This window comes from Cololabis saira, chromosome 7 (assembly GCF_033807715.1).
Source record: "Cololabis saira isolate AMF1-May2022 chromosome 7, fColSai1.1, whole genome shotgun sequence".
Taxonomy (NCBI): Eukaryota; Metazoa; Chordata; class Actinopteri; order Beloniformes; family Belonidae; genus Cololabis; species Cololabis saira.
The window spans coordinates 18,477,110-18,621,288 of NC_084593.1; the positions used below are offsets into that span (position 1 = coordinate 18,477,110).

General features: G+C 40.9%; 1 protein-coding gene across 1 annotated transcript; it reads left to right on the forward strand.

Annotated features, from left to right (window-relative positions):
- Positions 1–88,707: 88,707 nt before the first annotated feature.
- hs3st1 (heparan sulfate (glucosamine) 3-O-sulfotransferase 1) lies at positions 88,708–91,113 on the forward strand. The gene is made up of 2 exons (XM_061726189.1): positions 88,708–88,899; positions 89,475–91,113. Exon 2 carries the CDS (start codon positions 89,609–89,611, stop codon positions 90,524–90,526), a length of 918 nt encoding a protein of 305 aa, XP_061582173.1. The 5' UTR covers positions 88,708–88,899; positions 89,475–89,608; the 3' UTR covers positions 90,527–91,113.
- Positions 91,114–144,179: the final 53,066 nt, after the last annotated feature.

Consider the following 144,179-nt stretch of genomic DNA (forward strand, 5'->3'; position numbering starts at 1 on the left):
TCACCAGGAGCACGCTATTCATCAGTGACACAGGCACAGGCCTTGTAAGCATGAACATTTAGAAAAGTATTACTCATAAGTGCTTATTATTTAAAAAATAATAACAAACCTAATAACAAACACATGTTCTTAAGCCTGAGACGTACACAAACTTGAATATTAATAACTGTACATCTTATCAGCCATCTATCATGGCAGCCCACTGTCCACCTCTGAGCTATCATAGACGCGTATAATTCAAAAATATGATGGGAAGTGAATATAAATCTGCTGACTCACCTCTGTGTCCATTTAGTAACATTATATTCCTCTGCACTGAGGAACGACAGTGGGGAAAATGTGGTAATCGACTTCCTCCTGAACTTATGCTACGTCCATTAAAACAAACATAAACATATTATTTACTGCCGCTGGTACTGCCTAAATCCTCCTTGTGAGACACTCCATCTCCTCCAATCAATTCATGCAGACAATACACTAAACAACTTTGCAAAGGTGCAGACTATAAGTGGCAGAATTAAACATTTCACAAAGACTGCAGGGTCACAGTTTACATTACATGAGGTTTAACTGTTTTGCCGGTCAATCGAAAGTCATCAAAATCTAGTTTCCAGCTTTTTCTGGCCTCATTAATACGATTTAGTAGTTCTATAACACTACTTAATCATTATGCATGACTGCATTACATAAGAGCTTTACCTCTGTCTGAATAATCATTTTAAATGATCATCCACCGCCTTCATCCTCTGTTGACTATTTTCTCTGCAGCGGTAGCGGCAATTGCAAAAATTTGTCAAAGACTACAGATGTTTTTGTCTATTTTATTCAAAATCTAGATCTTCTTCTTAAGAGAACCAAAGTCCTACCAAAGAAAGCAAGAATTAAAGTTGTTTTTTTTTCCGTTGGTCCTTGGTATTTCTGGCATCATAAAACCCAAATATGTTGGTATTAGAGTAAACAAAGGCGTTCCTTCTTGCATAGATTTTTCTTCTTTTTTACAAAAAAAAAGACCTGGGCCATCATCAAAAGATTAGTGTTATTAATCTGCAAATTGATGGTGTTATGGGGAAATTAAAATTATGAATACAACCATCATTTTGTCTTTTGTATAACTTACAAGGCATACACTACACTTTTTTTTCCCTCACAGCTTGGGTTTAACCTTAAAAATGAGCAACCGCATTAATACAGAAAGCAGAGGCAAATGTTTTGCATAGTATTTCTGAAAATGTTTTGAGGCAGTCAGATAATGTCGCTCGTAAAAATAAATGAGGCAGTGTAACAGCCATATTAAGATGATCTCAATGTGAGATCCAGCCTTCAGCCAGGAGAGTCTATTATATCTGCTTAAATGGTTTTGATAGATTCTCACTCGCTCTTGTTCATTTCAGAAATTCCAGCTGGTGCATTTTCACACATGCAAAAACACCAGTGAACTCACACAGGACCATTAACGCACACGTATACCTCAAAATCTTTTTAGCTTCGTGCAGAAAGGTGCAGCATGTTATTTAAACAGCAGGAGTGAATCTGAACTTTGTTTGTAAGTAAGAATGTAGAAAATGTAGACACTACGATTACTAAAAATGCACATTTTGGTGCTGACACAGAACCCAGAGATATTCTATGGAGCACATTTTCACACATATTCCTTTCTTTGCCAGTTAAACTATCTTTCAAAGTAAACTTCCCAATAATCCAGGTGTCCTCAGAGTTTCAGGAAACACGATCATATTTTTTCTGCACGGGCTGAGACTCAAGGTTCCCATGATGAAATACTGAAGATAATTGTTTCAGTGGTGATGTATCTGCTCTCATTACGTGCTTTATCCTTGACAACTGATCTATGATCTTCTCTGATGGGACTGTCTTTAGAAACATCAAATAAATCATACTCAACAACTCTCCAAGATGCAAATGTGGAGTCCTCTGAGGCGTACAACCTCAGGCCCATGTTGCAGTGCAAAGCTGCAGCCCCTTTACAGTGTATCCAAACATGAACCCCAAACCTTTGATCAAACTTTTAACAGTACCACCACTTAAGGTTACTATTATTGCTTAATCTCGTCTAATCCATTCCACACAACTACACGTTTTCTTCAAAAATGCAGATGTATCATATATTCATGAATATTCTGTCATCCGACAAGGAGAGGATTCCTCACAGCTCTGTTCATGTCCTGCAGTCAAAGTTAATTACCACCCGAAGGGCAGCACATCTGAGCTGTATACAGAGCCAGCATTTGTTCTCCTCCTTCATCTCTGTCCAAACATCAGCCTCATACCCTTCTTTTTCAGCGTGACATGGCCACACAGAGAAGACCACACTTATCTCTTTGACAGTTTTTACACATTAACTGCAGACAATTTCCACTAAATTACATCTTGACATTACTCACAGCTGATATTTGACACATGACACTAAATTAGAAGTGTATATATATATATATATATATATATATATATATATATATATATATATATATATATATATATATATATATATATATATATATATATAATATAAGGGTATTCTCAGTGTATAATTTCCCTTCTGTGTTTTATGTCACACTGGTTTATTTCAAACTTTTTTGTTGGAGGATCTGCTGGCGCCCAGTACTTTTAAATAAATTAAATCCTCTACCTGAACCTCTTGCAGTCGAAAGCCAAGATTAAGGAAATTATCTGGTGATTATCCACCAGACTCTTTAAGTGGTTATTTTCAAAGGTAAGTCTCTGAATGGAGGGAACCTGAATTTCATTTTCCATCTTATCTGATAAAGTCCATTAATTAAGGTTGAAACATTTTTTTAAAAAGGGACTTTAAGAAATAACCAACTTGGTTTGAATAACTATGTCAGATAAAGGAAGAAAAAAGGCAAAGAAAATCTGTTTTATAGATACATTATCAATCTACCGGTACTATGTTTTGCAAACCAAATGTTCCCTGCACCAACAGATGTGAAACACCCTAGAGGCGAAGCTTCATCTTTCTGACTTGCAGCACCTGCTCTATACTTAAGACAGATTATTCATCTGGAAAGAGGGTTTATCATCTGCCAACAAACACTTTGCACTTGTTTGTGCCATCATGACAGTGAAAATGACCAAAGACTGGGTTGAAGTATCCCGGAGATAACTGAATCTCTTCCCACAAGCCCGTGCAAAAGTTCATGCAGTTTCTCATTTATTCAAGCTGCCATCTGGTAAATTGTTATTTCCTAGCTGCTGCTTGGCCACTGTACAGATCATGACCTTCATGTCAGAATCCCAGTTGAATTCTGCATGCACCTGTAACCCAAACATATAGTGCGATTCCTTTGTGTTGCTGGTTATGAATAGATGGTACGCATTCACCTCATTACATAATCTATTTAAAAGTCCAGAGAGCAGATGCTCAGGCAGGCTGATTACATGATGGCTGATGTCCTCAGCCATTGTTCCGCTCTCCAATGAGAAGACACTGGTGCCACTGGGGGTTGCAGCAAAGCAAGGTTTTGCATAATTTTGTGTGGGACAATTTTAGCAGCTTGTTCCATCACTAGGGAGTAATGGAACAAGCTGTGCAGACCCATCTGTCTGTTGAATTTGATTCTTCAGACATGGCAATGCCTACCTAAATGTATTTTTCAGGAAAAAGTTTTAAATTTTTGGGGTAACTGCCTGGAATGAATGGAAGTAAATTTGTCTCAGTAAATCCAAATCAATACACCGAATGCAAAAGCCAGCATTATAATTATAAACTAAAACACAAGCGCTCTAGGGAGATAAACAGTATCAACAACCACATGGCGAACAGCAGCAAAAAACGTAAACCTGTTCGGTAAGTCATGCCAGGAATTCCTAATCTACATGTGCAGCCAGTGAAGCAATGCCAATTCTGCTTATGCACCGACGCTCCCTTTTAAACGGGTTCTTGCAGGAACCCACCTGAAGTAACCCAGATGCTGAGAACGCTTCCTTCAGGAGAGCTTTTTTCAGCTCTCTATGACATCATAGAAGGTGGAATTTCCTTATATGGTCATATTCCCAAGGCAATGCTTGTCCACAAGCTTCAGCCTGTTTTTTTTCGCTTTTGATTGTTTGTTTTGTTTCAGACACTTTATGAAGGCAAACTTGGTCAACTATCCTCCCATAACAGAGCAAATGTATTTGTCTTTACACAGCAGGTTATCATCCATTCAGGCTAATCTAACTTACTAACCATATTGTCCTCATTTACAGAAATCTAGTTTCAATATTTGGTAGCTCTCGGAAAGTTTTGCATCTAACATAAATCCAAAAGACAACAACCCCAAGGAGACGCTTTTCCTGAAAACAAGTTGGAAGCTTTCCTGGGGGTTTGACAATGGGCATAGTCAAGAGATTAGAAACTCAGTTGTTCCAGTCAGAGACAGATGTTTTATAACAGGTCCTTCCATTATCAGCACTACCTTTTCCTATAGACCACATCAAATTCATCCTCATTTGTTTGAGCTAGAATCAAAATATGAAATGGGATAGCACAATGACCTGCAACCACAAACATGACATCTTTGATTGGCAGCTACTATGCTCGTTATCATTTAAATGACATAGTATTGCAACAGTCAGCTTTTTCAAACTAGTTCTAGTTTAAATTTTATATTTATTTTTCCATGCATGGACAAAAAAAACAACCCTTTTTAACACGCAGTCCTTGGAGAGAAGTGCTAGTCCTTTTGTTGCTATATCATTAACTTATGGAAAAGCGATAATACATGCATCTGCATGGGGTCGTCTTATATTTGGTTTAATACAGTTTTTTGCATACAAATTATAGAACTTTACTTTCTATACTACTAGTATTTGGGTATAATTCATGATAATAACTGCAGATAAGTCAGACAACATGGACATGCATAGCATGACCACTTTAAGAACATGTCAGGTCCCTTTAAATTCCCAGCATCCATATTTGCCAGCTTTGACGTTACTGATTATACTTCAAGGTGCCAATACTTAACAGATAAAAATCACTATTCAAAACTATTAAAATTTGTGAGTTTGGGTAAAGAAAAAGCAAATCTTTTCACTCATTTTTAAGTCAGGGTAAGACTGTGATTATGCACTGTGAGCGTCGTTCCACAGAGGACATCATTAATACAGCTACACATCATGAACTTCAGATCTTAAAAGCTTTGCTACAAAAAGTGCTGTGTGAGTCACATCACAGGCATGTTACCATTTAGCTTAAGGGATTATAAAGCTGTTCTTTCTGCATCTCTTCAGGAATAGAAGTTTCTCATGAAGGAAAAATCCCATTATTGTTGCCATTATGTGACACCAAAGCAGATGCTTCTTTGAGGAAATGATTGCCTTTTAGAAATATGTTTTTTTTTTTTTAATGGATTGACTTTCATCACTTCACAGAAACTCTTCAGAACATGATAGGAACAAGGCGGAGTGGCAAACTCAATTAATCACGCTCTGGCTTGTTCAGCACAGGCTCAAGATGGTGGCTTTGTACCTGAATGCTCATTATAGCGCTTCTTGATGTATGAAATAGAAATGGCTCCCTAAATGTTTAGGCCTTTGTTTATGACTCATCTCTGTTTAGCCATTAATCATGTTAATTGACTCTTCTCTACTAAGTTGTGCTGATTTTTCTTTTTTAAAAAAGCATTTTCACATCATACCTGAGCTGCTTTAATAACAACCTGAGATAGTTTAACCTCACAGAGACATGTTTTTAAGGCAGAATAAGCTGAAGAAAACACAGACAGCAAAACAATTAGTACATGTGTTAGAAGCTAGACATGCTGTTTAATGAACGATAAGTTAAATGGGGCACACAAAGAAGCAACCTTTATCATACCTTGATAAGAATGCTTTTAGAGAATGCCTGTGTCTATATAGTTTTTTTTCTTTAGCTTTGAAAAACAAAAAAATCAAACTTTAGGGATCCACTGATGACTCAGCAGGTGGCTGAATCTGTCCTCAGTTTTGCCCGTCAGTGATGACCGTGGTAGCAAGTTGTGAGCTGTTTGAGACGACTCAAATCAAAATACTTATTTATTTATCCATCACTGACAGTACAGTACAGCCAGGACTGAGCTATTCGGCTTAGCACTCAGTCTACAGCTCAAGAATATGGCACTTTCCCGTGAGTGGCAAATGCTCCTCAGGCCGTGGCATCACATTTATGTCAAACGTTGAGAGCACAATAAAGCATGCTTACCAACAACTTATATTATTCTTGTAGACTAATTCATCATTTCTGGTGACAAAATTATGCTTCACCAAGACTAAAAACTAAAAACATCCTGCAAACCTGGTTTGCATGCTAAACACCTCCACACATTTCTCCCCTAAACACCGGTGTGAAAGACATTCCAGCCCTCTCAAGAATGTCAAGTGTTCCTACAATCAAATTACTCTAACTTTTGACAGTTTGGGAGTGGAGACGGATCAATTGGTTGACCAGTTCATGATTTTTTTTTTGAATGGTGCCACCCTTTTGGCGTTGCTGTAAAGTTCTAACCTGTCTGTTACAGTCAAGGTTGACATTCGTGTTGGTGTGATCATTTATGATGATCAATCATGAGCTGGTGAGTGCCCTCGCTCGTCTCCACCTCCAAGCTGTCAAAAGGCAGATTGATTCAAGCAAGAGGAAATCAACTTGGGGGGCAGAATTACATTTCAGGTTGGCAAGGAAGAGCTTCTTTTGAGCATGAAGAGCTCGCAAGCACACCAACAGGACCTCTTTTGAGGTTGTCAACAAAATATTGGTTTGTTTTTGATTTTCTGAAATCTTGGACTGCTTAATTTTGCAACTAGTGAATTTGCACACAAGGATAATACACTTGAGCTGGCTGAAAAACAATGACAATGAGGATACATTTGTCTGTTTGGGTTTTGACCCATGTCCTCAATCCCTGTGAAATTTGTCAAAACAATAACATAATATCCATAAAATCCCAACGTCAGTGAAGGAAGTCCTCAATAGATGTCAGAAATACACCCGTAGCTGCAATGTGATGGTGGAAACAGAGCATATAAGATAACACGTCTGTTGTAGCTTCAAAACTTGATGAAATTTGACCATTTAATGTATGCTATCCTCTAAGTTTTTTTTCTTTTTTAAGCAACTAAAAAGGACAAACTTTTATATGCCATCATTTAAAAATAAATTATAGAGCAGAAATATACTAAGAATACAGTCAGTTAATATGGTGCACTAGAAGCTGGTCAGAGTCGTCCTCCTTACTGGATGCTAATTAAATTATGAAACAACACTTCTAGTCATTTAGTATATTTACATTTTCAGGTGTGGAAAAAAATCGATACTGAGAGGCTTGTAATCGGGTGCATAAAAAAAGGAAAACTGTGATTCCTTTTCATTTGAAGTTTAGTTGAAAATACAAATGTGCAATACTACTTTTAGATTCCCAAAGAGGGAAATTATACAGTTTTGTTGTCTGAGAATAGATCTGTATAGATCAGTGGACAACCACAAAAAAGGATGACTCATGCAAAACCCTCCAAATATAAAAATCCATCATTAAGATCTTAAAAATGAGTGTTTTACGAATGTCTATTATTATGGTGTTAAAATTTAAACTTGGAGGAAAAGTACAAATTGTTTTGTTCAAGGGATCCCAGCTTAATGTTTCCTGTATGCAATTTCAATGATCAGTTCCTAGCTAACTCATGAAGACTTAGTCCATCTGTGTTTCTGCACTGTTGACTTAATGTGAGCTGTAGTCTTGTTCCTGCTGCATAGAGAGAGCTGCAGCTGGGGTTTGAAACGCAGGTGTGACAGGTTCACGGCTGAGTGTCTGCATCAGCTGCTGCTGGACAGCAGTTCAGACGTATTGGTCATCTGATGGAAAAACAAACAGAAAATGACTTTCCCTTCACCATCAACAGATATTTACATTTTAAGTCAGATCAGTAGTATTTCCTCAGCTAAACTTGAAGCAGTGTATTTGATGCTTAACCTTTTTTTTTTTTTTTAAGTTTGCAGGAAGCCTTGAAACAAACAGATCTAAACTGTAATGATGGATGTGATTTCTGTCTATCCAATCTTTTGTAGTGTTTGAGTTTTTTTTAAGTACAGAATGACTCATACATGACAAGTGCATCTTGATGTGAAGACGATCTGGCCTTTGTAAACCTCAAGTGATAAACCACAGTTACTCCTCGTGCAAAACCCCGGAGATCCTTGTCAGATTGGATTTGTGTAAAACCATCAGGCTGTAACATGAGAAGAGAAGCATCTTTTATGTGCATCAAGCCCAAAACAGGACTCTGATCCACCATGTTAAAGCTATGGTGCTACTGCACGTCTTAAATAATTAAAAGCACTAAGTGTGTCAGGAGCCATCGGGGAGCCGGCCCTCGTGTTTGACCCGTCTGACTGGGTCAGAAAGAAGACAATGCTAGAACGTGTTTAGAGCTTTGGAGAAATCTCTGTCAGACATGCCCTCGTTGCTGTGACATAAAATAAAGCAAATTCATTCGACAATGAAAGAATCTGCTAGCCATAGGCAACACACTTTCCACTCATTTAAATGGAAAAATGTTTATTCCTCATATATATTCTTCACCGTTCTGAAAAGGTTAAATAAATAAAGAGATATACGAAGAGATATAAATGTGGGGAATCAAGGTTTATGAGTCCCACTTGTAAATTCATATTTTTCGTAAGGGGAACAACGCTTTACAATTCACATTTTCAGCATCTTCAATAAAAGCTGGAGTATCTAAAATGTCAACAGAAGAGTTTCCATTTTATCAAGGGTAACTGTCCTCTGGAGAATTACAAAAGGGTCCTACGGTTTTGATTGTGTATTTTATTTCTAGGCGTGCTTGGTAAGGCGTGTTAATGCTTCAAGTGTGTTTATGATCTAATTTCTGGCTGAATGCAACAGTAGCGTCAGGGTTCAAGAGTTGTGGACCCAAATGCAGGAGACCAAGAAAGGAGGCAAGAGCATTAAATTGGTAGGAAACGCAAGGAGCTGCTGTAAGACAGGAACATGAAAAAGACACACAATGACAGACAGATGAGTGCAGAGGCACAGAGGGATGGTGGAGGAGCAGGGAGAAGGGTAAAAACTGGGTAATATAAAAACTCACACACTGACAGACACTCAAAAGCTAACGAGACCAAGGTCACAACAATCAGGAAGGAGAGGAAACAAGAAACCAGTGAAACAAGAAATCACCCAAACAGAAAAAAACAATTTTCAAGGTAAAAAAAGACATTGAGTTGATTAAGCTCAACTCAGAGTAAAAGCTTCACTAGAATAATCAGGACTGAAAGTAGGAACATCTTGATGATACAATAAACAAGTCTAGAATAATAACAACCCCACAGATGGTATAAGAAATAAGAGCACAGAGACACCAAAACCCCAAAGAAACACTTTTGCACCAATGTAGGGGCAGCGCTCATTAATTAAGGCAGCAGTTAATCTTTTTCTATTAAGTTCAACACATTATTTCTTTGTTCATAGATTTGTTCATACATTTTCTGGGGGAAAAAAAGAAATAATTACTTCTATGTGTGCCAATATTAAGGAACAACATCAAGCACAAGATGGGCAATAAAAAACATCTCTTCAGGGACTTTGGTAACTTGGATTCCTGTAGCAGATGGTATTCCCCCCACGGAGATGCAGATATCAACATCTTGCAGTCAGCACGATCACACGAAGAGTCAGGAGACACTCAGGCAGAACAAATATGTGGCAAGCTCTCCAACACTTAAAAACTACTGACCCGTCATGTTTCATAACACATAAGTCACATTGTATTTAAATGACGGTGACACAAAATACACATGTTAAATTAATTCCCTTTTTCCGATTTTAATAGCATTTTCTTTTACTTTTATTATAGACTGTATACATCCAAGATTAGAAGTGAGTATAGATGCTGGCTTTGAAGTTTCATATAATCTTCCTTTTCTTTTGTTAAAGGAGCCTTCTGTAAGAAATGTCCAAAACTGGTACTGCAGTCACTTTCAAAATATTGTTGAGCGGCGTGTACCCTCCCCCTCCTCCCCCCACCAGAGGTTGCCAGGTAGGCTGCAGAATGCAGCAGGAACGTAGGCTGCCATGGCTGCGATAATTAGAGCCGAGCTGGCAACCTGGATGCCGAAACAATACTGACTTGGTGATTGGGAGATAGGTGGAGGGTGGAGCTTCAGGCCAAAACTAAAAATGACAACATCAACATCAGTTGAGGGCTGCAACTCCTCTTTTTAAACGGGAATATCCTGGCTTGAGTGCTGTTGTCAGTGACATAAGTATTTGAAATTAACATGATTTTTAAATGTCTGTTGACATATCGGGGTCATTTTATGATTCGTTTTATTATTGCTCTTACATACAGCTCCTTTAATATACATACGTCCCTGAATTTTTTAGGCTACATTAAAAAAAATAAATAAATAGTTGTCCATCTCCCAACACACCCATTCCTTCCCAAGCGTTTTTCAGGTGGTATTTTGTCCCAATATTTCTGTAAACACTCAGACATGTGAACTAACTCAATGTTGGGCTCAAGTACATGATTCAGTGAACAATAAAAGCACAACTCCAACTTATAATTCACAAAACGCAAGAAATTCTGATCCTCAAAGGTTTGGATGTGATGGATTACTCAAACAAAAACAGAACAAAAGCAAAACAAAAAAAAGACAACTAACAACTTTTTCTTTCCTCAGTAGGAAAGAAAAACACACGGGACAGCGGGTCAAGCAGGATCTCTGAGGTGAGAATGACAGATTGGTGAGGTGTGGCGAGCAGAGCGGTGGTTAGCTGCAGCTCCACTGATTGATGATGGAGACCATGTGCGTCTGCCACTCTACCGCAGGTCGCAGGTGCAGAGGCTGTTTTTGAAACTTTACATGCCGAATTGCGCCATGTACTGTACAGTGCAGACTGCGTAGGCTATTTTGCTGTGTCACATGACTGCTGTGACCGACTTCTGCTATCTTGGCATTAGGATTTTACATGGTAGGAAAGGTGGACTGATCGGTTGCATGCTGGGAATTTCTCTGGAGGTAACACAACATCTAGGTGTTTTTTGCAATAACGAAGAATTGCTCACGTACTAAAATCTCACAAAAATCAGTATGCACTCGTAGTACTCGTAGGAACCAGACACAATGGAAGGGATGATAGCGTTGCCTTATGATAGTACGGGGGCATTGTTGCAGTTTTTTGTTTAGAAATTGTTAACACATTTCTTTTTTGGAGAGGCATTTTGTTTCACATTGTTCTTTTACATCAGTATGCATAGATGTTTCTCCAGAGAGTGGGTGTGTTTCTATTGTGCTTTGCAACTGAGTTCCAGTCAGTGTGATGGGGCATATTTTACTGCCAGTTAAATATTGGATTTAATTAAATACCAGCAACCTATTGACTGAAACAAAAAATATAAAAGAAGCTTGCCTTTATAAAAGGTAATCACCCTAAACACACATCTATTTCTACAATTTACTCCCTTGTGTGGATTGTTATGTCATATTCCTTACTACCCCTAACCAAAACATCAATGGAAATCTAAGAACAGACTTCAGAAAAGAAGTAAAAACTTGACACTCATGAAAAAATTTGACTAAAATAGTAATGTTTGACTAAGTATAAAATAATGTATCATTAACATGGGTTAACAAAGTGTAATAATGTGTAATATTTACCAAAAGTAGTTGTTAGTAAGTTCTGACACAGCAAAGTGCCCAAACCTTTTGCTTTATTCCCCATATTGTTTGTTCCTTTTCTTAAAGGTTTTTGTGGTAAAAGAGAATTGAAATATTGTGTAACTGGTTAATATGGCAGGAACCTGTGTTTTGGATTCTGCAGTCTAAATATCTGTCAAACTGATGTTTTCTCCAACAAAACTCCTGCAACACTCTAACGCAGCACACTTTTCTGAGGATATCCAGCATAGCGTATTTTACTCTCATTTTACACATTTTATGATTTCATGTCACTGTGGACTGTAATTGTTATTTATGCTGGACTCACTTTTAGGGACTATGAACATGACCAACGAACAATGAAGCTTCTAGTTTGTTGTCGACCTAACTGAGGAACCACTAAGCTGTCCGTGGGCGTTTTTTTTGGCGACATTTAGTGATTCAAAATGGCATTTTATGACATCTCAGTTTGATGCGGCTGCAGGTTGATTGTTTGATAGGCCTGATGATGATGCTTCGCCACAGATTACGCCCGTCTTCTCTTTGTCTGTGTTCAGCATTTATCACTATCATGAGGAAACTTTGGACTGCCCCAGTTAATATGCCTCTGGATTAAAAGGGACCTATTATGAAAAACACGTTTTTTCTTGTTTTAACATATATAAAGTGGTCTCCCCTCAGCCTGCCAGCACAGGGGAGACAAAATACCATGGAATTCTGCAGGGTCTGCTCCCCCTCCTGACTGAGTCTTCTGTGTCACGTGACCTTTTTTTGAGCCATTCTGAATCTGCGCCTATGGTGACGTCACCATAGGCGCTCATTTCCATAGGTTCAGCCTCCGCTGCTGAAACCACGCCCACAACCAGCTCTCTACGCCGGCTGGAGCGGAGCTTCCTTCAGCCAGTCGGACGCGGCGCCGCGGCGGAGCGGATCCGGGTTAAATCATCCAGGTTCCCGGGTGGTTTGGGGGTCCGTCCCAGGCTGGACCAGCTTCACCCTCCGAGACTTTCAGCCAAATCTGTCGGTTTGATCCCCGGTAACGGGCGATGCGCAGAGGATGCGCTCCGGAGCGATCTGTGCGCCCGCCGTGGGGTTGCGGCGCCCGTCGCGCAGCATCCGCCGGGCAGATCCGGCTGAAATTCCACTGGTCGGTCCCCGGGAGTCCCTGCTACCAGTCCAGGCGGGTTCCTGCGGTCCCGGCCGGTCGGAACCGCTCAGATTTCCCGGTTAAAGCCGCGGTGATGCGCGATGCGCCCCGGAGCCATGCTGGACGCCCGGCGTGGCTCCGGGGCCAGCGTTCAGCATCCGCCGGGCAGATCCGGCTTAAATAGTGCATAAATGTTATTTATATACAACTCATATTTTATTTTTTTAACAATAAAGTTGCCATTTGTGAAAATTCAGTGTTGATTTATTTACAGGCTCGGGCTGCTCTGGCGGAGCAGGTTTATTCTCCTCCCCTGCTACACGTCATTCAGGGAGCCAATCAGCACAGAGCCTCATTATCATACCCCCCCCTTCCCTTAGAATGGAGCACAGAAAAAGAGGTTAGAAGCGGTAAAACTAGTGACAGGGCCCACAGGCTGGATTTCTGATTTATGTAGAAAAAACAAGCTTTAGATTGTTTTTAAGACATTCAAGGCCTGTTTAAAATATACATTAAATGCCATAATAGGTCTCCTTTAAGCACTTTCTGTCAGAGCGCCTAGAAGAGGGTCAGGGTTGGCCCCCACACCTCCGCACCTCACACACTCAGCACTGGTTCCCCTCAAGGCTGCGTGCTGAGCCCTACGCTTTTCACACACCAGCAACACCTTCATTAAGTAAGCGGACGAGACCACAGTGGTACGTTGCATCACTGGAGGTGATGAGTCCGCTTATGGCGCTTTTCCACTAGTACCTACTTAGCCCCACTCGCCTCGGGACGGCTCGTCACGCCTCGTACCGCCTCTACCCGCTTTGTCCTCGTTTGTTTTTCCACAGCCAGGTGAGAAGTGGGCGGGTTGGGGTGAAGCTGCTGTGACGTACTCGATTGCGCAACCCCTTTGTTTGTGTCGGCGCAGATGAGAAATCAGCTGGAGCCGCAAGCGGCTGAGAGTAAGACAGAGTGCCTGTGGATCTGATCGTTCCTTATCACCTGTCTACATCCCTTTTTTAATTCTCTCGTCAGCCACCAGGTTTATGAACATCTGCACCTCAGAGTTGGATCACCAAACAGACGTTTGCGCTGTATAATAAAATCACCGCGAGTCGCGAGTTGCTCTCGCGCTGACTCCAGCTTCCTGATTCAAACGTCTGACGGCCCCGCCCCCCGGGCTCTTACTGCCTCAGGAGACCCAACACCATCTTGAAGGACTCTACCATCCTGGACACTTCCTGTTTGACCCACTGCCGTGGGGCAGATAGTGCAGGGCCATCAAACCAGAAGAAATAGACTGAGAAATAGCTTATTTTCAACTGCTGTCAGAACCATAAATGTCTCTTCACGGCAATAAGTTTTCTTTATTTATATTGTTGAAATGGCAACAAGTGTAATACACTCTTTTCTCTTTTTCTTTTAAATAGAGTCATATTGGCTTTTTTTATACATACATTTTAGAGTTATGTTTTTATATGTCAGCACTGAAAGGCCTTACCTCTGTTGTACTCGTTGCAATGACAATAAAGAAATCTGAATCTGATTTCTGAGAGGGCACATCTGAACATAATTTGCTTGAGTTTAAGCTAAACCCAAGATTGGAACAAGCTTTGTTTTTTTTGTTTTTATTGCAGCTTCAACGAATGTACAGTTATTGTGATTCAACCGTTTTCATTTCTTTGACCTTTAGTTCGGGTTAATACATTGATAAAATAAGACATGAGGATGGAAATTCTACCTCATCGTTTACTGTCTGCAGCAGAAGGCAGCATGACCTTGTGTCAGCTACATTCGATCTATAATTCTTGATGTTTTGTGCATAAATCAGAACGGGTGATGTGTTGCTTCAAACGGTAGACGAGCACTGTGAGAATGATTGGTGTAAGTCAATGGCATGTCAATTGGCTCCAATCAATCGAAACTTCAAGGATGCTGTTTAGTTACTTAAAATGAAGTGGGAACTATTTAGCATCAAGTTACAATTTTTCTTAATAAGAGGTTTGATATAAATTTGAATGAACTTCAAGCTGCCATCCCACAGCAGGAAGTTGTCATATAGACCCCCAAATATTCCACAACTTATTTGAAATCTCTTTTTACTTTTTATCTGCTGCCAAATCCTTATTTGGCACTGACTTCACTGCTAATTGTCTTTCCAGATTTAAAACCAATTCTCCAGGCTTGTAATCCCCGCATAAAATGCATTTACAATAATCCTTTTATCCAGGAAAAAAAAATAAAATAAAAAAATAAATATATTGACTGGCATACCATTTTTATGGAAAAGTTTACACATAGCAGAAATCACAAACTGGGCTTGTTTGCTCTAGTCTATCAAGAGTAAAAAACCACAGAAAAGGTCATGTGACACGCAGGTGGGTTAGAGGAATTTCTGGTACAAAATTCTTTGTTCTCTTATGACTTTGTGTTTTTAGTTAAATAATCACACCAGATTTTGCTTGAGGCCAGCCGGCAAATAACACAAGACACACAAGTCATCCTGAATATCTGATGCTGAATTTAATCACATTTTAAAAAAAAAGCAATATAAAGTGCAAAAACCATTTGTCTCTGCCACGGCCAAATTTGATGTGTTGAAATAATAAATATGAAAATTCAGGAATGTATTTTGAAGTACATGAAGAACATGTACATGTACAAACTGTTCAAGGAAAAGATAACCCCCCTCTTCCTTTGTGACCCTGAACAGGATTAAAGTGGATATGGAAAAAGTCCAAGAATAATACAATCAGTGCCTCTATAGAGGGAAGGACATGTATTGACTGATAAGACCCAATCAGGAAGAGAGCACGCGTCCCAGAATCATTGTTTTGATAAGTGTTCAGTTTTCACTGTCAACAACTTAAGTCTAAAACTAGATTTCCATTTTGTAATACGTTGAAATAAATGCTCACCTTGGCTTGCAGCTCACTCTAATAAACCCACGGCAGCAAGGACACCACAGATGGGTTCAACTCCAGCCAGAGTCCTGTTTTACTTCCCTTTCATTCACTAAAGGCTGAAAAATCCACATCTTTAAAGAGAAAATAAGTGTGTAATTGCGAGGACCTTGCAGAGGAATTCTGACAGAGTGGGTAAAAGTGAGGCATGCCACACAGGTCCAAAGTCCCAGCATCCCACGTGTACTTCTGTTCATATCCAACCAGATTCACACTCACGCCAGAAGCAACAAAATGTTATTGTCCCCTACGGTCTCTTATACTTAGAATACTGGGTATCTTTGCCAATACACGTTGTCTGAACTTGTGACCTGTGTTATTTTGTCATAGAAAAGGAAAACTTTGGATGAATCTCAACCATGCATAACAACAGAAAATGTACTGACCGAAATGTGACTAATGACAGTGAATAAAGACAAACGGTATCCTTTAATCCTGCTATAAATGCTATAAATATCACTTACAGTCCGGAGACACAGAGGAAAGTCTTAGCAGAAATTCTTGGCTCATTAAAAAGGATAACTCTAAACAAAAGAAAAAACAAACTTGGTGATATGGAAGCAATGACTCATATATTTTCTTTTGTCCTTGACTTCATTATAAAGCTCTAAATTGTATTAATTTGTCTCGTCAGCTTCATTTCATTTGCTGATATGAATCCGTTACCGCTTTTTTTAGGCCTGCAAAGGCATTGAAGAATAAAACATTGAGGAAGTAATGTTTTTACCAATTTGTAATGTTTCCATTCATGTGATACATGAATGAATAGTAAAAACAAATAATTTGGAATGTAATTTAATTTAATTGGATTGCATTGAACTTGTGTGATTTCTTTGTAAAGTGGTTTGAGAAGACTGAACGAGGAGGACCATGACAGATTATAAGTGTGTGTGTGTGTGTGTGTGCGTGTGTGTGTGTGTGTGTGTGTGTGTGTGTGTGTGTGTGTGTGTGTGTGTGTGTGTGTGTACTCATATATGTCAATCAATCAATCAATCAAATTTTATTTATATAGCACCTATCATCCAGGTACATGAAATACAAAGTGCTTTGACATTTTGACTGAAAAATATGCGTAATAAACAAAAAAATTATAACTGGGAGACCAAAAAAATAAAAACTGGGAGACCAATGCACACTGACATACAATATAGTTAATTAAAATGAAAAAAATAAATAAATAAAAATGATAAAAGTTCAAGGATTAAGGCTAAAAAATAATCAGTCCACAACAATAAAATATAATAATAAAAACATTACAAGAAATAGATAAATAAATAAAACAGATACCTTTAAAAAATGTTAAACAGAATAATATGTGTCAATATGAATACAATGAATCATTTTTGTGTACTTTTTCATTTATTTATTCATTTATTTATTTTCATTGTGGGGTAGACCAGATGTCTCAGACATTGAAGCATAAAATATGATACATCTGACAATATAGGATTAAAGATTGAGCCGGTCATTTTGTCAAGACAAATTGTGAGGGGTTAAAATATTTTTTTTGGTTAAAAAAAGAATGAAAAGTCTTCTGTGATGGATTCTAAAAACATCTGTTGAATGTTTAAGCTTGAACACTATAGAGACTAATTTCTTTTATTTAGGCTGAGGGAAATGATTTGTCACCCTTTCTATCAAACAACTGCTTGTTTCCATGGTAACATAATGGCTGCACAGGCATTGCAAACAAGCTCTACGGCCAAAAAACTGATGTGGGTTTATAAAGAAAGAGCTAAAAAACAAACAAACAAAAAATTATGCTGGAAGAAATAAAACTAGAGCTAATGGTGGTGTGGTATTAACTACAACTGAGGGACTGAGAAAGGACTGAAGACCAACACCACGGTGACTGAATTAGCTCTGTTGGACTGATAGTTGTCTTTTATAGAAAACAAAGGGAAAACCTCGTCCATCCCTGGCTTGGAGTTAGCCGACCTGCTTATGTTGTATGCTACCATAGGCTAGAGTATATCACATCTGTATATGTAGAGCACAGTCATGTGTTGTGAAGGTTGTAGATGGAGGTGATGAGGAAGAGCCTCACCATTGTTGGCCTGGCCAGTCGTACCCACCTGCTCGTGAAAAATTTCTCTCATGAAATGCATCAGACAAACATCTTGTTCAGAGCCGTTTTCACCGGTACAGAACATGCCGAACTAATTGCAATGGGGTGGGGGTGGGCTTTATGTAATGTAATATGACTCACATGGAAGTGTCAGAACAACCAAGGTGGTTGAAGAGCTGCTAATTACACACTTATTGCAAAACCAACAACAGTCATTCAAGCGTGTTCTTGCTCCACTACACACCATTTTGGTAGTCTTTTGTTGACACTAACCTGGTTGATTGGAGCTTCGGGAGCTGCGTGCTGGCCTGCGGTCCCCACCCCTGGTCATCCCGTTGCTGCTTCCACCTGCCTGCTGTGCTGTTGCCGTCCCTGACCCACCAGTCTGGCCCTCGGCAGGAGGGTCCCCCCTGATGAGCCTGGTCCTGCTCAAGGTTTCTTCCCTCCTAAAGGGGAGTTTTTCCTTGCCACTGTTTGGCTTAAGGTTTTTCTCCCACCAGGGGAGTTTTTACCTGCCATTGTTTATGTAATAACTGCTCGGGGGTCGTGTTCTGGGTATGGGTCTCTGTAAAGCGTCTAGAGACAACTCTGTTGTATTAGACGCTATATAAATAAAATTGAATTGAATTGAATTGAATTGATGCTCATCTTTATCTTTTCACATGCTTTGTTTCTCTGATGGGTTACATGCCTTTCCAGTGCCATCCAAAGATGGTTTCTTCTGCATCCCCTGGTACCACTGGTACTGCCTGGAAATCACAGTGAAATCCAGAGGAACTGGACTAATTCTTTGTATCAAAGAAGAAAGGATTAGGAGGAGTGACCAAAATAGTGTTTGTAGTTGTATACTTTTAAAAAATATCTTGTTCTTTTAAACTTTCCATGCATCACCTATTCCACTCTTAACATTTATTATCAGGTCAAAATGACTGAACATGACATTTATCAGATCAATAGTTACTGTGTGAAACTCATTATAGAAGTCAGTGCCAATCCAAGAATATTTGCGCTGTTGATCTTTTGTCCTTCTTCACATTTTCCACTCTTTCCCAACTCTTTTTTGATTTGGGTTTCTATGACATCGATGCATTGATCATCCACTTGAATCGTTCTCCCGCCTTCTCAGCACAAAGTCAATGTATGTTGGTTTTCTGATTTATAAAGCCTTATCGATAAGTAATGGAAATCTTCCAAATGTAAATGATTTTCAGAAGTATCTATTTTGTTGTTTTATAATTCATATAAAAAGAACTCTGATAAAAATTTTCCACGGTAATGCAATAATACAAAAGATTACAGTATCATTTCAACTGAAAAATAAATAAACACAATGAAAGCAATAGCTGCTTTTTCTGTATCAAGGCTGAATGTTTCACAAGGTCATGCAACATGAAATTATTCTATCAGTATAACGTTGTACAAAGTACAAGATTAGCCTGTACTGAATGTATAACACAAGGAAATGCATGTCCTGCTAGACGTGTGATCAGGTACATTTTATAACCAAATGTATGTTTGGCCTTGTACACTGCAAGACAACATTTTATCAATGTCAATATTTTCAGGGTCAACTTGTTTTTCAATTAAACTGAACAAGAGCTGCATTTAATCCACAGTGTCTATAACATGTCAAATAATGTGCTCTTTATTACTCCTTCACAAAGTGTCCGTGAGAGACATAATATGAAGCTGTCAGAAGCTGTTAAGTGGGTCCGTCTAGAAGTCAGACTGAAACTGATGATGATGCTCATCTAAAGTTCATCTGAGAGAAAATGTGAAAAATATCCCACAGACAGAGACTTAAAAGTTGACAGCATCTTTTATTGCCAGACGTGGGAGGATTACATGATCCCAGAAAGTTCAGATCAAAGCTCTGGAAGATAGCGATCAAGCGAAAACTAGTCGGAGGCTTGTATCAGCCTACAGTCCACGCTGAGTGTTCATCTTCCCTATAGCTAATCAGTGCAGCGAGTGTGTTCAGGAGCAGTGAAGAAAGCAACTGGAACAGACAAGATTAGAGTCAGGGGAGGGGGGCAAGAGAGATCCAGACTGAAATACAAACCTTATCATCAATCTGTCATTTCCACAAACATATCCTCTGAGAAACCCCCAACCCGGGTGATAATAGGGAGTCTGACATCAGTTGTCCACATGCACCAGTCTTTGAAGGATTTGAAAGCCTGCAGGGAGACTTGCAGAAGTTGTTCATCTTCTTAACTTCCTGGGGTCAGCTTTTTTTATTCCCCACTGTTCATTGGAAATTAAAAACAAATAATTAAATAAATGTCGGCAAAATTATGTAAACCGCACAGATAGATATTTCTCAGGTTGCAAAGATAGACGGGATCTTGGCTCAAACCAAGTACCTAAAGAAAACGTGTGTCCAAGTAACAGTAAAAAAACATGATTTAGATTAACTGGTTGAAGTTAAATTATTCTAACTGTCAAAACATTTCACGAAGGGAGGCTGAAAAGCTGACAGCATCTATAACTGCCAGATGTGGCTCCCAATCCCAGGAAGCTCAGCTCAAAGCGCTGGAAGAGACAAACTCGGTAAAAGTCAGTCTGAGGTTTGTATGCCACTTAAACCTAAACAGATGTTTTGAGGTATTTTTTGAAACAGCATTCAGTTTAAAAAAAAAAAAAAAGCAATTCATGTTTAAAACGAAAAAAAAAAGAGAAACCATCTCGACTATAATCAACCACTTGAAAAGAAAATTCAAAAGAAATCTGCCTTCCCACATGGAACCAGGGAACTTGGACTGAGCAAACACAGTAGCAAAAGGCTGTTGCATTTTTAATTGGCAACAGCTGGGCTTTATCCACTCACTACTGCAAACATGCGCACTGCCAATACTCCCTGAAGATTACAAATTACAGGAGCAAATTTGTTGCAAATAATTATTTTTGTATTTAAATAAAACAACACTGATTTAGCTCCAACACAGTGTTCATGTGCATAGATCTGTTGAGCTACTGCCATAGCGCGACCGGGCCGATCAAAGCTAAGGGAAGCCGTTCTATGTCATTTATTACCCAGAACAATTTTTGTCACAATCAGTTTTGTCACAATCAGCTTCGCTTTTTGCAAGCTGTCCGTCTGGTGAGTACACTGTAAAAAAAAAACAAAAAAACAAACTGGTCTTCTTACACAGCTCTGGCAGTTGGAGCCGGCTCCTCAAACCATGATGAACATTGCTCCAGCGAGCTCGTGAATCAGTATGCGTTACTTATTAGTTTTTCCTCTTTTTCATCCTTACTTGTATTTGCTTCTTGCAGTATTTCAGGAGCAAAGCCAGTTTGGGCCAGTTAAGGTCCAGCGGAATGTTTACATGCAGTATTCACTGCATTATTAGACTGTGTTAGTCCAACTGCAAGTAATTTGGTTTGTTTCGATTTCAGATTTTAAAACTATGACTTTAATTGCACTAAATGAGAGACATTTAGAAACAGAACGTGAAAGCGGAGGATCGTAAAGTAAAATCACTTTTTGTCTATTTGTACTGCTGATAAAAGTCACGTTGAAAGGCAATCAGTTCCACCACACAGCGAAACAACCCTGACAGCAACAAACGTGACTATGAAGAAACAGACACGGTATAATGCAATTGTTACAGCTGCATAAAACAATATTAGTTTAATCACATAGGTGCAAAGCTTTACAGAAAAGTGAGAATTTGCAGCCCATTTGCAACTTTCCAGAGACTTTGTGTATCTTATCACCCATCAATGTTCTTCAAAATACTGAAAAAAGAAAGTGTGATGTCGATTCCTGGTAGCAGGAAGGTTAAGCTGCATTTACCGATACTTCAAGCAGATTTACTGTAAATATAGACTAAATATAGACAAAAAAAAAATTTAGCAAAAACTTTTGATAAATCTAAACTGTTCAAAATTGCACATTCTTGGATTAAAAGCTTGCAGTTGGACATAAAATAGAGATACTGCAAGAAAATAAGTCCCATAAGAAGTCCTTGAACAGCTTTCAGTTTTACATTTTCATTAACTTTGTAAAAGCAATATATAACATTCCACATTTTGTCAAAAACTACAAATTCAGTCCAAGAGCTGTCTGAAACCTTCTATCAGGCCAAATTCCCCAAAATGGAAATGTGCTGCATCTCTCCCGGGGTACAGTGGCAGTATGATCTATTTTTTCCTCAGATGTGCACAGATTTTGGCACAGGTACTCAATTTTCTCCTGTGCCCTCAGGGTTGGATTAGTGCATAACAGGATCTCAGTTCTCAAATTGCTGTTTCATACAGACAAGTTACATCACCCTCTCAGAGAGAAAGCGTTTCGACAAAGTACCCTTGTTTACGTTGCACTTTGAAGACTGCAAAAGAAAAAAGGTTGTGCTCATTTAAGATGCAATGACAAGAAAAAAAGATTTTCTTGCCACCATATCAGTTATCAGCCTGGGGCCAAATTCAGAGGAATTTCCTCTCTGATCAAACAACCACTCTGCCTTGGCATGGATTTGGTGTTTTAAATATGAGGCATCAGAACTGACTTATCACTTGATGCTAAAATCTTTTATAGGTCCACGTGGTGTGTGGATGATGACCCAGATAGCAAAATATGTTAATTCAATGTTGAATTATGATCAAAAAGGTTGATTTTTGGTTAAGGTCGACGATTGATGGTGGATCAACCATCAAACAATCATCCAATTCTAATGCCAACATCTAATCAATGTTGAATCAAGATTCAAGGCATTTTACAGTAATTGTCATTATGTTTCAGGAACATAACAAAATTGCAGTATTAGAATCATTGAGAGTTATTGCACTGATCAACGTATTCTGTTTGTCGCGGACATGTCTTCAACATTGATTCAATGTTTCTGCCTGACCATATTTCAACATTGATTCACTCATATTTTGCTATCAGGGAAATTTACTTTGACATTGCACATCAGTAATTGACGGCTCTGCAAAACATTCTCATCATGCCACACATGCATAATGTACTGTGTACAGATGATTAGGATTTCTTATGGTTGATATTTGTGACTTTTCTGTGCAAAAAGGTAAAAAAAGAAACTCTTTAAGCTCAGGCTGGTTTTTCATGACAAAACTGAGGCTCCACTGTTTCTTCATCATCATCATCATCATCATCATCATCATCATCATCATCATCATCATCATCATCATCATCATCATTTATTTAACTCACGACCATGATGTTGTATGGAGCACAAGTATACAAACAATACATTTATAGCTAATGTTATAGCTCCTTCTGAGGGAACCGTAGCCAAACAACTCTGCATTTGCAGCCTTTTCAGGGGAAAAGTTCCTGTACAATCTGCAATCAGCCATCCAAGTTTAAAGGGACTGCTTTGATTTGTCACCTCTTGCCACATATCAAAGCCTTCCAACCCACATGTGTATTATGTTGTCTGGCTGTATACATTAAAAAAAATGCATGTTCCTTCCTGATTTTCAAACAAAGGAAATCTGCCCAAGCTGGTGAAAAGGGGGTTTCAAATGTCCTTAAGGTCATAGTATATGTCAAGCTGGTCTCTGGGTTTTTCCAGAACATAATACAGCACTGTTACTGTAATTGGTGTGGTATGTTTTGTTGGTTTGCTTCTTGTTCAAGGCAAGATTATGAAAAATGACCCCTCTGAAATGTGTTGGAGAGGTGGAGCACGGGCAGAGCTTGTATAAAATCTGAATAATTTTTCTCAAAAAAGGCAAAACTGCATTACCTGCTTTGACAGAGCATGTATTATCCAGATTTTATGAAACTTTCTCCCTTTTGGACATAAAAATCCCACAGTATTAAAAGTTTTAACATGCTAATTTAATCCTAAACGTGTCAATGTGTTTGTTTGTTGTTGTTTTTTTCTATTCCCATGATAATACTGAGAATATTTCATGTACCATTGGACTAATCAAAGCCATTTTCGTTTTTCTGCTCATATTGTGGAACATTATCCCGCTTTCTCGCCTCAGCTACAGGATTTCCTGCTTCCAATGGACCTGGTTAACCCTCTCGACCTCCATCCCTGCACATCCTTTTGCTGAGATATGAGTGACTGTTGGCTGATGGCATTTATACTCCACACCACTGGTCTGTTTTTTCACCTTTTTCTTCTATCAATGCCGAGCAAATTATAGGGCAGTTTGAACTCTAAGCTATCCTGACATTTTGCAACAGCTGAAACACTGTGAGATAAATAACCTAACAATGCAGTGGCTGCAGTTTTCTAAATAGGAAATTAATTGTGTTTTTATTAGGGCCCGAGCACCGAGAGTGCGAAGGCCCTATTGTATCATAGGGGGAATTGTTCTCGTTCTCGTTTTTCTTCCGACGAAATGAGGGCCTTTTTGTCCCCCTAAACGTGCCCCAAAAGTCACCAAATTTTGCACCCAAGCCAGACCTGGCGAAAAATATGATATTTAATGGTTTGCATTAATGGGCGTGGCCTAATGGCTCAACAGCGCCCCCTAGAAAACTTTGTGCCTCAAGCCCCACGATACGGTTTGATGTACATGCACGAAAATCGGTACACACCTGTATCATGTCACAACTTAAAGAAAAGTCTCTTGGCGCCATGGCCGAAACCGAACAGGAAGTCGGCCATTTTGAATTAATCGTGTAATTTTGCCGCAATTTATGCCATTTCTTCGGCCGTTAATGCGGCCTGAACCGTAACGTGCACCAAGGTGTGTTATACATCAAAATGTGCGTCTCCATCCTGCGACGATGGACATTACTTTTCTCAGTCAAATGGTTACCTGGTGACGATAGACGTCAAAAAGCGCCCCCCCCCCCCCCCTTCATCTGATTGGTCCATATGTGATAGTTCCTATTTTCTGCCATAACTTTTGAATGGTTTGACATAAAGACTCGTGGGTGGTGTCATCGGACATGGTTTTGAGTCCATGAACATAATTGGTGCAAATTAGCCCCGCCCCTTCTTCTGATTGGTCGATATCTGAAAGTTCCTACTTTCTGCCATAACTTTTGAATGGTTTGATATAGAGAGTCGTGGCTGGTGTCATCCGCTAAATGTCCAGGCCTGAAGAATCTACATGCAATTCATACAAGCGCTTCCACTGCAGCCTGAACGTGCACAAGGGTGCGAGGGCCCGTTCATCGATGCTTGCAGCTTTAATTTGTTTTTGTTATTTCAAATGAGCCCAAAGGTAAAGTAACTAATAATCCACTTTTCCCATCCCCACCAAACCCCTGTGAAACACGTGACCAACATTAAAAAACAAAAAAAGTTAAATGATAAAAAAATATAAAACTGTTCCCGTGCTCTCCAATCTCTTTTTTGTTCCACATCAGATTTTACTTAATAAATAATAAATGACGTGAGTGGGATGGCCCAGGTTTCTAGTGATCAAAGTGGCCGTATAATAGTCATTTTGAGCCATTTTGAGCCACTATTTCTTAACCAAGAAGACCAGGAATCACAAAGAGACGCTTGACAACTAGAAGATCCGGTTTAAATGTTTCATGGTTGGTCAGATTTCTTGCAGACTTGCCTACGGGCAGAGTTAATAGTGTATGAATGCATACAACTTCTGCTGGCAGTCGGACACACACGTTCTCAACTTCTCAGTTTATTATCAAGGTTATGTTTTCAACATTTCTTGTTGACTTCAACGCCCCAACTCCTCTCTATAAATACTATGCTCATTAACCTACGCTTGTGTAACAGATTATTTCATCTTTCAGGCACTCATCATCTATACATGTATGTATGTTGTTTTATTGTTATAAACGCCCACGTTAATACATGTAGGAAGTGCAGTAATTAGTTGACTGAGTCAGAAAAAACCTGCAGCCAAGAAATAGAAAAGTTAATGATACTCTCGCCAAATTGCTTTTGACTCCACAGATGCCAACAATCGAGGCTGTCCTTGCGACATGATAAATTAAATTGTTTGTTCTGTGTGTGTGTGTGTGTGTGTGTGTGTGTGTGTGTGTGTGTGTGTGTGTGTAATGCACTGAGGCAAACAGATTTTTTTTTCCTTAAGACTTGGCAACTATGGTCACTGTACCCACAGTATCTGTGCTAAAACACCGGTAGTGCCAGCTGCCAGCAGAACATAGTTTAATAAGCACTTGCAGTTCATGCTCACGATCTTGTAGCATTCAGACAGCGATGACTTTCTATTTCAGTTTTTCCATAAATCCAGGACCTTGTTCATAAAACAGTCCACTGCTGTGTGTCTCAAAAAAAGAGAAAGTTTATGAAAAAGAGCCGTGCGTCTTACAGAGGGAGGAAAAATGCGTTCTTTTCAAAAGTACGACAGTTTCTTTAACTTTTGGTGTCAGTTCTTCTCATAATTGTTTTGACATTTAGTCTATGGAGCAATAGGAACTAAATTCACTGGCAAGGACACGTTTGGCATCTAAGGTAACAACTGATCAATAAGATTTGTTGATGAATAGCATAGTGCATCTGTGATAGAGCTGCTCCATGTTAAGGTTTTCTGTCGACAGCTTTCATCTCTTTCACAAACACTTGCATCACAAATTCAGTCATGTTATAGAAGCTGTGATAATTATGAACAAATTAGATGTAAAAGATTCACACTTCTAGTATCACAGATGGAAGATGGTAAAAGGGTGTGTCCAAGTGCTGCTATTCAAAACACAATAATGGGTTTCTATTTAATACTACAGCAAGATGAAATGCTGTTTCGATACACTTTGCATGATGAGCACCGCCCAGTAATATATCCGAAAAATTTGTTTATAATAGCCAACATTTGAACTGGATCGAGACATTTCGTCAAAGTTGTTCTTTGACAAGAACGGATATTGATTAAAATTCTGGTATGACGTGTGTTTTTTGATCCACCTCAAATGTTGTTTACCATACTGTATATTGGTGTTTCATTTTCTCACACCCCCCCATATTCAGCTCACTCCTACCCGTGAATCACAGCACAGACAACTTCGTTTTTTGACGTCTTGTGTTGCCACTAACAAAAACTGAGCGCAGGCCCTGAAAGCTGTGTCTGTTTAGGAGAATAATTTCCTGCTATGTGCTGGCATTGTGATGAATAGACATTTATGATCCGATCTAACAGCTATACAACGTTTACACAAAAGCAGTGCCGCTTTGTCTACTTTTTTGCCCTTTAAAGGGAAATGAGAGACTTCCACAACCTCACCAGTGGACTCATATCGGCTTTTAAAGGATGTGGAGAAAGATCTTTGTTGTTTTTTCACAGCACTAACAGAATATTGGCTGACTTTCCAGCTTTGGGTCTAAGTAAACTAACACAATTAGCTGAAAAACGTGCCGCCACAGGCTTTAAAGCTACTCTGAAGAGAAGCAATTAAGGTACACCTTGAAACCCCTCTCTCCCACCCCGGTATACATAATACTGACTTCTTAGTCAGTGGTTTATAGTCTGTCACCATGGTAATATGAAACACAATATTGCAAAAGAGGTGTTTCCATTAGTCAAGATTCATCTGTGGCGAAAAGCCTTATAAACTGAATCCACTTTAGACATACTCAACTGTGCTGTACCTTGACCCTGCATCAAAGGACAGCGCCAGATTTAATGTAATCAGGCAAATGGATCTGCAACAAAACAGAGAGCCATCAGTCGCGCAGTCTACAAATTTCTAAAGCTCAGACGGAGTGCTCTAGTTCAAGTCCTCTTTTCATTTAGAGGATTTGTGGATGGATGTGTTTTGAGCAGAATGCACAACTACTTTAAAGTAACATTTCAAAGTCACAGCTGATTTCGTGGCTGAATCCTAAACGTACCCTATGAGAAGTTCAAGGTTATGTTTACTTATGGGAAGGGAGAATGTAAAAAAACTGTGTGTTCACAATGTGCCACGGGCAGAAAAAGGAGAGGAGACAAAGCTATGCACAGGATAGGTGTCGACTTTCTTAACATCCTCCAGTGGACTGTAGCCAGTGGCAGAAAAATAACACCCTCAAGGAAAGTTAAATGATCTTGTGCCAAATAGCCCCGATGCTACACAACACCAAAGCAGCTGAGCTGGGAAGCAACACAGCAGAACAATGTTAAATGGCTGATTTAGAGACAAGAAATGTATCCAGACAAAGGATACATTAATATAAAACTAAACATGGTTTATCAAAATTAAAGATAAAATATAAATGGTGTGAATGGGTATAGAAGACACACAATGTAAAGCGCTTTGCACAACCTGGGAACAGTTGATAAGGTGGTATCTAAGTGCAAGTGCATAATCCAAGATCATTTTTGGAAACAAATTGTGTATGTGTATGATCATAAATAGATTCAGGATTGGCATTCTGCGTCACTTGAAGGTGGCAAATGTCAACCTCCAGAGATTCATGCAGCACTGACATCGCTAAGCAGATGAAGCAATCGCTCCTACTTCTCCAGGACTGTAGATGCATTTATTTGTCTTAAAAGGTCCTTCCTACGAATCAGTCATAAATTAACAATTTCTTGCTTCAATTTTCTCCTTTGTTGTCACATTCAGCTCTCCCTTTGCTCATTTATTCTCAAAGTAACTCAGGGACTGCAGCTCACAGTGTGGGCTGACTCTCCCCTGCAGTACAACTGCAAGTTAACAGCTTTCTCAAGTTAGGGGGGAAGTTAAATGCAAGTTCGGTGAGGCTGAAGTCTGGAAGAAAGACACAGAGACTACTCAACCACTTGAACAATTTTAAACGTTGAAAGACCAGTTGTATAAGTCCCAGGTAATTTAGTTCTACATTCTTAAAAGTGCAGTTTTTAAAAAACTTTGCTCAGTGTAAATAGATCGGATTGAGGAAATAACCTTCCAGGAGTCTCTAAGTCCTGGAAAATCCTCAACAAAAGAAATGCAGCTATAAAATGTCACGTCATATTAAGCATCTGGCAACAAAGTGTCATGTATATAGAGACGATCTGGTTTTGAGGTTGTGGGTCAGGTTAAAGACCACATGAAGCCAGGATCCAGGCAGCACTTTAAGTAAAATGAGGTAATTCACGCTTATCAAAGCAGCTAAAAGAATAACATCCCAGTCTGACTACAGTTTTCAGTTTGAGAGAGATTCTGTTATTAATTCTACATAAATAGAATTGAATAATTATCCCTAAAGGGAATTTATGTTGTTTCGGTATGAATATTTGATGACACGTAAACAGCACATCATCAAATTGTTCATGTACTGAAATGTTACCCAGTTATTAATTGCACTCTTGCTTCTCTGTGTTATGTTTAATGCTGCCACTTCTGTTTGAACAATACACATTATTGATACAGAATTTGATGTCACCAAGTCAGATCATCAGTTGTGTGTTAAATCATTCCCAGATTTAACTCAATCATTAAAAACAAAGATTAAAAAGAAAAAGGAGCTGTCGAAGATTCCTCTTTTTTCTCCAAAAGCAGACCCTGTTTCCAGATATTTTCTGAAATTACTGATTGAAAACCTTTTCATGTACAGGAAGTAGCTGAAGAGGATGATCAGAAAAAACTTACTGCTAATCAGTTCCATCTCATCAATACTGCAACATGCAAACGTACAGCATCTGAGGCAGCTTTAATCCAGTCTTTAGAAGGAGCGTTCCTTTTAAACAGAAGATGTTGCATTCTGGCATTTTCCTAAAGATCAAATACAGACCTTTGAATTATGATGAATTATCGCACCAAGACATCTCTGGCTAAAACCAGGAGAATCTCGGGATTCTTTGAAATGCCTGACAAAAAAAATTGGCCTTTTTTTTAGTTTGTGTGATCTTTCTTGAAATCATTAGTGTGGGTAGAGTGGTGCAGAGAGGAAATATTCTCTTTGCTGTACTGTAAATCCGGTCTCTTATTTTCCTCGCTTCTCTTTGTCCGTCATCATTGATAAGAGGCTGCCATGGAAAACATTTTTCTGTTTGTTACAAGCACCAATTTCTGCAGGTGTTGTTTGTTCAACCTATTTATGATGAATAGTTCACACTGTAGGTGATAAAAAGATGTGAGCTCTGTTTTGCTGAAAATGTGCGAAAATTTAAAAAAAGTTTCCTAATTAAGGCTAATCAGAGTAAAAACTTTAAGATTTAATAATCAGAACATTCAAATAACACCGTCAGGCATCGATTTAAAAACCTATACTTACTGTTACAGCAAAGTTATAAAACCCACACAACAATGTCATATGATGAGTAATGTTATATCAAATAAATACAATATCTGACCTTTTTGTCTGTACAATTGCTGTACAATTATTTCCATTTAAAAACCAGTAAGAAGTTAAAGGATGTGCATTCATACATTTAGATTTGGTTTTAAATGTAATAAAGATTCACTAACATTAGACGTTAGGGCTAGGACCTGGATCAAAGGGAAGTGCACTGGCCGGTGAAGCCCTCAGTGCCATATTCTGTTTTATTGGTCAGCGTAATCCCCTCAGGATCAACCTTGGACTTGGGAGTTGTATTTGTTATTAGAGCAGATTAATGATCCCGAAGCTTATTCTGATGTTGTGCTGATTGCTGAGCAATTAGTTTTGAATGTAAGCCGGTTATGCTCCAGGTCTAATCACAGTTGCCAGCCTTTAAAGGTACTGTATAGTCCCTGATTTTGGAGAGCTAGCAAGATTTGAAAATGGCACCTCCTCTAAGCCCCGCCCCCTCCTCCCCCTCCCGTCAGCGTTCCGCCCAAAGCCACGGCCCCACAAACTTTTTTCCAGGGCATTTTGGACAGCACATTTTCAACAAAACTAACCCATGTCTCATTCACCTGTAAGCGAGGCCGGTTTTAGGGGGGGGCAGGGTTGGGCTGTGCCCACCCAAACGTGCATCCTGCCCACCCAATCAAAGTTATGGGGATCCTTTATTTTTTTATAATTTAATTTTTTTATAAATATAAAAAAATATCAAAGAATATCTGTACCGTTTCTGATTGGGTGGGCACTGCGCATCATTTTTAGACACAACAATGAACGCATCCTGCAAAAGTTGTGTTTCGGCGGAGGGACCCGATGTCCCAGAAAAATGAGCACAACAGAGAAGTGTTCAGAACAGCAGACAGAGCACACACTGAAGGCTGATTTACCTGTATGGTTCCGCGTTACACCACCGCAGAATGGTGCGCGTCGCTGCGTACCCTACGCCGTAGGCTAGGCCGTACCCTACGGCGTAGCCGTGGCAACAGAGCCTGCAGGGCACCGCAGCACCGCAGCCACCGCCACCGGGGTCTCCCAGTAGCGGACAACCTGCGCGGCACAAACGCACTTTGGCTTTCTTTTTTTAGCCTTTTTAGCAGGGCGAGCCGTTACATTCGACGTGACCGCCCGACCGCGGTGAAGCCGGAAGCCGGAAGCGGCGGGGGCCCTTCGGTCTTTGCCAGCCGGGGGGGAGGGGGGTGGTTACACGTGGGAAGCGGACACGGGGGCTGGAGGCTGGCTGGACGGAGGGCGTTGGCGGGACTTAAAATGAAGGCATCTGATTGGTTCTTTCCCCCCTGCCAATCCTCTGGTCGCAAATAACAGATTGGTCAGAGTTTTTACAGGATTAAAGCTGTCAGAGAGGTCGAATTTTTTTCTTTCCTTTTTCTGAACACATTATTCACTGGCTACTCTCAGGATGGAAGGACCATTTCACCCAGTATAACAATAAATGTTTTTGAATACGATTACAGACTATACCTTTAAAGTCTGACAAGGTTAAAGCTAACACAGCCTGGTGCAGTTTTAGGACCCTAAATGGTCAAATGTTGAGCTCATTTTGGGTGGTCAGGTCTTCAGATGCTCGGCCATGGTGGTCCAGGCTGTATAAAAGGACAAACTTCCTGTGATGTCACCAAAAGGTGTCAATTTAAGGCCTTTTTTGGGAGTAGCCTATATGGCGAGCACTATAGGATAAGCTACTGTAACTCCACCTAACCCCAGTTAATCCGCCAAATGAGCAAACCAAGCAAGGCTGGAGGCCACCGGGAACATGGCAACCACAGCTCACTCACTGCAAGTTGGCTCTTTTATCTTGGGTTAGCTTGTGCTAACCTAGGATGCTAATTAGTCTTGCACTGTTTTCATGGTGATCTGATCTGTCAGTCAAACATAATTTCTGATGTTGCCACCGTAATGAGATTTTAACATGTTGTGTCAGGCTGAAAACGAGGAATGCCCTCAGTGAGCTCCAGCTCCTCCAGCAGAGCCAGCCTTCAGGATGGCCTGCACCTTTACAGATTGATTAACTTTGGCCAGATCTCTGCCGGGAGCCAGCTGTGACCAATCCACAGGGACTGCAAGGCTGCGGCTATAACTGATATCAGACCTACAGTAGTAGTAGATAAAAATGTACTAAAAAAACACATTGTAAAATAATGGAATCAGCTCAATCTTGTGACCTTTTTTATGACTTTAACAGATTCATTTTATCTTTGAGAACTGAAAAAAAGAAAAAAATGTTATTTGATTCAATAGCAATTATGCAACTCTAGATGGACCACTTGTCAGTTGCAGAGCTTTTACAAGAAGTAACAAAAATGAGACATAAAAAAGGCTGTGTCAAGAGCTGTGTCCTTCCTCTGTCAGTGGTCGTATGTCATTTGTTGATATTTTCATTACAGATTTATACATCAGTGACTAGGTACACACTTGAGGCTTAAGAGAAGTTACATAAAAACTTGGATTCCCAAATGTGAGTAATCAGGTCAGCTGAGAGCAGCATCAAAGCATATCGAATCTATATGCTAGAGCACTGAAAACGCAGAGGAGCCAGCAAAATATAATCTGATAAAAACACACCCGGTGAGTCGTTTCTTTCCTGTGTGACAGCAAAGCCTCGAGAGTTAACGCCAGCTCAGTAGAATTACAAGTTTCTGCTTAATGTTACTTTCTGACTTTTTTCCGTGTATAGATTTATAAAGATACTGACTATGTGACAAAGTAGTTGTGGCAGTAGTTTGTCTTCTAACAAAGAGATAGAAACTTGCATGAGCAAACAGATGGTAGCGTCCCAGGCGATGAGCTGCAGAAGTACTGCAGCTTGTCTGCAACCTGTTTAGCGGTGTCTCTACAGGGAGACAAATGAGCATGTGTCATGTAATATTCCTCCTGTGGAGAGTGAAACATTTATTGTGTTTCCTAACAGAATTTATCCATTTAAAAAGAGCCATATTATGCCTGTTTTTTTAAATTATGTTCAAATAAATTTTCTGAGGTATTCATGGCATATCTTTGACGAAGTTAATTGAAATAAAACAGGGATACTGTGCCAGAAGCTCCTTTTGCAGCCATATCTTGTTGTTTAAATTCAGTTTTTTGGCGCTAGTTTGGAGGTTTGGAGGTATCTACGCTCCTGTTGTGTTGCTCCCCACAGATAATGCCTACAATGAGATATTAAAAGTGACATACAACAATACAACAGCTCCCCTCCGTCCTGATCCTTAGAGTTGGAACCGACATGTTGATGATGAGACGGTGGTTCGATAATCTTTAAAGGAGCATGAGGCAGGATTTATGAAAAAAAATCGTATATGTTTTACGTTTTCTAGTAATAATGTCAGATGAAACGTTCCAAACCAAAAAGAATGAGCCCTCTAGCATATCTCTCCGTTGCCTTGAACAGGCTGTGTGCTGCAAAATGTGCTGCGATTCCGGGCCCGAATTTCCCGCGCTGGGCTGCGGATGTGACGTCACATGACGCTGCATGCACGTTCTCCCCGTTCTCCCGTGCTGGCTTCGCTGTTGGCTGCAGTACCCCCGACGGCCGTCGTGGTGAAGGGTGGCGCTAGAGAGTCTCATTTCTTAAAAGGAGCCTCATGCTCCTTTAAGGAGCAAACTTTGTACTTGTGTGTTGGCAAGGTTGACAGAGATGGGCAGAGTTTCAAGCAGAAATTAAAGCTGCAAGCAGCGATGAACGGGCCCTCGCACTCACGGCCACCGCCCCCCATAAGCATATCAGAAAAGACACCACCCACGACTTCCTATGTCAAACCATTCAAAAGTTATAGCAGAAAAAAGGGACAACTAATCAGAAGAAGGGGCGGGGCTAATTCAGGCCAATGAAGGTCAAGGACTCCATACAGAATCTGATGACACCACCCACGACTCTCTATGTCAAACCATTCCAAAGTTATAGCAGAAAATCGGGACAACCAATCAGAAGAAGGGGCGGGGCTAATTAAGGCCAACGAAGCTTAAGAACTCATTACAGAGTCCCATGACACCACCCAAGACTTCCTATTGCAAACCATTCAAAAGTTATCTGAAAAAAGGGACAACCAATCAGAAGAAGGGGCGGGGCTAATTCAGGCCAATGAAGGTCAAGGACTCCATAAAGAATCTGATGACCCCACCCACGACTCCCTATGTCAAACCATTCCAAAGTTATAGCAGAAAATCGGTACAACCAATCAGAAGAAGGGGCGGGGCTAATTAAGGCCAACTAAGCTTAAGGACTCATTACAAAGTCCCATCACACCACCCACGACTTCCTATGTCAAACAATTAAAATGTTATAGCAGAAAAAAGGGACAACCAATGACAAGAAGGGGCGGGGCTAATTAAGGCCAACGAAGCTTAAGAACTCAGTACAAATTCCCATGACACCACCCACGACTTCCTATGTCAAACCATTAAAAAGTTATAGCAGAAAAAAGGGACAACCAATCAGAAGAAGGGGCGGGGCTAATTCTGGCCAATGAAGGTCAAGGACTCCATAAAGAATCTGATGACACCACCCACGACTCTCTATGTCAAACCATTCCAAAGTTATAGCAGAAAATCGGGACAACCAATCAGAAGAAGGGGCGGGGCTAATTAAGGCCAACGAAGCTTAAGGACTCATTACAGAGTCCCATGACACCACCCACAACTTCCTATGTCAAACCATTCAAAAGTTATGGCAGATAAAAGTATTCTAGGGGGCGCTGTTGAGCCGTTAGGCCACGCCCATTAATGCAAACCATGAAATATCAAATTTATCGCCAAGTCTGGCTTGCGTGCAAAATTTGGTGACTTTTGGAGAACTATCAAATATGGACCAATCACATGAAGGGGGGGCGCGCCTTTTGGCGTCTAGTGTCGCCACGGTAACACTTTTGAAAGAGAAAAGTAATGCGTGGTGTCGCAGGATGGAGACACACATTTTGATGTATAACACACTTGGGTGCACGTTACGGTTCGGGCTAAATTAACTGCCGAAGGAATGGCATAAATTTCGCCAAAATGACACAATTTATTCAAAATGGCCGACATCCTGTTTGGTTTCGGCCATGGCTCCAAGAGACTTTTCTTTAAGTTGTGCCATGATACAGGTGTGTAGCGATTTTCGTGCATGTACGTCAAACCGTATTGTGGGGCTTGAGGCACAAAGTTTTCAAGGGGGCGCTGTTGAGCCATTTTACCACACCCATTAATGCAAACCATGAAATATCAAATTTATCGCCAGGCCTGGCTTGCATGCCAAATTTGGTGCCTTTTGGGGAACTATCAAATATGGACCAATCAGATGAAGGGGGGGCGCGCCTTTTGGCGTCTAGCGTCGCCACAGTAACACTTTTGAAAGAGAAAAGTAATGCGTGTAGTCGCAGGATGGAGACGCACATTTTGATGTATAACACACCTGGGTTCACGATACGGTTAGGGCCGTATTAATTCTCAAAGGAATGGCTCATATTGCTCCAAAATTACGCGATTAATTCAGAATGTTCAAAATGGCCGACTTCCTGTTCGGTTTCGGCCATGGCGCCAAGAGACTTTTCTTTAAGTTGGGACATGATACAGGTGTGTACCGATTTTCGTTCATGTACGTCACACCGTATTGTGGGGCTTGAGGCGCAAAGTTTTTTCGGTCTGAACCAACCAGATGAAGGGTGGGCGCGCTTTCTGGCGTCTAGTGTCGTCACGGTAACGCTTTTGAAAGAGAAAAGTAATGCGTGTTGTCGCAGGATGGAGACGCACATTTTGATGTATAACACACCTGGGTGCACGTTACGGTTCGGGCCGTATTAACTGCCGAAGGAATGGCATAAATTGCGCCAAAGTGACACGATTAATTCAAAATGGCTGACTTCCTGTTGGGTTTCGGCCATGTCGCAAAGAGACTTTTCTTTAAGTTGTGTACTGATACAGGTGTGTGGCGATTTTCGTGCATGTACGTCAAACCGTATTGTGGGGCTTGAGGCACAAAGTTTTCCGGGGGGCGCTGTTGAGACATTTTGCCACGCCCATTAATGTAAACCATTAAATATAAAATTTTTCGCCAGGCCTGCCTTGCGTGCAAAATTTGGTGACTTTTTGGGCACGTTTAGGGGGGCAAAAAGGCCCTCCTTTTGTCAGAAGAAAAAGAAAAAGAAAAAGAAAAAGAAAAAAAAAAATTCCTACAGATACAATAGGGCCTTCGCACTGAAGGTGCTCGGGCCCTAATAACAATCAACTAACCAATAAAACAATCAACATAGCAGACAGGCATGCTAAAGTATTTTAACAGACAAAAGGCAGGTGGTAGATGGGGCAAAAATGCCATTTCTTCAAGATAACTTTAATAATTACTGCTTATATGAGAAGTAATAATAGCCAGGATATCAGGCTTAAAAAGGTATCAATGAAGATCATCTGTGGAGATAAAGGTGGGGAGGCTGAGCCTCTTTATCTCGTCTGGTATCTTTTAAATCTGAACAACTCAGCTCAGTGAATGACTTATTGTCAGACCAAGTAATGTATATCAGATTGTTTGTCACCTAAGGCATTCTTTATATATGCTCTGAATCACAAAAAATGATTTATTTTTTCATTAAATAGCTATTAAAGAGGAATACTAAGATATTCTCAAGACCCCTGAGATATATAATCTGTCCAGCACATTTCCGGTCCTTCTGCTGATTGGACATGCCCAAAACACCTTCCAAAGGAGGTATCCTAACGGGATGCCTGAACTGCTTCAGCTGGTTCTTCTTGATGTGGGGAAACTGGGGCTCGACCAGGAGTTTCTCCTAAAAGAGAAAACTACTCATCTCTTCTAAGGGAGAATCAGGCACCCAGGAGAGGAAACTCATTTCACCCGGTTTGCGCTGCAATCTAGTTCTTTCAGTACCTACCCACAATTTGTGATTATAGCTGAGGGTAGAAACATAGATCAACCGGTAAATAGAAAGTCCTGGATTTTAGCTAATCAAATTGAGGGTACCGTATTTCTGGCCAGGTGAACCTGGCCAGTATACCGTGTGACTGAAATGACTCAAATCAATACACGTACAGAAAAGAAAAGACCAGTAAACTTGCTAAAACTATTCATCAACGTCCACCGCATTCTCTACATAACAAAATGCAAAAATCATAGTTGTTGCAAAAGCATACTGTGACTATTTGAGGCAGTCCTTTAGAAAAACAACACACTTGTGAGATTTGTGAGAAGAAAGAACGTCTGAACTGTTAATTACGAGGAGCTTTAACTGCAGAACGGCATGAAAGGCTGAACTTTTTTGTGTGTTTATGCTGTCAGCTGAGATGTGTTGGCTTTTATCTACAATACTGACGTTCTTTATTTCTGGCTGTTCTTCATTTTATGACATGACATGCTTTTAATAGCTTTCCATACTAAATTCATACAAATAATTGCTTCAAGGACAACTCACTTCTAACTACGAGTGCCTTCATAGAGCATGTTTATTTCCCTGTGTTTTAAAGCTTTTTTTCTTCCTTTTTTCCTTTGGAAGATTTGAATAGCAGTAATCAACTTGTCTTTGTCACACTTGTCAGCCAGAACCACTGTTTATAGTCAATGATTGCTTGGCTGACATGTCACGTGTGCTGAGTGAGTTCCAATAAGCTGTTAAACGGGTCTCCTGCAGTTTGATTGTGGGATTCTCAGTTCTGTTTGGTCTAACTATGTGATTACAGACCAACAGCTATTTATTTAATCAGATTCCTTTTTCTTTTTTTCTGTCAAACATACGTGTTAAAGTTGAAACATCAGTGGATGTTTGATTTGTTAGTTACATTAAATAGACATCTTGAGCTGGAATGATCCAAACTGTGTACCGGTACTGTAAATGAAGATTCCCAAGGAAGACAAAGCAGGAGCAGAGAGCAGCTTAATGTCACATTTGAGACTTTTTGTATTTGGACATTTAACTTTTAATGATAAAAGTGTTTTGCCCCAAATCTCATTAAAGATTAAGAAGATTAATTCACTTGTGTAAAACGTATACCGGTATGTAGTTTCTGTGTCTGTTGTGAGTGCTGAGAAACGTCGAAACACAGACCAGACTGAAGAAAATTTTGTCAACAATTTTAATGAGAACAAAGAGCAAAGATGAAAAAGTGTGCTAATGAAACAAGTGTTTTTTTTTTTCAAAAGTAAGCAGTTTGAAAGGCTTAGTTTTCTTTCATCTCTGTGATTGTTGAAGGAATACTTACAATTAGGTGTAGAGTTATTTGGATGATAAAAGCGTTTTTTTTTGTTTTTTGTTCATACAATATTTCCTTTACACATCCTCTTAATGGACTTAAAATGAATCATTAAAGGTCTGATCCTTGTGTAGATTTTCAAATTTAATATAAGAGATTTCATAAAAATGTGTCATTTAATTTCAGGGATTACAGCCATTTTAAGCAAAATACTGGATATCTGTAATTATGAGCTCATAATTGTTTTGATAATATACTTGAAATAAGTTATTTGGTTAAATGTGATCCAATCTCTCATTATTTCAAGACGAACATGAAGCAAATAGAAGGATTGATGTTGATTCAGGTTATGAGTTGGCATTCGGCAGCTGTTTGACTGGAGCTACCACCAAGAAAGGGGTAATCATAATGCTGGAAAAAAAAAAAATTAAGACATCTATAACAGCAATCGGAAAAACTTTAGGTGTGGCAAAATTCACAGTTTGGTACATTATTAAAAATAAACAAAAAACCTTAAACACTTGTAAGCTCAAAAAACATTACAGAAGGCCTGGAAGACCACACATGGATGATTGCAGAAACATCTCCTCGGTGTAGAAAAACCTCTTCAAAACATCAATTAAGTAAAGAAAACTTTGGAGAAGGCAGGTTTGATTGTCAAAATCTGCAGTCAAAATGCACCTTGGTGAATTTAAGTACAAGGGATTTGCAACAAGGCACAATCCACTAGTAACACTCCAGAACAGGAAAGCCCGATTAGACTTTGCAAGTAAACCTAAAAAAAAAAAAAACCCTCCCATGTTGTGAAATCACATTCTTTGGGCAGATGAAACCAAGACAAACTGTCAGCAGAATGATGTCAAGAGAAAAGTGTGGAGAGGGACAAGAACAGCTCCTGATTCAAAGCATACCTGCGTGGTGAAGGCAGTGTTATGGTATGGATATACAGCAGGTTCACTGGCTGGGTGTTCATTCTGAAGTGTACAAAGCTACAGTATACTCTGCTCACATTCAGCAAAATGCTACAAAATGGACTGGTGCTTCACAGTGCTGATAGATATTAACCCTGAATGCTCAAACCTTTTGAAGACGCAGCAATGGAATATTCTCCACTAGCCAAGACAGTGTCAAGGTCTCAACCGACCAGGTCGTACTTTTCAGTTAATGACGACAAAACTGAGGCCAGGAAGGTCCACAAACAGCAGCAGCTCAAGGCAGCTGCTGTGAAAGCCTCGTAAAGCATCTGCAGGAAGGACACTGGGGGAATCTATAGTTGTCTATGGGTTCCACGCTTCTGACATTCACTGCAATGAAATCATTTTGATGACAATATTTTAAATTATAGGTATATTTACAATTATTCATTTTTATCCAGATCTTTTTCAATCCATTGTGCTTAAAATGCCAAATCTGTATGTTTGTGAAATCTCTTAAATTAAAACTCAAAGTCTACACTTTGACCACATCTTGACACATTTACAGTGTATGGAGATAAAATTATAAAAAAAACTCTTTTGTTTAATATCTTCTGAACCTGAATGTGTCTTGGCTGATGAGTCAACATGAAAAATGCTTTCCTCACTTTGCTGTGAACACAAATAACCTTTAACAAAGCATAAATAGGTGCTCTTTTAACAGACTAAATGATCAAAAGCAGAACAATATTTAGTTGTATCTTTTCACATCTATTTCAAAGTGCAATCATACTGCAATTATTTTAAATTAACAGTATATACTCATAATAAAGAGGATCTATGTTTCAAATGATTTATGTCTCCATTTTACAGCATCCACTTGCAAAGCTTTGTGGCATGTTGTTGTTTATTGCAGGTGTAGTCTGGGGTCAGGTTTATCCCAGAGACCCCTTTGTAGAAATGTCATATTCCCTGAAACAGCCAGCAATTATTCTTGCACTATAAATGCCAACAGGTCCTTAATCAGAAACAAGCAGGGCAGCTTGTAAACACTGCAGCATCCCTTCCTGCACATAAAAGAAGCTGTTTTATATCAACTTGCACAGTAATATTTATCTACATATACTGCCCTGAAGTAAATATAAGCTCTGACACAGGCATGCACCGGCTAATGAAGACATGGGGGCACCAGGGTATTAGTCATACGGGTTCTGTTGGTCTCTATGCAGCACGGCCCTCCCGCTGTGGAGAAAATGACTCCCTCCTGTTTGTATAGCCACATAACCAACACTATCTGAAATAACTGCCATATCAAATGATCCATCATTCTTTTATCTTCTAAGTGGGGAGATGGCTACTTATGGAGAGGACACTTAGTTGGCTGTTAACGCGCTGCACTTCAGAAGACTGTTTGCTAGATGTGTTGCAATTTTAGACGTCTTTGAAGAGCAACAGATAATACTCTGAGTACGTATAATTTTTTCTATTTTGATATCGTTCCCCTAAGTGCATCAAAATACAGTATGTTATGTTATAAAATCAAAATAAAATACACTTTTTTTCCTTAATGACCATTTATCTAAATTGTGGTTTCATACTTCAGATTTTGATTTATTCTGGTGAGGTATACATGAATTGCCAACTGTTTATTAGATAGTATTTTGATGCCTGACTTTGAAGTATATTACCTTTATTATTGTAACTTGTAAAAAGACATTATTTGGCCCAGAATTAGATGTGAGTGAAGCTCTGCAGCTGTTCTGCGTTTGCATTTCGCATATACACATCGGCATGTTGAAACCTGTTGCCGCCACCTGGGGGCAGTCTCAGAAATAGGGTCTTTCAGATAAGTGTTCTGCATGCTCCCTTTGAACCAAGCGCCAAACATCTTGCTTCCACATTGACGCTCATGCGCAACCAAGATCCGTTGCAGTTCCTCGACTGACCGATAGGGGCTGGATGCAAAAGCATCAATCTCCATTAACTCTCAAGTTAAAATGTCCAACTTTACAGCACAAATAAACATATTTATAGCCTGGTTCAAAAAACCTTTTTGGTCTCAATCGTGTGATTTCACATCCATGACAACTCTGAGGGGGCAAATGTTTTTGTACCACACCAGGAGAATTTCTATCAAGTAATATATTTCCTTCTAATATCATTTATTGGCAGTCCATTCAGCCAATTGCTAACCGTTATCACTTCCTCATCTGTAATCGTCATGCTACCGGCATTCGCGAAGCAACCAACCATTTGTATTAACCCAGCGTCAGCTAAACGCAACAGTCGCAACATTGATATTAACGGTACATCGAAACATCTCACGGCACCTCTGCAGATATCTTTTTTTATATATATTTATATTATATCACCCAGTGCTCCTACCTAAGTCTGTCCTGGGCATTGTCATCCTTTACCAACCCAGGGAGGGCCCCGCACTGAGCTCAGGTCTCCTCCTTAACCTGAGGAGTGAGCAGGCCGCTTCTCTTCACCAGACAGGGTGGGGTTTCTCTGGCCGGACGTAGTGCGTGGAAGGATCACGTTATTCCGGCCAGATCCTCCCCACCCCATCTGCCGCCCCGGTTGGCCAGAGGGGGCATGTATAGCCCAGATTGTTTTTGTGAGGATAGCTCACATTAGCTACCAAGGGAACACGGGGAGAACATGCAAACTCCACACAGAAAGGCCTTTTCGCCAACCCCACCCAGGGTGTGGGTGCTGAAGTCATGGGGGAACATAACACGCACTCAGCGTCCCCGGCGGGAATTGAACCCAGGACCTTCTTGCTGTGAGAGCCTCTGCAGATATCAGCAGGGTTCAGCTGAAGGAACTGAGAACAATGCTAACTTTGATTGAAGGTGAGCGTGTTCCTGTCGGCTTGCTGGCATAGCTGCGTACGAAGAAAAATGGGCTTCAAATCCCTTCGAAACCAATGGGTCACATGAACGAATGCTTCGTCCATTGTTAATACAGTCAACGGGCAACACATGCACGCATGAGGCCAGAGAGGTCCACAAACAAGCTGCAGCTCAAGGTAGCTGCTGCTACATTGCACACACGTGCATGTGTTCCCTGTGCGCCAAAAAACACAATGAAGGGGTATCTCTGGCTCTGCCAATGGCCTGCCCCTGAACTGTACAAGTTTGAGATGTACTGTGGCATAAAGCTGTGGTATGGAAAGAAATATCCAACTACTTGGGCTTAAAATGTGTTTTAAAGAAAACACACTGCTAACTACACTTCCTGGAAAGCTTTTGTGTTGCAACTTGCACACTACATTTTAAGGCGGTTCACTGTTCTCTCGTGCTCTACCCCTACCATCACAGTTGAAGGACTTAGACAGTCTGAAGTGGGTAGCGTTTCTTTGTACCAACGCTGTTGTTGGTTTCCTATCTTCGCCTTGTCTGGGTTTTTCAAAAGTGTTGAAAACTCTTAAGACTGCAGCTACTGTCTGAACTTTTCAGTCCTGCTGCTTTGTTAGTCATTGTTTTTTTTAATCCTTTGTCTCCTTTGTGATGGAATCTGATGCGATCAATCCTCTTCTAGCCCCACCTTACTTTTAACCGATCAATATTTAACTGTCGTGTATCCTCAGCTCAAAGGATATTGTTGTGTCTTTGTTTTTTGAGAAAAGCATACAACCCTGCACTGAATTAATATCCAAAATACTTTTCAAAATGAGGGATTAGAACGATAAACAATAAATAATTGTTCTTCCATACATGGCACATTGTTAGAAATGTCTGCAGCCAATTTTTCTCAGCCATCCTTTTGAAGTGGTGTTTTAGAAAAGATGGATGGAAATGTCAACATTTGGAAAAGCTTTATAAGCTTAATGAGATTTTTTTTTTTATGAGAAAGACAGTTGATCTGAAAAATATATTTTTCCTCACATGATTGATGACATCAACCGTGAGCTAACAGAAAATAAACATGTTCAGTACTCTCACAAAAAAGACCAATTATTACATCCTTAATTAAAAAAAAAAACAACCTCAGGATGTTTTCTCCATTTTCTCTCATTTACACCCAAGTCAAGTTATTTTGTGTCGTTTTCCTGAAAGAGTTGTTTCTTGCTACTAGCTACCATCGTTTCCACCCATATCCACAGTATTTGCTTTATACCAGGTAATGAAAACAAGACTGATGCACACTTCGCTCTTAGAAACATTTCAAAAGGCATGATTGAAATAGTTGGATAGAAACTAAACTGATAGCAGAGAGTCTGTTTGACAAGAGCACCGAAAATAATCATTGATTTTAGTTAGGGGAGTGATTAGACAACAGTTTAGTTATAATGAAAAGTATATGAATCATAACATCATTTTTACATTTATTTATTTAATGTGTAGGGCGTGGATGATAAAAGATGCAATCCTTGTAATGTTCTTTCTTTAACTTTTCCCTTTAAGGGTCACTACAGTGGATCACCTGTTTCCATCTTTGTCCGTCTTCTGCATCTTCTTCCGTCACACTAACCGAATATCCTCATTCATCGCAATCACAAATCTCCTCTAAGGTATTTCCTTTTCTCTGCTGCCTGCCAGCCCAATTTCCAGCATCCTTCTACCTATGAATTAACTATCCCTCCACTTTATGTGTCCAAAACCATCTTGATCTAGCCTCTCTTACCTTATTTCCAAGACATCTGACCCTGGGTGTTCCCTCTAATGTGCTCATTCTTAATCCAAACCATCCTCATCCCTCCCAAGGAAAATCTTGACATCTTCATCTCTGCCTCCTCCAGCTCAGCTATCAGTCAGCGCCGCCGTCTCCGAGCCAGTGGGAAGGGCTGCTCTTGCACTGGTTCAGTGTTTAAGGAATATTATTATCAATTTGGTCAGAAAGAAGACAATAAAACCAAAATATCCACAATGTACTAAAACATGGCTAAAAAGCAACAAACACACACTGTGAGAAAAACACTTTAAAACAAGCATAACATATTACAGAAAGACAAAAAAAGAGCATATGAGCAGCTCGGAAAATGAGAGCGTAGAGTTGATCAACTTTTCATATTTTCCTAGTGTACAGTACAGATTTATGTCTAATAGCACAACTAAAACCTACATCTACAAGAATATATGAGTTGAATATTTAGGAGCTTAATGTTTTCTGGTCAGTCCTGGATTGAACCTTCATTACTTTTCCACTCCCAAATCCACAGTTTTTCTTTTGTTTTTGTTTCTTACAAAACCATCCAAAAGTTTGGTTTGGTTTGGTTACCATCCAAAAGTTATGAGATCTACTTCAATAAAGCCTATATTGGTCTCTCTGCTTGTAATGCATAGACACTCTAAATCAAGCTATTGGCAACAATCTAGTTAGGATTAAACTGGAGTTTCAGAGAAATCCAAGTATACATGAAGAAGACAATCGATTATTGAGTGAGGTGCGTTCGACTCCGCGATGCTAGGTGGCGCCACACACACTTTTGCGTTGGTGTTCTTCCGGTTAGTTCTTTGTTGTTCGTCTTCTTCTTCTCCTACTGTGTTGATATTCTGGCTTTCGCGGTGTTGTCACTTCCAGAAGGGGGAGTCCCGGAGCAGTCGCTAGCTCGGCTAAGCGTGGGTTGTGTATACATGCCGGAATAACTCGAATTAGGACGCATTATCTGGCACTAACAGCTCGATCTCAAGAGCTTCGGGTCGGTTCGACTACAGCCCGGCTAAGGTGTATACATGGCTTTAAAATATTCAATATCGGTCAGATTAAGGCAACAATTCAACTTTCTGTTAGAGCATGTAAATGTACTGGCTGAATCAATAAGTAAACTTTTGAGGAAACATGTTTTGGGCTACGTTAGATTTAACTTTTTAAAAACACTTAGCGAAAACCTTTGAACAAATCTCAATATTTTTTTTCTTTGCAGGATAATTCTTTGTTGCTGTTGATTTAAAGGTTTGGCAGGGGACGTTGGAAAAACCAGCAAAAATAGGAGATTTTGAAAACAGAAAATTAAAAAAACCAGACCAGCCTCTGAAGCTGCACCTCCAAAGCAAACAGACTTCCAAGAAGTTCATCGCATAAAATGGAGGTTTTATTTTCCTAGATGACTCAAAATTATGTGACTAAAATAATAAGTGGTTTAATATTTTTTGTTTTAATGGGTATTTAATCACTACAGACTAATCATTACTATTGATGTATAAAGGGAATTTCAGGTAATAGGCTATAGTACAAAAAAACTCATTATGTAAAGGTATGATGGTAATTTAAGGTTGACTACTAGACCAGTCTGTTCAGAGAGTTGCAGGATCAACGTGGAGGATGTGAATAAGCGAGAGAGAGGACACAAAGACACACCGTTTCCCGTTCAAATGAATACTGTGGGGGTTCGTTATGTTTTAAACGGTGCGGTGGACCTTAATGACAGGCAAAATGTATTCTTAGATGCATGGAAGAAATTACTGAGGCAACAATGAGGAGCTAATTTGTCATTTCTTGCCCATTGCTCAGTGCGCAGCTCAAAGCAATGCCACATGCCAACTTTTCCTAGCTGCCAAGTGATTTTGCCTCTTGTCATCATGACCATTTGTTGTGAAATTGCAAACAGATTTCACAGGTGCAGCACATGTTGGAGTCTGTCATTTTGCCAAGAAATTATAAAAAAAAAAAAATAAATAATAATAATTATTTGTACACAATATACAGTCGAATCATTATTTTGGTCATTTGTGACACCAATATATCCTATCTTATCCGTTTATACAGACACTCTTGAAATACCGTACAAACCAAATTGCACATTTAAAAAGAAAAAAAGAATAAATGACTGAATGTCACAACGATGGTGAGCAGTTGGCATGATTGAGATAGGAATGATGATGATGATGATGATAATAATAGTGAAGGTGATGAAGACAGTAATTACTGACTGTACAGTTGAATGAGAAGAAAAGCAACAGTTGAAACTGAGGAGTGAGCTGTCAGAAAAATTGAGACAAGTTGGTTTGATGCCCATGGACGAGCTCGCAGCAGGAGGATCAGAGCTGAAGGCTCCTGTGCTGTCGCCTCTCACAGAAAAGAAAAATGGGAGCACGAATAAAGGAACAATTACTGAGATGAGAAAGCATGAATTGAGGAAGAAATCACAAAGACTAAGAGTTTGAAGAAGAGATAAAAAATGGTGACAAAAACCACAGACCAGCTGAGAAATGGAGCCACTCAGCCGTTCTCCACTGTGAAAACCACTGCTCGGCCAAAATCCTTTCTTTTCATCCTGCTCCACATTTATCATCCGTCTTTGAAATGATGCTCGCCAGGCGTCCAAACCCTCAGCACCACCACCGCCACCGCCAGCACCCTCCTTTGAGACAACTTTGCACAAATCCCTGGATGCTGGGGGGCAAAGGCTTGCAAGCCCACACTCTGTCTGAGCTGTGATTATTTAGTTGGGGCCCGGCCATATCAAATACCAGCCACCTAAAGATTCCCCAGAGGGGGAAAAATAGCTGAGAAAGAGGGGGGACAGAAAGATGTGCGACACCACCCACCTGTGCCAGGGAAAGATAAGAACAAACCAAGATGGTGCCCCAGAAGATGCTGCGTTCTGTTAATGGACACCCCTCAAAGACACTATCATTACACTTCGCAGAGCCTCAACCCCAAACAGAGGTGTCCTTTATTCGTCCCTCTGACCAATCCTGCCTCAGCAGCCGGCTTTAATGTCCCAGACAGGGCAAGCGGCGGCCTCAGCATACAGAAGACGTATAAGAAGAAGAAGAGTGAGAGACAGGCTGCAGGCAGGTTTATATTGTATCCATGATAAAATATATAAATAACTGCTGCTCACTGATGATCTTACATGATTATATTTGTTTTCTCCTGTTGCGCATATTGATTTCTGAAATCAATTAGTTTGAACCCCCCACTCTGCCATGGTTTCACCGATCAATGACTAAATACATAAAAACACTTGAAAGCACAATTAAAAAAAAACTTTTTCTTTGCTTTTATAGCCTATTACAAACCATCTGAAATAGTTGCAACTTTAGATTTATAGTAGAAATTATATAAGAAGAATTAAAGAGAGAAATTATAAATAAATAAAAAAACCTCCGCTTGGTGAGCCTTCACCAGTTTATCAGTCTGGATCTGGAAGTCCCACAGGATCTTTGCTCTTCACCACTCTTTAAGCTATCTCTCCTTTTGACTTTGGGACTTCCAACAAATACTCAGTACAGATGTTTCTGGACACTATTCCAGCCACTCGGTCGTGTCGTCCATGCATTCTTTACCTGCCAGCGTCTTACATCCCGCTACTCTGGGCTGGATTGTCTCTGGGGCATCAGCCAAGGTCTTGTCTGGTATGGTAGAGCCTGGCCTCCATCGCTCTTGTACTCCAGACCTGTTCTCGTGCTGCTCTGATTAATACCGCCCTGCTGTCCTTCAGACCAGCCTTTCCCTGCCGCTGGTAGGAATGCTCACTGTCAGCCTTTTCTGTTGGTCACACATGCCGAATGTGTGGCCTCTCTTTCCACGATGGAACCTCACAGCAGGACTTATTGATTATGTTTGAAAAAAAAAGCATTGTTAACTAAAAGATAATCACAAATAAATTCACAATATTGTAAGAAAAAAAGGCATGGCCTACTTATATAATCTACCACAACCACACAATTTTCGATTCTCTGGTCTTCATAAACACACCGAGCTTCAAAAATCAATAAAGATAAGAGTTCTTGCACTAAAGTCATATATTTGTTATAGTCCAGGACAGTAACAATCACAATTGTCTCTTTATTGAATGCAGTGTTGATGATGATGATCATCATCATCATCATCATCATCATCATCATCATCATCATCATCATCATCATCATCATCGGTGCTACACATGTCAAATGCTTCAATAACTGAGCTATAATGAGGACCAGATTCTACACCACAGATGTCAATAGACGTGTTTCGTCCAAACCAAGTGAGCAGATATTGCAGACAGCTGAGATTTTCAGTCACTTGACTTCACAAATAGGTTACACCTTGTTGAAGCAAATGACAATATTGTAATAATGAGGCCCAGCCATCAGTCACTGGAGGGAAAAGGTCTGAACACGGTAACATGTTTGAAATTTTTCACACTTGTCAGTGTGTCAAGTTTCCTGATAGGAAAAAAACAACAACCAACTGCTGCAATAAAGTGTGGTCTGTGAGTCACCTTTCGGCAAGCAGAAACTTCTGAGCAATATTTCAAACTATATATTCGTCAAACCACACCACTGACTTCTGCGTCAGAGAAGTGTCCACAAAACACTTGAAAAAAAAAACAAAACAAAAACTTTTTTTCCCTCCCTCTCTATTTCTGAACACTAACGGCTTAGAAAGAAAAGATTGCATTTCTGACTGAAATAAAAGAAGTGGATAAACTGTGATTCAGCCAAGGATCACAGGCAGTTTTCTCATTCCTGCTTGTCATTCTTGCTGTCCGAGGCAGTTCACTCTGCAATAACAGCCTGTGTTTAACCTCACCAGGCGATCGAACACTTCTCATTCAACACACTGAAAGCGGCCTCCTGTTGCAGAGGGAGATCAATATCAGGAGAATTACATCTAATCAAACACTGATTACTTTCTCAACATTGATTATAACTGGCTTCTGTGTCACTTGCCTTTGTAAGGCATGTTTGGTTTCCATAGATTTAAAAGATCACCAACCAGAAGCTGACCTTTATTTTCTGCAGGATCAATCACTTTCACTGAGACAAATCATGTGCCGATTTACAATCCACGGCGACTATTTTTGTTAAATTAACCAGATGAGTGCAGGGCTTTTCTCAGCATTCCGTCAAACATTGTAAATCTGTGTGTGTGTGTGTGTGTGTAATAAAACATGAGCAGAAAATAAGCCTGACAACGAGCGAAACAGGAATTGATGTGGCGTGAGAGAAGAAGAGAGGTGTAAGCTGATTGTAGAAGGATGTCTTCAGAGCAGGAATAAAAAGAAAAAAAGAACCAATTTACTTACAAACTGAGCTTAAAAATCATGGAATGTGAAAGCAGATTGAAACTACTTTACCTCTATATTTAAAATAAATAGATAAACTGAGCCATGGTAGCTCCTAGTCAGCTAAATTAAAAAGGGAACAGTAATAAACTATTTAAACAATAGCAGTGAAAGAACAACTTTTAATGTTTTCAAATTAGCAATCAGTGTTTGTGACTGTTGTCAGATGCACTGCGTAATGGCTTTTTCAAATATAAAAACAGTGTATACATGTTTAATAATCAACATCGTTGAGTGTTTTCCGTATCACCGCGCTGCAGTTTACGTATCCAAAGAAAAGCAGTGGCTTCAAATCCTGTTCTGGCAGCATCGATAAATACTTGTCAGCATCTGGAAACACATGTCGGCATAGCAAAGAGTGTTCACATGTGGCAACTATTGTTCATGACAAGCTTCATAAATGTCGACTGGCAACGATTAAGACTTTGGCTTTGAGGGGAAATGAGGTAAACAACTGTGGTGATCCACTGCAGAGTGATCTAAAGCCAGTGATCTCACAACATTGGAGGAAAAGTCATGATTAAATCACATGACTCTGTAGTATATCTGGGAATATAGAAAAGCATTTAATAAAACATTACAAAATGAACCCCTATGTGCCTGTTACAACATAGGACCCATGTGTGGTCTACAGTACATGGAAACATAAATAATACTTAAAACATCTACGTGTTCACTTATCCCTATATTAGTGGGTTAAAAATTGCATTTTTACGACTCCTGAGGGGAGGTTTCTTCCCATGGAGCTTCACCACTCCGACTATTATCATTATGATGCTTTTTTTTTTAGCTGTAGGCGCCTCCTATCCAGAAAATATGAACTTGTAACTTTGGTCAGTGGTGCATTCATCAAATTTGGAGAGGCATGTTCTCTATACGATTGCAGGAAATGTTAGGAGATGAAACAGATAAACGAAAATAAAAACAGAACAAAAATACAACATGACATAATTTGGCAAGATTCAACAGCAAGCTGAACAGGTCAACTGTAATTTGTATCTAATCAAAATAACAGCCTGTTACCAGGACTGCACAGATATATTGTTTTTCCTTTCTTGTTTAATTTATTGGCTGTTGACAAGAGGAGGCTAGAGTCACGTCAACACATTCCTCTGGCGTGCAGTAATCACAGTTTCTGAAGTTCAAATTCAAGGAAAAAGAAAAAATCTGACATGATACAAATTAAAATTACAAGACTCGGAGCTTGTCAGTGAGATGCCACGGTTCCTCATCAGTTAAAAGTTTCACCAACACACCCTCCTTACGTCATACACACATTCATCATGCAACCGTATATCATACTGTCCTAAACAAAGAACAATTACACAGATCATCATTCCCAGGAGCCTGGGTGGTAACTGACAGTGAAAAATCTACTTTAGAAAAATAAAAGAAGTCAAGACAACAGCTTACAAATAGTGTTGTCCCTATCTGAAGTCTCATCCAACGGTTTCTGTCTCGTCTCCACCTCAGACAGCCACTCTGGTGCTGGTGTCATGACTGAGTTCAATCAGTGACTGAGAATAAATGGGTTGTGTCTGCAAGCACGCCGTTTCACTGGGCACTCAACAGGATTTGGCTTCTACAAAGTGAGTATGAGACAGATCAGTCTATACTTGTAAAAAGAAAGTTAGGTCCTTCACCATGTTATTCTACCAATCTATTGTGCCAAGTTTGTTCGAGTCTGCTGGTGTAGTAGAATGAGAGACGGTGACACTAACAAACTGAACAAATCGATCAGGAAGCCTGGTGCCGTGCTCTGGATATTTTCAGCTTTGCTGTAACCAGAAAGCTGTCTGACTATACCACAAAACCATATACTCCTCATCTGGACTTTTATTTTTCATATTATGTGACATCTGTTACAGTTTTCATATGTCTTGTACTATCTGTATATACTGTATGTGTAACATGTCTGATCCATAAAAGTTGGGAAGTTGCATGAAACATAAGCAGAATGCAATCACAAATTAGTAAAGTACCCTTTTTAGATAAATAATAGTATAAAGGCAATATACAAAATACTCCATCCATTCATTTTCTATTAAAAAAAAGTCATGGGGGGCACATGTCAACTCATATATAAAATACTGAAACTTAAAAATATTATTCTCCATGGATTTTATTTGGAATATCGTTGGAACACAGAGGGTGGAACGTCATATGATCATAAGATGGACATAATATGATCATATTCATTGTCTTGATATATCAGTTGACTCAACACATTTGGGTACTTTCAACATTCAGGGAATCTGCAGAAATCTCAGGGCAGAAAGCAGGTATTTTTATTGCTTCATTTTCAAATGGGACTTAAATGTCTAACCAAGAAGCAAAGAGGAAGACCTGAGCTTACCAGAACTCAAAAACGGGTCTTTAGGTCTGTCGGCTCAACATCCCCCTGCTTACGGAGTAAAATGACCATCAGCCTTGTTAACACTGGGCAGTTTAATTCAGGATTCCTCCTGGTTTGGAGTTGCATTTATCTGCTTAGCATGTACAACTTATGAATGAGTAGCAGCAGCTTTAATAGCAAGCAAAATGTGCCTTTCAACTTCTTTCTCAGGGAAGTCCCTCCTTAATCCAGCAAGGCAATGTTAACTGCATTCTGCACACTTTCCACATATTACATCTCATCATAATAAATGCAAAAGATTTTATTCCAGAGTGATTAAATTAAATTTAATACAGATATAGAGAAAGATAGATATATGAAGTTATAGCAAAAATGCAGAGCACTCCATCATTTGTCCCATTTCAGATGTGACGATGTGTTGTTTTTGTGTTATGTGACACGTTACAGCAGTTTCAGAGTGTGTGGAACAAGGGCCTACATCCGGCTCGCTGAACTGATGCCATCGAGAAAGTACCACAGCCAGTACTCGAGTTGAGGGGGGATGAGGGGGGATGGCATCCCCCCTGAAATAAAAACGGTCAAAATCATCCCCCCTGTAAAACTGCCATCCCCCCTTTCCATCCCTTATGTCATTTCATCAATTAATGTGGTTTTACTGCTATTTCAACATTTAGAGTCATCGCCAGAAAAATAACACCAGAAAAATTTGACAATTTTCACCTGTTTCAGGTAAATTTTCACTTGAAATAAGTAGGAAAATCTGCCAGTGGAAGAAGATTTATCTTCTCATTACAAAAAAATCTTGTTCCACTGGCAGATTTTTCTACTTATTTTAAGTGAAAATCTACTTGAAACAGGTGAAAATTGTTGTTTTTTTCCAGTGATGAGTCTTGTTTTAAGTGTAATGAGATTTTTTTTACTAAAATGAGACATTTTAACTAGAAATAAGTGAAATATTCTTGTTAAGATTTTGAGTTTTTGCAGTGATCCATTTTACTTATCCTGTGAAGGACAGAGGCATATTGATAAGTTCAGAAAACTGTTTTTTATTGTTGTGTTTTGATGTATTTGATGTAAGCCCAGTGGATATTTAAAGCTTACAGAAGGCTGCATTTAACTGCTGCTATGTCATTCCTGCAGTATTTCTGCAGGTGTTTTGGTCGGTGCTATTATTTGTAATATATTATATCATTTGTAATCAGCACAAATTATCTGTCCCCATATGATAAAATCCACCATCCCCCCTGATTTTTTTTTACAACTCGAGTACTGACCACAGCCTGCAATTCATCAAAACACCACTAGGACTCCAAAAATAGACTAAACTAAACTGAACTAAACTAAACTAAGGACTCCAAAAGCTCGTCAATTCACACCGGGCCATATGTTCTTGAAACTGTGGAAGTTCAATTTGGCAGAAACATGTAACAATAAAATGGATAGACAGAGTCAAATGGAATAAATCTAATGTAACATTATCTACTGTAGCACCGTAGGTTAGCTGAGCTAAACTAAAACGCCTAGCTTGTGGTAAATAAAGTATGGTGGGTGTTGCAGCTAAATGTTAGCAATGTTTGCTCCAGACATTTGATTGGGGTTTGTTGAAGGTAACTTCCTTCCAAAAGGGCATTCATTAAAGTTAAAGATGATTTGTAGATTACCTTATAAACATAGTATTAGCAACTTGTCAACAGATATCTGTAAAGGCATCTGTACTGGTATATTTTCACAAAAATGCTTCAGATCACAACACATTAAATCCTAATTCGCTTACAATTATCCAGAAATCATATAACAACCAGTAATTATGTAGACACAGTGAGTACTTGTTTTGCATTCCCCCAGTAATCCAGTTTCCGAAATGCCTTGTGTTTTGCACACACGGACCAGTTAACACGTCTCACATGCGTCTGCATACCTGAGCAATGAGAAAAGGATATGACACCTTGATTTATTGGTCATCTGTTTGATTGATAAATATTTTGGTCCCACTGCCAAGATTAAGTAAATTTGGCAGATCAGACTATTTTAATCCTTCAACTCCTGCAATGTTTCAATAAAAAACACCAAATCATGTCCCATGGCAAAATGTGTGCACTTGTGTTTGCATTCTTTCAGTGAAAGTATTTATACCATGTCGTAACATGCTTTTCAACACGAGCTATGGATTAATTTGAAAAGACATGTGGCGAGGCAACGTAAATATGTTATGAAATAACTCTGAAAAATGAAATAATATCAACACTGCCAGAAAAATGTCTACGACGTGTAAAACTTTCCACTGAGCTTTTAAATGTAGGTATTGTTTCTTACGTCATGGACACAGACCTTTCACATCAACCTTTTCGTCAATTTTCCTACAAATATTTTCTTTTTAACATACCGGTAATCTTGGCAATAAATCTGTGGTACAGAGCTCTGTATGTTTTAGGAGTAGGAGAACTTCTCTGGACTGAGCAGAAAAATGTAAGGAAGCAACTGTTTCCTGCCATTCTTGACCATCAGCTGGGTGGAAGGGCAAAGGCACGGCTGCCTGATAAGAGTCTGTGTTTGTCAGAATGAGGCCCTCGTTCTTTGACAATTCCTCTTTATCTTGGGCGGGATTAAGTACAAGAATCAGGACGTTTTTTTGTTTGAACAGTCAAATTGAAATCATAATGACTTTTTAAACGAGCAAAAGCATGTTTTACATGCTTTTTTTAACAACTTTCTAGATAAACGTTCTCATTGTGAACCTGTGCAGTGAGGTAAAATGATGTGCAGCTGCACCTCAAATCAGAGCACAACCAATGTCAGAAGGGATTTACCCCCCTTATGTGGTTATTCAATGTTTTCATACTCGATAAATTATGTCAGACGTGTTGTGTTGGCAGATCTCCAGGTCAAAGCTGCTGTATGAGTGATACAGCCTTTCAGTTGTGCCCTGCTTTCCACTTACCATCAGTTGTATGTCTAAATGGGCACTCTAGTGCTTTTCAGTAACATTTTGCAACAACAAGCTGACTATGCCAGACCTGGGGACTCATGTACAAAGAGTGCGTGGATTTCAACGTGAATCCGTGCGTGGAATTTTTGCGTACGCAAAAAAAAATTCAGATGTACAAAACTGTGCGTATGCCCAGATCCACGCAGGTTTCTTCAATCAGCGTGAATTTGAGCGCACATGCGGGAGCACAACAGTCCGCCCTGTCTCGTCCCTCAAATACATATGTTTGAATATGATAGTGAAGATAATTATCCATCAATAACCGCTCATCCTAACAAGGAACTTGCAAAAACAGGTAAAACAAATTAAAAAAAAACATCGGCTGTGAACTGGAGACAGTCCTGTCAAAAGTTGAGGCCTGGAAAGAATAATTTATTTGGGGGCATTTCTTCTGATTTAAGATGCAATGCATTATGGGTAATGTTGTTCTTTGCTTTGTGTTGCCTTCCGTGAAGAGTTGTGGTTTTAATATGATCCTAAAGGTTTGGGAATGTTTATGGGCAGCATTAGTGCATCATTACACTATCCTTTTCTTGTTTGTATTTTAAGAACCGACACCAGAACTTAAGTTGGTGGGATGAAAAACGGCTCCTCGTTCAGCTTTACTGTCACGACGGATTAAGACCAATGTACACGTTTATTGAGTTCTACACATTGTGGATGTCCGCGATCACCACTCTCATAAGCAATATGAACAATATAAACTTAGATTTAAAACATGAAGCATCACGATCTGATTCCTCTGCTGCAGAAAGTAAACTTGTGCCGACGGGATTATCGAGGTGCAAACATAAGAAATAAAGAGCAAAGTTGCTGTAACTCGGAGTGTTGCATCCGCAGGAAGAGAGACCGGTCTTAGTCCCGGTCCATCACCAGAGAAACACTTTCTGGATCCTGCAGCAGCTGCAGACTCTAAGTTGCCTAAGCATTCAATAAAAACTGTATTCATCATTGCTGAATCACATCAGTTCGTACCAACCAACCAACTTAGTTTTATTTTAAAAGACAACTTTACAGAAGCGGTTCTTCACTGCAAAATGTATTTTAATGTTTTTCTGTCCAGACACAGGTATGGGATGTTTTAGGATCTGGCTTTTATCTCGAGTAGTCGTCCCATACAGTCGTCATGGTGACAGAGATGTCCGACCTGTCAGCATCTCCAGCTGAAGCATCATGTAGGTCTGAACCGGAGCAGCTGGTCCAGTTCAGGGCAGAGATCCAGAAGGATCGTCTTTGTACCTAAACCAGCTGATGGTCCAGTCTTAGTCCTGGACCAGCAGGTCGTGTGATCTAATGCATCAGCAGGTTCCTCTAACGGAGCCAAAGCTCCATCGGGATTTGCAGGTTCCATCGTTGAGCTCCTGCCTTTAGTTGTTTGTTCAGATCATGTGGTTGATTGTGAGATTGTTGCAGCTCCACTCTTGTGTAACTTATCTGGTGATGTGGGGACTGTTGTGTCCTTCACGTGGTCGTGAATTTATTGTTGACGTCACGTTTCCTCATATTCTGCACTTCACTGCATCACCAGTGAGTGTCGCCAACGAACAAAACCTCAGAAAAGTGTGTACGTCGCCAGCCTTGGTGTGTGTGTGTGAAAGACTGCAACTTTCTACGTTCAAATCATTCTTTGTATATCCGACCGTGAGCGTAGAAAATGGCGTACGCTTTTGTACACGAGGTCCCTGGGAACAAACTCACATAACTGATGGGCTGCAGCCACATTAACTGACAAACGTAGCAGCAGTGGGTTCATTTTGCTTATTGTCAGAGGAATGCAGCAGTTATTTATTAAATAAACAGTGCTGTCCAACACATCTTATTGCTTGGTTTTACCCTAAGAAAATTTGCTGGAGCAGCTAGATTATTTTTTGTTTCATTTTGTTTTTTCCAGTTTTTCTTACAAAGTCTGATTTAAATGAAAAATTGAAAACTATGATTAAGAGGTCTCGATCTGCAAATAAAGCTTCTGCTCTCTGTCCATTTGTCAATATTTTTAACTGCTCCTACACACAATTAGTTTTCTTTTAAACACATTGGTATAGCTTTGTGACATCTTTTGTTTTAAATGGAAAATATAGAATATTAAATGATAAAACTGTATCTTTAGTTATTTTAAAATAGTTTTAAGTGTGGTGTGACAGTGCGAAGCTTTTCCTCAGATTAGATAAATTAATACTGTTTTTCTGCCCACTTTATAATGATCAGTGTGGCCTAATTATATCCTCACATTATTAACACTGATAGTTTAATATGAAAGTATTTTCAACTGCTTCCATCCAAAAATCACTGTTTTCACGTCCACCCTCAAGGCATGTTAACATGAATTGTTATGCCGTATGACCTGATGTGAGAAAACTGTAATTGGAAACAATTATACATTTTAAATGGCACTCTCCAATGTGAATGGTACATTTTGGAAACCAGAGTTTGCTCTGGTTTGCTCTCAGGCTCGTCTGAATGAAGCGGTGAGGAGCAATAATATAAATGCGGCCATGTCTGAAATCTGCCACCTTGATGACTCATGTAGAGTCCTGAATTTCACGTCTAAAAGGGGTTACAACGTCAATTTAATGTACAAATAAGAAAAGCACATAAACCTGTTTCTGAGGCGTCTTCCAGATAATCTACGACAAATTTGCTTCATGACACCGCAAGTTGAAGTTGAAATCTTTGGTGTTATCAGTCAGGGGAAGTGCTGATTCATTTGTAACCAAACAGAACATTTCTTAGAGTGGCCCTGTTATGCTAAGCTTGAGGCATCCATTTTAATCATTGGTGCCTGCAGAGCAGCTCTGCACCCAGCATGACTCTAGAAGGCCATAATTATGTCAGATTGACCAAGACCATTATTTACAGGGCCAGACACTTAAGAAAAATGAGAGGATTCTGCATCAGTTAGCTTTAGTTCACTTTAGTGTTGTCATGTCGTTTCAACATTGTAGATAAGTCCAAATATATTAAAAAGCATAAAAGGGTCCCCTTGAGGTAATTATATGTTGCATATGCAAAAACCACCAAAATTATTTTCAGATAACTCTTAAAATCTGCTTTCGAAAAAACAAATGCAGTTTAGTTATAACTTGTTAAAGTCTAATGTTGCTGCAACTCTTAAAAGTTGAAATCATTTACAATAAAATAAGTCCATAAACTGTTCTATCCCCATTTCATGAGTTAAAAATGAGCTTGTAAAATCCATTTCCATTGAAAAATGTGTCAGGTTAACCAATGGTTAAAGTATTACTTCAAAGTTTTGTTTAAATGTTGTACTAGAAGATATGCATTAAGGAGGATCTCTCAGGCATAATGATGATCCAGACATGTTTCCCCATTTTTAATTCACTTAAGCATGTTAGGAGGGCATAATCAATACCGAAATGAGAAGCCAATCTCCATTAGCCAGACACTTAACTCAAGCAAATCAGCAATTCCAAACTTTGTTCGTGTTCAGCGTTTGGGGATGACTCCTGTGGTGGAAGCTTATCACCACCAAACCAGGATTTCTTAAGTGAAACCACCGCAACTCAAAGCTATCCCATTAAACCAGCAAGAGTGGGGTTGCCAGGTCAGAGTATAAGCAAGCTTCAATGTGTAATTTATGGCACACTTACCTGAGATAGTCCATACATATAACCTGTGAGGGAATTAAGCTGCAGACCCCCTACCCACCTGCAGCCAATTTGACTCTTGAAGAATCTTCCTTAAATCACACAAAGCTCAGACGTTGCTGCCTGGACTTTAGAGGAGGCTAAGGAGTCTGTTTTGAATTCCTCCTCTATAGCTTTTGTAGGTTTAAGGGGAAAAAGAGCGATACTGCTAGCATTAACTATCTGAACCAGTGATTCTCTTTAAAAGCCCACACCCTTTGCCCTTTTCTTCTACAGCAGTAAATTGCAAAGGAATGTAGCCTTAACGTTGGATCAATAAAACTTCTTTGAATTTTAACAAGAGCAGATGTAAGCAGTGGTAGGCATGACCTGCAGCATTTGAATTCAGACGAGCAATACTTTTCTCAATGCATGCACGCTTCTGGAAAGCAAATGTGAAAAGGGGGGCATCTTATCACCAGCCCATTATCTCAGCATTATCACCTTATCATAAATAAGTGTTGTCAGACTCTGTGCTAAGGACTAGCTCTCCAAATTGGCTGTCACTGAGGAAGGACACAGATAAGTGGCCCCATAAATAAAGAAGCCTACAGCCTGTTTTCCCATCTCTGTTAACATCATTATCTCAGACGCTTGTTTGAGAAGGAGCACTGCACACTTTTAGGGAACTTTAGATATCATATTTTGTCACTGTTGTGCTAGTGGTATTTCATCAAAGACACTGGGGGGGTGGGGGTCCCATTACCCTTTGAACTGCACAAATTGTAATTGAGAATAAACAAATGTGGTTAAACCAAGGCTGCACCATAAAACAGGGACATGTGATCGCAAGCCATGTGATGACACACATGGTTTCATGTATGAACTACTACTGGTTGACAAAACAGTTGGACGATTAAAGGACACCTATTATGGCATTTAATGTATTCAATTCAATTCATACTTTATTAAAGACACATCTTGAGAAGAGGTCCATAGTACCATTAAAAAACAATATACATATAACATACACGATATAAAAGACAACGACCTATGATATAAAAGACAACAACAAAAGACTAAAAAACAACAGTGACACAAAAAGAAAACCGTGTCAGGCGCAAGTGTAGAGACATGACCGCCAGTGGTTCCACAACGTGGATGTGAACCTGACTGAGCTGAGCGCAGGATTTGTTAAGCAGGTGATAATGCTGTTTATAGAGTTAGATACTCTACATATACATTTGTACATCACCTTCCGTAGCACAGCAGCACAGGTTGGAACTCCAACACTAGCAAACAGATGACTAGCACTACAGCTCCTTGGGACTCTAAGAAGCAGCCTCATTCAGTCATTATAAGCCACAGTGAGCCTCTGCATGCTGCTTTTCTTGTACCGACACCACAAGTGGCCAGTGTAAAGGGATGTACAATATGTTTTAAACAAAAAAATCTTAATATCCACTGAGCACATGCTGAATTTGCGCAGTAGCATATTCGCTTGGGCATACATCCTTCGGCACTGTCTGTAAATGTCTCTGTCATCAGAGAGATCCTTAGTCATAAAATGACCGAGGTATTTCACCTCGTCACAATCGGTGAGAGCAGAGTCTGCCAGAAAGAAGTCCGGAAAAGGCAACTTTCTATCTCCCCGGCTACGGACAATCATTACATTAGTCTTCTTTGTGTTATATTTAATGTCGTATTCAGACCCGTACTGAGAACATGTCCTCAGCAGCTGCTGGAAGCCAGCACTATATGGACTGAAAATAACCAGATCATCCGCATACATTAAGTGGTTGACAAGTACATCACCTATCATACAGCCTGTTCCACACTTATTCAGCTGCAGAGAAAGGTCCCCCATATAAAAATTAAATAGGACCGGTGACAAAATCCCTCCTTGCCGAACACTATTGGTAACATGGAATGGAGCAGATACAGAGCTTCCCCACTGAACTCTCATAGTCTGTTGTGCATACCAGTACACCAGAATTCTGACCAGGTACCCAGGAACACCTCTCACACTCAATTTACTGAATAGCTTTTCGTGGTAAACGCGGTCAAACGCTTTTGAGGCGTCGATAAAACACATAAACACATAAAAATAAAAATAAAAATATATGTATATTTTAAACAGGCCTTGAATGTTTTAAAAACAATCAAAAGCTTGTTTTTTCTACATAAATCAGAAATTCAACCTCTGGGCCATGTCTTCATTTTTACCGCTTCTAACCTCCTTCTCTATGTGGGATTCTGAGGAGAGGGGAGGCTATGATAATGAGGCTCTCTGCTGATTGGCTGCCTGAATGACGTGTAGCAGGGGAGGGAACAAAGCCTCTCTGGGCAGAAGAGCAGCGGCTGCGTAAACTATTAAACCGTGTCCCATGCGATGCGAGCGTCAGTGACAAAATCAATTCCATTGCTTTATTTTCTATTGTACTGTCCTAACTGGCCGCGAGTTTAACGGTTTCAGTGTGGACAGAGAGCGTCCGATGTCACGCAGCTCGACGCGATAGTCGGACGCTCGCATGCATTTATGACACGGTGTAAACGGATCTTAAAGCCTGAATTACGGTTCTGCGTTAAATCGACGCGTACCCTTGCCATAGGCTCTGCGTTGGACAAATGAATCATGTTAACTGTAAAGAAATCACAACACTGAATGTTCATAAATGGCAACTTTATTGTTAAAAAATAAAATAACATAAGTTGTATATAAATAACATTTATGCACTATTGCTGGCTCAAGGAAGGGCCGTGTCTTCTGAAGGTTTCGTTGAACAGCTTCAGGTGCTTGGAAGATCTGAAACCATAAACAGAAGAAAAATGTATTACGGTACTAATAGAGCTCCGTAACACGGAGTAACACCAGAGCTAAGCTAAATACTTAGCCCATGCAAAGATCATACTTGTAAACAAATATAAATAACATAAAAAAATAACGTCACTTACTGCTGACTCGTGTGCATTTGCCGGGTCCGTGCTGTTGGTACTGATCCTTTTATGAGGGTAAGTGTCAATGCAAAAATTTCACTGGACGGCTCAGCTGGGCAGGGTGAACCTACCCTGCAGAATTTAGTTGCTTTCCTCCGATTCTGTGTTGGCAGGGTGAGGGGAGACCACTTTATATATGTTAAAGCAAAAAAAAAAACGTGTTTTTCATAATAGGTCCCCTTTAAGCAAAACAATCCCTGTACTGCTTCAACGGAGGGTAAGAAAGTCTTCAATGGGATACTACAGTGCATGTGAGCAGTACAATTTTAACAGGTGACTGAGAGCCTTCATGAAGAGTTCAATGAGACCATGGCAGACAACTCTAGAGGCCAACTCAAATCCAGTTGCATAGGCCTAGATCAGGGGTGGGCAATCCTGGTCCTCATGGGCCAGTGTCCTACATGTTTTAGATGTGTTTCTGCTTCACCACATCTGGTGGTCATCAGCTAGTCATTAAGGTCTGCACATGTCTGTTTATGACTCTTTCATTTGTATCAGGGTGTGTTGAAGCAGAGAAACATCTAAAACATGCAGGATACAGGCCCTCGAGGACCAGGATTGCCCACCCCTGGCCTACATCATCACAGCTAGATCATCACAGAGTGGCTATGGATACAGGTTCTGTTCTGAAGAGGAGCATTCACCAGCCCCCTCAGCTACATCAAGCTGGATGGCAAGAACAATAAAGTCATTGACACACTGATCCACCTCACCATGACATACAGCAGTGATAGCAGAATGTCTTTAGGCCTGGACAAATGCACTCGAATGGTATCAAAGTATCAAAATGATCTTAACTGTGGTGTACTGAACTACCAAAAGAGAACATATTAGATATTCAGGACAGCTAAAAATATGTTTGGGGTCCAACAAGAAAAAGGCAACTACGAGAAGGCTGAGAGGAAATCAACCACAGCATAAAAACTTTAAACTTCCAGGTCATCAACACATTTGCCCTGCCAGTAATCACGTACTCCACTGGTATTGTAAACTGGTCAAAAGATGGCTGCCACTGATGTCCACACAACAGAACTTCGCATGATGCACAGAGGATTTCAACCCAAGTCCAACATCAGATACTCTACACACAAAGTGGAGGGAGGGAGATCAAGGAACACGAGGAAGCTAGATAAAGTACCAAGGGCTGAAGGGCGGGAAGGGGGGCTGCAGCAGATCCCGGGAACAACATCAGAGATCTCTGTCCAGAAGTGCATGGTCCTAGGAAAAGTAAAAATACTGCCCAGAAGCTTCAAGCTTAGTCTTCCATGTATATAACTGTATATACATAAATGTGTGTAGTATGTTAGGCATATTTGAGTCATTTTTCCTTTCTTGCATTTGGATGTTTGCACTTTTCTATTAGTTTTCTATTAAAACATCATGTTCCATCTTGTCGAATGACGCAGTAGTTTGAGTCCCCAGAGGTGATTCTGATAATTGTTTTATTATTCCATGATCACACGGACAGTGATGGCATCTGGACTCTTTTAAATGACGTGTAACTTCACGGGAAGGTCAGTGTTGATATCATATATATATATATATTAATGTTTGTATCAAATGGCTTCTATGGCAATAAAGACTATTGTAACACTGATAGAGCCACATTTTCCATGACAGTGATAATGTTTGTTTTTAATGTTTATATTAGGTTGAAAAAGCTGATTCTGGCTAAAAGAAGAAAAGTTTACATTACAAACCCATAGGTCGTGTTTGAGTAAGTTTATGTAAAACATGAGCGCTCTGATATGTGAAGAGAGATCAAGATTAGTAATTTAATTAGTTCCAGGGAAAAGCAGACTGTGTTCCTCACAGGGGCTACTGGAAGCGCTCCATCTAAGCCTCTGCAGTTTATTAGAGCCAGTTGATGTGAATTAGATTATGGAATTCTTGCTTGGTGGATTTCAATTGTCCACATTGGGAACGTTAACATTTTCTAGAAAGGGTCAGCAGGCTTCCTTCCACCAATGACTGGGGGGCAGTGTGGTGTAGGACTGGATCACACTTGGCATGCCAAAACTGCAGAGCGCATTTTAAAGCGTGTAAACATTATCAAGTGAGGGGGGGGCAGAGGACTCGGCTCACTAAGCCTTGTCGGACAGCATTATCATGGCTGCTGAGAACAGTGGAGGATACTATGTAAACAGTTTTTTCCCAGACGCCAATAAATCCTGAGCCATTATGGGCAGAAGTGAGGTGTCTGTTTGCATTCAAAGAGCTAGTTTAAGTTTCTATCCAGGAGCTCCTACATGCAAATTAAAAAAAATCTCATGTATGCACAAACACAAACACACACACACACAAATGATCATGCTCATTTGGATGAAGCGTGCACATAAATGCCCACAGAATACATAAACACACACACATTGTGTGACAGAAAAAACAAAGTGGGGATATCTGCTTCTGTTGCTAGGATACTGGTTCCTCTGGCTCCTACGTAAATCAGGGTGACTGGTGACACAGACAGCTGTGAAAAATTAACGCAAGCTGCAGCAACAAAGTAAAAGTATCTTTGAACATAACACTAAAGGAAAAGACATTCAAATAAATGTTGTTTAAAAGGAAGCATCACCTTTTTTTGAGGCTATCCATGTACAACAATAGATATTTCAAATAAAAGATTCAAAATATCCCAAACACAGTTTATGACTTACACATGAAAAGACAAAATCTTTTGAAATAAAAGATTCATCCACTGTTGCCACTCGCTGTCTGTGAGGCTTTTAAATGTGTCATTTGGTCATCACTAACGTGTTTGTGAATTCAGCAAAGACCGACAGGAGACTGAAAATCCACAAATAATATTTGCAGACCAACTAATTACTCAGCCGGGCGATTAGTTAGTTCAATTTAAGCCATTGTTTTTAATAATAGGTATTAATCACAGCTGAGCAAACTGTGCCAAATATAAAGTCAAGTGCCTCTGTGGTCAGTGCAGTGTTGTCGCTAAGGCAAGGAAATGTGAACTGGATGACAGCAGCCCATAATCAAATTACTGCCAGGCTACAGACAGGCTGCTGTGGTTGTTGACAACATAGTCCAACTTTAACTGGAACAAATTCTGCCAAAAGTTTGTAACGTCTTAATATTTATCTCCTAAAGTTTGCTTATTGAAGCTGTCAGATAATAAATATGTCTTATAGGGGAAAAAAGTGAAATATTTTAGTCTGCGTTAGAGCTGTACTAACAAACATTAAGCTGTTGCCTTGGTAAAAGCAAGTAAACTGTCGTGTTGCAAAGCAGGGCTGTGGGTGCCGCTCAGGAATCGCCGATCACTTCTGTGTTTGAGCGGCTGAGCTGAGTGCAGCCAAAGGATGCACATGCTGTCCCCGCGCCCTGCACTGAAGTTGAAAAATGTTCAATTTGGGGACTCTGTGACAATACCCTGATGGGTCCATTTACAGATAACCTGACTGACCACAAAGACAGTGCAGGGGAAGTCGATTTTAGTGATGTCCCACTTTCCTGAGCTGTATCCCACAATACCAGATTAAAGACATACTGTGACACAAAGAGGAAAGAACTCTCAAACAACTTGAGCTTAAAAGGTGTATTTAAGCAGCTGCAGGTGGTCTCCTCTTACTTATTAACACAAACACAGCCAGGGCTTTTTGCTGGCAGGTAGACAAATACAGTGTGCATTCATGTATGCAACTCAATAAAAATTGTTAATAGCTATTTTTCAAATGTGTACTTGTCTGGACTTGTGTTCTCGTGTATTTGTGAAACATTATCAGTCACAGCCAAAGTACTGTTCCAGTTGAAAGTCTGCTTCCAAACAAGTACAGTGCAAATCGCCAAGTGTGTTCTTCCGCCACCCATTTCATTGCGTGTGCACCCACGGGAGACTTGAATAGACTTCAGATGGCAAAGTATCCCACAATGCAACAAGCAGAAGTAAAAGCAGAAGAGAATGGAGTGAAAAAGAAAGTTGTAACTTTGTTATGTAACAGACTGTTGTTATAAGATGTTTTCATGCAAAAATATAGTTCCTCTGCCTTCAGCTTTGTGGTTGAGTTAATATAAGGCCTATTTTAAAGTTTCTTCCAAAATTTCATTTTTTTTCCCCTTTTGCCTCAGTTAAACTTTATTTAAAAAAAAGCATGAACCCCATTGAAAACATAAAGGAACAGTTATAATCAATTTGGCCCGAGCAGTCCATGAATTGTAGTAATATCTGTTCTTATTTTTCTTATTATAATACTTTTCAGCTGAGCCGTGATGTCATCAAGTACAGAAGTACACTGATGTTCCAGTTGCAGAAAGACTGAAATGTGTCCACCTGTCCAAAAAAAAAACATTCTCTCGAGCTGTACTTACCAAGTATAAAGGTTCAAGTACACACGTCCAGATAAGGTGTCCTTGGAAATGAGACACCACTTCCTTAAAAGCCTTTTGGTCACCTAGCAACTGGCACCTGGCATGACTGTGGTTAGCGTCCTTCTCTCCTGTGCTGGAATTAACCGTCCAATGAATGCTGCACACACCACTTCCTATCTGAAAGGCCTTTAATTCATTCATTTTTTTATTTATAGAAGTCTAAATTTTGTGAAATTTTGTGTCCTGGGTACGACGTTAAACTGCATCCGACGGTGGGGGCCTGGACCCAGGGGACGGAATGAGGGTACCCCTAACCACTGTCACCTCCAGGCGGCCTCTGGCAAAGGCTCAGTACCTGTCAGCCCCCAAACCAGGGTTACGGTAAAGACCCCCCCTGCCTTGTGGGACACCTTTGGGAGAAGGAAAGGCTATGGGAGTAAACCCAGACAGAAAACCAGGAGTGGAGCCCCTTAGGCGGCTGGGTGTCACCGCTGACCCCCTACCGGCAGCTCCTGCAGCCAAGCTGATGCCAAACGTATTGCCCTGCTTTCCTTTGGACCACATCAGCAAGGCCGAGAGGGGGATCCTGACGACTGGGCACCCCAGGATCACCATATATTTTGCCCAGGCATGCGCCATGGAGAGGTCACTTCACGAGCTATAAGTCCAGACTGCAGATCGCCCTGGAGAGGTCACTCCAGTGCCGCTGACCCACAGCGGCAGAAACAACACGGGAGACAGCAGTCACGAGTTATAAGTCCAGAGCAGATTGGCGTAAGCTCAGACGCTACGGGCTGTCTCCGACGGTGGGAGGGACTTGTCAGTTCCACTGGTCAGCTACCGCCCGCCTCAAGCTGGGCAGCCCCCAGCCAATTAGGTGCTGACCCGCCACAGTCTGCCTGCTCCAATGGGTGCTTGGAGCTCAGGGTAAAGACCGAAAAGCAGACTGTAAAACCCCCGCACCAGGCAAAATGAAAAAGAAGAAAGGACGGATTTTACGGCTAGCAAGCTGGAACGTCAGGACTTTGTGCCCTGGCCTTTCAGAAGACCCACTTCAGGTTGATGATTCCAGGAAAACGGCTATCATCAATCGGGAGCTTAAGAGACTCGACATCGACATCGCTGCTCTTCAGGAGACAAGACTCCCTTCAAATGGCAGCCTTCGTGAACAAGACTACACATTCTTTTGGCAGGGAAAAGAGCCAGAGGAACACCGAATACATGGCGTTGGACTTGCAGTTAGAAACACCATACTGACTTCAGTCGAACCACCATCAAAAGGCACAGCTCGGATCCTCTCTCTCCGCCTATCAACATCCTCAGGCCCGGTGAATATCCTGAGCATCTATGCCCCCACACTCTGCTCTCTTGCCGAGACAAAGGATGAGTTCTACGAGGAGCTGGAGAACACCGTCAGAGTGATCCCCGACACTGAACATCTGTTCATGCTCGGGGACTTCAATGCTCGAACCGGGGACGATTACGATTCCTGGCCCTGCAGCATTGGTCACTTTGGCGTTGGCCGGCTGAACGAAAATGGGCAAAGACTGTTGGAGTTATGCTCTTATCACAACCTCTGCATAACCAACACATTCTTCTCCACCAAGCCCATCCACAGAGTCTCCTGGCGGCATCCTAGATCACACCACTGGCATCAACTGGACCTGGTCATCACTAAAAGGTCCATGCTGAACTGCGTCCTTGTCACCCGCAGCTACCACAGTGCTGACTGTGATACTGACCACTCCCTAGTTGTCAGCAAGGTGCGTCTTCAGCGCAAGCAAATCCACCGCTCGAAGCAGAAGGGGCGCCCACGCATCAACACAGCAAGGACATCAATCCCTGCTTTGTGCGAGCGTTTTAACAGCACTGTCGAGGCTGCTCTCAGGGACTGCCCGAACAGCAATGCCGAAGAGAGATGGCGCCACATCCGAGACGCCACATACAAATCTGCCATGGACATCTTTGGCAAGAAGGAGAGGAGGAATCCAGACTGGTTTGAAGCTGGAATCGCCCTATTAGAACCAGCAATCGCAACCAAGCGAGCGGCAATGCTTGACTACAAGAGGGAGCCCTCCGAGAAAACACTTGCTGGACACAGGAAGGCCCGAAGTGATGCTCAACGGATTGCTCGACAATGCGCCAATGGCTATTGGCTGAACCTATGTCAAAGCATCCAACTCTCCTCTGATAGTGGCAACATTGGTGCCATGTACGAGGGCATAAAGAAAGCCTTTGCCCCAAGTATTGCCAAGGTTGCACCACTCAAGTCTGCCTCAGGTGCCATCCTGACAGACCGAGGCAAACAGATGGAGAGATGGGCAGAGCATTACCAGGAGCTCTATGCAGGGGAGAACACGGTCACCGACACAGCAGTGGAAAACACCATCTCCCTGCACGTCATGGAACAGCTTGACATCCCACCCTCCCTAGAGGAGCTCAAGAAGGCCGTCAACTCCCTAACCTGTGGTAAGGCTCCAGGTAATGATGGCATCCCCCCAGAGGTCATCAAGGCTGGCAAGCTGAGCTCTCTCCTCAACCACCTCCACAAACTCCTTCTACAGTGTTGGGAGGAAGGGACTGTGCCCCAGGACATGCGGGATGCTAACATCATTACGCTCTATAAGAACAAAGGAGATCGCAGCGACTGCAACAACTACCGGGGAATCTCACTGCTCAGCGTTGTTGGCAAGGCTTTTGCCCGTGTCATATTAAGCAGGTTGCAGTCACTTGCCGAACGCATTTACCCTGAGGCACAGTGTGGATTCAGAGCAGGGAGGTCAACAATCGACATGATATTCTCACTCAGACAGATGCAAGAGAAGTGCCGTGAGCAGAGGCAGCCGCTGTACATCGCCTTCATTGACCTGACAAAGGCCTTTGACCTTGTCAGCAGGAAAGGCCTCTTCATCCTTTTGCAGAGGATTGGCTGTCCCCCCAAACTCCTGAGGTTGATTGAGTCCTTTCACGAAGATACTAAAGGCATCGTCCAGCATGACGGCTCAGCCTCCGACCCATTCCCAATCAGGAGTGGCGTAAAACAAGGATGTGTGCTCGCCCCGACACTCTTTGGAATATTCTTCTCCTTGCTGCTGTCGTATGCCTTCAGCCAGTCAGACGATGGAGTATACCTCCACACCAGAAGCGATGGAAATCTCTTCAATCTCGCACGTCTCAGAGCGAAGACCAAAGTGCGAAAAGTACTGATCCGGGAGTTGCTTTTCGCAGATGACGCTGCTCTGACGGCACACAACGAGGAGGCTTTACAGCGCCTTATTAGGCAATTCTCATGTGCCTGCGGAGAGTTTGGTCTTACGATCAGCCTGAAAAAGACCAACATCGTGGGCCAAGACGTCTGCAGCACCCCCAGCATTTCCATCGGTGACTACACCCTTGAGGTGGTGGAGGCCTTCCCCTACCTCGGCTCTACCATCTCCAACAACCTCTCCCTGGATGCTGAGTTGAACACGAGGATTGGCAGGGCAGCAACATCAATGGCCCGCCTGGCAAAGAGAGTCTGGGACAACCCCAGGCTGACCATCAACACCAAGATGAAGGTGTACCAAGCCTGTGTGCTCAGCACACTGCTGTATGCTAGTGAAGCATGGACCCTCTACTCCCATCAAGAACGCAGACTCAACTCCTTCCATTTACGCTGTCTTAGAAGGATTCTTGGCATCACCTGGCAGGACCGTATCTCAAATAAGAACGTTCTGGCTCAGGCAGGAACACCAAGCATGTTTGCTCTGCTTAGTCAAAGGCGCCTACGCTGGCTTGGCCATGTCAGTCGCATGCAGGATGGAAGAATTCCTAAAGACATGCTTTATGGGGAGCTTGCCACTGGCTCCAGACCAAGAGGAAGGCCTCATCTCCGCTACAAGGATGTCTGCAAACGAGACATGAAGGCAGGCAACATCGACCCAGCAGGCTGGGAAGCGGTAGCTGTGGACCGCAGCAAATGGAGGCTCGCCATCAAACAAGGCATTCAGAGGAGTGAGAAAAGGAGAGAGGACCTCTGGGAGGAGAGGAAAGAGCGAAGGCAACAGAAGGTGGCATCAGCACCCACAGAGGCAGGCACACCATACATCTGTGGAAACTGCAGCAGAGACTGCCACTCACGAATCGGACTGTTTAGCCACAGCAGGGCCTGTATCCCACCATCAGACTAATCCCTGGCGCATACCCCATTATCTTTCGAGACAGAAGGAAGCCAAAATTTTGTGAAGTATGTGGGGGAAAAAAAAAAATAGTATTTTGTTGCACCCTTTACAATTCTGCCACCAGTGTGTTCTGACATAATCCGTCTAAAAGAAAACCTCCCATCTATGCAATCATTGGAGTTGCTTTACCATTACTTATGCAGTATTTTAAAATATCTAAATCAGTTTTACTTGCAGGACACAATTACCCAGCTCATAACACAAACACATTTATGCAGACTCCGTTTGTGGGTATGGGATTGACACTGGCGGGTATTCTTCATCTTTATGAATAGTAAATGTAAGTGGAAGCAAGTGGTCATAAATATAGCAGGCAAATTGCAACCTAATAGACGTAATAAAATATTAAACTATTATTGGATTCATAAAGTAGACAGCTGAACAGTTGTCTGTTTAAGTGGCAACTTATATTCATGAAAAAGCATGCTTTCAGTTATACCTTTTTTCTTTGAAAATACTTTGAAACACTTTATGAATATAACAAAGTGCAAGCCTTGAGTCTTAGTAAAAAAAAAAAAAAAAGAAAATAACAGTAACAATTAAATCAGCGATGAACGGGCCCTCGCACTCACGGCCACCGCCCCCCATAAGCATATCAGAAATGACACCACCCACGACTTCCTATGTCAAACCATTCAAAAGTTATAGCAGAAAAAAGGGACAACCAATCAGAAGAAGTAGCGGTACTAATTCAGGCAAATAAAGGTCAAGGACTCAATACAGATTCCGATGACACCACCCACAACTATCTATGTCAAACCATTCAAAAGTTATAGTCAGAAAATATGGACAACCAATCAGAAGAAGGGGCGGGGCTAATTTTCACCAATTATGGTCAAGGACTCAATACCGAGTCCGATGATACCACCCACGACTCTTTATGTCAAACCATTCAAAGGTTATGGCAGAGAAAAGTATTCTAGGGGGCACTGTTGAGCCGTTTTGCCGCACCCATTAATGCAAGCCATGAAATATCAAATTTTTCGCCAGGCCTGGCTTGTTTGCAAAATCTGGTGACTTTTGGGGAACTATCAAATATGGACCAATCAGATGATGGGGGGGGTCCGCTTTTTGGCGTCTAGCATCGCCACGGTAACACTTTTGAAAGACAAAAGTAATGCGCGTAGTCACAGGATAGAGACGCACATTTTGATGTATAACACACCTGGGTGCACGTTACGGTTCGGGCCGTATTAACTGTCAAAGGAATGGCATAAATTGCTCCAAAATTAAACAAGTAATTCAAAATAGCAGACTTCCTGTTCGGTTTCGGCCATGGCGCCAAGAGACTTTTCTTTAAGTTGTGCCATGATACAGGTGTGTACCGATTTTCGTGCATGTATGTCAAATCGTATTGTAGGGCTTGAGGCACAAAGTTTTCCGGGGGGCGCTGTTAAGCCATTTTGCCACGCCCATTGATACAAACCATTAAATATCACATTTTTCGCCAGGCCTGGCTTGCATGAAAAATTTGGTGACTTTTTGTGCACGTTTAGGGGGGCAAAAAGGCCCTCCTTTCGTCGAAAGAAAGAAAGAAAGAAAGAAAGAAAGAAAGAAAGAAAGAAAGAAAGAAAGAAAGAAAGAAAGAAAGAAAGAAAGAAAGAAAGAAAGAAAGAAAGAAAGAAAGAAAGAAAGAAAGAAAGAAAGAAAGAAAGAAAGAAAGAAAGAAAGAAAGAAAGAAAGAAAGAAAGAAAAACAATTCCTACAGATACAATAGGGCCTTCGCACTGTAAGTGCTTGGGCCCTAATTAGCATGGCCAAAGTTCCGGGGGCCGCCCTCGGGGTCGGCCCGCCCAGCGAGACAGTTCGGGGGGGGGGGGGGGGGTGGGGGGGGGGGGGGGGGTGTCCCTGTTTTGCCAAAAACAGGCATCCAAAAACCCAGACGAGGAGAACATGGAGGGAGGAAACAGTACGGACCAGCAGGGAGCAGGGGAAAGACAAAACTAGATATACACAGGGGATAACGAGACACAGGTGCAGACAATCAGGGCAGATGGGAAACAGGAGGGACAGAACTGAAACACAAACTGGGGGAAAAGTCAAACCCTGACCATCTTTTCGCATTTTGTGTGTGATCAATTTTGAAATGTGTCAGTTCCACTTCGTTTTTTTTGTTTTCAGGGCCCGAGCACCTTCAGTGTGAAGGCCCTATTGTATCTGTAGGAATTTTTTTTTCTTTCTTTTTCTTTCTTTCTTTCTTTCTTTTTTCTTCTGACGAAAGGAGGGCCTTTTTGCCCCCCTAAACGTGCCCAAAAAGTCACCAAATTTTGCATGCAAGTCAGGCCTGGCGAAAAATGTGATATTTAATGGTTTACATTAATGGGCGTGGCAAAATGGCTCAACAGCGCCCCCCGGAAAACTTTGTGCCTCAAGCCCCACAATACGGTTTGACCTACATGCACGAAAATCGCTACACACCTGTATCAGTACACAACTTAAAGAAAAGTCTCTTGGCGACATGGCCGAAACCGAACAGGAAGTCAGCCATTTTGAATTAATCGTGTCACTTTGGCACAATTTATGCCATTCCTTCGGCAGTTAATAAGGCCCGAACCGTAACGTGCCCCCAAGTCTGTTATACATCAAAATGTGCGTCTCCATCCTGCGACAACACGCATTACTTTTCTCTTTCAAAAGTGTTACCGTGGCGACGCTAGACGCCAAAAAGCGCGCCCACCCTTCATCTGGTTGGTTCAGACAGAAAAAACTTTGTGCCTCAAGCCCCATAATACGGTTTGACGTACATGAACGAAAATCGGTACACACCTGTATCATGTTGCAACTTAAAGAAAAGTCTCTTGGCGCCATGGCTGAAACCGAACAGGAAGTTGGCCATTTTGAACATTCTGAATTAATCGCGTAATTTTGGAGCAATATGAGCCATTCCTTCGAGAATTAATACAGCCCGAACCGTAACGTGCACCCAGGTGTGTTATACATCAAAATGTGCGTCTCTATCCTGCGACTACGTGCATTACTTTTCTCTTTCAAAAGTGTTACCGTGGCGACGCTAGACGCCAAAAAGCGCCCCCCCTTCATCTGATTGGTCCATATTTGATAGTTCCCCAAAAGTCACCATATTTTGCATGCAAGGCAGGCCTGGCGATAAATTTGATATTTCATGGTTTGTATTAATGGGCGTGGCAAAATGGCTCAACAGCGCCGCCCGGAAAACTTTGTGCCTCAAGCCCCACAATACGGTTTGACGTACATGCACGAAAATCGGTACACACCTGTATCATGTCGCAACTTAAAGAAAAGTCTCTTGGCGCCATGGCCAAAACCGAACAGGAAGTCGGCCATTTTGAATTAATTGTGTAATTTTGGCGCAATTTATGCCATTCTTTCGGCAATTAATACGGCCCGAACCGTAATGTGCACCCAGGTGTGTTATACATCAAAATGTGCGTCTCCATCTTGCGACAACGCGTATTACTTTTCTCTTTCAAAAGTGTTACCGTGTCGACACTAGATGCCAAAAAGCGAGCCCCCCCTTCATATGATTGGTCCATATTTGATAGTTCCCCAAAAGGCACCAAATTTGGCATGCAAGCCAGGCCTGGCGATAAATTTGATATTTCATGGTTCGCATTAATGGGCGTGGCCTAACGGCTCAACAGCGCCCCCTAGAATACTTTTCTCTGCCATAACTTTTGAAAGGTTTGACATAAAGAGTCGTGGGTGGTGTCATGGGACTCGGTATTGAGTCCTTGACCATAATTGGTGAAAATTAGCCCCGCCCCTTCTTCTGATTGGTTGTCCCGATTTTCTGCTATAACTTTTGAATGGTTTGACATAGAGAGTCGTGGGTGGTGTCATCAGATTCTGTATGGAGTCCTTGACCTTCATTGGCCTGAATTAGCCCCGCCCCTTCTTCTGATTGGTTGTCCCTTTTTTCTGCTATAACTTTTGAATGGTTTTACATAGGAAGTCGTGGGTGGTGTCATTTCTGATATGCTTATGGGGGGGCGGTGGCCGTGAGTGCGAGGGCCCGTTCATCGCTGCTTGCAGCTTTAATTTTTCATTTGTTTCTATAACTTTGTGCATGAAAGGGTTAATGTAACTTTTTTCTTCTTATCTCAAACTCTGTTTTGACTCAGCTTTTCCACATGTCTTCTGACATTGAAGAAAACACAAAAGCATCAATATATTTTCTATTTGAGTCCTACTACACGCAAGTAAAAATAATAAAAAAATAGAATAAAACATTTCCCCTTAGAAAATGTTTAATTTCTATTGAAAAGAAAAATCGGCAATGTTTCAGCAGTCAGTATGAGGACGGCCCCTAAAACAGACCATGGTGGATAAGTAGTTAATGTCTGTTGAATATCGAAAATAAAACTGGCTTCACTGCAGTGTTTACTGACAGAGAGAGGCTTCAGACATTTCTACCAATATATTCATTTTCAATTCAATTCAGTTTTATTTATATAGCGTCTATTACAACAGAAGTTGTCTCTAGGCTCTTTCCAGAGACCCAGAACATGACCCCCGAGAAATGATTTCATAATCATAGCATAAACAATGGCTGGTAAAAACTCCCCTAGTGGGAGAAAAACCTTTAAGCCAAACAGTGGCAAGAAAAAACTCCCCTTTAGGAGGGAAGAAACCTTGAGCAGGATCACAAGGGGGGACCCTCCTGCTGAAGACCAGCTGGGCTGAGCAGGAAAAGAGAAAACAGACAGACATTGTGTCTGTGTGTCTCCTTTCTCTGTTCTTCATTCTTTCTAACTGCTGCACTACAGGGATGACTATACAAGCAGATGTAGACAGCAGACAATGAGGTGGTCGGAGGGGGGGCTGCAGGCATCTACCAGATATCCATACCGACAGGTGGAAGCAAGCAGTGGGATGGTCAGATGCTGCAGGCTGCAGGTCAGCATGCAGCTCCTGAAGTGTATTAGAATATTAGAAACATTCTTTATCTTGCCGGCACTGTGGTTACAAATGTATAAACAGATCTGAAAATGGGGGGGTGATCAGGAAAAGGATTTTGAAATGTGTATGCGTGTTACACCTAAGAGTATAATTACAGAAAGGAGTTATGTTCACACAGATAGTCCCTGTTTAAGACAAACCTAAAGAGTGAAACTTATGAAAATACAACAGCTAGACCTGAATAGCAAATTGGAAGAAAAAAGAAACAAACAAAAAACATGAAAACTCCACCGATACACTGAGTAAATGCATGCCTGTGTCTCTGCTGTGACCCATGTCCCCACTCCCAACACCTCCATCGAAAGACTGTTATTGAGCAATTATGGTCATTGATTTTCTCTCTCCTCTCAGCACACCTCTGTATGACAACTGGCCTCACTGGACTACTAAGTTCTGGCCTCTGCAGCTGTACTATTTGCTCACAGATTTAGCAGTTTAACACGGTATTCCTGCTCTGCACCCTAAAGGTGTATGGCAGGGCTCCTAATAACAAACATAATAGCATGCCTTGCCAGAGAGGATTCCAACCAAAACCTCAAATTCCAACCTGCCAACTTGCTGTCATCTCTAATGACGACACACATCAAGAGACGCATTAGTGACTGATCCTTCACCTTCAGCTGTTCAGAAATCTTTTTTAATCTGCAAACGACAAGCTGGCTGATATGTTTGACAGTCCCAAGCTGTAACTCATCTTTGCACAATTCAAAAGTCCTTTTATGCACAAACAAAGGCTTTTGTTTGATTCAAGAAATATCTTTCTGAGACTGACAAGAAGCTCCCACAGATGTGACGTGTCATTCAAAAAATTACATGAACACATCTCATTTGTGTAAAGGTCGGTAGCCGGAAGCTTTATCATGCAAGAAGGATTTGGAGGCCATCTGTGAATCCCTTTTTGTTCTGTACTATACTCATTGCGTTCTTACAAAGCCTTACATACTCACCCTGGATCGCTGCTTGTTGTTGTATATTTGGCACAAATTACACAGCTTTCAACCGGACCTCCTACCTTGGCAGTTACCACCAAGTGAGCTTCAGAAGTAGAAACACCAAGAACTACCATGCAATTAACAGCCTGCAACTCGAGCCATTAGTTGGTGTGAAACACAGTTGGAAACAGCTTGATTCCACTACTATGAGGCGGGGGGGTGCAACAAAGCAAGTGAATGAAGACGCGTCTTCCTTTGTGGTGATGATTGACGTGTTCCTCAACCCAATACAGGTGTGTTATTTGTAAGAACTGTCATATGTTGTCAGCTGTAAGTAATGCCATGGATAATGACGTAATTTGCATAAACTATGCACCAAAAACAAGTGGATGAGTGGAGGGATGAGTAACAGGATTTAGTCCAAGAGAAAGCAGGGATTCATGTGAACACAGCAGCAGGCGAAGGCATGTTAGTTATGCAGACGAAAATTAGTTCACAGGAATTCAGGCACGATGATGAGTAGCCCCAATCCTGCTCGGGGTTGGCATGAGAGTGGCACGTTGCAGCCGGCAGGAAGAGCTCAGCAATTTAAATGTAATTATGAAAAGGATGACAGTAAAACAAGCAGTCATTTGACCTTCAGCAGCAATATCTTTCTGATTGAATATCCATCTAATCCCACAAAGAGCCCGCTGTGCTCCCAATGAATGAAAAATTAAAAAATGATGAGAATTTTACTTGGATCGATGTAAACAAGTACAAGGTACGTGAGCAAAAATACAGACTTAAATTTTCAGTCAAATGACATGAATTGATCAGCTACTGACACACACACACACACACACACACATATTTATATATATATATATATATATATATATATATATATATACACACACACACACACACACAAATATAACTCCACCCTCATTGATAACATTTGGAAATGAATGAATTAATCAATTGAAAAGAATGTAACTTCTTGTTTTGATCCCCGATCTACACCAGTTTTATACATAGCAACTGGTGTTGCTAAAACAAAGTTGGAATTTTATATCACGAAATCAATACCGTCAGTTTTGAACATTGTTTTTTTTAAATTTTTATTTAATTTTAATTTACATTTTTTATTATATTTCTGTGAATGGACATTCAGCCTGTCCTGGACTGACTCCACCTTTAACACCATGACAGCTAGACGGGCTCCAGGTCTCTCCGCTGAGCCGAACATGATGAAGCGACGATGGAAAATGAATGGATGGCTGGGTATTTTGTGTATCGGCCACAGAAGAGTACGCCAGGAGAGTCAGAGAAAAAGAATTTACATCACATTTCACATTCACTTCTACGCAAAAATGTATAAAGTGGCTCTTTCACCAGTTTGGGAAAGAACTAACACGACTCACAGGAAATGAAGACGACAAATACAACCGGCAGGTACGTTAATGCTGATTATCACAGCCTGATTAATGTATGTATATAGTCCAAATGTTCTCAATAGTGCTGTGTTAAAATAGAAAAATAAAACCAGGTTGGAGTTTGAGTTGTTTTTGTAGATTTTGATGCACTAATTGCTGTTTTTTTCTTCCTTTTATGACGTTAAAGATGTTTCCCCTTGACTCAAATCCATAAACGTTATGGTCGTGTAGAGTTTGTGTGTTTTACATTTGAACTAAAGGAAGGGATCCACTGGCATGTCAGACATCTACTCAGATTCAACCAGACAGGTCAGTCCATGTTTCAGGTATTTACAGTCTAAACCAAAACCCACCTGTAAACACGTCGCGCACAAACACACATGCTTCATATCTGGCTTGTACTTATCCACAACACCTATTTGCGTTTAACGGGACCGTTTCTTTGAGCCTTGCCTCCATCATGTTGCTTGTAAGTTTTGTTTTTTCCTTCTTCTTTTTTTTTAAGGCAAGACATTTCTCAAATACCATTCTTTTTTTAAGCAACCCTGATGAGGTGTTGTTCCATTTTTCCAGATGTTTGAGCCGTCCGTTATAGCAGCTAATGCACAGATCCAAACCCTGACACCTGTAATTAGGACATTTATGCCGATCAAATACGTTTCTTGTCTTGAACACCAGAAATGCTGTCGCTGCTTTTACGACCGCCACATTGCCAGACGCAAGACCTGTTATTTGAATTTGGACGTTTACAGTGTACTCAGTGGGATTTTCCAAAACATTTTCACGCACCGAATAACAGCTCATCCCTCTTTTCTAATGCATGAAAGCTTTCTTTTGGATATAAAAGTTGCTCATTCTCAACTCATGGTAAACTTTTGAAAAATAAAAGGAGATGAAAAATGTGTTTTTTAAATAAGATTAAACACACGTACAAGGGCCACTCGTTTTACACGCTCATTTGAGCAACAATGAGTCTTTTTCAGGTGAACTTAGCAGTAATGGTTGTTTGCAGTGTGGTAAAATATTTCAACTGTAGATTTGTAAGAAGTTTTCGGGTTGTTTTTTTTTTCCCCCACTAATCCCTGAGTTGCAGTTCTTTGAGTGGGAAACTAAATATCTGTGTCTAAGGCCTGTCACACAGCGCTGCAACCCAGCATGATCAAAATCCCTTTCGGCAAGCTTCTGCATTGTCTGAGACGAGGGCCTCCTTTGAGAAACCGAGAGAGAAAAAAGGGGTTGGCTGGTGGCGGCTGTGTGAGGAGGGAAGGGGAGTAAAGAAAGTTGGAAGCAGGGCTAATCCCACACTGTCATTATCCTCACTTCTTAGCGGCAGTCCCCCTGCGACCTGGTAATGAAGGCCATTTCCAAGGATTTACACTTGGCGCTGACATCATATTCTGCAGTAATTACCAATGCAGAGAGACTCCTCTTACCTTTAGTGTTTACTGGAAGCTATAAATAGCGATATTTCATTGCTCTTCACATCTGTAAACCTGCAACAAAAAAAATCCACAGCCTCTGACTGATAATGATGTTTACTGTTACAGAACAACTGCTTCCTCTCTCTCGCCCTCTCTGCACAGAAATGCCGACAAACAAAGAGGCTCATTTCACAATCTATTTGTTTAATTGGTAATGATTTGCCCCAGGAGATAAAACAATAATGGAGATAGTGTGTTATCTGATAAAATAAAGTAAACCTCAGCAGCAACGCTCAGGCAAACAGGCTGTTCCTGCCTTCCCAGTTCTCATAAACGCTTTCAAGCCACACTCCACGTAATTTTAAACCGAGCGCAGTGACAGGTGGAGTGACAGAAGAAAACTTGGCTTTATGTATTTTTAATGCTTGACAGAGTTAGACAAAATCTCTATAATATTTAGGTTTATTGTACCGGTGAAGTCTCACGGCTGGCAGCAGTGCGTCTGTGTCTTTAGAGAAGACATAAAAGGAAGCTGGCAGAGGTCCATGCTCCCTGCGTTCGCCCCTGTTTGTTCATATGGGAGCCCGGATGAGTTATTACGAAACATTCCTCTTTCCCATGTACCGCCGCCGCTTTCACGCAACTTAACGTCAGCAAACACGCTGGGGCATGATGAGTGAGCCCCAGCCTCTCCCCTTCTCCCCTCCTCCCCTGGTCTCTCTTACAAAAGCTGGGGTTTTACACATAATGATGCACAATGACAGCATTAACAGTCACCAAACACTGCGGGTGAATAAGCTGCTGCTCACTTTCTTGCTTCGCTACTTTTGTTAGTTAAGAGTGGATGAACTTGGAAATGTTCTCCTCATACTGAATTTTACGACGAGGTTGTTTGTTCTAGTTGCTGCTTGTGTAACTCTCTGGACAAAGATTATTTAACCACTGATTTATATTTATTACTACTAATTACCCATAAACTCCACCCAAGCAGCATGACAGAGACTGTACTTCCGTGGAATCCTTTTGTGTGGCCACAATGAACCTCTGTGAACTAAAGTATCCCATGTTTGTACGAACCCTTGTGTTGATAGTGTTAATTAGAAAAATGGCCTGTGAAGGGGACGTATTGGAAATGTTTAATTATGTATTTTTTTTATTCTATTATTAGAGGACATACTGTACTTGGGTATCACTTCCAACTCCAGTGTAACGCAACATTGTCACTTTGGGGCTGTGCGTTCAAACTTGCAGGGGACTGTATGATCATAAACCCAGATCCAGAGGTGTCAAAAGTATTCACATTCATTACTCAGGTAGAAGTATAGATACTAGAGTTTAAAAATACTCCTGTAGAAGTTGAAGTATCAACTCACATTTTTTATTCAAGTAAAAGTATAAAAGTACTGGTTTCAAAACTACTTAAAGTATAAAAGTAAAAGTAATGTAAGGGGGAAAAAAGCCATTAAGGACAAAAGACATTGAAAATGAATGCATCTTAGTATAATGCAAATATATTAAAGAACCATATATGTGTACTATTGAGCATTAACATGTGTTTCAGAGAGCAGGAGATATGATGACTAGTTGCCTATAAGTATTGTAATGGTGCAAAAAGTCAAACTTCAGAGGCATGTTATATCCTGACCTTTATTGGAATGTACATCCAAGTTTAGTTGAATCTGAGGGAACGGATGTAAGAACAAAACTGGACAAGAACATCTGAAACAACCACAACCAAATTCACTCTATCCGGATGGAGCAATTTAACTGGAGAGTTTTTTTTTAAAGGCCGAAATGAAATAGAGTAACAAGGCTGTTTTTAAAATGTAAGGAGTAAAAAGTACAGATAATTGCGTGAAAATGTAAGGAGTAAAAGTAAAAAGTCGTCTGAAAAATAATTACTCCAGTGAAGTATAGATAACCAAAATTTCTACTTAAGTAAGGTAACAAAGCATTTGTACTTCGTTACTTGACACCTCTGCCCAGATCACAGCATAGTTGACATAAGAATCACAAATCTGGAAGACCACATGATAAATAGGGGTGGCCAGCAGGAGCCGGTTGACCTGATATTGTTGGGAACTTCCAAAAACATTATTGATAATGTACCAGTCGCATAGTTGTAACATCTTACATCTATGACCCAAGGAAAACAATCAAAAAGAATAATTAAGATAGATAATTATTGGATTCAGTTATCTCACACTCATGCAGGTAAGTTAAGTAAAATGATAAAATAAAATTAAGTCTGCCTCATATGAGAGGCCAGTCAGTTAAGAAATAGAGCAAAGAAGTTTTTTTTTCAACAGCTCTACATGTTATATGTTACGTCTTGTATCTTTCAGTAGTCATAGATGCCTAGTTTGCAACTGGTAGGACCTGAATCAAACTATGACAAACTATTTACTGCAATTAGGAATGATCCTAAAGAACTGCACACCTGCCATTGATCCCCATGAAACATGACTGAAAAGGATTAGCAAAAAGCCAATCAAAAAGATTAAACTAATTTCTAAGTAACAAAAAAAACTTGTTCCAAGAAAATTGGAGACTATTTTAGATTATTTTGTTCGTTTTAAGAATTCGAAATTTTCTTACCACATGGAAAAATATATTTTTTCTGAAATTAGGACAATTTCTCCTATATTTATTGAATATTATGCTTATTCTGGAGGGGCTGTTTTTGGAGTCTAATAGTCCAGCCAAAGAGGGGATTGATCTCAATTGAAAACTGATTGAAAAATTGAGAACTTTCAGGCTGTAAAGCTGCTTTTATCTGCCCCTTAAACTGAATTTATTTCAGAATATACTTTCAGGGATTCAGGCTTCTATGAACAAAGCTGAAAAGATATGACTGAAAACCATCAATGACCAAAGCACATCACACACAGTATTAACTCAAGAAATTCTGTCAACATTTGGAAAAAGGGAATGATATGTCCTTTTTATAGAGAAAAAGTAGCCTTCCCAATTTTTAACCAATCTTTAACTTATTTTATTAATATATTTGGAGGATGTATGTTGAAATGTCATTGACAAAGTGTTAAAGCAGCAAGTTTGTCTGTATTGTCTAAAGGTCAGACGATGTTCAATTCTGGCTGGTATCTAAACATGATCAGTGAGAGCAAATGTCTCCAGCCAGTTAAAAGACAAACATCTGCAGCACCTACAAGGACAATGTGTCCTTGAATGAGAAACTGAGTCCTGGGTAGCTACAGGGAGCATCTTTGTTATGTTTAACCGCAAGGATTAAGACAGAAAGAAGGGAGGAAAGTGAGCTGCACTCACAGCCAGAACACATGCAGAGCTTTGAGCCACCACAACCATCAGCCGAGTCTTAGACTGGTTAAAAGCAGCTCAGAATATAACATTTAAATAGAAAAAACCCTGATTAAAGAGCTTTAGAAACTCCATTAATTTCCTATCTTTGTGGAAATTCATTTCATAAACATACAACTTGACAGACCATGCAACAATTTAAAGTATATACCCTATGAAGAATGATTGAATTCACGTACAATAAAATAATGGCCACTGAGTTCTCTGGTGAAAAGTCAGAGTAATAAGTAGATTTTGAGCCTCTATTTAAATGATGTAATCTTATACAGTTGCTCTCGGAGCCTCCAGTGGACCTCTCAGTCGGCTCAGAAAATAAAATTTAGCTCAATTTTATCAAGAGTGTTTTTTCTTTTTTCTTTTTTTCCCTGCATTTTAAAACAACTAAAATAATCCTGCCAGAGGACCCAAGTGACTGTCCCCGCTCACTGGCCGGAGGCATGACAGACACGCCGGCTGGTGCAATTCAGGGTAATGTGTTTTCTGGATGAGCAGCTGAGTTCTGTATCAGCTGTGGATGATAACCTATTTGAAGGGTTAACAAGATCAAAGAGTGTTACAGCATTATAACCCACTGCATTTACAAGCATGTGTGAGTCTCTTGGTGTTATACTTTAGGATTCATAAGAGTTCACCTCATCTTGAAATTCATTTTCAGACACATTTCAGAGGAAACTCATATCTTCTTGTCAGAGCTGCAGAATTAGAGACGTTCTGCTACAATCAGGCTTCAACAGGAAAGTTCAGGTGTGATGTCATACCTGACTATGGATTTAATGGCATGCCAGCACTGAAGATTTTGTGCTCGTGACAATCATCTCAAAGGAGATCTCTGAAGACATCGGAATGAGAGTTGTTGATCTGCACGAGACAGGAAGGGAAAACATCTTCTAGTGTTTAGGCATGTGTTAGACCAGAATTAGACAAATTATCTACAGATTTAGACAATTTAGTACTGTGACTACACTTCTAAGAAGCTGGCACCAGAATTGTAATAGTTTTGAATGTTTTAATATTTTTTATTTTATTTCATTTTTTAGTTTGTTTGATCATTTCAGTTTAGTTTTAATTCGTTTTAATTAAGATTAGTTTTAATTTGAAAATGTGGTTAGTTTTAGTTTAATTTTTGAGGTAGTGATTTACAGATAGACAATAAACTTTAGGATGAAAGAATCCTATCAATAATGCCACAATACAAAAATAATCTACATCCTTTAATTAATTATAATTCAGAAAAAAACATTAGTTATTATAAAAATGAAGCTGCAAACATTAAATGAAAACAAGCAAAATGATAATGAAAATGAAGTGACTTTTAACTGCAATTCTGTTTCGTTTCAGTTAGTTTTGCATTGTTCATTATAGTTTTTATTTAGTTTAAGTTTTATAAAAATCTTAAATTTTTTCTTTTTATTTCAGTTAACAGTATTATGTTAAATATTTTTCCTTACTTCATGAATAAAAAAATAGAAATAATTCCCCTCTTCAAGCTAGGAATATTCATGTTAAGAATCCAAGGCAAACAACATTACAAACTGTAGCCTGAGGATGCAACTAGGCGTGCTGCATTGGAAACTAATATTCAGGAAATAGTTTTGCAGATGAAAACAATACAAGTTGAACAACTGCTTAATGTTACGCCGCTTACAGAGCCTGCAGGCGTGCTGCAGCTCTGTGTCTATAACAAAGCTAATCAGTTCCTAGAAAAAAAGAAATGTTTAATGCACAGGCTCATCCGTGCATAGCTTTGTTTCTGTATAATAATGTGTGCCACGGTAATAAATGTCACCCAAATGTGACAAGAAGTCAGTGTTAATTAGAAGAAACTTAGTTTCCCCGTCAAGATCAGAGGGCACACAAGGTTGCCTGGCAGCAGTTGAGAGTATTATCTGCAAAGCTAAGTGGCATTCCTGAACAGTTTCTTTTCTGAGCAGATACAACGTTTGGCTTTTTACTGTAATTTGTTGAGTTTAATTGTTGTCTGAGTCATGAAACACTCAGAGCGTGTACATTAAACCTTAAGAAAGTGTCTCGCAGCTAAATTAAACCTATTCTAAATGGTGTTCACATAAGTGCCAAAGAAGCGATATCAGGCAGGCTCTGATAATGAAGCGCCACTGCAGGAACCGTTTGATTTACACCAGAAGTGAAAATTAGTTTTGTGTGACTCTCTTTGTGTGACTTTCTTCAGAACTGAAAGAGAAAAATATATTAACACCACAGACTACAGGTGACTCTTATTTTTCATTATTCAGTGACAGGAGTGCCCTAAATCAAAAATGTACATACATAAAAATGACCATGTCCATTTAAAGTAACCATAATTCTGCACCATTATTTTCAGAGGGAGCCAATACATTTTTCTACTTGACTGCATTTTTATGCAGTTCAGTGAACAAGAAAGAAAAGAAAAATCTATTTTGCATATCTAGAAACCACAGAGGTGTATAATTTCAGAGTTGCTGAGCCAAAGGATCTCAAAATTACTCCTGTTTTGTCACATGGTGAAGCCGTGGGATCAAGCAAGGTTTTGCACTTTCTGGTGAAACATGAGCTTTTCCTAACCATAACCCTGTCATTTCAGGATGTTTCAGGGTGGGCATGAGTGCGGTTCACTTGGATCAGTGTGAACCCAGCGACCACAGCCCGCTGCACACCAAAAGGGCTATCGGCAAACTGATGTGGTTTGGTTGTGATGTGAAAGCTTCACGACATCAGTTCAACCCAACTTCAGGGTGTACGCCACATGTTTGAGCTAAAAGGGCTTCCGTAGACAAATTGGGAATGCATTGTGGGTTGTGAAGGAGCACACAAACACACATGGCCAAAGAAAGTATCAGTCAAGCACCCACCATTTAATTCCCAGGTTGAATGTAAGATTTGTTGCAGTTCCTTGACTGGTCGCTAGAGGCTGGCTGCAGAAGTGAGTCCATCTCCATTGACTCCAATGTTAAAATGTCTAAGTTTAGAGCAGAAATAAACATATTTACAGCCTGGTTAAAAATGCATTGTGGTCTCTGTCGATTGATTCCTCGTCCATGACTCAGGGGTTGGGGGGGGGGTTGTGTGTCACATCAGGGGAGTTAAAATATACAAATACATTTGTGCTCCAAAAAATGATTAAAAGCTAAGATTATCGGCACTTGATTGTGTCACCACATGAACTGGCCTTGAGACGAGCTAATTTTGTGACAACCGTGCAAAGATATGTTTTAACGTTGCAGTATCTGAACACGAGCACGATGGGTCCACATTTACCCAAACTTAAGGTTCTATATTTATCTAAACCAATAAAATGATTTCTAATAAGACTGATTGGTAGTGAGCTTAGCCACTAACAAGCCATTATTACTTTCTCATCTGCAGTCATCATGCTACAGTATCAAGTTTACCGAAGCAATAGGCAGTTTGTATGAACCTAGAGCTTGCTAAACACAGCAGTAATTGTTGAATTCAGCATCAAATCGACACGTGAAATGGGATATTGGGAGGGCTGTTGACTCCGGTTGCTTTAGCGAAGGCCCAAGATCTGCTCTTCTCTGGATTGTGGTGGGGTCCATCCATCCATCCATCCATCCATCCATCCATCCATCCATCCATCCATCCATCCATCCATCCATCCATCCATCCATCCATCCTACAGAGGTGGTTTTTGGTACTCTACCTCGCCTGAGAGTGGGTTTTGTCCCTCTACTATGCAGCCTGCCCAATGAGTGTAGCAGCCGCCTCCGGATCCAGACAGCTCCCTGTGATAGTGTCCCCTCACAGGTTCTGTGCCCAGAAAGGTTTTCCATGTTATTTTTTAAATTTACCCGTAGATCATGTTAAATCATTGATAGAGATTAGGGTTGGTGGGGAAAAGGGTTGGTCGGATGGATGGGATCAACCTTGTTTTTACTGTTAAGTACTTTGTGCTGCATTTTATTGTATGAAAAGTGTTATATGAATAAAATTTGATTGATAATCCACTGTAAATATCTGCCAGCAGCTCTGGAGCTATTTTTGTGGGGATCGGCTGAGGGATCTGGCTGCGCACAGTACGCAGAAAGAGAAGCTTCAAAAACTGCTTTTATACTTCGTCCACTGTTTTTACAGTCTATCGTAACGCTACACTCATTTCCAGAGCTAGTCGCACTTTATTTAAAAACTATATATTTACCCGGAGTGGTACCAATTCTGAAAATAAATGGCCAACTCTACATCAAAATACCTAGTTGTTGCGTCACCATACTTTTCAGCTTTTTTACTTCAAGCTAGTCGTCACAGAAACAAGTCTGATTGCAGTTCTGACCATCGACATGGGGTTTGGGTTTGTAAAAATAGCAACAAAACAATAAAATCAAATAAACACAGAAGACGAACCCAAAAACCATAGGAATTTAATGCGATGTGCTCTTATGCTGCACCACGGGTGCACAGCGACATACGTACCTCAGCTGTAAGAAGTTTAGCTTTAGTTTTTTGACTAAGATGTATAGCTACGTGCTTTTTAAAACTTTAATTTCAGTCAATATTATGCAGTAATTCATTTTTTAACATCATGTAAGTGGGCTGAGTAACTCCAAAACAAACAGTGCCTCGATAAAGATCAGGAAACTACTGCCACTTCACTAACTTTTAAACTTTTAAGCCTGTTTGTTGGTTACACGCTCACTTCTTTGTTGACAGACTGTGTAAGTATAAGTATCGAGTTTCAGGAAATATCAACATGAAAATGTGACAAACATGACTCTACATTTAACTAACTTTGAAAGTAAAATGTTAACTTAAGATTTTGACAGATAGACTATTCACGACTTAATAATGAGGCAGATTTAGTTTTTTGCTAATGGCTGCTGTTAAAAGTTTACACTGTGTGAGTTGTCTGACTGAAATACACATCGGTTGCATAAGACAAAGTTACTTTGGCTGTTTTTTTTTGCTGATAATAGAGATGAGACAGCAAGAACTAGATAGCGCCTCCTAAAAATAATCAGATATTCCTTCAAATGTGTTTGAATGGTGGCAATTTAAGATTAAGCTTTTCTGTTTTCTCGCTCAAGTAATACAGTGATGTTGAGCTGCTGTGGTTATTATCTCTTTTCCTGAGTTTTAAGATCCCACAGAAGTTTATAAAAAAAGAAAAAACACATCATTATATTTTCTTCCTCTGCTGATGATATTTCTGATGATATATAACTGTTAAATGCTGAGTGTGAGGAAAGTCACCAAGGTTGCACTGAGGGTATTTACGGTCGGAGTCTATGCATTTTTGTCATGTTAATGGGAATGAACGCTTGTGATCTTCAAAGGGGGATTACATTGTACAACGCTGCTGAATTTACACTTCTTCAAGAGAGATGAGAGATGAGAGTCTGAGGATTACTAAACTACATCTAAAAATCAATGAGGGGAAATTCTTGGCCACATGACCACTCAGGCCCTGCACAGTGAAAGAGCAGAGCATGTTCTTTACAGAGGAAGGGTATATTTAAGAAGAGGGGTCGGCCTTTTCGTTTGCTCTGCTCCCACCCCGACCCCCCCAATATACACGGTAACTTTTAATGGGTGTGTTGGCCTTCCCTTAAATAACCTACACAGCAGAATATTTTGCAGACATGCATAAAACCTGACACATCCATATTCAGCTGTAAAGCCTTCAAGCCTTTTACATTTTGAGCACAATGCCAGCATGAAAACAAGTAATAATAACCAATTAAAACAGACGAGAACACAGACGATCACGTCACATCCACACACACAGACCTCTTGCTTGTTTCTCAACCCTGCAGGGCACAAGTGACTTCAGTGATGTGCCACTTACTCATCAGCAGCCATACAAACTTTATCATACTAAAAAAGTGACTCACGGTGAACTCATATTGTGAAACACCAGAGATTTGATCTCACGTCAATTAATGCGCAGTTTGCAGCAATATTTTGAATCTGCAGGTGCTGAACTTCACATCAGGGGAAACATTTGAATATCTCTGAGGGGGAAAGAATGAGCTCAGCAGATGGGGAGACTGAGCAACATGGACAGAAAGAAGCCTGCCAACGATGGATCACTTTCTGTCTCTTCTGCTGATCTCCCCTAAAGCTCCAGATGTCTAAACTAAATAGACCATTTGAAATGTACAAGAGGAACGGCTCTGCAAAACACGGGAACGCATGCCAAGTTCCACACAGGGATCACCTGCCCTAGTTCCTCCTCTCATATCACGCATACCAGGAGCATTATCTCCAGTACTCGAGATGAGGGGGGATGTCATCCCCCCCGCGAAATAAAAACAGTCAAAATCATCCCCCCTGTAAAACTGACATCCCCCCTTTCCATCCCTTATGTCATTTCATCAATGAATGTGGTTTTACTGCTATTTCAACATTTAGAGTCATCACCAGAAAAATAACACCAGAAAAATAACTTATTTGACCATTTTCACCTGTTTCAAGTAAATTTTCACTCGAAATAAGTAGGAAAATCTGCCAGTGGGATTTATATTAATTTATCCTCTCATTACAAGCAAAAAAATCTTGTTCGACTGGCAGATTTTTCTACTTATTTTAAGTGAAAATCTACTTGAAACAGGTGAAAATTGTTTTTTCCAGTGATGATTCTTGTTTTAAGTGTAATGAGATTTTTTTTTACTAAAATGAGACATTTTAACTAGAAATAAGACAAATATTCTTGTTACGATTTTGAGTTTTTGCAGTGATCCATTTTACTTATCCTGTGAAGGACAGAGTCATATTGATAAGTTCAGAAAACTGTTTTTTATTGTTGTGTTTTGATGTATTTGATGTAAGCCCAGTGGATATTTAAAGCTTACAGAAGGCTGCATTTAACTGCTGCTATGTCATTTCTGCAGTATTTCTGCAGGTGTTTTGGTCAGTGCTATTATTTGTAATATATTATATTATTTGTAATCAGCACAAATGATCTGTCCCCATATGATAAATTCCACCATCCCCCCTGAATTCTTTTTACAACTCGAGTACTGCTCATATCACGCATACCAGGAGCATTATCTCCCATAAATGCATTTGGACAGCGTGTGTCAGCAGGGGGCGTGGCCGCCAGCAGTGGTGTAGGCGTGGGCTTCCACGCAGCAACACACGCTCAAAACCCGGAGGAGCGCCGGAGCCGCGGCACACGGAGGACGCGCTCACGGGAACTTGTGCGCCGGTCGGAGCCAAGTTTCTGTTTGCAACAACCGCAAAAAAAGCTGCAGAAGTGGATCTTATACCTGCAGTGACGGCGGTGTAAGCAGAGATCTGCAAAGTGAAAGAAATGATCTATCTCTCGAGTGGACGGTTGTAGTTTTAGAGAGGTAAGCGACGCTCCATGATATTTCTTGGGTTATTCATTAACGGGGTAAGGTAGACTGGCCGAGGCTATATCGGCTCAAAATATGGATTTGTAAACATGATATCAAGACTAAAACGTGATTTATTCATATATTTGTTTTGTGCATCCGACCCCACATTTATGATTTGCGATTGATTTATTATTTGCGTTCAGATGTTCATATGTGGATTGATAGTATTTCCCTTACCTGTTTTCTGATGCCATGTTTAAAATATTGTGTTTGATCTTTTCATTTTAAATTTAATTCTTGTTATTTTTATTCGTATTTAAAATATAAAAAATAAAAATCAAATCACAGTCATATGATCATCTCTGTGATCTGTTTTTATGCCATCACTGTATTTCATTGCCGGTACTGTTGTCATATAAGATTAAAGCATAAACCCTGTTTAACATGTATCTGTGCAGGTTTAAAGTCGGATCATTTGTTTCCTTTAAACTTGTGGTCTGAATCTTCTCTAGATCCACTCGTCTGTTGTCTTTCCTCCAAACATTCACCAGGTATCCTCTAATTCCAGCTGTTTGCTTCCCTTACAGCTGCTGCTGCTGGCAGAGAGGAGGCAGCTTGTTTTCCATTTGGACCGCTGTCCTCAGCCAGCTGCTCTTTCAATGTGGGATACAGTTTTGGTGCTTTCGCCAGGCTGAAATCTTCCCGGGTCAGGACCTCCCTCATGGCTGCCATGCTCCTCGGGCTGCTGCTTTTTGCAATGCAGTCCCCCCCTGTGCCCTCCAGGTCACTGGCAGACGGGGGGTCGTCTCTGCTGCCCACCAGCTCACCGGCTGACAACGGGACCACCGGCCACCCCAACGGGACCCACCAGCAACTCCCTCAGATCATAATCATCGGCGTGAGGAAGGGGGGCACGCGGGCGTTGATCGAGATGCTCAGTCTGCACAGCGCGGTGGTGGCAGCTCAGAACGAGGTGCACTTCTTTGACTGGGAGAGCCACTTCCAGAAGGGCTTATCTTGGTATCTCAGCCAGATGCCTTACTCTTTCCCTGACCAACTGACGGTAGAGAAGACGCCCGCCTATTTCACCTCCAGCAAGGTCCCTAAACGCATCCATCAGATAAACCCCAACATCAAGCTGCTGCTCATCCTCAGAGACCCCACCGAGCGGGTGCTCTCCGACTACACCCAGGTCTTCTACAACCGACTCCAGAAGCACAAGCGCTACCAACCCATCGAGTCTGTCCTGGTGAAGGACGGTGACATCAACCTGGGATACAAGGCTCTCAACCGCAGCCTGTACTACATCCACATGCAGAACTGGCTGCAGTACTTCCCCCTGGACAGCATTCACGTTGTCGATGGGGACGAGCTAATCAGGGACCCCTTCCCCGAGATGAAAAAAGTGGAATGGTTCTTAAAGCTGGAGCCCCAGCTAAGCACTTCAAATTTTTACTTCAATAAAACTAAAGGATTCTACTGTTTGAGAGATCACGGGCGAGAAAGGTGTTTACACGATTCAAAAGGGAGAGCTCACCCTCACGTGGCTCCTGCTATACTGCAAAAACTCTACCAGTTCTTTCACGAACCCAACAAGAAGTTCTTTGAGCTGGTGGGACGAACATTCAACTGGAAATGAACCTCTGAGTCCCGGTGTAGTCGTTCGGGGGATCTCACCATGAATAGTCCTGGTTTCCTCACTAACGATGTAGATGAAGAAACAAAGCTAATGTAATATTTAACTAAATCTATTTTTGTACCTGTATCTTAGTTTCAGGAGTGTCATTGAGCCAAATATCAGGGCAGACTGCAAGTTTTCTTTCCCAAACTCACATTTGACTAACATTCTGTGCTGTTAAAGGTGCCCCATTACTCAACTTGTCTTATCATAGCAGACGTCATTTGCATTTTTGACAGAGCAAGTAAATGTTACATCAATATTAGCACAGAGCTCTTTTTTTTACTGCGTATAATGTAACATTAGCATCTAACTGCATTTTGCAATTTGAAGGAATTTACCTGCTGCTATTTTCTTTTGTAAGTCACTTTCAGGCAAATGCCATACTGAACATGCATTTCTTCTTTTTGTTACTCAGATTTGACTTCATGTAAGAGTCCGTTATACAAATACTGTGTGCACATCAGATATAGCTGATTATGACTGTGTACTGTACATATTTTTTAAAATGAAGAATTAATACCATAATAAAGATTATTTTATTTTTAGTATGTCTGCTGCCTTTTTCCACCCTCTTAAGTGCATCTATTTCCATCGGTCCATTATGTATCAGTCTGCCGTGCAGTGCTTCTCACATCTCAGTCGGATGACTCAAGTCAGGATTTCCCACGAGCTCTTTGTGTCTGTGTATATGCTGCACCAAGATCCCAATGGGGTATTCGAATATTTTCACATGCTGCTGCACATACAAAACAGTGGTGCAACATTTTCTTTGTTTTGAATCTTTACAAAGTCGAATTTCCTGTTCGGCCGTCCTCTGTCTGCAGGAGCAAATCTGGAACTCAGTAGGAATTTTTTAAGATATTATCTGCGTACCTGATGTTCCTCCGGCTTCAAACTGGGTTAGATTGACTCATTTTTTTCAAAACAAGTTCTTAGATGAACCCTCTGTTAGTGTTATCTATGTTTAGCATAAGATAATAGAGGAATATAATTAAGTTAAGGTAAGATTTGAGTATGAAAGATCAATAGGGACGCTGTTTCTGCCAAAGGGTGCAATCTTTGGCTTGACGTGGTTAAATGATAGAAACATCAGCAGAGCAGTCTCATTGACATTTAGCTTGAAAACCTCCCAGTAGCGGTTTTCTAAATGTGGCCTGGATACACTCAGGTATGCTGGGGCTTTGGACGGGATTTTATCCTAACTCCCCCTTAAACGCAACAGTATTTCTTTTTTTGTTCTTTTTTGTCTCCAGAGAACATGAATAGTAATTTTTTCTGCTGTCTGTACAGTTTGGATGTGTTTTTGGATGAGATTTTTGAGTAATACTATCAGTAGCCTTTTTTTTTTTTGAATAAAACTGGTTTTGCTGCAGGATCAGTGGGAAAGGTGAAGAAAGTAAACAGAGAGTATTGTGAAGCGGCAGCTGATCTCTGCTGTCAGATTATCAGAGAGCAACTGGCGTCATGAGGCGCGTACAGTGATAAGACTAGAACTAGCTTGCTCTGCTCCTTTAGGGTTTTTCGAGGGCTTCGAGTCCCCAGATGGTTCTTTGGAATAGTCTCATCTCGAGGAATAGGCAGTAATGTAGTAGCTTTACTTTAAATCAAAAATTGGAACAGCTGCAATGTCACTGTCACCTTCCTCCGGGTCGAAGTAGAACTGATGCAATTTCCAGATAAATCCATTCCTCCCTCCACACCACAGCTTGCAGAAACACTTGTTTAAGAAGAAGATTGCATGTTTGAAAGTAATGTTAAGCTTTGACTCTAGTAGTGGAAAGTACATTTACTCATGCACTTCAGGGACTTGTTGTTGATGCTTTCAATTTTCTGCTTTTTCATAACAGCAACTCAGTACATCGCAAATCTTCTAATGAGCCTGTAAAATACACAACTCTGGCTTGTTTTTGGCCAATCACAAAAAGCACATTTAGCACCCATTAGTCAGTATTAGCAGCTCTGCCACTTTGATGGGTTTAATCAAAATAACTGTTTGAGGCACAAAGAGGGGAAATGGCTTAATATTCGGTGGTGAAACAACATAGTCAGAGCCTTTTCTTATGTAAGTGGGGCAATGCAGCGCTGTAAAAACACTCCATTACAAACATTAACAAAAACCTACACAAGAACAACAGCATGAAAATGTTGAAAAGTACTGCTTTAGTCGCTCCAAGTAGTTTTATTATGATGAAGTATAAACCAGATTCCCAAAATGTTATGACAATATGAAAAATTAAAGATTATTACATTTCTTTTGACTTTTTTTATTCGCCGACAATATGAACCCAAGACATTTTATAGAGGTATTTTATCATCAGCATCAAATTATACATTTCAGGCTTGACATTAATTCCAAAACAAAGTTGGGCAGTAAAGCTTTTATCTCTCCATAATGTTGCCATTCCTCATCACAACACTTAAAAGGGCCTCCGGCACTGAGGAGGCTCAGCTGTGAAGCATTTCAGGGGTTAATTTGACCCATTCCTGTTACAAACATGTGATAAGATGTACAATGGTACTGGGTCGTTCGTGTTGTATTTTCACTTAAATTCTCCACATATTTTTGTGTTGGGGGCTGTTCAAGACTGCAAGCCGGCCAGTTCTTTACCCGTACCCTCCTTTTCCTAAGCCATGCTTTTGTAATGTGTACAGAATCTGGTTTTCCGTTGTCTTTTTGAAAAGATGTAATCTTGAAGGCAACATATGTTGCTCTAAAATTTGCATGAATGCTGCATGACAGAAGTGTAAATGACCTCTGCCAAGGGCATTGCTACAACCCAATACCATGACAGGCCCTGGCTTTAAGACTTGTTCCTAATATCTCTTTTGTTGGTCCTTTTCATCTTTGTCCCTTTCAATCTAAAAACATCTGAAATCCTGAATCATCTGACCATAATTCATGTTTCACACTGTGTGATAGTCCATGCTAGATTCCTCTGATTTAACAACATAGTTTTAAGTGTCCTTTTTGTTCCTTGACAAATGTCTCTAACCGTTCGTTTACACGAAAACGCAGCTCAAAGCCCCCAAAAACGATCATTTCCGAAAACTCCGGCCAAAGTGGAGATTTTCAAAAACTCTGTTTTCACGTTTGCGTCTAAACAGAGGAAAACGGAGGAAAAAGGAAGGAAAACAGAGGAAAACGGAGATTTAAGCTTCAGAACGTCACATTATGCACCAGAAACTCACCAGCGTCATGTGTGCAACCTGTGTTTACAATTAGTTTGGCCACCGTCAATATTTTCTTGTATTTTACCTGTTTTATATTCTATATAAAAGACTCTCGTTCCGTCTTGGAAGTAAAGCCTGAATTATGGTCCCGCGTTAAATCGACGCAGAGCCTACGGCGTAGGGTACGCGGCGATGCGCGCCGTACGGTGTGCGCCGCCGCGTACCCTACGCCGTAAACTCTGCGTTGGTGTAACGCGGAACCATAAATCAGCCTTAACTGGAAGTTACACGTGTCATTTGTTGATGTTTTTTCCAGGATTCTGATTGGCTGGCATGACGTTAACAGCGTTTTCATGCGGGTCCGTGTAAACGAGGATATTTTTGAAAACGTAGAGGGGAAAATATCAGTTTTTGTAAATACCCGGCTATGTGTAAACGTGGCCTAAGTGATTTATGCCTACATGATCAATGCCCCAGCCCCCGTTTGCGCCTGGAGAGGACGTCATCCTGGAATCATCTCTGACGCATCCTGCAACCAAAGACAGGAAATAAGACTCATCCTCATCCAAGTCATCCTCACCATCTCTCCCCCTGCTGGACTTCACTGACCACATGAAGGAGCTCACGGCTGCCACCAAAATGACCCCCTGCCCCAGTCCCATTCCTGCACCCAACACTCTCCCACCACGTCATCCTCCCCCACCACCATCTCCTAACCCCACAAGGTCTTCACTGACCAGATGAGGGCAAAGTTGCAGGACTCTCCTGGAAGATCATCGCTACACAAAGCCCTGCATCACCCGAGTCATCTGAAACGGCTGCTGAAAAAAGCTCGTCCCCAGCGTCCAACACCGCCTCCTCAGCAGAAACAAAAACACCATATCTTAAAAACAGACATCAGCAAGTTCGAACTGATATGTGCCGGGTCCAGGCGGCAGTAATGTTTGCACTCGTGGCTCTTTCCAGGATAAGCCGGGGCCCGATATGGACGTAGCTTCCTCCATCCCTGTTTTAATACGTAGTAGAAAAAGGTTACTCAGACATCAGAGAAGAAAGTCTCACCCAAAACATGCTGTAAATTTACCAAATCTCGTGTTCACTGCTCATCAGCCACAGCCAGCCCATAATAACAGTGGGACAGATACTATTAACACACTGAAACTAGCTTTACTAAATGTCAGGTCTTTGGAAGGGAAAACCTTTTTAATTACCGGTAATGATTTTATTTCAAAACACAAACTAGATTTAATGTTTTTAATAGAAACTTGGTTTAATCAGGGCAATCATGCAGCCATTCTTCTAGAAACCAAATACAGCTTCATGAGTAAACGTAGACAAAGTAAGAAAGAAGGAGGAGTAGTTGCTCTGTTTAGTGACTCCCTTCAATGTAAGCAAATACATCCAAGCTTAATTTGAATATGTGGCTCTTCAGTGGAAATCCCCGTCCTGTGTGATGTTTCTCAATGTCTACAGACCACCAACATACCATGCAACCTCCTTTGAGGATTTTGCTGGGCTGCTGTCTGTCATCTGTGTTGGTTTTGATTGTGTAATTGTTGTTGGGGATTTTAACATCCATGTTGACAACCCTCAGGACACATGGGCCGAGGAATTGTGTTGTGTTCAGGATCCTTTTGGACTAACTCAACGTGTGATGGAAAAAACACACAACATAAGGCATTGTATTGACGTCCAAAGGTCTGAACATCTGTCGGGTTACGGTGACAGATGTTGCTCTGTCTGAACATTCTTGTGTTTTCTTTGAGAGTTGTATTAATGTCAACAGAAGCTTCCAGATAAAGGTCATCAAGAAAGGATACATAGATGAAAATACCCATGAAATGTTTATTCATATCTATTCCTCCTCATCCCTCCTCCACTCCACTTCAGTAAGATCACTTATGAACAGCTATAGACCCGTATCAAACCTCCCCTTTAGTAAAATCATAGAAAAAGCTGTTTTTCAACAGCTGTATAAAACCAACACCAAATGACTGTTTTGATCACAGCAGAGACAGCTCTAGTAAAGATCCTTGACGACATCCACTCCATAGTGGCAACATTTCAGTCTTGATCTTACTGGATCTCAGTGTGGTTTCAATGCGGTCAACCAGAACATCTTGATAGACCAGTTGGAAAAACTGGGCGGGACTTTTTTTTATGTGTAAAACTCAGATAAATATCAGTGGTATTTAATTTATTATTTTCATGGGAATAAGTTAAGGGTAAAATGGGGGTAGGGGTAGTTCAAATTTACAAAACTATTTGATATAAAGAAAATGATAAAATATATAAATAATTTATGTCAATTCTGAGTGACTTTAAAAACATCTTTTCATGAGATGTGAATGCCTTTAAAAATGTTAAAAGTAATTTGATTTACGTGCGAGAGTTCAAGAAGTTGGAGTTTTCTTTTATTTTGGGGAGGAGAAACCCGCGATGGGGGTGGCAGTCTAGTGGCTACAGAGGTGGGCTTGGGTCTAGAGGACCCAGGTTGGGCCCCTGAGCAAGGCCTTAACCGTAATTGCTCCATGGTGTGTGTGTCTCAGATGTAAGTCGCTTTGGATAAAAGCATCTGCTAAATGACAGTAGTAGTAGAAAAAAGAAAGAAGAAGAAGCAACATATTTCTGGTGGTTTAGCTGAATCTCCGGGACTGTGTTTGTCTTCACTGTTGAGTTCGAGTGATGGGCTGTGGTTGACACACGTGTTTGGAGTGCGTGAGTTGGATTATCCACCCCTTGTGTTTCGGTGAGTTGTCTCGGGAGAGACACGTTGACGAAGGACGCCGAAGGGGGGAGAAAAAAAAAAGTGTGCTGAATAAAATAAGGAAAGTTGGACTACATGACACTTGCGTTCATAAAGATAAAGTTGTTTAAAAAATAAAAATGAAAGAAATAGTCCCTGCTCCCCTTGTGTGTCATGCGCGGGTACGTGCGCGCGCATGTTGTCTGTTTACTTTTAGCCAGTTGTCGCATCAGAGCCTTAAAGCAGGAAACTCATGCTGAGTTTCAGCAGCTGAAGTTGATTAAAAACTATCTCCGGGCTGCATGGATGAGGCCAGATTATCAAACCTCACCTTGCTCTCAATCGAGAGGGACATCGCCATTGATAAGAGCAAAGTGATTGAAAGGTTTGCGGCGATGAAGAACTGGCTGATGGTGCTATGATGAGGCCACACACATACTGTAAATAGTTCGGATTTGAAAAAGTTTTAAAATTAAAGTTTTTGCATTTTGGATCATTCAATGTGTACTTTTTTCCCCTTCCTTGTATGGAAATATTTTTTGTTGTGGTTCTCTGCCCACCGCTGGATGAAACCATCATTGGTAAGCTGTCATAATATTAATTATTTCTGATAACATTGTCATGACGCTGAATATATGTCCTTTCCTATATTGTCTGTTGCTGTTTGACCGCCGTGTTGCTCGGTCATTATGTTAAATACATGTCGTTGCACATTGTAACTGTAACACGTGTGTCTGAATTGTGCTACTCGCCTGTATTGAATCCGACATCACTGAATGTCATTTGATTTTTATCTCCAGGTTGATACCTATATGTTAATGTCTGCATTAGGCTTATAATTAGGTTTGACATAATGACTGGCAAGATCCATGGTGCTGAAAGCTCATTTGAATGGTTCTTTTAAAAATATTTTTTATCAAGGTTTTTCCCCCATTTTATCACCCAGTGCTCCTACCTAAGTAACAGTCCTTGGCATTGCGATCCTCTACCAACCCCAGGTGCGCCCTGCACTGAGCTCAGGTCTCCTCCTTAACCTGAGGACTGAGCAGCATCTTTTCACCAGACAGGGTGGGGTTTCTCCAGCCGGACGTAGCGCGTGGAAGGATCACGTTATTCCGGCCGGATCCTCCCCACCCCATCTGGCGCCCCGGTTGGCCAGAGGGGGCATGTGTAGCCCAGGACTGTGTGCATGTTTTTTTGTGAGGGTAGCTCACATTAGCTACCAAGGGGAACACGGGGAGAAACTCCACACAGAAAGGCCCTTTCGCCAACCCCACCCAGGGTGTGGGGCACTGAAGTCATGGGGGAACTAACACGCACTTCAGCGCCCACAGCGTCCCCGGCGGGAATCGAACCGAGGACCTTCTTGCTGTGAGACGGCTGCACTACCAGCTGCGCCACCGTGCCCCCCCATTTTTGAATGGTTCTGACCGTGTGCTGCGTCCTGTGGTTGTGTGTCAGAGGCGCTGATCTGTGGCATTTTTTTTTTTAGCGATTATGTTTTAACAGGGATCTTTAGCCCACAAGGGCCCATCAAGAATGCTTCGCCCCTTCCCATCACGTGACACTCTGAGGAAGGCAGGAGAACTGCAGAAACTGTAAGATTGAAGGTAAGAAGTCCGAACTTTGTCTGGAAAAAAGAAACTTTAGGATAAGAACAAAATGTGTTACCATAACCACACAGATGACACACAAATCTATATAACCATCTTGTCAGGAGACTATAATCCAACTTGAACATTGATCAAGTTAAATAGTAGATGTAGCAGAATTGTCTTCAGTTAAATGAAGACAAAAATAAATAGTGTTTGGAGGCAAGGAAGAGGGATTAAATGTCAGTACTCAGCTTCAATCAGTAAAGCTAAAAACAAATAACCAAGCTAGAAATCCAGAAGTGGTTGTCTGGACTCAGGTCTGAATTTTAACAGCCACATTAAGACAGTAGTGAAGTCAGCTTATTATCACCTAAAGAACATATCAAGGATTAAAGGACTACTGTTTCAGCAGGACTTGTCCATGTTTTTATCTTCAGTAGACTGGAGTACTGTAACGCTGGTCTCATGGGTCTCCCTAAAAATCCATCAAACAGCTGCAGTTAGTTCTTAACTGCAGCTATACTTAACCATATAACTCCAGTTCACAGAGCTTAACAATGACTTCCGGTCTGTCACAGAATAGATTGTAAAATCCAGCTGTTGGTTTATAAATCTCTGAATGGTCTCGAGCCAAAATACATCTCTGATCTCTTGGTCCATTATGGACCAACCAGAACCCCTCGGGTTGTCAGGGTCACACCTACTTTCTGTTCCCAGAGTTAGAACCAGACACGGCGAGGCAGCTTTCAGCTGTTGGGCCACAATCCTATGTGGTGGTGACTATGTGATTATGTGAAACTCAGCTTTGAGGCCCAGTTCTGGGGTCTCAGGCTGAGACCAGCCTCGAGTTTATGATACCTGACTGCATGGTTTGGAACAAAGGAAAAACCCCATGGACTCAAAGCTCAAGCAGGATTTGCATTTTGTGGCCCTTCAGTGATAAGGTAAACTCCTTTGATTGGACATGGACCCCAAACTGCAGGAAGGGACCGCATTGACTTCCTTGGCCCAGCTCTCTTTGCTCTCTTTCCTACAGGATCTCTGCACCTCGGACCTGCCCACGGTCCCATGGGGTTCCCTTTGAGCAGGAACTACTACTTTAGCACGAAGAATGACGAGCCACGGACCGGCCTCTCCTGTGATTGTGACCGAAGAAGCGTCTTGTCTGGAGCGCTGCAACTGGTGGCCCACGAGTGTTCCGGGCCCCAGAGGAGACGAACCAGGGACCCTGCATGCCTCGACATGAACGCATTTGGACCGACCTGGAGCTGAAAGAGGCCAGCTGCTGTGCCCATGCTGCAGAACCCTCATCCACACGGAGACAAGGACCATAGAGTGAGAGAGAGCCGCTCGTTATCAGGATCCCCTGCTGAGCGTAACCACCCTTTATTCACCAAGGAACGCTGACCGGCCAGACCAAACCACTTTTTCTTCATTCACAAAGATCAACGTAAAGGCTGTTTTGTGTCTGGGCAGAGAAACTTAAGGCTGAATTAAGGTTCTGCGTCACACCATTTCAGAACACACGCTGCAGCCGTGACGCCGTCGTGAACCCTTCGGACTTCCGTCACTCCATTTCGTCGCGGTGCAGTACCCCCCGCGGCCGCTAGTTAGCAATCTTTTTCTGAATGGTTTATCCGACTTTTTCCGGTCACAGTAAATCAAAGAGATAAGGACAACTATTGTGCAAAAAAACAAAACAAAACAAATCACATATAAACGAAGAAAAGAGCCCTGAAACTTCACTACTGCTTCAAACCGGAAACCGGAAATGCGTTGCTTCCAAGCGAACCAATCACAGCCCTCTCCATCTGCGTGTGGTCTGCGTCGCCTCAACGCGTAGTTACAATTTTCAGGAGGTGCACGTCAGTGACAGCGCAGGTGACGGCGTGTGGTCTGCGTCGACCCAAACCACACGCCGTAGGCACGGCGTTGTTTTGACGCAGAACCATATTTCAGCCTTTAGTTTACAAGTTAGTTTTACGTTCTGAACTGGACTGCTGATCCCGTCACAACTGTCTTGTTAGTTTAAGTGTGTTTATTTACTTTATTTTTTTCACCTCTCCTCCTCTCCTACTAACCCCCCCACACACATGCACACTCGTATCTTGGTCATAAAACCTCCGAGCCTGTTCTCACTGGATGAGACGAAATCTGGTCCGCCATTTTGAGTCACGTGAGCCTCAATCACGTGACGCACGCATGCACACACTCTGAAGTTTTGCGTTTATGTTTAGTTAGTTGTTGTTTTTGTGTAGTTTAGCCATCAGAATTTATCCGAAGTGTTGTTTTACCATCTTTTTGACACTTGTGTAAACAAATTCTGATTAATTTGAATGAGATAAGTTGTTTGTGCTTATTTTATACATATTTGTCACAACTGCTGGTTGCAAAGGTCTGTGTTCGGATCCCCTTCACTATTATTCTGAAGAATAACTTACTTTGAGACTGATTTTGCCATTTAGTTATCATTTTCCTGATTACATCAGGTGGTGCCCCGTTTTGATTAAGTCATTTTGAAGATTCAACTTGATAAATAATCTACTTTATTAATTATTAAGGATTGTCCTTCGTCAATCAATAATAACTCTTTGATAACTGAACGAGCACCCCCTCTAAGGCACAATACAGTTTTTATGCTCCTCACCTGTGGAACAAACTCCCTGAGTGCATCAGGGCTTTAGAAACACTCAGGGTTGTACTGCAACCCTCAGTTCTTGCATCTAATTTGTTTAATTATTTTTGACTGATGTCTGATTTCTGCTTTTAAACAATTTTCTAGACTGGTAGTTTTCAATTGGTGTTTCAAAACTTAATCATATTTTAACCCCGGTAAACTCTGTTTGGGTTAGAGCCCCTCAGGTTTGAGTTCTTTGCTACACAACTAAACATGACTTGCCTACATGCCCATGTGGTTATATGAAGTAATAATTGCCCCCTGAGGTATCAGATATGAAACGTGTCCATGTTAGAATTGTGCCAATGTGATTTATGCACTGAATTTTATCTTGATTCCTTTAATTATATAATGATATTATTTGTTTTTAATTTTTAAAAATATCACTAATTTTCCTATGCATTTGTTGATTTGAGACTATGTCTCTCGGCTGGCCTGGGAAAAGTTGAGCTCCCCCTCCACCAAAATGCCCTCACACCAACTGTTTAGGAAAATGTTGCAGAACTGAAATGCAAAAATAGATGTACATTAACAAATGAAAGTGAGTTGCTGAGAAAAATATATGGGGTTAATCCTGTCTGAAAAGAAATAAAAGCTGAAATGGGTTTGAGCAGTCACTCATCCTCTATGCTCCCTCTGTTACAGTCGATAGTTTTCTGACAGTCTCCCTCTCTGCTCTGCTCATATGCAAGAGGAGCATCTATTAAGAGTTCATGAACGCCCCATTAGTCTAGTCAGCTGTGCAGCCCTGTAAAGCTTTACAGTCACAGATTTTCCTTAACACTACCTAATTAATCTCAGCCACATAATCAATTTGTCTTCTCACCCCACATGAAGTAAGAGCAGTAAACCAGGAGTACAACCAGGATTAATGGCCCTGCCCCTCCTTCCAGCCCCTCCCCTTTATCCAATACCTCAGCCATAACGTTATTTTGCTGCTGAACTTTTTGGACTGATTTGGAGCCAGTCTGCTTCTACCACCCTTACCCTCCCCCTGCTGCCGGCCCACACTAGTTGCTTTTGTTTCCTCCAAATTACAATCAGCCATTCTGGGGCTTTTTCAAAGGATTACGTGATCCGATGGAGCACGGCCCCCTCTGCAGTCTCCAGGGCTGCAGCTCACTTTAATTGGAATAGATTGTTTGTCCAAGTCAATGTGTGAAGCACAGCAGAAATAACACATGCACCAGCTCTCTCTCCCCATTTTCCATGCAGACACTAAAATAGGAAACCACAAAAAAGGGTCCACTTGTCAGCCCCAGTTTGTGATAATTATGTTTTACATTTAAGTCTCTTACATTTTTCTATTCAGTTTATTTATATAGCAGTTTACAGAGAAAGTAAACAACTTCAGTTCAATTCATTCAGATATGGTGAAATCAAATTCGTAGTAACCCATTTCAGTCTATCAATCCACTATCTATACCTGTTTATGCCTATTCAGGGTCACTGGGCTCTGCTACAGCTCATACATGTTCTCTCAACATGTAGGAGGAAACCCTTGAAAGGTCACCAGTTCATTGCAGAGTAAGAAAAACATACATAAATACATGGGTTATTTAGAATAAACAAACAATCAGCCTTGCACATTTTTAGACTGGGAGGAAACTACTGTATACCAAGAGAGCATGCAAACGCCACACAGAAAAGGCTGCAGCCAGATTTGAACCGAACCTTCTGCAGCTGTGATCCGCCACTGCCAACCACTAAGCTGCCAATGTCGGAGGTTTTGGAATCCAAAGACAACTTTAATTTAGAAGCAGAAAAATAAAAGTAATCCAGGATTTTTTATTTTTAAGACATTATTTAATCATTCTAAGAAATTAGTTTAAATTGGACAGATAAGTATAGTTGAGTCTAGCAGTGTCAATCAATGTCAAGCTGCATCTTAATATAAGCAAAAGGATATGCAAAGTGAAAAGTATCGGTCCAATCACAGAGCCCTGTGGAATTCCAGACAGCAAAGGGTCAAAAATCCTTCTTAAAAATACTGTATATAAAATTTGATATTTTACAAACCTGGGGCCTCATCTATAAAGCTTGCTTGTGCAGAAAAAGCGCCTGAAAGTTGCGGAAGCCGCCATCTACGCAAAGCCTCGGATCTAAAAAGAAAAAACTAACCGAAAAATCTGCGCATCCCTACGGCAACCCCGACCCTCCCGTAAGAATTTACTTAAGACACGGGGAACTGGGGACGCAGGCTGTGAGGTGGTGAAATGAAGTCAGATTCATGTCATACTCTTAATAATGTCATCTCATATCACAACATACATCAGACTTATAATAAAATAGTGCTGATAACGGAGCAGGCGGCGGGGGGCGGGGATGGCTGTCGCTCCGAGCCCACTACTCCACGCCGAAGAGGAAAAAATAAAGTGTTCTGATTAAAATAAGGAAAGTTGGACTATATGACAATTGCGTTCATAAGGATAAAGTTTTTAAAAAAATAAAAATTAAAGAAATAGTCTCATCTCCCCGTGTGTGTCTGCCTGTCATGCACGGGTACGTGCGCGCATGTTGTGTTTACTTTTAAGCCGGAATTATGGTTCTGCGTCACACCAACGCAGAGCCTACGCCGTAGGGTCCGGCGTAGGGTGCGCGTCGCCGCGTACCCTACGGCGTAGGCTCTGCGTTGGTGTAACGCGGAACCATAAATCAGCCCTGAGCAGCTCTGAGGAGAGACGAGAGGGAGGAGGGGGAGCGAGTCCCGTCCCGTCTTCGCATCGCCCTCACTCGCTTTATTTTATTGTATACTATTTATATACTTATTCTAACTTTTACTGTGACCACCAAATAATGTGGTTTTCCTGGCCTCCATATCATCCACAACATCTAGATCTCAGTCTCCGTGAAAGTCAGTGTCACGGTGGCTGGACAGTCTCATTCATTCTGACGCCAAACAGGCTGCAGGAAGCCACTGCGCATGCTCAGCAGGCTCATTCATATGCAAGAACATACCATTTATGGTAAAAAGTGGGCGTGTCGAGGGCGGGATATGAGGCGGATTCACCTGCGCAACCTTCCAGCTGGACTGTGATTTATAAAGAGAACATTGCGTGCAAGTGTGCGTGCAATTGTGCGTGCAAGTGTGCGTGCACGCGGTTTTATAGATCCGGATTTTTTTTTGCGCGCGCCATTTTCGGCTTTTGGGTGTACGTGCACTTTTAGTATGAATCCTACGCTCTCCATTTTAAATGAGGCCCCGGGACATTATAAAGGCAGACTGGTTTATGGAGACCAGTTGGGTGACTGATTCACAGTCTGAACCCAGTAAGGTTGCAAGTTTGAAAAAGCCACAAATCCTCGGGGGGAAAATAGGGGAGAAAATAGACAGTTTCACCACCATTCAACTGTCTGTTGAAAAAAAAAAGTTGGGTTAAAGAAGTAATTAAACAAAAGTTTGATGCTACTGTATGAGAAGAGTTGACACAAAATAAAAAAGTAATGAAAGAAAAACAAAATACCAGGAATTCTGCAGGGTTTTTTTGTTGTTTTGACTGTGAAGAGTGTTAATAGAAGGATTTATTCAGAGACATGCACAGCACCTGCAGCTGTTTGTTTTAACTGAGTTGCCTTAAAGTCAAAACATACCAGAGAAATAACATATTCAGAAATCTGCAAATCATATCTACTGTTTCGAAAAGAGGCTTTGATTAAACCACCACACTCACCGACATCAGTGAACTGAACAATGTTCTCTGGTGTCAAAGTAACTATTTGCTTATTTCTGTTTATTCAATTTATAAAAAAGAAAAAAAAAAGTCAAAGCAAACATTGAATAGAGAGACAGACATTCTTGGATGGCAGTGGGTGCTTTTCCCGACTAAGACGGACTGTCTGTCATTGCTTGTACAGTACTTGCTTTACCGAGAAATTCTTTGGTCATAACAACTTTGAATCAAGCAAAGCTCAAAGACAACTGGCATACAAAGTTTTGCTATTGCACTTGAGGCCCTTGAACGTTTTTACTTATGGCATTCAACTTAAAAACATATTTAAAAGTAAAACATATCTTAAAATGCCAAAGAATAACCAAAAAAACAACGATTACATTTCATTGATTTGAAAGTGCAGACCAATTTAAACATCACCACTGCGGGAAGCACCTCCCCGAGCTGAAGACGCTGGGTCAAGCATAAACAAAGGTGTATAATAAGAAAAAATATGGATTTAAAGGAAGATTCAGGGGTTAAAACAACAATTTTTCTATTTTTACATGGTAAGAAGTAAGAATGTTTGTTAAGTACCAAAACAATGTGAAATGAAGCAATGATGCATGAGAACAGAATATAAGTCTGCAGCAAAATGGAAATCAATGTTAGCACAGGGAGCAAGAGAGCTTCAACAAAATAAATGGTTATTTTAAGCCTCTGACAAAACAAAGAAATGTTGTTCCGCCTAAGAGATAGCATGGATAAGTTCCCTGCATAAGAACTAAGGTCATTTTAACTTTGAATGTGCACAAAAAAAGTGTATAAAAGGGACTGTTTGTACATGCATTTCCATTTTCCATCCAGTCTATGCTATCTTGTTATTCACCTGAACACAAACTATTATAATAATAATCTTTATTTGTCATATATATATATATATATATATATATATACACACACATACATACATACATACATACATACATACATACATATATATATATATATATATACATACATACATATACACACACACACACACACACACACATATATACAAATATATACATATACAAAAAAAAATCACAAAAGACACCACAATTAGTCTTCTAACCCATTACTAGTTACACTAGGAACAGTGGGCTGCTATTTTCCCAGCATCCGGGGAGCAGTTGGGGGTTAAGGGCCTTGCTCAAGGGCCCACAGTGATTCACCTCTGGTGCCAACCCTGGGACTTGAAGCCCATAGCCACTACCACCCCCACACCTATTATTACTACCCCACAACTATTGTCAATAGATGCGGAAGTTGTGCAGTTCATGGTCTCTGCTTCTCACTTTTGCTTTTTGTTTTTTTGTACCATAAATATTAGTATGAATCCACATCTAAGGCAGCAGAGGCCATCAACTGTCCTTCTGTCTGTTGAATGCAGTTGGCATTTAACTTGTACTTCTGAGAAGAAAGTACAGACTGGATGAAAATATTTGTATATAGACTACTTATGCAAGATCCTAAGTCAAAATACCCCTTTTGTCCGTAGGGAGTCAGTCTACATTATCACCGGTAAGTAGAATAAACATCTATGAGTCTTGTTAGAGGTTTATAATGGGAGTTTATATTGCCATACTCTCTTGCCCCTTCTGCTACCATGAATTGCTATTTTGCAACAAAGACATTACAGTACATTCCGATATAGAGGTTCTTCACTTCATTTTGTGTTGAGCCTTAATGAAGGTTAATACTCCATACCATCAAATAACAGGCCAAGAAATGTTTTAGCTCCAGAGGGTTCCTTCTGGTCAGTGTGCTCGTGGTCCTTCTGTAAACATCTTTCTGAAGTACTTTGCTCTGTCTTTGAGTGTTTCCCAAGTCTATGATGTTGACGCAGAGCCTTAACTCTGGAAACTTTAAAAACCCACTTTCAAGCGGTCAGACAAGGACTCGCTGTTTTTGAAGCTGCCTTTCATGATACTTTGCAACACAGATTCTTTTTCTGCTTTAGGGTTGGCTTTATCCTCTAAATAAAACACATTAGAATTGTTTATTGTACATTAACTGTCTGCTGTCAGCCATTTGCGGCTCAAACACATGCTGTCAGCTTTCGCTACGAGTAACATTTTAAAGATATTTTTTCATAACCACCACGCCGTCTGAGAAAAACCCGTATTTACAGTTAAAGACAACAGCTGTAACTAAAATGAAACGAAAAATGATCACTCTGAGAAGATTTGAAGAATGTCTCATCCGTCTGGTTTGCATGAGTTGCTCCCATTGGCTCTTCAATCACATCCATCACTGAACTCTTCCTGAGAGGGTTAGGTCACCAGCAGCCCCATCTAGTTTTAAAGCCACACTCTGTGGACAGTTCTGCAGAGCAGGATGTATATAATGAATGATCAAAACTTTAAAATGTGAGCTATCCATTGACTCATTGAAAAAGCAAGGAAGGAACCTTCACAAAGCTCTACTTGTTTGATACTTACATGGTTATTTGATATTATTTTTGACACGACAGACGAGACAACTTTTAGAACGAGGACTCTAAAATCAATATTAATCTGGCAGCACTCACTGCCTTCTTCCACACTGTAGGGAATGCAGCTTTTCAACACTTTTCACTAGTCGGGAAGGCTGAAAAAGACAGCACTTGCTAAAAAAAAAAGAAAAAACCAACTCAAATACTCCTGTTTAATGCATGAGAGCTGTTTTGTAGCAGCTCTCAGTTTTGGACAGCAAATTTTTCCACAGATACTGAATCCAGGATCCGTGTGGTCTGTTCAGAGAGTTTAAATCATTTACTTACTTGTTCCGTCCCACTGCCCCTTGGAATTTTTGTGGAAAAGCACTGGCTCATTTAGCCTCTTGACTATGTTTGGTAAAAAATATTACAAAAAGGATTGTTAGCTTTCAACTCTTGTCCTTCAGCCATCCAATATTTTGAAGTGTTTTGCTAACCATCCTCCCAGTTTTCCCTGTACAAAGAAAATGGCTCTGACAATAAGTGACAACATTACTGCGAATAACTTGAATTTAATACTACAGTAGACGACACGAAAGCTCTGATTCTTTCTCCGGGAATCACACAAAGCATCAATTTCCTTCTTTGCTTATTATATTTATGAGTGTTTTCATTTTGCAGATTGACGTTCCAGCAAATAACATTTTAGGCATTACATAAGAAAAATTTGGTTTTGCCCTTTTGGTGAGCTGCCTCTTCAATCCTGTTAAGACTCTCAGATCTAATGGAACGTAAACACACGTCATTAGGAGAAAAGCCTGGAGGGAGGGCCCGTGCGCCTCTCTGTGATATATGTGCATGTATTTGTATTCCTCCTTCATCCTGGGCAGGTTCCACAAGCAGTGCTGCTGTGCAAGCAAGTCATAGATGTGCACTGTTATCACTGTCATTTCATGGCATGGTGTCTTCTGGCAAAGGAAAAAGCTTCCATGGCCAATGATAACTCCCACTGCTAACAAACACCTCCACCCGGTTGAAGCATGACTGGGCCCACCGACAGTCCTGACTCCCAGTGTGTTTGGCGTGTGTGTGTATGCAAAATGCATGCTGCCTTTGAATTTCTTCTGTCTTGTGATATATTTGTAGCGAAATCTGCCACTTTGCATGCAAGCATATAAACTTGCAAGGCAACATTGTATTTTAGTGTGCAGACATAAAAACACTGTAGTTTCCAGATTTGCTACAAATGGGTCTCAGTGTACCCTCAGCATATGGTTTAAATCAAAATTAAATGGCATGCACGATCGTTCACATATCATGTTCCAACATAGCAGGATTTTCTGTATGTCTGATTAAAATAAGTAGAGCAGCATATTGAAACCAGGTGTTGGCTCGTCCCATGGTAGTGGTGTCATGCGGCATAACACATGCCTGTTCCAGGTCAATGGAAATCAAAACACAAATTCACCATATTTTCATGACTGAGATAGTAAATTGGTCCAGAAGGTTCATCAGGGATGGCATAAAAGTACAGGACCCATCCCGGATGACCCATCCCTACCCCTTTACAAGAACAAGATGGTATAATGTAGTTGGCATGTTGTGTTAGGCTACAGAATGATGCAGACTGACCTTAAACTGCAAAAAGGTAATTCAACATTCAAAACAAGCACGATAAGATCTAAACAACAACGACAGATGTAAAACAATCACATATTACCATCACACACACACACACACACACACACACACAGACACACACATTAACATTTAACGTGACCTTTAAATAATGCATAATCATGTCAAGCTATTTCATAGAGATTTAAATAACAATGAGAAACATAAAAAATTACCAAGAATGATGGAAAACATAGTGACACAATAGCTTAATCTAAACCATCAACATGGCTCTTATACCCTATCCCAATCCTACTGTTCAACGAAGTTTTTCCTTTAACTAACATCTCCATATTGGATGTTATCAGTCTATATTTATCAACATGTGTCACTTCTGTAACCTACAAAAAGCTTCTTCTTAAAAAAACCCAGGAGTATAACCAGGAGTGACCCAGGAGTGTAAGGTTTAGCTTTATTTCCTCTTTTCTTTGGAAAAAAAATGGTTGCAAATAAACTTATTGAACATTTGCTTAGAAATGATCTGTTTCAATTAGGATTTGGATCACATTATAGTGCGGAGACAGCGCTAGTGAAACAAACTCCTTAATGCCGTCAGATTGTGATGATACTTTTACTACTAGATCTCAGTGTTGCATTTAAGAACATGATTTACAGTATTCTATTACAGAGGCCAAATTAGCCTGCTTTTAGTCCTATTTTTCTGTTCATGTTACAGTTTCTTCATGTAAACAAACCATAATATGGTCATGATGTTCCACCAGGTTCTGTACCTGGACTGATATCTTGCACTTATACATAGTTCTGCTAGGTACAATTAAGGAGCTTTCACATAGAACGCGGTTTGCGCCGCACACACCGCCGGGTGGGCGCAGACTCGGCGCAGAGCAGCGCATGCATCGCGTAGCCTACATATTTGTTGCAAGTTGCTTGGCAACCGAAAAAAAAGTTTTTCCGGTCTGTCGCTGTTTTCCCACTCGTTTGGACGTACAGTAGCTACAGCTCGGTTTGCAAAATGTATCTGTCCCTGCTTCAAAGAAAAGCCCTGGCTTTAGTTCTTCTTCTGAGGAGGAGGAGTAGACGAGCAGCAGCAAGGAGGATCTGGGTCCATGAAATCCTCATGAAGACAGGATTTGGGGGAATACAGGCTCGTTCGGGAGCTACGGCTCCATGATGAGCTTCCAGGTCTACTTCAGGCTGAACAGGGAGCAGTTTGACAACCTGTTAGGGGGAGGTGGAGCCTCAGCAGGATAACCAACTTCAGGCTTCATCACTGCAACTGAACGCCTGGCCTCCCTTCCTCTCTGTCATATATCTGTCCCTCAAGTTTTCAATTTTTTTTCTTCAAGTCATCCACTGTAAATAGTTAAAAACATATTTTATTAAAAAACCTTTCGGAACTATGTTGTTGTTTTTTAGCTCATGTCAGTCATCTAGATTTTTAGATATAGTGAGTGTACATGTAGTATGTGCTTCAGTTTACAAAAGTACTGACACGTGGTCTTTTCATAACCATATATTAATAAATGATTCAATTGATCCTGATATGAGGCATGGAAATGCTATATTTTATTTTAAACTAACATTTTATTGTTAAAAGAGCAAAAGAATAGCACATTTCTACCACTTTTAAACAAATCAGGTATGTCCAAATTCTGGGAGATTTCTCTCCACTTTTGTCCTTTTTTATTGATGTCCCGATAGGCCTGCAGTCTCGTATTCCACAGCTCCTCATAGACTCACAGCCAAGATCATTCTTTCCTCCATGTTGATCGTCCCTGATCTACAACCTGCAAGTTTTTTTTCACCCTCCACCACCTTCGGCAATGTCCTATTGGACACCGCCGAGATGTCATCACAGGGCGCACGGTGAAATTAAAAAATGGTCAATTCGCAGCAGCAACCTGCGCCCTCTTGCGCCCTTTGCCGCCGCGGCAACCCGGCGGCCTACGCCCTGTTGCGCCCTTTGCGCTGCGCAAACTCGGCGGTATGCGCCCTCTTGCGCGCCGCCGAGCTCGGCGGCAGTGTCTTGCAGCCTTGCGCGGCGGCAGCACATACACAATGAATGGGAAAGCCGGCGGCGGCCGCCGCTGTGCACCCTCTATGTGAAAGCCCCTTTATGAGGCAGCATGGCATAAACTTGAATTGCTACGCTAATGATATTCAGCTACACTACACCTATCCATGAAGCCAGGTTATTTTTGCCTGGGTTGTTTCCTTTAATTCACTAATAAAACTAACTCTTAGAATTGTTTTCTGTCACCTTTAAATTTTAAAATCATGCTTTTTATTTATATTATAGCCTAATATCTTTGTAAAGCACTTTGAATCACCTCACTGTTGGATTGTGCTATAGAAATAAACTTGCTTTGCCTTGTAAAGTTGTCAAAACAAACAACATCTTGTTTCAGTAACAGAAGAACTAATCCATGTACACGTCATTGCACAAGATCGGACATTTGAAATTCCTTATCGTCCTAAAATTACTTTAGATAGCCTACAGCTGATCAGATATACAGCAGCAAGAATTCTGTTGAGGATTATGTTTCTTCAGTTTACGCTTCTCTTCACTGGATTCCTATTGAAAGTAGACTAGGGGCTAACTTACATCCTCAGATGTGATGGGACACATCTTCAGTGATCTCATGTTCCTGAGGTTATCGGATGCTACGAGTCTATCATCCGCCTTCACTCAGGTGACACAGCTGGGGTTAATCAGCCTCGGCCTCGGGTCCCAGCAGCACCGGTCCATGGTTCACTGTACCTGAGCAACCGCCATCTGGAGGCCCTTTCAACTGCTTCCTTGGTGGACTTGATCGCTTCTCTCTTGGTAGCCCTGGTGACAAAAAACATGGTATAGACATTAAGATAACATTTTTAATTCTTTTCACTTATTGCCCTTACACTACACTTATATTTTGACCCATTCACGATAATAACCAGAGAGTAGAAGGTAAAATTTAGGTCACCAGAAAAATAACAGAGCAGCAGCTTTAGCAGATCCTCTGCTGTATTGGTGTATTGTCTCAAAGGGGGATTTTCCAGTCATTACTAGGCAACTGTCTAAGAAATCAGCAAACAAAGTCTACAAAATTGGAAAAATTCAGGAATGCATTTCTCCTGTGCTCAGTTCAAAACCACTGTATGATGTTTAACATATGACCAAAAGATACAAAAAATAAGAAAAAGACCACATAGGCTAGACTAAGTAACCACATGAGGAAAGAAAAGGAAGAATGAGTCACAAGGTAACCAGAGGCAGATATGCAAGGGCCATAGAGTACTACAAAATGATCCACAATCATCTAAAGACAACATGAAAAAGGATGAAACTGACCACAAAGTGACTACAAACGGCATAGCTTCCACATGGAATCAAGACCGAAACGATTCATGGAGGACATTATTCTGCAGATTCAATTTTTTCTTATAGATTTTAGAGACAGAGGGTTGCCTGGAAACATATTTGCAATATTCAGTATGTAGGAGCATGTAAACCTCTTTAAATTATGTGTTTTTCTCTATTCATTGAATATAAAATGTGATCTGACCTTTGTGTAAGACACAGTAAAAGCCTAATGTGCATAAGCTGATAACACACTATATCATTTCTTGTGATTATAATGATCATACCCATGAAACACTGGCTGTGTTTGAGGCAAAAGTAAACAAAGCCTTCGATTTAAAAGCTGATCAAACTTTGTTTGACTTCAAAAAAGCTCTCTAAGTAGCTCTGATTCAGACCAGTTCAACGCTGATGTGGATTTTTTTTACGCATTCCTCTTTTTCAGACATGTGCTTCAGCTCAGAAACATACAGTATATGTCTGGCAAGATCTGCGCTTGGACGGGGAGGAATATCATTTTTCTGTGCTGGATTTTCTTCATCATTGTCTTGTTTATCACCTATCTTCTCTTGGGCTTCAGCTGGCTAACTGATGTTATCCTTTAGGATATCTTAGTAAATTTTCATCAATCCATTTGGTTAAAGGAGCTTGAGGCCGGATTGTGGTAGGATTTATGAAAAAAATCCGTATACATTTTAAGTTTTCTAGTAATAATGTCAGATGAAGCGTTCCAAACCAAAAAGAATGAGCCCTCTAGTGTATCTCTCCGTTGCCTTGAACAGGCTGTGTGCTGCAAAATGTGCTGCAATTCGGTCCCGAATTTCCCGCGCTGGGCTGCGGATGTGACGTCGCATGACGCTGCATGTGCGTTCTCCCCGTTCTCCCGTGCCGGCTTCACTGTTGGCTGCAGTACCCCCAACGGCCGTCGTGGTGAAGGGTGGCGCTAGAGAGTCTCATTTCTTAAAAGGAGCCTCAAGCTCCTTTAAGTTAAGCTATAGTATGTTATGACTCTCATGAAGTACACTGTTTGTTGTCGCGGATTAGATGAACAGTTTACATTTCATGACAAATTGATGCAAAAAAAAAACCCCAGTTAATTCCATGGTTCTCATATACCTTTTTGCCACAACAATTTAGGTTATGATGACAGGCAGGACATCCTGAAACAGTATATTAAATCTACTTGGGGTCCCACTGATGCATTATATTGATGGTTTAAAGCCTCTATTGTAGGGATTATCTTAGACAGTTCTTGGGACAGTTTAGTGGATGAATTGTGTTGCCTAAGGGGTGAGAAATACCCAGTCATACTTTAATAAACACACCCCTTTATTGATTAAATAGAATATATATAGTTCACCAGCACTGGGGCTTAGCCTTTCTATAGTTTTGAAAAGAAATCCGTGGCTACTTAAGTATCGTTTCCCTCCATTATCAGGGTGAGATCTGGACTTTGAGCCTGGACCAAACCTTGATTCTGTTATTTTTACAACAACTCTTATTTAGTTTTGCTGATGTGCTTCAAATCATTGTCTTATTGCAAAACAAAACTTTAGCTGCTGGACAAATGGCCTCACGTTTGTCTCGAGATGACTCTTGCAACTGCAAGTCCTCACCTCTGCCGCAGTGCTTGATAGTGGGTACGAAGTAATTCTGCTGAATTGATGTTTGGTATTGTTTAACACAGCTCTGGGCACTGCAGCCAAACAACTCCACTCTTTTCTCATCTGTTTATAGCAGCACTTTTCTAATGTCGTTATGTATGGCATTCCCCCTTCTGCACACACCTGAAACATCAGCTTTTATAGCACTCTGCACACTTGCTGATGATCCAGTCATCAAGGGCTGCTGATTAGCCGCACCTGCTACTGCAACTTACCTTATTAACCCTTTAATGCCTGACATATAAAAAAGATTTTTTTTTTAATTTGAAGTGTTGATTGAAAAAAATTAGCAATTTTATATTTAACAATGTATAAATCATAATTTTTTTTGTAAATCATTATAAATACATCAGGTGAGTTTGAGCATGTTTTAATGAGCTGTATGTAAGAGCAATAATAAAACGAATCATAAAATGACCCCGATATGTCAACAGACATTTAAAAATCATGTTCATTTCAAATACTTATGTCACTGACAACAGCACTCAAGCCTGAATATTCCAGTTTAAAAAGAGGAGTTGCAGCCCTCAACTGATGTTTATGTTGTCATTTTTTATTTTGGCCTGAAGCTCCACCCTCCACCTATCTCCCAATCACCAAGTCAGTATTGTTTCTGAAGCTCCACCCTCCACCTATCTCCCAATCACCAAGTCAGTATTGTTTCTGAAGCTCCACCCTCCATCTATCTCCCAATCACCAAGTCAGTATTGTTTCGGCATCCGGGTTGCCAGCTCGGCTCTAATTATCGCAGCCATGGCAGCCTACGTTCCTGCTGCATTCTGCAGCCTACCTGGCAACCTCTGGTCGGGGGGAGGAGGGGGAGGGTACACGCCGCTCAACAATATTTTGAAAGTGACTGCAGTACCAGTTTTGGACATTTCTTACAGACGGCTCCTTTAACAATGTATAAATCATAATTTTTTTTGTAAATCATTATAAATACATGAGGTGAGTTTGAGCATGTTTTAATTTAATGGTTTATATTTTTTTTAAATAATTTTTTGGTTTGTATAAAACATTTTTTGATTATTTCGATGTCTCAGATATGATCCATCTGGCATTATAGCAGTGTTTCTCAATCCAGGGGCCTGTACTACGAAGCAAGTTCAACATATCCAGGATATCTTTTCCTTATCCAGATTCACTAAGCGGGACAATTGCAATCACGCTAAGCGGTCACACGACGGTGGTTATCAACTCGGTATATCAACCCAGGTTTCTCCAATCTGGATATGAGCGCGTGCACATAAAAGGGGCGGTGTTTTCAGCGCATGACCAATCGCAAGCATGGAGAAGTCCGCTGTCAGAGCCGCTTATTTCAGTAGCGAAGAGCAAACTATAATTTTACGGAAATATGATGAGTATAGGCATATAATACAGGCAAAAAGCAACACAGTTGCAGCTGCAAAATGCAGGAAAGACAGCTGGCAAAAGATCGCTGACTGTATAAATGCGTAAATTCATAGGGATATAAACATATATTTGAATATTCTGGGAATCTTAATCTTAAACTGTAAACCATGATCAGCAATATTACAATAATAAAAGGCTTGCAATATTTCAGTTGATTTGTAATGAATCCAGAATGTATGACATTTTTTTTGTTTTTGTGTTTGCATTACAGAAAATCACAATATTCTAATTTTCTGAGACAGTCCTGTATATATTGGTTCTATAACTATTGTTGTTGACCGATAACTTGTGCTGATGCTGTACCAAAGAATTGGGTTTTTTTATTTATTTTATTTAATTTTTTATTTTTTCAGGAGGGGGGTATTTAGTATTTTAAAGTGACTTCTCAGAATGTTCGAGGGACGAAATTGAAAATCCCTTTTTTGCTATCCCCTTACAAATGCATCTTCTTTTTCATTTCTTCTTGATTTATTTATTTAATTGGTATTAGTTTTGGATTGACTGTACATCGGATTTTGGGTGATGATTTGTTTTATTTATTCATTGATTGATTTATTTTTTATTTTCTCCTCCACCTCTTTTTTCTTTTTTTCCTTTTTTTTTGGATCGTTCATACAGGTACTCATCAGGGAAAGCAAAGGGGTTTTGGTGGTCCCTGAATACGCGTTCTCTTCGGAGGGATCCTCTCACGATCCGCGCACCAGGCTCCACTGGATTCTCTTCGAAAGGGCATGTCATTTTCCAAGAGAGCTGATTGGTCAGTGGGCGGTGCTTTTACACCCGGCGATCTGTATCTCGAACATAACCTGCTCCGGAGCAGGTTAGCGGTTCAGCATAAGTTACCATGGCGATGTGCCCCGCTAAGAAGTGAACCACCGTCGTAGTCCTGAAAACCCAGGGTTAAACCTGAAGTTACCTCGCTAACCCCAAATCCTGCTTCGTAGTACAGGCCCCTGGTCCTCGTGGGCCCCTGTCCTGCATGTTTTAGATGCTACCCTGCTTCAGCACGCCGTGATAAAAGTACCTGTGTCATCAACAGAACTGTGCAGACCTTGGTGACAAGCTAATGAGGACCTTTAATTAGAATCAGGTGTGTTGGTGCAGGGAAACATCTAAAACATGCAGGACAGGGGCCCACGAGGACCAGGATTGAGAAGCACTGCTATAGGGTTACATCTTATGGTAAGGGAGTGTTAAGTATTACCCTCATGAAAAAATAGTTATACAGTGCTGTTCTTCTGAGGTTGCATTTGCCTAAAATGAATGAATCAATAAATCAGCGGTAGATTTTCCACATGATTGTGAAATCACTGCTGACGTCCTTCCTCGACAACACACACATCAACACATCAGTACAACACACAAAGTTCCAGATAAACAAACGGCCAAAACATCTGCTATGAGAATGTTGATTACGTTGTTGGTGATCAATTAATCAAGTGAATGTAATTAGCAGCACCTGACTGCCTCATTCACGCTTAGCTTCATGTTTAACCAGAAGGTGAGGGCTTAGGTTTTCATACACAGCTTCTGTATTTTGGCTTAGACTTTGTAAAATAATCAATGTGTCACATATTATTGTCCATCTGAGGTTGTATTTGCCTAATCATGAGTCCTGTAAGGAACACATTTGTTTTATGATGTCCTGATATATAAAACCTTTAGAAGTGAAAGAGGAATTCTTTCTTTTCCTTATTAGAATATTCAAAGCTCTTTTTTTTAAATAATTTATACATGAGATTCATTCATGTTGTAACTTTTAATATTCTACATTTTGTTGACTAGATCCAAGGCTTAAACCCCACCCCCAACTGAACTGTTTCTAAATCCATCCCTGATGTTGAGCCTGAATTTCGGAGATTACAGAAAGACAGCTGGGTGCTTTAAAAAAGTTGCTTTACAAATAAAGGCTGATTTGATTTGATTTGACATTTGGCACACTTCAAATATTTCTCCTCATAATCGCCTCCAAACACTCGGTCCTAACTCTTCTCACAGGAAAACTCTTTTCCAGCCAGACCGCAGTTTTTCTACATAATATTTACATCCCCCCTCCCTTCCCAGGGCATTTCACAAAGGTATCCTCAAATGTCAGCCCAACAAAATAGAAAGCAGGTGGTAAGTGTGCTTGTTGTGTAAAGACAAAATTACATTCAATAAACATGCCCAGGGAGAGATTTTTCTCTCTGCCTCGTGCAAGCTCTGCAAATACGGAGAGGAAAATCAATTGACTTCTCCATGATTGACCAAATCCCTTCACCCGTGAGTCTTAAAATCCAATGACCTGCATGGCTGATATATTGCCTCTTACTTGGAGAATTATAATGCAATCCTCCCAATAACTGAAACATAACCATTTCAAATCTGTTCACATGCTGTGTTTTTTTTTTGTTATCTCACTGTTTTTTGGAAAAATTCTGAAGCATTTTCTCTTTTGTCTTTTCATCTTGACATCCTCACTTTATCAGTGTGGCACACTTCTCCTTTAATAATTCTGGCAGCTTTAGGAGCAAAACCTGTCCAAGTTTTTTCATTAAACTATTGAATGGACCACCTTTTTTAATCTGTAATGGTAACATTCAAAGTCCTTCTGATCAACTGATTGACTGTCCCCGCCACGCTATCCAGACCAAAATAGCCTTGGACCAGAGCTACAATATCAAATATCCATTATTTCAGTGAAAATATTAAAATAGCCTCAACAGAATACAATGTCATTTGGTAAAGAGCTAAATTGCTTATTAAAAAAATGAAAAGCGCGTTCATTGATGGACTGATTTGGTTTATTGTATGGTCACAGCGAAAGGTACGATGTTGACTTAAAAGAAAAAAATATCAGATTCAACATTTGAAACATTTAATCAGCCTTCTTTTATTACCCCTATTTGCCCCTTTGTCACACACCAACCTTTTTTTACCACATTCATAAATCTTCTCTTTGGTCTTCCCCCTTTTCTCCTGCCTGGCAGCTTCATCTCGAGCATCCTTATAGCAGTATGTTTACTGACCTTCCTCTTTGTGTTTAACCTATCTCAATATCCTCTCTCACTACTCTCACTGCAGATCACAATGTCATCTGCAAACAGCATGGTTTAATAACTTTCACCTGATACCAGTCTGTTACACTTACTTGGCTCCTCACCATGATCATGCTGTAATCATACATGTCCTGTAAGTGTCCTGGAACTCAAGACGTCATCATGCAATATCATACTTCCACCTTTGTTGCTCCTTTTTTTTCCTCCTCCTGACTCTTCATATATTTATTATTTAAAGCACCTTCAATTGTCTTGTTGTTGACAAGTTCTATACAAATAAACTTGCCTTGCTTTTCCTTGCTATGTCATGCACTTTCTCTAAATCTGAAAAGATGTGGCGATGCTCCTTCTGACCTTCCCTTCAGCATTCTCAAACTAAACACTGCATCTGCAGTGCTCCTTTTTGGCATGAAACCATAGTGACTACGTTTACATGCAGTCAAAATTCGGGTTATTGCTAATATTCCGGTTACTGAGACATTCGGAATATTCCGTTTACATGGTAATTAATCATTTGGGATATCCGATCAAACCAGCGTCGCGCGGAGAACATCATGACGCAATTACCGTCATTTCCGCTTCTTCTTCCTGTATCCAAATTCAAAACAAATGCTGTTTCGCGCAACTTTTCACTCACCTTCTTGTAAATCTCGCTATCCCGGTACTTTCTACAATCTACAAATGCCAAAATGTTCATATCCTTCATTACATTTATGAAGTGATTAGTCTCCTCCTCATTCCAAAAGTGTGGCGTGGTCTTGCGTTTGTCCATGTTTAGACGTGGACCAAGATTCCTTGCGAACAGAGCATGCGCAGAAAACAATTCATGTTCCGTTTGGTCGTGATATCCCGTTAGGCGTTTACATGACCGAATATTCGGGTTTTAAAAGGAGTAACCCAGGGGTCATATTCAGGTTTTTAAAAACCCGAATATAAAAGGGGTTATTGGTGTTTACATTGCCGCGCAAAACCGGGTTATTGCTAATATTCGGGTTTTAAAAGGGTTATTGACTGCATGTAAACGCAGTCACTGTTGCTCACAATTTCAAACCAGTTTTTCTTAACCAAGCTTCCTCTACTGTTTCCCAGACCTTCATCATGTGGCTCATTATGGGCATGCCAAGTAGTGGCATGACCATATTGTAATCGTCCAGAATGGCCCAAAGGGCATTGTTGCTAGCATTTTGCTAACAAGCTAAAGTCGCAAAAGTCCCACGTCACACCAGCGGGTGTACAGCATGACCCCGCTCTGATGTGGGAAAAAAAAATCCCCAAAAAATAAAACACGCCCGAAAAAATGAGGAAAAACATGAAAATGAAGGCGATATATTAGTATACAGAAAAGGTTTCCCTTTTCTTATTATTCTTATTCCGCACTCTTTTTTCGTCCGTTAATACGGCCCGAACCGCAACGTGCACCCATGCATGTCATACATCGTTGGATGCGTCTCCATCGTGCCTCGATGGGCATTACTTTTCTCCGTAATAGGGGTTACCGTGGCAACGCTAGTTGCCAAAAAGCAAAAAAAAAGGCGAAAATTCGGACGCTTATTGCTCGGCCGAGCTTTATCGTAGAGACATCGTTCAAACTTTCAAACACTCGGCCCGATTGGCACTAGAGGAACGTACAACCTCATTCTTCCGATTATTACAGTTTTTGTGATATTGACCTTTCATTTTTTTTTTAAATTTCTGTTTGAATTTGGACGCTTGTTGCTAGGCAACAGGTTATCGTAGAGACATGGTGCAAATGTTTCCCGACTCGGCACGCTGTGGACTTCAACATACTCAAATTTCATGAAGCCGGGATTTAAGGAAATTTTATGTCAAAATCCAGGCCAAATGGCCCCATTCATTCGGATGGGGTTTTTTACCATGGCGAAAAAAAAACCTATCCGTTAACGTAGCCTGAACCGGAACGTGCACGCATGCATGGCATACATCGTTAGATGCATCTCCATCTTGCCTCGATGGGCATTACTATTCTCAGTCAAAAGCGTTACAGTGGCAACGCTAGATGCCAAAAAGCGCGCCCCATTAATAACTATTGGGAGCACAGGAATGAAAGAAATACAAGCGTAAAAACACCTCAAACTGACATAGAAACACCCTAAACACAACCACTACAGCCCCAAACCAAAGCAGCGAGAGGGGTCGAATGGGCGGTAGGGCATGCCCATATCAAAATTTCCTGAAATTTTCTAGCTAGCTTTATAATTCTGTACCGGCTACAGCTTTGGATAAGATGCTCGTTACTGAAAATTGTTACACTTTTTTGTTTAAAAGCACCATTTCCTTGCCTCCTATACACGTCCATACTTCCTCCAATATGTCATCAGAATCAACTATCTTTTAATTGTTAACTGATTCTTGGTCTACAGTTGCTGCACCTTCCACCCTTTTCTCTCTCTCATTGTCTTCATTCATCAGTTCTCCAAAGTACCCTTTCCATCTTAAGGCTGATTTATGGTTCCGCGTCAAAACTACGCCGTGCCTACGCCGTGCCTACGCCGTGCCTACGCCGTGCCTACGCCGTGCCTACGCCCGGCCTACGCCGTGCCTACGCCGTGCCTACGCCGTGCCTACGCCGTGCCTACGCCGTGCCTACGCGTACCCTACGCCGCAGCCCACGACGTCGCTGACGCTTCCCCCCCAAAAATTGTAACTACGCGTCGAGGCGACGCCGACCTAACGCAGACCGAGAGGGCTGTGATTGGTTTGCTCGGTAGCAACGCATTTCCAGTTTCCGGTTTGAAGCAGTCGTGAACCTTCAGCGCTCTTTTCTTCGTGTATGTGTGATTTTTTTTTAGTTTTGGTTCTTTGCACAATAGTTGTCCTTATCTCTTTGATTCACTGTGACTGGAAAAGTCGGATAAATCATTCAGGAAAAGATCGCGACCTAGCGGTCGCGGGGGGTACTGCACCGCGCCGAAATGGAGTGACGGAGAAGTCCGAAGGCGTCACGGTGACGGCGTCACGGTGACGGCGTCACCGTGACGGCGTCACCGTGACGGCGTAGGCACGGCGTTGATTTGACGCAGAACCATAATTCAGCCTTTACCCTCAAGGCCGAAATATGGTTCTGCGTCAAAACGGCGCCGTGCCTAGGGCGTGTGGTTTTCGTCCACGCAGACCACACGCCGTCACCTGCGCCGTCACCTGCGCCGTCACCTGCGCCGTCACTGACGTGCACCTCCTGGAAATTGTAACTACGTGTCGAGGCGATGCAGACCACACGCTGACAGAGAGGGCTGTGATTGGTTCGCTTGGAAGCAACGCATTTCCGGTTTCCGGTTTGAAGCAGTAGTGAACTTTCAGGGCTCTTTTCTTCGTTTATATGTGATTTTTTTTGTTTTGGTTTTTTGCACAATAGTTGTCCTTATCTCTTTGATTTACTGTGACCGGAAAAAGTCGGATAAACTATTAAGAAAAAAATCGCTAACTAGCGGCCGCGGGGGGTTCTGCACCGCGCAGAAATGGAGTGACGGAGAAGTCCTAAGGGTTCACATCGGCGTCACGGCTGCAGCGTGTGCTCTGCGGTGGTTTGACGCAGAACCTTAATTCAGCCTTAACCCTAACCCAATCGTTTTGTCTCATTTGGAAAACTCTGCTGGTTCCTGACATGCCTGACATACAAAACATGTTTGTTTTGTTTTGTTTTGTTTTTTCCAACTTAGACACATCTGCTTCTACATGTTGCATATATACATCCTACAGTTTCTAAACAAATATTTAAAAATATATTGCATCTATGATCACCATATACTGCATATGTGCTCTATGTGCCTTTAAGTACTTCTGCTAGACTGCATTTATCCAGATCACAAATACTAACAGCATCCCATTTTAAATATGGAAACAAATTGCACATAAAGATTTGAATCCTCGGAGGTTCTCACACACTCAGCCAAGGGAATTCAGCAATGTTGGCTTTGTTGGGTAAAAACATGATGAAAACAAAAGGGAGAGGGAATTATCTCCTGTTGCCTTACGTCACCTTGAATATCACAAATCTTTTGAAAGACTTCCACTCGGTACGGTCGACTGCAGGGGGATCTGGCGGACCCTCTGGTGCAGATGTGAAAATTTATGGCGCGCCTCTCGCATGGGTGGACGCATATGAAACTATGAATTAGCTGTAATACAGCACCAGACATCCCTTTACGCAGCAGTGGACAGAAAAAGATAACCTCCTTGGTTTAAACTTCCAAGAACATGAATATGACAGAAAATCCTAACCTCAACATATCTAATAGATAATAATCAACTCAACTCAACTTTATTTAAAAAGCACTTTTAAAACAACACAATTGATCAAACTGCTGAACACAAACATCGATTCAGAGAAAAACATTTAAAAAAATCAAAAACATGTAAATCAAATATGAAACATAAAAGCATGAAACAAAAATAAAACAAGAAAAAAACACTAAAACCAAGATCTCAAACTAAGTTAAAAAGCCAAAGCAAAAAAGTCTGCCTGTTGTGTAAATGTAGCTCATTCCAGAATTCCTCTTAGTCTCAGAGACGACTAACAATAATTGATCTGCCAACCTGAGGGAGCGTGAAGGAGTGTATAGCTGAAGCAGGTCAGACAGATACTTTGGAGCGAAACCATGAAGACATTTAAAAACAAATTAAAGCTGCAAGCAGCGATGAACGGGCCCTCGCACCCTTGTGCACGTTCAGGCGTGCTGCAGTGGAAGTGCTTGTATGACTTGCATGTAGATGTCTTCAGGCCTGGACATTTAGCGGATGACACCAGCCACGACTCTCTCTATCAAACTATTCAAAAGTTATGGCAGAAAGTAGGAACTATCAGATATCGACCAATCAGATGAAGGGACGGGGCTAATTTGCAGCCATTATGTTCAAGAACTCAAAACCGAGTCTGATGACACCACCCGCGAGTCTTTATGTCATGCCATTCAAAAGTTATGGCAGACAAAAGGGATTATCAAATATTGACCAAACAGAAGAAGGGGCAGGGCTAATTCAGGCCAATGAAAGTCAAGTACTCAATACCGAGTCCGATGACACCACCCATATGTCTTTATCACAACCGGTTCAAAAGTTATGGCAGAGAATAGGGACTATCAAATATTCACTAATCAGAAGAAGGGGCGGGGCTAATTTTCACCAATTATGTTCAAGGACTTAAAATTGTATTGTGGGGCTTGAGGCACGAAGTTTTGTAGGGGGCGCTGTTGAGCCATTAGGCCACGCCCATTAATGCAAACCATGAGATATTGAATTTTTCGCCATGCCTGGCTTGCGTGCAAAATTTGGTGACTTTTGGGGAACTATATCAAATATGGACCAATCAGATGCTTTTTGGCGTCTAGCGTCGCCACGGTAATGCTTTTGACTGAGAAAAGTAATGCACATATTCGCAGGATAGAGACGCACATTTTAATATATAACACACCTGGGTGCACGTTACGGTTCGGGTCACATTAACGGACGAAGAAATGGCATAAATTGCACCAAAATTACATGATTCATTCAAAATGTTCAAAATGGCCGACTTCCTGTTCGGTTTCGGCCAGTGCTCGGGCCCTAAAAATTCCTACAGATACTATAGGGCATTCGCACTGTTAGTGCTCGGGCCCTAATAAAATAATTTTAAAATCACTGAACTGCGAGACAATGCTGTGATCCTAAAATTGGAGTAATAGACTCTTGTTTTTTTTGCACCAATTAAAAGTCGGGCAGTAGCATTTTTAACTAACTGCAGTCGAGCAAGTGATTTTCTGGCTAACTCCAGGCTGACGGACCACATCTGAAAGTCATGTCATTGTCATTATGGGCATGGCAAGTAGTGGCATGAGTCATGACCATATTGCAATCGTCCAGAATGGCCCAAAGGGCAATGTTGTTAGTATTTTGCTAACAAGCTAAAGTTGCAAAAGTCCCACTGTGCACCAGCGGGTGTACAGCATGACCCCGCTCTGATGTGGAAGAAAAAAATCCCCAAAAAATATAACACGCCCGAAAAAACGAGGAAAAACATGAAAATGAAGGCAGTATAATAGTATACAGAAAAGGTTTCCTTTTTCATATTATTATTCCGCACGCTTTTTTCGTCCGTTAATGCGGCCCGAACCGCAACGTGCACCCATGCATGGCATACATCGTTGGATGCATCTCCATCGTGCCTCGATGGGTATTATTTTTCTCAGTCAAAAGTAGATGCCAAAACCCCCAAAAAAAGGTGAAAATTCGGACGCTTTTTGCTTGGTTGAACTTTATCGTTCACATTTTCAAACACTCGGCGATTGTGCCGATTGGCACTAAAGGACCGTAAAACCTCATCATGCTAATTATTACGGTTTTTGCAATATTTAACTTTCAATTTAAAAAAAATGTCCATTTGACTTTGGACGCTTGTTGCTAGGCAACAGGTTATCATAGAGACATCGTACAAATGTTCCCCAACTCGGCACGCTGTGGACTTCAACATATTCAAATTTCATAAAGCTGTGATTTAGAGAAATTTTATGTCAAAATCCATACCAAATGGTCCCATTCATTCGGATGGGGCTTTTTACCATGGTGAAAAAATACCTATCCGTTAACGTAGCCTGAATCGGAATGTGCACCCACACATAGCATACATCAACACATCCATCGTGATCCATCATGCCTCGAAATGCAATACTTTTCTCAGCCAAAAGCGTTACCGTGGCAACGCTAGATGCCAAGAAGCGGGAAAAAAGGTGAAAATTCGGACGCTTATTGCTCGGCAGAACTTTATCGTAGCGACATCATTCAAATGTTTCCCGACTCGGTTCACTTCGGAGCAGAAGATCTTTAAACCTCATTATGCCAATTATTACATTTCTTGAAATTATTGTGTTATTAAACGTTCAATAAAAAAAAAATATCCATTTGATTTTGGACGCTTGTTGCTAGGGAACAGGTTATCGTAGGGACATGATTCAAATGTTTCAAAACTCGCCTCGCTGTGGACTAAAACATATTCAAATTTCATGAATCTGTGATTTACATAGATTTTAAGTCAAAATGCCTGCCAAATGGCCCCATCCCCAAAGGTTTATCAACAACATTGAACGGTTTATAAACAACCCTAAAGTACTTCTTGGCAATTATTAACAACCCTAAACCACACACCCTGCGGCAGCACAGGAATGAATGCAATACAACCATAAACACCTCAAACTGACATAGAACCACCCCGAACACAACCACTACAGCCCCAAACCAAAGCATCAAGAGGGAACGAATGGGCAGTAGGGCATGCCCATTTCAAAATTTCCTGAAATTTTCTAGTGTTTTTCTTACAATTCTTTAGTATTAAAAATGTTTTGAAGGTTTCATTTGAAGTACAGATTCAAATTACATAAGAATATGATAATATCTATAATATCTAATACCTCATCTTCTTGCCTGACAGATTTCTGTCTGCAGCAGACATGAAACCTTGGCATCATTTTTTTGTGGCTGTTTAAAGTCGGAGATGTTGACCTGGCATGCATGTCCTTGTAAAACTCAAAACCACAAATCAACCAGAGGAATTTAATCAGATATTTTCACTGAGTGACCTTGGTCACAGCACATAAAGGCTGCACACTGGCAGCATGAATACAAAACATCTCTGAGTGAGAAAAGCATATGCATCATCAATGCAAGGTCTTTCACATCATAGAATCTCTCTATTTCGTAGATTCCCACTGAAGTCAGAGAAGGAATATACAACAAGAGCTGAAACCTTGGCTCACCATTCTTCAATATCGCAGATGCAGCGCACCAGCCAAACAATCTTGAGGAGTCTCACAGACCGCTCTCACACACATCTGTCAATATTTTCAGTAGCTGCTCTGCCTCGCGATTTGCCAACAAGAACAAGTTTGAGCATTAAAAGTCCCCTGGAGAGATGCGAATGAGGAAAAGAGGGAGGGAAGCAATTGATCTGGTTGTGTAACACGTTGAAGTTTGCCATAGGTCAATGAAATTCCATCAGCTTTTTCCCCTTTGGTCAATATCTATCTGAGGAGACTCAGAGACATTGTCTTTTCTTTGCCCTGAGCTCTTGAATTCATCTTCTTCTGGCTGGTTTCAATGGAAAGAGAGGATTGAGAGCAACGGGACAGGTTGGAGGGAGGAACATTTGATGAGCGAGAGGATACCCTGAAGAAGTGAAAGCCAGCCAACCATGTTCTTTTTTTTTTACATGTCCTCAGTCTGCCAGTATATAACCTATTTAAGTTTAAAAGAAAGCCATATCTATTGACTTTAAAGGTGATCCAAGAATTATTCTTAAAGTAGTTTCACTGGCTATCGCAAGTAAGACATGCCATGTCACAATAGTCAGATCATCTCAAACTGGTTTCTTGAACTGGATGAGGTCACCAGTCATGAGTCATGTAGAAGAGGTGGAACAGGAGATTTGCATCATGGATGTGTAGCTGAAACTACGCAGCTACTGTGTGATGTTATCAGATCAATTTGGAGCGAGGTCTCTGACGAACATTTTCAGCAGTTTGTTGAATCTACATCATGAAGAATTAAAGCAATTCCGACGGTAAACGAGGTTCCAACCTAGAACTAGCATGATATATTTAATGACGTGGCCAGTTAGTAAAGTTATACTACATCTGATATATCAGATAAAAGAAAAATGTCTGTACAATTTCCTGCAGTGAAAAAGTGCTTCTGTCAGCTTTTTTTTTAACTCTTAATTTATTTGACTGGAAATGAAAAGATAAATAATTTGAAGAGAAGACTCTGTCACTATTATTTGTCTCAAGCAGTAAAGAATATATCCATTTAATATGTCTAGTTGCGACACACCATTTCATGCAAGGCTGCAGATTGTTTAAGCAGCACTGTTTCATCTTTCAAAAACGAGCTTAAGTACTTAAAGTCAGGGATATATTTTTTACTACACTGTATTTAAAAACTGCGTGTGTCTGTGTCTATTTTGTCTTCTGTCATTACTTTCTAAAGCATTCAAGATGTCTGCTGTAGCTCGTTGTTGGTATGTGACACACCAACATAGGTTATATGAGACAAGACATGACCAGGATGAGAGCAGGAACTGACTTTGGCTTTGATTCTTGCCGATACCAGGCAGAGAAGATCACTGTGGTGACACGACGCACCGTAAAAGTGAGCAAATATTCCTTCAAATGAATTTGAAACCAATATTAAGCATGAAAAAAAATAATTCAAACAAATCATGAGAGTCCGAATGTTTACCACATTTAAAACGAAATTTGAAATTCAAAAACGCACCACAACAGAACTTTCCAGCAGTGACAATATGTCAGTGTGTTGAAATTAGAAACCAAACTTACTCTACAGTTCAGCTTGTTGTTACAGCCTGTCTGTTAACACAAACAAATCAACATCAAGGAGTGTGTATGTATGTATATATATATATATATATATATATATATATATATATATATATATATATATATATATATATATATATATATAGTCTGTCTGTATTTCAAATTCACTTGAAGAGAAATTGAATTATTGAAAGAAAACATCATCTAGCTCTCAGTCTTCCATCCTTACTATCACCAAAAACCACTCAAACTAACTTTGAACTCCCATACCAGTTGTGTCTTGCAGCAACTGTGTATCCCTTAATGGCACTATGACCCCATTTTAGACCTTGAATGCATCGTGTGGAATCCAATCACGTGTGGAGGCTCACTCCCGCCTTGTATGATTTATATCGTTCATATCATCCGATGAAGGGGAGTTTGTGTTACATTTTCAATATTTTATTCTTTCCACCCACCTTGTAGTTAGTTTTTCTTTTGCATGTTTCTTTTGTTTTCTTCAATGGAAGAGTTGCAAAGTACACAAATTTATTTTCAGTGGCTGCTTTTGGTAATTGAAGAAAGTAGCAATATTATTATTGTTTTCCATTAAAAATATAAGTTTGTCCTATGGAGTGGACATTCTACAACTATTCACAAGACATTCCTCCTTTTATTCAATTTGAGATAGTATATTTTTTTCTATTTCATATAGATTGGTTCACAAGGAAAAAAAGCAAATCAATGTGTTTTTTAGTAGCTTCCAGCCCTTGGGGCCAAGTGGCTCTGGACGTAAGCTGTGTTCTCGAACCATAAGAGACACACGAGATGCATTTAGTTCTATTGCATTTAAGGACTTCTACTATTTCGTATTTAATGGGAAAAACAAACATTTATTCATTTTCATGAATAAAATCAAACTGAAGTCAAATTGTACAAAAAAGAAGCAGAAGAAGGTAATAGCTGAAGGAAGCTCTCAAAAGATATATTTTTTACTTATTTCTTCTTCTATTACCATTTGCCGTAGATTTGGAGCCACAAGCTTACATGACTTGGAAAGCAATAAAAAAAAAATATGAAAATTAAATAAATAAATTTAAGCAGTAGTATAGGAGAGAGGAAGCATTCAAATGCATTTGTTTTAGTCAGTTTCGCTTGGCTCAACAGATCAAATGGTTTATAAAGGCTCTGAAAAAAATACTGCAAATATACTGAGCAAAAATCTGTTGAAAATTCAATCTAAAACTGACTTCACCATGTTCACCAAATTGATGTGCGTGATTAATTCCACGTGGAGCTGGAAGGTCCGATCTGATTTAGCTGCTACACATATCAATGCCAGGTGGAGGCCTTTTACCAAAAGGAAAATGCCCCAAGAAAAAAAATGTGAGACTCACCAAACGTGACTTAAAGGAGCATGAGGCTCCTTTTAAGAAATGAGACTCTCTAGCGCCACCCTTCACCACGACGGCCGTCGGTGGTACTGCAGCCAACAGCGAAGCCGGCACGGGAGAACGGGGAGAACGTGCATGCAGCGTCATGTGATGTCACATCCGCAGGACAGCGCGGGAAATTCCGGCCCGGAATTGCCGCATATTTGGCAGCACACAGCTTGTTCAAGGCAACGGACAGATATACTAGAGGGCTCACTCTTTTTGGTTTGGAACGCTTCATCTGACATTATTACTAGAAAAATTAAAACGTATACCATTTTTTTTTTCATAAATCCAGCCTCAAGCTCCTTTAACAAGAGTAAATCTTGGACAGAGTCATGAAGCGACTTCATCTTCTCACCAATAGGGGAACCCTCTGAGCTAAAAATTGCATAAATTCCTTCACATCACTTTAATTAAATCTTATTTAATTCTTATTAATGATCAGAAGGATGCAGTCCAACCCTTCAGCTTCTGGAGGTGGTTCTCAGAGTTCAGCTCACAGTCAATGAGGCTGTTTTGCATATTGCCATGGCAACTGCCTGTTTTATCATCAGGCCACTGCTCAAAATTTCCTTAATAGTAGTTTCATTCTAAAGCAGACATTTCGTATGGAAATGTGACTCCTCCTTGCTTTGACAAAATGAGGCTCTCAGTATAAAGGATTTTGTTGCGAACACAAAAACAAGGCCGGCATTAACATATCAAGGGGGTGGAAGAAACTGGAAAAATGGGAGCTATTCTAAACATCTTCCCAGTGGATGTCTGACAATAGATGTCTGTCTTTATAAGAGCTGAAACAGTTATATCAGCTAAGTTTAACTGTAATTGCCTGGATATTTATTTCTTTTTCAAGTGTTAGACTTTCTACTTTCTACTGCACTTGTTTGTCTTGAGAAAACGTCTGCCAAACAGAACTTCATCGTGCAGAGGCAGCTTTGAGCCTCCTGCCATGTTGCTTCCATGTGAAGATGTTTACACTCCCTCTCTTCAGGTTTTATTAAACCTATAACTCCCAGAAACAGACGTTCGTGAAATTTGTCTCAGTGTGGTATTTACATTAATGCTGTCAAAGGAGGTCAGAGTAGCTTCTGGAGTTTTTTTTACATTTTTTTTTTTTTTTTTGAGGAGCAGATGACAAGAAGTGGAGCTGCAGTGCTGCTGGTGTGAGATAGCAGCGTGTGGGGGCTCTGGAGGGAGGAGGTTGGGTTTGCATTAGCTGCTGTCTGGCATCTGAGGGGGTGAGGGGAAGTGGGAAAGAGGCTTAATGTCTGTCTACTTCTATTTCCTTCTTAATTTCACACACTGTTGAGTCAGCCTATTGACTGACTGCTTATGGTGATGCTGGCGGTCCACCAGCACTGGAAAGGAGGCGGTGCATATAACTCTTCCTCACCGCTCCATTTCACCATGCAGGACCTCCACTTATTTAATAAGCCGGTACGAGGCCCATTCTCACCCAGCCGTGCGTATGTGTAATCTGCCTCCTACACGAGACTGTTGGTGTTTGATGCACTTATCGGGTTGTTGCTGCAGGCATCCCTGCAAGACTGGAAGCACGCTACATCTTTATGTGCTACGAGAAGTGTGAATGAGCATGCATGTACTCGGAAGGCTCTTAGCACTTTTGTGCCCCTTGTGTGCCAAGCCCTCAGATCAATACTCCTTTGCTCTTTAGTCCCAAGCTTTTTAGATTTCAGAAAGTCGCCTAAAGAGAAGCAGATTTTCTCCACCCGAATCCTGACAGCTCATGGGACATATTCATGCACAAAAAAAAGGCACATAATGTATATTTTACAAAGTATCTGTATAGCTAAATTATGAATTGAAATGAGGATAACATCTGAGTCAGCTTGGATCTTTTTTTTCTTTTTTTTTTTTTCTCAGAACAGCAACTTCTTAGAGGGCATGTTAGCTTTGCACCACCATCACTGTAAAGCTTCAGAAAACACCACTCCAGCAAAATTATTGCACTGAGTCAAGGAGAGGCAGCCCCCCAACGCATGTCTGTGCGGTTGACTGAAAGGTCAATACAGAAACTGGACCCCTGGATTAGGTATTGTTGCTGTATGCAGAAAAATCCACTTACAGCATGAAGGTCTGAAGTGCTGCCCAGCCCAACTGTGAGCACAAAAGAACTGAATTACGTGTCTAAGACCAACATTGATGCTCACTGGACCAGTAGGTGGCCTACTGCTCTTTTTGTGGTTTGAAACAGACAATGATGGAGCCCACTATTAAAGAAAGCAGTCCTTCAATTCCTCAACCGAGGTCCACAAATCAGGGCGAGGCAAATGCTAATGAGAGAAATACTCCAAGGACCAACAGAAAAGCATACTCAGAAAAAAAAAATAGTTCATATTATTTCTGTCGATACGTCCACCCTAGTATGTGTTCAGTCGGTGCAGCCAGCATCAGCCAGTCTCACCTCCAGCTGCTAGCGGCCGACATGGAGGACAATGCAGCCTTTGGCTCTGGGTGACGGTGCCAACCGCCACCTAGCTGGTCCGTAGCCAAAAATGTACCTTTCCATGCCATTTTTATTTCATAAATTTTCTTTAGTTTATTTTTTTATTGATCAGTAGTTTCATATTTCATGTCAAATACAATATTCATGTCTGAATAATTATTTCTCATCTTTCAAATGCATTTAGTGTATCTGCCATCTTCCTTTTGTATCATACATGTAGTCAATACGTTTTTCTCTAGTTACCACGTTTTCAGAATAAAGAACATGTGTGAGACCAAGACAAAAGGCTGGGGGTTGTAGTTTCTTCTCCCCCGGTGTCACTGGATGTAGATTTTTCCCTTTTCTGGCAGCATCGGATTGGACGAGGAGACGAGGCTCCAGAACCAGCCAACCATGAGAGCGGCAAAGTCTAAACCACGCCCTCTCCACCTACAGTATAAATGTTTACGTTAGCCATGCAGTAGTGGTCTTTTTTCCTTTCGAATTTCAACCGATGATCAGTCAGTGTTAGACCCTTGATAACAAGTATTCTGTACAATAAACACTTCTGGTGAATTTTGATCAAATCAGTTTCTCCTTCCAATTTTTGAAAACACAGATTTTCCTTAAATATAGTTGACACTAGTAACGAGTGGCTGTTGAAAGTGCTGCAGAGTTCGGCTAATTAATGCTGTCTCCAGCCGCTCTAATGTTGACTCAGAAAGCCCTCATTTCATTTCCCACTTTGGCAACAACCTCTGAAACAGATATGGCTGGATAGATTTGATCAAAACAAATGTAAGGCAAAATTAACTTGCTTCATATGTTAGCATATTAGCTACATTAGGTTAAAACAAATTAAATTAAAAAGACAATCCTCAGAAACCTACGGGTGATGTCACAGAGGGTTAGTCCAGATCTTTTTTTTTTTCTTTTTAGGTTAGACATCATTACCTACAATCAATTCAAGTTTCTGTAAAAGTGTTTTTATTTTGTTATACATGTTTAAAGTAAAGTACATTCAGTCCTTCAACTAGGACACATCGTCGCTCCTGACCTCTTCAGCAGCATCATCGATTACTTTAACAAAAGGTATGTGAGAGAGTGTCCGGCGGGTCATTTACCATCTTGTCGACCCAGAATACATCCTGTTCTCCTCCACCATTGACCAGCTGAGGGATATGCTGACTACCTACAAAAAGCAGACCACAGATACTGAACAACCGGCCCCAAAAAAACAAAACATATAAACAATTTACACCATCACATTGGTGATTGTAAAGTGTAGTTAAAATCTAGATCATGGACCCCCCCAGGAAATAGCACCACAGCTAATAAACATTGAGTTATTCTTAAATATACTGGACAGTAGCAACTGAAACCGTAAACTCATTAGGTTAATGTTTACTGTGGCAATAAGACATGATGTCTAAAGAGATGTTTACAGTCAGTTCTTCCAAAAAATAGATGTTGCCCTTGCTGACGTAAGTAGAAGCACGTTTTAAAGCCTATAGGTACTATCAATTACATCATTTCAGTAGAAAAAGCTTACATTTGCCAGTTTGAGGAAGTGATAACATTTTTGTTGGCCTCATTGTAAATCGAGAAATGTTCGTTTCAAAACTAACTAAGACCGTACAGGTGTAATTTTAACACACTTGTGTTCTTATCCCATCAGAGGTGAGCATTCAGTACATTTTTAGGCCGAGGAGCAGGTGGGCAGAGGGAACCTCAAGGACAGGTTTAGTGGCAGAAATGTGGGCAGGAGACTGGCTGCTGGCATGCACAAAATAAGAACATGTATTAAAAATCAAATATATTTAACTGGAAGTTGTACGTCAGACAAAAATATATTAATATTTACAGTAATAGAAATGAAAAAGTGAGCGCTTTAAAGGCTCAGAGGCTTCCGAAAGAGCAGCTATCTGGACAAGCCAATACATTTACCAGTCTTCAGGTAAATTGGCTCTTGTAACGGTTCTATTCTGCATCCCACATAATTACAAAGACTAAAAAGAAACTCCACATTCTCTCATGTGTGGGGCTTCTCTTGCATCAAAACCACTTTATAGCCAATTATTACAGGCTGCTGGTGTGGAAAGTTGTGGAGGGACTGATCATTTGTAATTATGTTTTCTAGAAATGTTTTTATTATTATTCCTGTTCGGAATCCTAATCTCAATGAGATACCACTTCCAGTAGTCTGGAAAATGTGTTTTGGTCTTTCACGTGAGGGTCAGTGGGGTAGCGTGAAGGAGACAGAGCACAGCCATCTGTCCCATCTGGGTTTGTCCACATCCACTGTGGCTCTACCAGCATTTACCTCTATGTACTCAGGGCCCGATTTACTAAAGGTTTGCGTGTGTAAAAACGTGTGCAAACTTGACAGCACCCGCAAACCAAAGTGCCAGCTGATCTACTAACAGCGTGCAAAGAGGACTGCGCCTCTCAAATGCGCAAAATAGCACACGCAATTCATTTAGTACTTTTGCCCTGATGAATAATCAATATGGGGCATACCCGCCAGAAATCGCTAAATACTGGGAGGGGAAGATGCAAATTGGTCCATTTACCACGCGCAATGAGATTTACCAAGCCTGAAAGTAATTGCGTGGATTGTGATTGCGTCTGTATTTAATACGTTCGAAAGGAAGGTGCTAATCTCCACATGCAAAAGGAGAAATATTTTATTTGAATGTTAAATCGAGTATTATTCAGCAAAAGGTTGCCACAGGAGGCACATTAATTTTTTTATTTGTGATAATAAATAAATCACGTGTTTTCGTGGAGAAAAAAGTGTTTCTTATTGTGCGCCTGTTCTGCAGTTGTCATACCCCAGTGTTGTGCCGTATTCAGCACCCCTGCCGTGAAAAGCACCCCCTCGTCTGACAAAAATGATATTCTCATTCCGTGTCATGTTCTGTTTAGCGTCCAGTTTTGTGTTAATGATTCATGTTTAAATGCGCTCATGGATTCCACAATAGTCATACTTTCCCACAATCACAGTCACAGATAACAAAAATCGGGTAAATGGTTATTGATGTCATTAATTAATAGCCTGCTTACTGTGTTGTCTTCCATAATATTTGTCAATATATATAATATAAGTATGTGTTTGTGTGAGTGTGTATATATAAATATATTGAAGTGTCAGTGTGTTGTTTTTTTTCTTGGTCTACTTATCATTGAATATACGAGGGGGTGCTTTTCACGGCAGGGGTGCTGAATACGGCACAACAATTTGCCTCTTCCACTAATATCTCTATAACTCCAACTCGTCAAATTTCATTTTGCGCTTGCGACTATATCCTGCTTTCCATCCACTCTTCATGGCGCAAAGTTTGCGCCGCAAACCGTAAGACGCGCAACACCTCATTTAAATACTGAGGTTTGCACCTGTTATCAATTGCGCACGCAATCTTAGTTGATCACCCGCTTTTTCAGTGCACACGCAATTTAGTACTCTTTATTTAGGATCTTAGTAAATCGGGCCCTGAGTGGGATCAGCCTGGTTTTTAGGTAGTGTCCACCTGGTTATATTTGTAATCTGGGGTACAGTATATGGTGCTGACACCATATATGACTCACACAGTCTGGCTCTTTCTAAGTCAGGCTCATGTACTCCACTTGTAACCCTTGTGGTCCCTGTATATTTGACCCACATAGGCTTCTCATTTCACACTCATAACACTGAGACCATAAGGGACACACACTTTTTGCCCATTTCACGACCAAGTCTAATTTGTATCCAATTTGTGATCCAGATGGCGTCAACATGGACATGCTGGATGGGGAAGAATTGGGACAAATTCATAACCGGTTTGTTTGTCTGTCTGATTTTCCTGTTCTGGAAATATTATTCATATTTTATGCCTCTTGAACCAATTAGTTTACTGTTGGACATATATAAACAACTTAAATAAGTTTTGCTTGCTCATGATGATAATGGGATGTACAGTTACCTACAGCTAAGCCTGCAGTCAGGCTAACTAAGCTTTAGAGGGTTTAGTCTGTTCTGCTTCCTCAGTCCTCCTAGAACTCTGTTTTCCAAGTCCAAAATCATTGCAACATTTTATCCAACGGACAAAACGTTTGGTTTCTGCAAACATCCCTGCTTCAGAATACATAGCTTATGTCGTGTTTGTGTTTATTTATACAGAAGAACATTTGTAAAAACATTTCACGGGCTTCTATCAAAGTGGGAGATCGAGGGAGGACTCCAAACACAGCAGACCACATGGCAGCATTATAAAGAGTCTGTTCATTAAAAAAATAAATAAATGCAATGAAATTAACAGGAAGCACAACTTAGTAGAATATTCCTAAGCAAACAAAATACTTTAGTGGAGAATAAAAACAATTAAACACAAAGAGAACTGGACATACTAGACAGCATGTGGAATGAAGACATGTCAGCAGGACAGGAAAGGAAGAGGCTGACGGTGTAACTAAGTACTCAACACACAAGGAATCAGATTTTCTAAATAAAACAAGAAGTCAAGCAAACTAAATTGGAGTCCAAATTCAACAGCAAATAGATATTGGAAAGTTAATAAATTAAGTTTTATTTATATATACAGTATATATACACAGTACAGACACGGACACAATGAGACGGTGTGTCCAAACTTTTGGTTTGTACTGTATATATATATATATATATATATATATATATATATATATATCCTGAAAAGCATAAGTGATAACACAGTCGCCAGAAATTGTGACATTTGGACCTGTTGCAGGGAAACTCCATCTCCATCAATTTGTGGACAAACAGAAAACGCAGCCAAATGGATCGTCATCAGTCAAGACTTTAGCCAGAAAATCCCTGAAAATGTTTCTCTCTCTTTTCGAGTCTGTTGCAATCTTGCAATCCAGTATCTGGTGCAGGTCCCAGCTGTTGGGGCGGGTCCTGCCAGGTCCCGGGGGCTGCACTGGGGGGCATCGTAACAGTCCAGTAGGTGGGACATTGTCAGTACTGCTCCACAACTGCATGTATCTTCTGTCTGGTATAGCTCCATGCTTTAATGACTGCTTTGAATCTCCCCTGCTCCACTCGGGGTCTGTTGAGGGGCTTCCAGGTCGGCCATGGGAGGTCATTCCAGCAGGCGAGACATTCGGTCAGGGTGATTCCTCTCTCCATCCAGTAATGGGCTCGTGTGTTAAGCTGGTTCCATTCATCTTTCTTTGGTTGTCTGGAGAGGTGGGACTGTCACTTAAACACACTTAACACACTTAAAAACTTTCTTAGTTTTAGTATTTATTAGTATTTGTTACACATCTTCAAAGTTTATAATAATTTTTTGTTTTACAAAACTTTGATGCACAGCAAAGAGTAATTTTCAGCAAACGGTCACAGTTAGGACAAGGATATCACAAAGACTCTTTAACTGAACATATCTTCTATAAATATCAGCAAAATAGAAATTTAATTTAATCCAAATTGACCTCTGTAGCATAATGCTTTTTTTAAATAGCTTCCTTAAATCTGTGAATCTTATCATCTTCATTGTAAGCTAATGTCTTTTCAAGTCAGTTTCTTGAACAGGTTCTTTGGAGGATTCAGTAAAGCCTCAGCGATAGTAAATCAACTCTTTCTGCAGCGTCTGCTGAAACTGGTCCTCTTTTCTGGGTCACGGGAATGAATATAAGGTAAATCACCAACTTGTAATCTGGCTGCTGTCACTTTACCAGACGACTAAAGGCCCCTTATCAGCACCTGCAGCGCTGAGGCCACTTTGTTTGCAAGGTGTAAATAACATTTCATTGGCCATGAACGGAGATAAGGTGTTTCATGAAATGTGAGCCTTAACAGACTTTGACAGGTAGCTAATATTTTTTTTTTTTTTTTTTTTTTTTAGCTGGAGCCGAGTTTGTTCACAGGGGAAAACGTCAGAAATGAGATGCAGGATTATGTGCAGAAGCTGTGTGATATCAGAGAAGAAATGAGTTTCTCCATTTTTCCCAGATGATGCTGACATTGTGGATATTCTGAACAAAGGGGAGAAGTGCATTTCCGTTTATACAAAGGGCCCCCTCACTTTTTTCAAATGGTAATGTGCACAATTTACCAGACTATTATCAGCAAAGAAATGTAGAGGGGGGAAAAAACTGGGGGAAAAAGAAAATATCATCAGGCCCCACGTGTTTGGAAGTATAGTTCCCTGGCAGCAGCCTGCGTGCTTGTCAACTCCCCTCTCTTCATAATAAACTCCTGGTGTTATTTGCCCTGCAAAGGAAGCTTCTAGCAAAAGGCTTCTTAACAGGAGAGAAAGCCACGTCTGCCCCTGTGATTTGTTATTCAGTGAACCGCATCTCTGGAGAAATGGATTTACTGGCGTACCCTCTGCAGAGGAATGAAGGTCAGCTCCTACCATGGAGATGCCATTTGTAGCGCAATGCAATTGTTAATACACAGCTCCGAGAAAAACAGGCAGAAAAACCTTCATACACATTTGGAATTCCGGTGATGGAGGGAGATGAAAAGAAAAGGGTGGAGGGGATTAGAAGGGCAGAGGCAGAGGTGGTCTTGTGGTTTCTTTCTTTCTGAGGAAGCGCTCCGCAGTGTTTTTGCTCTCATCATCACAACCCTCTGCTGTTTTGGAGGAGAAATATTACAGCAGCAGCAGCTGAAGAGCGGCTTCCAGCGCTGCATGGCCATATACTTTGAAGGAAAATGTTCACCTTTGACCACGAGAATGTGTGACGCCTCACAGAAGGAGTGAAGATGTAGTTTTACATAGTATCCAATCGTACGTGCATGTACAGTAGACTACGTGAAGCCAGTTTTGTTCTGCTTGGAAAGTTACTGGTTTAAGGTAATTATTTTGCAAACGATTCATCTGCTCTCATGTGAAGTGTTTGATAATACACAGACATCACCTCCATATATGCATTGAAAACTCAGCGAAGGTAAATACCTGAAGAAATTGGAAGTAATTATAGACCACAGGTTATCTAAGTGCCACATTTGCATGTTTCATCCAGATGAAACGGCGGAACTACTGAAAGCAGTTAGGAGCCTGACGTTAGCGTAGATGTAAGAGATGGTCAGCTTTGTTTAAAATCACTTGAGGACATACGTATATTCATGTCATCAATTCTGTCATTGTCCAGTACACTGCAGGGATCTGGATGGTTCACTTATAAAGATCAGAAAAGGGAGTGGCACTACAACACTTCATGCTCGACATGGCACGACTTTCTTCAGGATGTCTTCAGGTAAAAGAGAAAAAGAAAGTCCGATTGCCGTGTTTTCAAACCTTTGAGCGTTGTCGTGGATCTGGATGACAAGAGGACAACTGATGGAATTTTAATCTTTTTTTTCCTTGGATTGGCACATGTCAAGGAAACTAGGGTTCATTTGGATTGAAATTTACAAACATCAAAAAATCTTATCCAGGTTATATAATAGCAGTAAAGCAGGTGAAGCAGCTGGAGAAGAACGTTGTTTTCATCATTTCCCCCGTGAGAGCTCAACAACAGATTTAATTTGGGAGAGAGCACTCGTTCACACACTGCACTTGTGAGATCAGTGTTGGAGTGTAAAGTACTCTATTTGGACCATAGCCATCATTTAGAAATGTCCATGCATTTGCATTTCAATATTATGAGTGCCAATGCAAGTAAGTAATAAAACATAAAAACACCAACATCTAATTAACATTTAGTTTGACTAAGCAATTGTACTGGAAATTGTACAGAGCATTACTTTAGATATGCAGTAACATGACAGCTAAAAGAAACCTGGTGGCAAAGTTCATTTCCAGCTCTGGTGTACATAAGAAAATAGTAGAAGCACTCCACTTCGATTGGTGCTGTCATTCTGATATCTGAACCGTGAATTATGTCGGTATCGGCCCTCAGGACTGATGTTGGATCAAGCAGGTCCAATCTGTACTATGCATGCAAGAAAAAGTCAGTTTGTATCAACATCTATTACTTCTCTATTACGCTTTCTTATTTACATCATCATCTCAATCACTTGTCCCATATCTTACTTGATAGAAGCTAAATAACCTTTTGAAAACTGAAGTTTATGTGGTGTAATAAAGAAACTAAAAGCAGGGCAAGTGTTAGGCGAGGTCGACGTTGCAACTGACAAGCTGCTTCTCAAGGGTAAAGTGTGTTATCAGTGGTTCAGATCTATCAGCTCTGGTTTAGAAAAAAACAAGATGTTGTTGTTGGTCAAAACGCTGAATCTAGAACTTGAAAGAGTCATTTTACAAACCTGTGCTTGAGTCATAGTTGATTTGTCCTTCTGCCATATACATTTTTTTGGAGGTTGCTAAACCATTCTTCCCTTTGTCAGACCTTTTTCCTTTAACGCTACAGAAGGTTTACTTTTGTGAAAACTGCCCTTGGGACGTGGCTTTGAACCTAAACTCAATCTTATGTTTCACATTCCCACGCAGAGTTGACTGCTGTATTACTTTTTTAAAGTTACTTAATGTTAAAGAGAGCCTGGCTAGCTGCTTCATGTGAAGCTCAACCAGCCTCTGACTGTGTTGTTAAAGACTGAGACTAGTTTCTATCCTTGTCCAACTTACTCCAAGATAAGTATAGAGTATGAGTACTTCCTAAAATGTTCAATTATTCCTTTAACTTAAGTCCCTTTGTGCATTTGCAAGCAGGTGTGGCAGGTCGGGTGTTGCTCTGCTCCACCCCCTCCCACTCAATCGGCATCACCTGTGCTTGATTGTTAATCAGCACCACCTGATAAGTACTGTGCTCCTGCAGGTCGCATCCTCTCTCTGGCATTTACCTGGAAAGGACCTGTGTCGGCTTGCTCCAGTTTGGCGTGCTTTGTTAGCTTGGCATGATTAGTGTGTGGTTGTTCACAAGGTAAGTGTAGGTGTCAACGTTATGCAACGTGTGGCACATTCTGGTGTAACAACCGCCGTGATTATGTTCTCAGTGTTGGCCGTGTCAGTTGGGTTGCAGCTGGAGGAGGTGTGGTGTCCCCTCTCTCTGCTGTTTTGCAGACTGGGACTGGATCTAGAGTGTTAAAGCTCACTTTATCGGTATGCATGCTCTTTTTTTTTTATTCTCTGTTGGCTATAGTAGCCCTGTGCTAACAGCTTTTGCCCTCTGCTCTGTCCTGCTGTAGCTGTGGAATCTGCAGAAGTTTTCTCTCCTCCTGCGCTCCTAGGATCCACTGCACAGCTTATTGCTGACCATCACAGCCATCCAAGTCAAACCTCCGCGGCCTCCAGCCTTGGTGCAGCCGCTCCGGTTTTCACTTCGTCTTCACTCGTGTCTTCTACGCCATTGTTTTTAATTCTGGTTGCGGCTCTCCACGCACCATAAGACTGAAGCCCCACCGCAATTGTTGTGTTGTTTCTTTGTTTGTTGGTTTATTTCTTTTTGTTTGTTTTTGGTTAATTATTAATTTGCTTTCTGGTTCCTCCTTGGGCCAGCTGTTTAAAGCAATTTTCTTTGTTTGTTTGTTTTCTTTTTTTTTTGAGTCACATCTGGTTATGTTTAGTTTTTGGTTACATTTTTGATTTTGTTATTTAGCTATGGGTTGCCACCCATAGCTGAGTTAGTATTTAAGTATTTCTGTTTACCTTAAAACAATTAATTTGTATTCTTTATGTTGGTCTGCATGTGGGTGTGAATGTTGTGAGTGTTTTAGAATAGGCTATTTTAAATATTTGTATAATCCAACCCTTGAGTGTCACTTCCCCTAATTTTGTTTCTTTTTCCCCCTGGACAGGAGCTGGGTAGTGCGTGGCAGACTCCCTGGTGGTGGTCCCCATCTCACATCCCTTAAGTTGCTGTGGCACGTGGTGGTTTGGTTTGTAGTGTTGTGTGTTTTAAGTTTCTTTAATCTGTCCGCCTCCCTGAGTTTGGCCCTGCTCCCCTTTTTTTGTTTATTTTCCCCTTAAACTACTGGTTTTAGCAGACACTCGGGTTGAAAAGAACATGTTCATTTTAAACTATTGTTAAATAAAAGTAATCTATATATCTTTGGAAGTCCGTCTCATGTACTCTTTTAATTTAGTGTAACGAATCTGTGTGACCTTATAGTAGACCGAGTCGAGTTTATTTCCTGGGGTGCAATTCCCCAGGTGGCGTTGTTGGACAACTTCCCCCTCTGCACTACGTCTCGCCACAAATTGGCATTGTTGGCAGGATACACTGTTAGAGGACAGAGACGTGACTTCCATTTTTTTTTTTTTTGTTTATTAGGGTGAAATTGTTTTTTTGGTGTGTGCGGGCAGCAGTGAAGACGGAGCGGCAGCATCTTTCTTTTTCCTTCTTCCTTTTTGTTTTTGCCAGTGGTAACACAGGTCTCCATTTTGAAAGTAGTGGGTGTGGTCTCCGCGGTTTGCCATGGAGGAGGAACTTCAGGAGCTTAGGGAGCTGGTGGCACAGCTTAAAGCAGACAATGAGCAGCTGTCTCGAGCGAGGGATGCTTCTCAGGCCAGTTCCAGCAGAACGGATCCCGCTCCTGTCACTTCAGGTGCTCCTCCAGCTGCAAGTACTAGCGCCACGGCCACTGAACGGTTGGTTGTTATACCTAGAGATCGCAGGTGTCCCATGTTTAACGGCAGAACGGGTATAGGCATAGTTGAGTGGAAGGAAGAAGTACAGGCATGTACACGGGCACGCCACTTCTCTGTTCGTGATCGGGCCTTTTTCATTTTTGACCATCTAGAAGGGGAAGCCAGAGAGGAGATCAAATATCGCCCCCGTGTGGAGAGGGAAGACCCAGACAAGGTTTTAGCTATCTTGACTGAGCTTTTTGGCTGTGTTCAGTCGTATGTAACACTGCAGCAATCTTTCTTCTCTCGAAAGCAGCAGGAAGGGGAGACGCTGTTGGAGTTCTCCCTGGCTCTGATGGCCCTGATGGAGCGTGTCAAACATTCTGCACCAGATGACTTGCCAAATGCTGAAATTTTTCTTCGCGACCAGTTCGTAGAGCATGTGCTAGATGGTGCCCTTCGCAGGGAATTGAAGCAGTACGTTCGCCGCCATCCCACTGCTTCTTTGCTTGAGACACGTGGAGAGGCCATTAGATGGGAGAGGGAAGGGTCTCCAAGGGAGGCTAGGGAACGTAGCCACTCTCTTCCTTCGGCCTATGGTCTTCAGTATGGGGTCCAGGGTAGCTCTCGCCCCGCCCCACTTGTCTCACCCCATGATTCAGAGTTGAGTGAAGTGAAGATGCTCTTGAAGCGTCAGCAGGAACAGCTTGACCAGTTGACTCGGACCATAGCTTCGTTTCAGGCTCGTCCCTTTCCAGCACGGCCTCCTCGCAACGGTCCTGTGATCTGCCGAAGGTGTCAACAGCCAGGTCACTATGCCAGCGATTGTGATGGGGAGCGGGTCCCCCCCCATCCCCGTACTGGTTCTGCCACTGGTCAGTCTCTTACTGTGGCTGGGTCTTCGCGCTTTGCACCCCAGTCGGAAAACTGAAGCCCGCTGAGCTGAGGAGCCAAAGCTCAGATGGGGAGGTTGGAGGCTCGCAACAAGACCTTATCGGTCGAATAATGGCGCCCTGCCCACATATCAATGTTCTGATGGGTGGGACCACTGTCTCGTGCTTGTTGGACAGCGGGTCCATGGTGTCCACGATTCCTGAAAGTTTCTTTGTTGAACATTTTGCACCATGGGGCCAAGAGCGCCTTCAGTCTTGTAATTGGCTGCAGCTGCGAGCAGCCAACGGTCTTTGTATTCCTTACATTGGCTATTTAGAGCTGGATGTCACTTTGTGTGGGAAGGTGGTCCCTGGTTGTGGGGTCTTAGTGGTAAAAGACCCTCCCGGTGCTGCATCTGTTGCCCCTGGGATTTTGGGGAGCAACATCATCCGTCGATGTTATCGGGAACTCTTTGAGGTCTACGGTCCTGCTCTTTTCGATGCTCCCTCAGTGGTTCAAGCTCCAGTGCCTGTCCTTGAAGCTTTACAACGGTGCCATCAGGCCACCACAGAACCCCAGAGGAACCTCAAGGGTTTCGCCAGGGTCCGCCGTAGATGGGCGGTACGCATACCTGGTGGGGTAATGAAGCTTGTGGCTGCCACTTGTCCAGAACAGCTGGCTGGTCAGGCTGTGCTGTTTGAACCAACAGAGTCCCGCCTACCTGCAGGGTTATTGGTGTCTCCTTGCCTTGTCCAAGTAATTCGTGGTACAGCTTATGTCCCAGTGGTCAATGTGGGAACGACTGATGTCCTCCTTCACCCACGTACTGGTCTTGGTTCCCTGAGTAGGGCCCAGGTTGTCAGCTTACCTGCTGGTGTGACTGAGGTGAAGCCCACTATAGCCTCAATCTCATCGCAGGCAGCTTCTGGTGTGGCACCGGGCGTCCAAGCCATGGACCTGTCTGCTTTGACAGAACAAGAACAGATGGGTGTACATGCTTTGTTGCAGAGGTATCAGTCAGTTTTCTCGAACCATGAAGGGGACTTGGGTTGTACTAACCTCATTTTGCACGAAATCCCCTTGCTTGACGAGGCTCCAGTGAGACAGCGATACCGAAGAATCCCCCCCTCGGAGTATGAGGAGGTGAAGGCTCACATTGATCAGTTGCTCGAAGCCAAAGTGATCCGGGAAAGCAACAGCCCCTTTGCTTCTCCCATTGTCCTTGTCCGTAAAAAGGATCGTAGTCTCCGCATGTGCGTTGACTACCGCCTACTTAATAGAAAAACACGGAAGGACGCATTCCCTCTACCTCGCATTGAGGAGAGCCTTGATTCACTTGCCGGAGCTTGCTGGTTTACCACTCTTGACTTGGCGAGTGGCTATAATCAGGTCCCTGTTGCTGAGCAAGACAAGCCGAAGACCGCCTTTTGTACACCTTTCGGGCTCTTTGAATGGAACAGGATGCCATTTGGCTTGTGCAATGCGCCAAGCACCTTTCAAAGGCTCATGCAGAGGATGTTTGGAGATCAACAGTGCCAGTCCCTGCTCTTGTACTTGGATGATATTGTTGTCTTTTCTTCTTCTGTTTCACAACACTTGCAGCGACTGGAAGTGGTCCTCAGTCGGCTGCAGAGAGAGGGTTTGAAGGTGAAACTTGAGAAATGTGCC

Excerpts from the sequence above, each read along its gene's own strand:
- hs3st1 (XM_061726189.1), top strand. The coding sequence starts at position 89,609 with ATGGCTGCCATGCTCCTCGGGCTGCTGCTTTTTGCAATGCAGTCCCCC.